Below are 144179 nucleotides of genomic sequence, written 5' to 3' on the forward strand. Positions count from 1 at the left end.
CATTACGTTCTATAGGATGCCTAGGGGACTATGCAAAGGTCCTGTAGGATTCCTATCACAAGTCCTATCGAACAACACGTCCTATAGGAATCCTATAGGTATCCTATAGGTATCCTAAAGGTATCCTATAGGTATCCTATAGGTATCCTATAGGATTCCTACTGATAAGTCCTACACAATTTCTATAGGACTGTCCTATAGGACTCAATAGGACTTTTTTGCTAGGGTAAGCCAACATTGTGTTAATGGATGCCATTTGTTTCAACACAAGTCCTGTTTCGAGGAGAAGGAGTGGCACGGTGCATGGGTTACTGCTGATCGCCATCCCTTCAAGAAGATCAAATAGTAAATTGACCGAATAAGGGAAAAAAGCTTGAGGGAATGTGTCACCCTGAGGCCTGAACCATCAATGAGACTAGTTGCCAGTAGCAGTCATGGCTGCAGGCCGTGGTGCCGAGATGGAAGTGGCCCGTTCACTCACATTTTTAGTAAACTTCTGAGCAAAAAAGTGATTTTTACATGGCATGCTAGAAACACGAACCGTTTAACCCGCGCCCGGCTGGGGGTCCTGGATTTCCACGCCCTGCTAGGGGGGGTGTTTGAACACCCCCCCTTTCTAACTCGGCTCCTGGGCCACGTAGCGATACGCGGAAGGCGGTGTTCGAAAGAGCGTCAAAAATTATGAGGAAATCACTTCGGTCAATTTTTTGGTCAGGTCAAAGGTCAGGTCACCGAAGGTCATTGAAGGCAAAATTTCGCCGATTTCCAGGTCGAATGTCGACAATTTCCAAGAAGCCAACGCATAACTCGGGAACCGATAGAGCTACAGCGCCGCGGAAAAACGCATTCGATAACCCTATTAACGCCCTTTCTGAGTAATCCTCTTAGATTTGACCTAACGTTAACGGTTTTGCCTGCAGGGGGCAAAAACTGCAAAAATAGCCGATTTTTTTCGGAAACAGTTTTTCTGCAATAACTCTTGCTTCAAGCCTTGTATGAGCTTACTTTTACCGGCATCGTGTTCCTCTCGTCAAGACGCATCGAATGAACTATAATTTGACCTTGAAAGGTCAACTTGAAAATTTGACCTCAGGTCAAGGTCATGACCTGACCGGAAAGGGTCATGTTGCATATCAGTCGATCCGTATCGTCGAGCTGAACACATCTAAGGCGTTTTCATCGCTCTAGCATGCCTCTATCAAAAGTTATTTGCGAAAAACTGTTAGATACCATTCGTGACCTATGACCTCAGGGCATAAACAGGGGTCACGGACACCATTTTCATGTTCAGTGTGTCTAAACCACTTGTAATTCAGTGTTTGGGAGTGTTTATAATGTCTTTCGTCCAAAAGAGGCGCATTTCAATTTTCTCCCATTGACTTATAATGGGGAGGTCGCAAAATTGACCTGACCTTAGGTCATCGATGTCAAAATTCTGAGATAAACATTTTGTACATGCTATTGCTGTTAGCAATCGCTGAAAGTTTTAAAGGGATCGGTCACTCGGTGTAGCTACGATAGACATTGAAACTTTTTATTAGGTGAGGTCACTTCAAGTGACCTGGTGACCTGACCTTGAATGACCTTGGTCTGAAATTTTCACAACATGTGTAGAATTGATGTATGATAAGGTGTACAAAAAACTTTTTGAGATATTCGCGAAAAACCACAAGGGGGTTGTTCAAACACACTCCCCCCCCCCCCCAGCAGGGCGCGGGTTAAAAAATAATTGACCGAATAACATAAAAATCTTACCATTTACTGAAAATATATGCCGCATTGACTGCTGCCTGCTGGAAGTTTCAATGTTGTATCTTTATTACTTTCTGAGAAGTATTGATTTAAAGTTGGGAACGTTTTTTTCTGGGCCACTCGGTACATAATGCGGACGGAAAAACTTTCGGGGTGGCATCAATTCCCCTGGCCCGTCGAGGGCTAGCCTAAGACCTTATAACAGATATCAGCCGATGCATCTCGTAACAACGCACACGCTCGATTTTTCCCTAAGTCTTTAGCTCATTAGTAGCGAAACGGCTAGTGAGGGGGTCATATCCACCCCCTTTTCATTCAACGTGTTCGCGAACAGCTCATGAACACGGCTTTCGTGGGTTTAAGCGGTAGGTTTTGCCGTTTTGCATCTCCAGCTATATTTCAGAAACTAATCGATATGCGATGAAGCCATTTAAGAGGATCACGGCGGGCATTTGTACGATAAATCGATGAATCGTTAACCCCTTTAAAAGATTAAGACGAAGAAGATATGGCCGGAAATTTACTAAATTTCATAGAAGCAAACCCTAAAAACCCGCGAGATCTGTACCTTGTTGATTCCATATGGCACATTAATCGCGAAATATATGGTTTTCATGTTTGTGATGATTGATTCCAGGAAAACACTACAACCATACAGCAATCACGCAAGAAATAAACAACCTAAGCCCCAAAGAATCAGTGCGAATATGGCACAAAGATAAGAAAAGCCCTGGTACCGTAAACGGGGGTGACTTTGCCTTGCTGGGTGACTTTGCCATGCTTCTAAAAAAATGCTTTAGGGTGGTCTCTAGTGATATATTTTACGAAGAATGTAATAATTTTTTTTTTATGCACAAATGAAAGATAATTGATGGGCCTTCCAAATTTCATGTTTGTGATGATTGATTCCAGGAAAACACTACAACCATACAGCAATCACGCAAGAAATAAACAACCTAAGCCCCAAAGAATCAGTGCGAATATGGCACAAAGATAAGAAAAGCCCTGGTACCGTAAACGGGGGTGACTTTGCCTTGCTGGGTGACTTTGCCATGCTTCTAAAAAAATGCTTTAGGGTGATCTCTAGTGATATATTTTACGAAGAATGTAATAATTTTTTTTTTATGCACAAATGAAAGATAATTGATGGGCCTTCCAAAATAACCAACACTGAGAGATACCTAAGTTACCACTAAATACCTAACTGGGCTCCATTTTATTGGAGTCATTGAAATGGTCAAATTTGAAGAAATCCGAACTATTATCTAACCATGTGCTAGACCAACTGCGACGCTGAAACTTGGTATTTTTGATCATGACAAGGCTGTTAACCCGGCAGGCGGTGGGCCTACCAGCCACCTTCCACGCGGTGGGGGGGGGGCACTTTTTTGCCCCCCCCCCGTATCTCCGAAACTACTGGACGGATCCGAAAAATTCAAACGGCGTTCGATAGCCCTGTCAAATTTGTCGAGGGAAACCAAATTTCATTGACCTCGGGGTCACCGATGACGTCACAGGTCAGGTCAAAGATAAAATGTTTCACCGTTCACGGGGCTTCTAGGGAAAGCGCTATAACACCGAGTAAAACGCATTTTGTCGAAAATCAGCGATAAGGCGTCAGTTGTCTAGTACATATGTTGCTATTAGAGGTCACTGGTCATACCAGGTCAGGTCACAGGTCAGGTCACCAAAGGTCACCAAGGGTCACCACATGAGCCCAACTTTACTAAGGTTATGTGATGCATGTTTTGTGGCCAGTTTTTCATTTCCAACTCAATGGTGTTGGTTATAAGAGCATCAGGTACGGTTTAGGTCACTTTCTGGTGGAGGTCAGGTCAAGGTCAGGTCAAAAAAGGTCAAATTTCAAAGTTGATATTTTTGCACAAAATGGGTATCGATTCGATGCAGCTCGTCACGGGGAGTCTAATGGTGGTCTTTGTTTTGCGCTACGAGGTCTAGAATTGCTAAAAAATGAGTTTGAAAATTTGACGTCATCAATTTTGAACAGTTTTTTTCGCTATAACTTGGCCAAAAAACGAGGTATCGATCTCAAATTTGGTATGTAGATAGAAGGCGGTAGGGACTATCACATATATTCCGGTTTTTTCGAAATTCAAAAAACTTTTTGGATTTTTTGGCTATTATATTCAAAAAATCTATTTTTTGATTTTTGGGGGTCAAAATCCAAAAAATTCGAAAAACCGAAATAGCAGTTTTGTAGCCCTTTTGATTCCACACCTTTTATGTCTAAAACATTTTTCTGTATCTCTAAAGCTGTAGGCCTGACAGCTCTTCCCGCGAAACCTTTTTTTGGGTCGAAAATGGCAAAAATGACGTCACTCTGACGTCATTAGCGGCCAACCTATCATAGCCTTTGGAAAAATTTTTGGTCACCATGTGCGCTAGCTGCTCCCGGGAGGGTACTGAAAGTTTGGTGACGATCGGCGCAGCGGTTCTCGAGATATATCGAAAAAAGTAAAGGGGGGGCAAAAAATTGCCCCCCCCCACCGCCTGGAAGGTTAAATTAGCATACCTATCCAACAAAACTGGTATTTGTCACTTCATTTAGCTAAAATTTTTGGTGGCGATTCTTCCAAGTGAATCGCAGGCCACATGGGGTGACTTTGCCACCATGTTATTAATGCAAAAATGAGATACTTATCCGATGCAATTCAAAATAAGTTTTTAATGTAGCATCATTTTGATCTCCAAACTAGTTTTTAGAAAGTTCCAATTTATATGTTGAAAGTTAGCACAGGAATGCACAGTGGGAGTATAGAAAGGCAAAAATTATCAAAATGAAAAAAATGGATGAAGCTGGACCCAACTTTTCAGCACAGCCATGATCATCTACAACTCCTGAGTTTGCCAGTAAGACTGGCTGAAGAAATCTGTATCATTTTATAGATAAAAACGATGATAACAATTGTGTCGGTCAGTTCCCACAAGAACGTCCTCTTTCAGTTCCTCTTAAAGCCGCTAAAAGCGGCAAGATCCTAGAGTACCGATACAATAGTATATTTGCTTATTTATCGATTCAGAACCATTTTCAGTATCTATTTACTATCAAATATCAATTATTCTCAACAAATATAATGCATTATAAAAAGTAAAAAAAATTTGTACATCGTTTAAGAGCAAAAAAAAAACTCGAATTGCTTAAAACCTCGAATTGCTTTATTTTTTCCCTATAAAACAATAAAGGATGGTTGCCCTTCCCCATACAATGGAACAAAAATGCTTGAAAAGTATTTGTTAGCGTTAAAAACCATTATTTGGCATAGTGGCAAAGTCACCCCTTTTTCAGTCTAACTTTGCCACGACTCATTTCCCTTACAAATTTATATTTTTAGGCGTGATATAACTACGATAATGGCGAAACCCAAATAGCTAATCGTCATCTGTGATTTAAACATAGAGTCATCCCAATAAGTTAACAAGTTTAAAAAATAACAAGCGTCTAAAGTTGAAAACATGGCAGTCACCCCCGTTTACGGTATCGAATTTGTAACCGATACCAATCTTATCAAAAGTCGTTCTTTTTCTTATTCTTATCGGCCCTCACTAGCAATGCGGCATATGTACACGCTGCACAACACCGTAAATGCTGCAATGTTGCTTAGTTATGATCTTTCTTGGTGTCTCTAGCTCCCTAGCAACCACCTAGCAACATGAATCAAAGCTGTAAACAATCAACGTTTGTCTCAGATGCGCAGTTTTTTAGGACACCGCAATCAGTTATCGTACTGAGATTTATAATCCATTGCGCAGACCAGAATGACTTTAACTTAAGATGACTTTTTGTGAAACTAACATTGATTGCCTACCTATTTTTCGAAGAAAAAAAATATACGCTGAAAGAATCGGCCGCTTCGACAGCGATGGTACAGTGCGGCGGCATCTCACTCACCGTGTCTATCCTGGTCTCGTCCCAGTCTTCTAACAAACCAAGCACAAACAACAGTTCCGATGCAGTGATAGAACAATGATCATTGTAACGAACTGTATATATGTGTGTAAATCCGTCAATCCGAGTAATGTATGCGCCTCTATTGAAATTGACAGCACAATTATTAACCGTAACCGTCAAATTCCTAATTCCTGAAGCAGCGTAAACAACTTCATCTGCATTTTCTATTCTTCAAACAGCGCGTGACCTTGTCCACCTGGTCATTTTCTATTTTTGGGTTGCAGGCGCATCGCGATTCAGGTGCAGTGCTTGCAATAAGAGTAATAATAATGCCGTTTATTTCACAGCAATCAGTAACGAGTGCAAAGCATGGGCGGAGCTCCCTATACAGTTTTGAATAAACCTAGCCATTTAGTTATTTTCGGTTTATATGTGTTCTTCGGGCACGGAGCCTGTTTGGTAGGGCGGGGCCCCACGCTGAAAGTTATTTTGTCATATTTCAAAACTGGTTTCAGAAGCAAATTGCTCGGATTGAAGACACTTGAAGTTAAACTGACGTGTTGGGTGTTTTTATTTGCGAAATTGATTATTACATTGTGTGTCAGCATCTTCATTCCCGAACCACTTAAGCTTGTCATGCCGGTTACCGAGTGCGGTAAATGCGGCTGGCGTCTTAGCTAAACATTCCTTTTTCCTCGCTAGATGGCAGATGTGTCAGATGCCTGAATGCATGCTGTGCCGCATTGCCGCCTCAATATGTGGCGTCCGAAAAATGAGGGACCACCCTAGTAAGTACCAGCCGACCACTGCTCAAACTGAATTATGACCGTTTGTGTCAATATCAACCACTTTCTCGATATCAATTCCCGAACCACTTAAGCTTATCATGCCGGTTACCGAGTGCGGTCAATGCGGCTGGCGTCTTAGCTAAACATTCCTTTTTCCTCGCTAGATGACAGAAGTGTCAGACGCCTGAATGCATGCTGTGCCGCATTGCCGCCTCTGACGAAAGTAACCGCTTGAATGCATACTGTTCCGCAATACCACACACACCCAGCGGTTTTAGTGACGAACTCAGGACAGAAAATCAAGAACATATTAGAAAGAAAAGAGAAAAACGAAGGCTCCGAGAAGAGCATTGTTTACGAAGTGCCTTGTTCGGCGTGTTATAAGACTTACAGGGTGGGGCAGCATAATCGGGAATAAATATCAAACGGGATTATTTGGTCATGAATTTAAAAATATAGCTCCAAGCACTATTTTAACAACATCCCATCAATCGGTCACCTTTTACCTATCCCTCATCCTATTTGACCGCCCTTCGCGTCGATGACCTTCTCAAGGCGGGTCCAAAAGCACGCGCATGCACGTGCAACCTCCTGCTTGTCCATGATCGCCCATCAGCTTCGTACCTTGCACTGAAGACCGTTTTTACTGATGATAAGTTGTTCATTAAACTTCTACCAAAAAACGCTCCATATAAAGAATTTGGTCGGATTTAAATCGGCGGAGTTGAAGGACCAGAAGTTTTTGGTTCATCTCAGGTGGAGGTGCCCTACACAATAAAATGTCGTCCTCACTGCAGTACCAGCACGGACAGAGTCCTCGTAAGACGTGATCTGGACCGTCAGTGATCCTCTCTTCCGACGACTCCACGTGAGTCTGCCAGAGTGTGGATGTATTTACCAGAGGTGCTCGTTTTATCCGGGCTCGATGAAGTAGGGTGCACCACGTGCACCTCCCTTGAAGACCACCCATAGGTCCATCACCTCAACAGGATGTTTACTTTGCATGACCGCTGCAATATTCTCGATACAATCCCCTATATGGCATGCCATTCTTTTTTATCGTATTCCAGTCGGTGATAAGATTTTTGGTCGCTGAAGTTTTGAACATTGTTTCTTTTTAATATGCTCAAGAGCTTCTTCCTTATATTCAAGTGAGTCATCTTGTATGTCCTCTGCTAAGAGTTATTTTACGACGATTACGTTAACTTTTTGTCCTAAGTATCCCCACACAATCCTTATCGTCCGTGATAACACGTTGATCTGTCCAGCAACCTTTACGTGGAATGGCATTGTTTTAAACAAAATGTTCTTGTTTTACTCGTTTAACATTAGTGTCTATGGGCGCGCGCAAAGCACTTGGAGCACCGTCGAACTATTTTGCTGCTCTTTTCCAGGAAGTTGCATGCTCATGGATGTAGTCATGTCAGATGATGCACAACTTTTGGGCGTTTCATTGCCATGATATAATTTATCAAAATAATGCCATGCCTACTCATGACCAGAGCCCAAAAAGCATTCCCGATTATGCTGCCCCACCCTGTACGTAGGCGAGACAGGAAGGGAATTAAAAACGCGATTACAGGAACATAAGAGCGATGTCAAATTTCACCGGACTTCCAATGCGATCGTATTACACATAGATGAATGCCAGCACCTGCCGAAGTGGGACGATACCAAAATATTGGAACGAAATATGAAGAAACGAAAACGAAAATGTCTCGAAGCGGCTCGTATTATGTCAAGAAATACGTTCAACACAAGAAATGGTCTAGCATAGCAGCAAAATTAGCAGTGAAAGTGTCATAGGGTGAATGTCACATGTTAAGAAGAAAGAAATGCAGCGACTTGCGTCGGTTTTTGTTATTTGTGAGTTTTCAAATATTCTACATCTCATTGACAGTGATCAAGATACTTTATGTATCGAAAGCTTTGTCTTGTACAATAAACTTGAGTTATTATCGTCATTTTACATCTGTCATGGATTCGTTACAATTACAAGCGCACAAGCGCACAAACGTCACTTTGATTTTCGCATGGCACCCTACTAACCAGCCTCTTGCGATGCGCCGAATTTGAGTGCAATCGGCCCAGCCGTTCCTGAAAACTAAAAACGTCACCCCACACGTGTGCACGTGCAAGCTGTCCCTTAATTGACTTGTGCACGGCACCCTATTCGCCGGTCTCTAGCGGTGTACCTAATTTGAGCTCAATCTGCCCATCCAATTTAATGATCTGGAAGCGACCCCTGCCCGTGCGCACGTGCAGCTGCACCCCAACCGTGGCACATGGAAATACATACTAAATGACTGGTGCACGGCGCCCTACTGATCGGTATTAAGCAGTATGCCAAATTTGAACACAATCGGTCCAGCCGTTCTTGACATCTGGAAGCGTCAGCATGCACGTGCGCACGTGCATAACGGGTCCCATCTGACTTGTGCACGGCACCCTACTCGCCGAGCCCTAACGGTGTGCCAACTTTGAATCACAATCGGCCCAGCCGTTCTCGAGATCTGGAAGCGTCACCCTGCCCGTGCGCACGTGCAGCGGCACCCCAACCGTGACACATGGAAATGCATTGCGGGACGGGTGCCTACATCCATGCCAAGTACCAGCGCAATCGGCAAACTAATTACAGAGTTATTAGACTTGTTACCGAACTGACACCTCTTCGTTTTGCACGTGGCACGTGCACTAGGGGTCACCCATACGCATCGAGAATAGCACACTACGCGTAAGAAGGGAAGAAGCTATCCCACACAAAAGACCGCGAGTGAATCGGTCCAGTGGTTGCAGAGATATAAGGTTTGTAAAGGCACCCCACAGGCGGCCTACTGGTAATATTTAGCAATAATCAGTGTCGCGTCCGCACATGGGAGGTGTCCCCTTCACCTGTTCGTATATTCTAATGTGGTTGGGTTCAAGTCACAGTCGAAGCCTGCTTTTTTACAACTTTTCTTGAAAACGGCACACCGTGCAGTGACGTTCCATACATCAATGGAAAGAGCATCAAAAGTTGTATATTATATTAACTTTTCACCTATGTATATTACTAACAATAAAAGTTATAGAGGAATAAAGACGCACCCATTGACTTTCCATGTTAAAAATTTTCATTTTCAAACGAACTTTATTAGAAAAAACGATTTCTGCCAGCTTAACGAAGCATACCAACATGTACTATGCTCCTTTCTCTACAAGATATAAGAGTTTGGGCGAAATCTATCTCTAAAATTTTGTACAAAGATCGAATGAAAATGTCTCTGCAAAGTCTCGACATCGCCGTCCATTGACTTAACATGGGACACAGCAAAATTCCAACTTTGACCTCGTGCAAAGACACGTTCCGAGATTCTGAGGGGTATACAGCGCACACTGGCGTGTACCGGAACGTCTTTGCCATAAAATGCTGGGAAGAAAACCACCTCCTTCTTGGCTCGTTTTCCCGCCATTCGCGATCGCGCAAAAAGTGTCCAAAACCCCGTTGACTTAACATGGGCGAAAATTGAAACGCACGTGCCACGTGCCACGAGGTTTTAAGCGAGTAGCGACCGATGCCAGCAGGTAGATCGCCTCCGGGAGCCCATACACTGAACTTTTTACGAAGATTGTACATTTCGTTTAGGCTGCGACCAAGTTGCCCCAATTCGCGGCCAGACTTGCAAAACATACCCCGGACAACGACCGCTCCGGTTGTTTTTCAATAGAAAAACACAATTCTAACGAATAGTGTTTGTCTTTTCAAACAACCTGCGGTTATGGGTCTCCCCTCCGCGGACCATCTGGTGCACGTGCCACGTGACTTTGAAAATTCCCGTGTTAAGCCAATGGGCAAAATGAAAAATGCGTTCCACGGCAGATTGCTCGAAAACGATCCAAACGACCCCCCATTTTCTTCCATGCAGATCAACCACCATTCGGTGCACTACCCATGGGTAAGTCGCAAAGTGGCCGGAAAAGTCCAGAACCACGTGCCACGTGCCGTTGAAAATGACCCTGCACACTGGAAATAGGGGCTTTTGGTCATTTCGGCGCACCCATGATGCATACTATGGCGTGGGTGACCAAACAATGGGTGTCATCCGGTCGGCAACTGTTTAAGGTGTCGTCCAGTAGGCCAAAGTGGTAGTTTCAAACTTTTGGGATCCACCATTCTGGGGATTCGTTTTGACAATATCCTTACGTTTCTTGGCGCAATGTTCATTCCACCCACCCTGTCGTCAATGCGTTAGGCATAGGCGGCGGAACGATTTGAGACAAGGGGGGGCACCATGGCTCAAGGAGCCAAACCTAGGGTACCCCCAAATCCTGTTTTCTCATCGGATTTAGGCCACTTATTTGTCGTCACAGCCCTGACACGATGATTTTTTGATTTTTTTATTTTTTTTTTACTAAACGAAAATGGCAGTTCACCCCCGTATGCAGGGGTGTAATTTTATATCTCTTTGTGGGGGCATATGCACCCACAATCCTGAATTATGCCCCCACAATGATGAAAATGCACCCACAAGTCTCTTACAAGGCTGCAAGCGTCCTTTCGAGAGCACGGTGCCCTTCGCATGCTCTAACGGCGTCCTCCTGACCGTCTCGCGTTCATGGATAATATAGCGTTTTAATCACTCGGCGCCCTTCTGGGAGAATGGCGCACTTTTGACAGCACCGCGCCATTCTCATGGTCTAACGGCGCCCTCTGACCATCTCGCGTCCTTAGGTCTCTGTTCACCGTGCATCCCTCGAGTGTTCGGCGCCCTTCTGGCCTCTCAGCGCCCCTGAACCACATATATCGTTTTCAATCACTCGGCACCCTTTTACGAGAAAGGCGCCCTTTTCATGATCTCAAGGCGCCCTCGTAACCATCTGGCGCCCCCACGTCCCCACCAACGTAGCATTACTGACTGTGCGGCGCCCTTCTGGCCTCTTAGCGCCCCTGGACCACATAGCGTTTTCAATCACTCGGCGCCCTCCTAAGAGAATGGCGCCCTTTTCATCGTCTCACGGCGCCCTCGTAAGTCGTAACCGTCTGGTGCCTCCACATTTCGTGCCCCTCCTACTGGATGGCGCCTCTCTACATCTTTTTTACGTCCTTCCGGTCAGTTTCCACTTTTAAGCGTGTATTTGCTTAGTCAGACACGTCACTTGAAGCGCCATTCGGCTAGCAATGTTATCAAATTCGGTGTTAATTTAGGCTCCCACATAAAGAATATCTATCCCGCCCCAAAACGGCCTGGCGCCGGGCGCCCCTACAGCTAGGCACCCACAATCATTTTAGGAAAATTACACCCCTGCCCGTATGTGTGGTTAACTTTAAGCTGATCCTCAAGTACCTATGTGTTTGTCTCTTCCTTATTGTCGTTTGATAAATTCCATTTATCTTACATGTATAATTCCCAAGAAGCCATCGCAGTACTAATCAGTGGCGAATCCCAGGGTGGAGGTCACATGGGTCATGACTTATGTAGGGCCTGGGGTCACCACATGCCTGCCAGGAGCACCACAGGCCTGACAGCCGACAGGGGCACCACAGGCCCGCCAGGGATGCCACAGGCCTAGCAGGGGCACCACGGGCCTGTCAGTGGCACCACAGGCCTGTCAGGAGCACCATCGGCCTAGCAAAAGCACTACAGGTCTTCCAGGGGCACCACAGACCTGCCAGGGGCACTATCGGCTTCGCAGGGGAACCACCGGCCTCGCAAGGGCACCATGGGCCTGCCAAGGGCACCACAAGCCTGTCGTTGGCAATTTAGGATTGTCAGAGGCACCACAAACCTGTCAAGGGCACCTGCGTTCTAACAGGGGCACCACAAACCTGCCAAGGCCCAGGGACACCACAGGCCTGTCAGGGGCACCACGGGCCTGTCAGGGCCCACCGTAGGCTTGTCAGGGGGCAGGGTAGGTAGGTTCCACAGTCTTTCCAGGGGCACCAGCGGCCTAGCAGGGGCACCAGTCATCACATGACTAACCAAAAATAAAGAAAATAAAAAACTGAAAATAGGGCACCACCAATTAAGTGGCCGAAATCCGTTGAGGTTTTAATTTTGGGCATAGGTAGGGGCACCACTTCGATTCATGACCCTCCCCTTGGAGTTTTCCCGAATCCGCCCCTGGTACTAATACATCAAATTTAAGGGGGGGCACCTTGCTATTGGTGCCCCCCTTGCAGAATTCAAGGGGGGCACGGTGCCCCGGTGCCCCCCCGTTCCGCCGCCTATGGCGTTAGGTGACCCAAATGACGATTGACCTGAAGGAAGTTGGGGGCGAGGAACACGCACGTGCCATCCGTTTTTTAATCGGGCGCTTCCATCTAGGAGATTTTTGCAGATATCTTTTTGATTTGTGAAAATGACCAGCCTAGCGGTAGGCATGCCAGTCGTTGATAAATTATTATCTTGCTGCGGCCGGGCGCTTATTTGCGGTGTTTGCGTTTGGCGGCTGGCGGGTGACTTTTAGTCGTTTTCGGTTAGCAGTTAGCGTCGGTGCGGTGCGGACGGTTTTATTTTTTTTTCGGCGTTTCGGCGTTTTTTTCTGTGTGGTTTGCGGCGGTCGGGCGATTTTTTTTGCCGTTTGCGTTGGCTTTTCGGGCGTGCGTTTTACACGTTTTGCGGTGTTTACGTTTTGCGGCGGGCGGGCGTTTTGTGTTTTTTGCGGTGTTTGTCTTTGGCGGCGGGCGGGCGGTTTTCTTTTTTGCGTCGTTTGCGGTGTTAAATTTGTTTGCGGTTGGCGGCCGCTTTTTCGTTTTTTTGCGGTGTTTTTTTTTGGCGGCGGGCGGGCGATTTTTAGGCGTTTTCGGTTGGCGGTTAGCGGGCGTGCGATGCGGGCGGTTTTATTGTTTTGCGGCGTTTTTTTTCGTTTTTTTTATTTGAGGTTTGCGACGGGCGGGCGTTTGTTTATTTTTTGCGACCTTTGCGTTGGCGTTTCGGGCGTGCGTTTTGCGCGTTTTGCGGTGTTTGCGTTTTGCGGCGGGCGGGCGTTTTTCACAATTCAAAGTTCAAACCTTCGGGCCACAGCGCTCCTCGAAAAGCGCTGCCCTCTAGTATTCAATTATCATTGTCCATGTTTTGTGATGGATGAAACTTTGGAGTTTAGATCTCTCCCTTCCCTTCCCTCCCGCCCTTCTCTCCTTCCAGCTTCTCTCTCTCTCTCTCTCTCCTCTCTCTCTCTCTCTCTCTCTCTCTCTCTCTCTCTCTCTCTCTCTCTCTCTCTCGCTCCCTCTCTCTCTCTCTTTCTCTCTCTTGTCTCTCTCTTCCTCCCTTCCTCCCTCCCTCCCTCCCTCCCTCCCTCCCCCTCCCCTCCCCTCCCCTTCCTTCCTCCCTTATCCCCCTCCCCCTCACTAACCTCCCGATCCAGCCGTCTCCTTAGCACCAGATCAGCCTCCGTATCAGTAGCGGGTCGTATCTCCAGTAGTCGTGACCCCACCTGACCCCTGATGGCGAACTGCAGACGGTCGCCGTCCGGGTCGTAGCCCCGCAGACGGTATATGACACTGCCTGTGGCGGAGAGGGAGGGGAAATGACGTCACTGGGTCATTGACAAGATGATGAGGTCAACGACTATCGTCTAAAAAGAGGTCGCTGTTAAATTGCTGATGTTGGGTATCAAACGATCTTTCAGAGCCAATTGATCGGATTCGTTATCTCGTATTCTTCAAAATGACAAAAAGAGAGGGTCTGTAGCAGTTTATATGCAGATTTACCATGTAGGTATAAGTCATGTTCAGAACAACACTTTTAAAATTAGTTATGACTGTGCTGAAGCTGCAGATATGCAAATAAATGACGTCTGTTTACATCTACAGCACTCATGTTTCCAGCTAGCAGTTACTTACCAACTGGAGTCTGATCGCCTTCCCGAAGCCTCAGCACGATCTCACTTTGCCCGTCAAGCAGAAATCGTGGCGGGACGTTTCCACAGGCGGGCGACACTAGCGCCACCAACACAACTGCAAAGGTCGTCCATAGATGGCGCGACAGTCGTAACCGTCTTTTTGCTGCCGTCTGTGGTGAGAGAAATGCTTGTCTTTGAGATTTTGATGTGAGGAGGATATTCTGAGGAGTTGTAGGCAGAAAACTATGATGATTCGGACACGATGTAGAATCCTGTGACCTGCCACCATCGTTGGGTAGGACTGTTTCGCTCAATCGTTCTGCTACAGACTGCTCTTGTTCATCAGGAAATCCCATCAAATGTGACGACACCCCTGGCACAGGCGACATCACATGGTGTTCCGAAGGCTCCAACAGAGACTTCGCTCGACGATGGGCTGATTTTGATTTATTCCTTGTTTCAAGTCGAAGCCGTCTTCTTTCTCGTTGAGCCATTGCCATGTCTGAACAGCCCTGCATCACTAATATCGAATGTCCACTCTGCGCCGTGATATATGTCATGTCATTGACATTCAACTCACACAAAACGCAAACTCCTCACTCGATTACGTCTATTGTGACGCCCAAAATCGCCACGACGCACCGCAGTGTACCGTCCGTTACGCACCGCCGCTTCTGTTACGTTTGCGGCACTGCTGAAGCACCCTGGACGCTCCGTCACAGTTGAGACGGTTGTGACGCGCTGCGTGACGCAGGCGTCACGACCCCGGGCCGGTCGCGTCACGGGCCGTGTCGTCTTAGTCACGAGCTCACGGTTGAGCCAACGTCCGGCATCAGACGATACTAGCGCCGCGTAGTGGACGCCGGAAGAACCGCTTCAACTATTTGCCACCCCTGGTTTTAGTAGCGTTTGATACAGTCCTCACTAATGAATGTGCTTCCTGATTGATGATTCGGTGGTGATGATGAGCTGATTCGTTGGAAATTTTGTGCTTATTTGAGACGAGGTCTTCGCCAGATCACCCCACGGTTTCACCTGAGAAGAATAAGAGAACAATGTCATACATACGTCAACCTTTTTATATGATGCACTGCGCTGCAACTCCATCCATAAGATAGCTTTTGTTGTCGCTAGCACGCTGTGATTTCTCGAGTCCCAGCAAAAATATAGACTTCACGTTTATACAAAGCACAAATTTATTAGTGAACAGTTCTTATGCTACCCTTTGGGTATTTTATCGAAAAGAAGGACGACACCCAGATTCCCGTTTAGTCCTTATAGCAATGAAAACAACCATAGCGTCCCATCCGTGATCGTATGATATTCATTTCACCAAACAGCCCGAGCTAATAAAAGGTCCAAAACTTTCCCAGTTTAGAGTTTATGAAGAAACATGATTAGTTCAAAAGTTGATTAACTCCGAAGCCGAGCTTTCGAAGTTAGTCCGCACGATATCTGATCACGAATGCTGTTTACGATTAGTAAAAAAGAACACGATTTTAGGGAAGATGTGTCAGGAATCAGAACAACAGCCAACAACAGGATGGCAAAACATCCAGTTGCATTTTTGTAAAATTTCAAGACTTATTGGAAACAAACGAGACCAAAACTTTGTTTCAAAAAATTTCTCCAGACTTCCCAATCTAATCCCACTACTCAACTTATTCTCATTTTCCTTCCCTGGCACTCATTCCTAGCCGCAGGCCTGTCGATCAGTCTCCCCCCTGCTTCCAACCCTCCCCTCCCCCTAATCGTCCCTCCCCCATGCGCGCGTGACTATACGCCATCAGTCTACCCCGATTTGGAGCCGGCCGGGCCGCCGTTTTTACGCCCCCCCCCCCTCCCGGCGAACAGCTTGCCCTCGGCTCACGTGCTCCCGTCGATAAATCGATGTGTGGAGGTGGGGGAGGGGGAGGGGAGGGGGCTGGAGTGAGCATGCACTATGGTGTCCGTAACATACACACTTCACTGGCAGCTGAAAGGGATGGAAGGACGTGTTAATCCAAAGAAAGAGCGAGAGAATGTCAATCGAATGACAAAGAAGGTAATGCAGGTAAAACAGAATAGGGCTAATATGGAATAGCCCTATCAATAAATTAAAGAGCATACGGAGCTAAGCACTTCTCATGACTGCATGTTGCAGAGTAAATAGTCGTCACAATATAAGCCTTAGAGCCATTTGGTTTCATAACGCCTTCTACTTCTTTATCATATTGCAGCTTAGGAGTGATAAAATAGTCAGCTTCATCACACTATGCCTAATTTGTGACTTTGCTTTAGTTTAAACAGGACCATTATTTATCTTCATCATGCACAAGCGTTTTGCCACGTAAAGGAACTTTCAACGCGTCAATATCATGGTATCATATTACACCCAAGGCGCAAAGTGGCCAAGTATTCAGGCGCTGTCAAAAGCACTAAATTACTGCCCTAAAACACGCATCATGTCATGATAAGGACCTCCATATTGTTATGGCATTGACCTCCTAGCACGAAGGGCAGTCACCAAATGCGCTGGTGCGGCATGGTTTGGCCTTGCTGAATATCCATGTGCAAGGGAGAGACAAAACGTGGGTAAACTGATGGAAGAAGATCAACAGCAATTGTTAGGTAGACCGGGGAAAGATGTTATAACGGTGGTTGTCATTCGGGTTAATGAAAATGATTTCAACGTTCTCTACTCGCTAGCATAATTTTTAGGTGATTTTAGTTTTAAGAAGCCATTTTAACATCCAGGCGATCGGTCAAACGTATCTAAAATATCAATGTAAGGTTCTGTATTACGAGCGAGTTAAACATTCAATATGAACTGAAAAAGACGAAATAAAAATTGCCAGGCAGCATATACTAGCACAGTCGAATGGAAGGCGACGAACAAGTAACTGAATCATTCACAATCGGTCGTGATACACGTCTTACATTTACCAAACCGAGTGAACACACCATGCCGACAGGAAGTGAACGCAAAAACAAACACGCAAGACCGGAAAACATTACGACATATGACACGCTCGAATGAACTCAAACACGAGCAAATCACAGTTGAGCGAATCAGGCGAAAGTGCTCTGAGATACGAGCCACGAGGACGGAGGAGGTTATCGCTAACTACTGTCAGCACGCAAATTAGAACACGCACCGGTGGTCCACGCTGGTCCGAGTGAGAAATTCCGCACGACTCATGCCGGTATGGAAAAAGCCTGTACGGTCCCGTTAAAAACTAAATATTGCAAACATAAAGATAAATGTTAAAAAGAAGTTTAAAAGGTCTAGGTAATAACAGTTTGACTGATATATTGCCTTCGAATAACTTTTCAATTGTGCGGCTACTTATGTCGCACATTGATAACTGCACCAACAACATCTGAGTCAAAACATTTTAGCAATATAAAAGTGTCCCTTTGCTTGTGGAGCATTATTCGGTCATTGGAAATACCATACACTCTCACGCTAAACAATGCATCCTAATGACGATTGACAGAAAGAATATAAATTTATTCCACCCACGCATCGCAGGTCCATGTCTTGCCCCAATTTTGCCTCAGCTATTCAAATTCCTCCAGAAGAAACTTCGAGCCACAAGTCTACATTCAATTCACAACGTAGAACACACCCCACCTTGGTATTCACAGCGAAAACATCGACACCCCACCCAAATTCCCCACATCTATTGTTACTGTCATTTACGACCCAAAATATGTCATATGGACCGTTAGAATATCCCACCCGCTAGCGTCCGTTCCATTTCTGAGAACAGAACATTCTGACGAGTCACCTACCGGTACTAAAAGACGGACATTTGCATTGCTATGATGGTACGGTAAGGACAAAGACTGTCGGGGCGTTGCCCGCCGGCTCCGCGGCCTGCAGCGGTCGCTGGCACTGCCTGAGGGCATTGAAGCGAGCGACGTCTGAGGCGCCACATAAGGGCGTTGTTTTGGAGTGTTGAAGTGGGACTGGAGGTTCCCGTGGTTGAAATAGTCTGACCCGTGTGCGTTTGTTTAGGTCATAGTTCAAAGATTCAAGAAGGTTAAGTGTATGTAGAGCTGAATTAGAATAAGAAAGTAAATAAATGAAAAATGGCTCTGAAAAATGGTTGATACAAGAAATAAAAAAGACATGTAGGTATGTATTATAGAATGTTTTCAGGGGAGCTGTAAGAAAGTGGAGAGGGAAAGCATTACTTAATAAAAGGAAAATTAAAATTAAAATAAAAACTTAAATAGCTATATTTTGTTTAAGTTGTACTATAAAAAGATCTCTCGCCACTTTAAGCTTCCTGTGCGCAACTGACTGCATTGTTCGGAAGGTCAGCAGTCTAGTCGTGAGTGTCAGCTAAGGGCAAGTTTGCGTCATCAATGTGACGTCATATCAGTGTAACGAAACAAAGACAAAAGATGGAATCCACTCAACGCACTCCTACGATAAGATCACATCGTCGACTCTAATAGGAAGATCAAATTACGCCTCTCGTGCTTCTTTGTTTGCGACAGTCATACGAATTTTTATCCAGACACGCTATTTTTGAAAGCTTTAATTATGGTCAGATGCTTTTATCTATGATGCTGGCTGCATACGAAGAATTGGGGTTCATGGACTAAGAAACGGTGATTACTGCTCGCTAAGCATTTTAAAAGCTTGCACATCCTTCAGGAAGAGCCAGTCTTTGACAAAAAAAAACAGCAACAACAACAACAAAGGAACCTTACAATATGTGATAATCTACGACGACTGCAAGGCCCTTTATAGAAGGTATGCTCATTAGGCCGAAACAGCGATTTCCGTGACGTCACTGGTACGAAGGGTCGGACGGCTGTAATGCAATCCTATGGAAAATGACCCAACTTTAGGGCTCTCCCACATAGCTGCCAACCTCGACACTAAGGTAAAAGTTATATCACATAAAAGCTCAAATCAAGACGAACAAGAAACCTATCTGACGTTTTTACGTATTACTAACGGCTTAGACTCTAGTCAAGTATATTCAGAGCTCTGCATTACCTCATTTTTTCTGCCGTCAATGCCACTACCTTGGCCACTACAAATGTCTAGTCGGCGCACGTGCGCTTGTCGAGCGGCATATTTACGTCTGGACAACGAGTTGCGGGGAAAAGTGCTGATTTTGTTGCAGTTTTAGGAGCCGGTGATTAGGCTGGATTTTTGGGTTACTTTTTCGTTCCGATTCATGTATTTCATAGTGTTTGGCTTTTGAATATTTTAGTTCTTTCAGATAAATATTACTTGCCTTACAACTTTTGTAAAAACGTTTCATTTTTTTATAAGCCGACGTTCAGAGTCCTAAAAATACATCAGCACTACAATCATTGTAAACAAACAAATGGAGCACCACTTGGCTCTGTTCCAAGACCATTTTTTAGTTTTTTATCTGGTGGTTTTCTTACTCTTGTACGTCGTTTTGTTGGATGTTTTGAATATTGACTTATATCATATTTAAGAAGCTGTTGTTGTTGAAGAGTTAGGGCGCGCAATATTTAAGAAGCATGTTGACTGAAAACAATCCGAAGTATTCAGGAGGCTGACAGAGGTCCTGACTCTGAGCAATATCAATATCAATATCAAGTTGAACAAGTTATGAAATTTTGGTTGATAAACGCAAGGTGATCGGGCTCATATATCAGCAAGAAAAAGTAAAATTAAAAGAGCTTATTGGCCAAAAACAAGCTATAATATTGCAGACCTTGGCGCAATACCTACTGAAGAGCATGCTGCTGAGCAGGATCATGCCAGAAAATGTTGACTGGTGAGCGCATATTGATGTATTGGTATGGATATTGAATGATAACTTACAGCAGCAAGATAAATTAGTGCTAACTTTCAAGTTAAAAATCTAGAATGAATGGACTTGGGCAGCTTAGATGCTTCATGCTATGCAGATTGTAATGTGCATCAGGTACTCAGTGTCTGGCAAATGAAACATGTGATCATTCTATTGCTACTGGAGGAGAAAGCTTGGATCACTAAATCCACTTTATGTTGATTTTGATGTTAATCATCACTGTATTTCTTGAAAAAAGGATTATAGTAGAATTGTCAATGTGACAATCCATGCAACGATGTGATCATATAATGTGTTCATAGTCATTCGTGATAGTGAGTATTGGTCCAATATACAATGGCAAAGCTCTCAGTCTCAGCGTTTCTTCCTGTGGATGGCCAGCAGTGACTCAGAGCTTTGAAGTATTAGTTTTCTTCACAGGGCTGGGATAAAAAGTACTGAGGGTAATCTTCCACCAAAGAACTCTACTTTGACATGGTATGAGATGTATGCACAAGTAGGTAGGTGCTTAGTTCCTATAGTCAGTAGTTGTGTATGTTTAGTCGGGTTAGCTTAGATTAGATTGTTAGTTTTTTAATTTGCCAAGTGTCCATAAAAATGTGACCTGAGCAATGAGCATACTCCTGACTAGCCTGACAGCTGACCTAGCCTCAATCATCACACATATTTGCAGCCTACCCAAGACCTGCATAGCAGTAGCACCCAGTTATCGGTAGGTACTCACCCTGACTCAATCTTACCTGCTAACCTTCAACTTGCCAAAAGTTAGCTCACATTGCCAAGCTGCATCCAGGGAAACAGTCAACTGAGGAACTGGCTCATTGGGTGGCTGGTGTGAGTCTGTGCATTTGAAGTGTTTCTTCTCTGAAGCTGCTCTGCACTGCTGTATGTCATGTTAGATGCTCAGAAATGTGGGAAATGATTACTTAGCTACTTTAGTGCTTTGTTAATGCTCGAGACATGAACAAGTACAGATCCTGCAGGGTACAGCTATGAGTTAGGTGCTAGGTGAGTATGTTATGTGAATGTGCTGTTCCCTGGTTGACCATAGTAAGTATACAAACAAGCACAGGGTCACAGTTATATTCAATCTCCACATAAACATACAACAAAAATGGCCATATGGCCTAACTCCGAACACACCACAGATAACTTAAGCCTTTGCAGGCACAAAAATGTTTTGATTAACAGGACAGGTATACAATATATCCTCTGTCCTTGGGGGATCTTGCTGCCAAGTTGAGGTACGATGACTTAACTTCAGGATTGATCAACCTTTTCTTAGCCACTGCTTATATACGAGAAAGACCAAATGCTTGTTTCTTTGATTTACAGGACATGTATATGTTACAGGCAATGTGTGGAATCAGGCATTCTATAGAATGCCTAGGCATTCTATAGAATGCCTGACCGACCAGGCATTCTATAGAATCCCTAGGTATTCTATAGAATGCCTGACCCACCAGGGATTCTATAGAATCCCTAGGCATTCTAAAGAATGCCTGATTTTCAGGCATTCTATAGAATGCCTAGGAAATACACGAATCTTTCCAACATATAAGTGTATGTTGTATAAGATTATGAGCACAGACCGACATGTAACATTATTATTTTCTGCCAGGCTACCTTGCGTTCAGCTATTTATGTTCATTCAGTCAAATGTTCATTCAGTCAAATTTTCCGGTCAGGTATTCAATCTGACCTTATTAGGTCAAATTGTATCAGGATTTCATTCTGAGAGTACAGAGTATTTATCTTAACGCTAGAAAGACGATGGTGGTAATGTCAATATCGGAAACGCCTTTGGTAAAAAAATTACACAGAAAAAAAGTGACAAATCGTCCATTTTTGGAGGTGTTTGCCTTCTAAGGAATTGATTTAAGGTCAAACTGGAGAAAACGGCTACGAGCCAAAAATGGACAAAAATTGGGCTGACCTAAAAAATGGCTTAGCTATTTGTTTTAGACATGGCACCCTTTCGAACATTGCCAAAGAAGAACTGAAGTAAAATTTCATAATTTTGAGTCTTTGACGACCTTTCGAATACCGCATGGCCCAGAAGTCAAGCTGGAAGGGGAGATCGAACAACACCTAATCCGGCTCTTGTTACGGCCGGGCCACCGCCCAGACGTGGAATAATGAACCATTTATTCAGGTTATTCCCTGACATTACGGTGTAGGTTGAGCTGTCCATGTATGTATATTGAGAGTCGTTACACGAAGTGCTTATAACGACATAAAATGTGACCTTTGGTGTATTTTTCACCTTCATTTCTAACATCAGAACAAAGCCATCGTCATTCGCAATCACTTTCGATTCAAGCCTACGGTCCACCCTCCCAGCCAACACTCCTCTAATGCAGCTTCGTATCTGTAGCAGCATAATCCTCCGAGGGTAACCGTTTAAGCGACTGGTTGGCCTGTGACTCTCCCGCGTGCCTTGCGCCGTGGCTCTCCCGTGCCAACGGAATTGGATCAGCTGCTGCTTGCGGCGCACCATTTGGTGGTCGGCATAGCCCAATACCTCCCTCGCTTCCTCTCAGCTCATTGCCCTGAAATGGTGTGAGGTGACGACCGGCCTAGGCCAACAATGAAAATTAGGTAAACATATAGCATTACTGCCACTGACCCCTAATTTTCGAAGTGTGTTTCGGACAATCAAAATACTTAGGCATTCTATAGAATGCCTGGGAGCTTAAGCCAGGCATTCTATAGAATGCCTAAGCAGTCAGGGATTCTATAGAATACCTAGGGATTCTATAGAATGCCTGGTCGGTCAGGCATTCTATAGAATGCCTAGGCATTCTATAAAATGCCTGATTCCACACATTGCCTGTAACATATACAATATATCCTCTGTCCTTGGGGGATCTTGCTGCCAAGTTGAGGTACGATGACAGATGACTGAACTTCAGGATTGATCAACCTTTTCTTAGCCACTGCTTATATACGAGAAAGACCAAATGCTTGTTTGTAAACTGCGTTGAAAATTTAATGATCCACCATCAATTCTGACGTGAAGGCACAAATGAAATAGTTCCCTCTCCTTTTGGAATACACAAAGCAAAATATTTAATAAATTTCAGTGGACTGTGGATGGATCGACGCTTATTCGCTTCATATTTTGTAACAAACGCGCTAAAACTGCAATATAACAGCACTATATGCTTCTTGACAAAATGCGATACAAGTAAAAATTTAGCCCTGATGGCATTCATTCTTGGTGGAAACGTAATTACAAAATATTTTGTAGTAACTATTAAATTCCGGCTGAAAACAGTCCACGGTTTAAAAAAGAATCATTCCAATGACGGTCCATTCTTGCGGTCCTGAAATCGCCACTATTTCCGGCAGTGGCGCAGCCAGGATTTCGTTTCGGGGGGGTCATCGCTTCCAAAGCGGGCCCCCTAGTGTGCGGGCCCCCACCCATTTTTCAGAATCTGTCCATATTTCATACGCATTCTGCTGGGCGGGCCCCCTTTACCTGCACGATAACCCTGAGCGAGTTTGAATCAGAAAATTTGCATAGAACAGTAGCTCGGTAATCACCCGGTCTTCACTTTTTACGCAAATTGACCACGACAGAAATATGTTACTATGACGTATGACTTCGTATCTTTCGAGTCCGATATGAGCCCCAATTCCGCAATATGCATAGCATATTATATGCAATCGGAACTGTTGCCTGCTTCTGTCGCACAAGATTTAAAAGTAGTCCCATGTGCCTGTCCTAAGTCATCTATTGGCTGCTGTAGTAGATTGTGCTTTTATTCTTCTTCATTACGTGAATTCGCTCGTAAGAAGTTTTAACCCTCGCCGGCACAGGGGGGAGGGGTTGATGCAACCCCCTAAGGTTTTTTTCGCGAAGAACTCGCGTAAAAAAGCGGCTGATCGCGACGTAACTTCCATAGTGCGCTGAAATTCGCGCAGCTTATAGAACAAGGATGGGTAACGTGCCTGTGAAGAGTCACAGCTCGATCGGGCCGGTGGTGAGCACATGGCGCGTGCTCAAAAAGTGCAAATTCGCGTCATAGACTTTACATGCATAAATCGGCTTGCAAAAATGGGCGACAATGGCTCAACTTGCCCGACACGGGTCCGGTCCCCGTGCAGTATCTCGGTAACCGTGGGTCCGATCGGCACGAGGAACACAGTATCGTGCATGAGAATCGAACGGGCTATCGAATGGTGTGCGGTGCAGGGATGGCACGCGCCACGTGCACCCGTGAGGGCACTTATGCTTGAAAAATTGACGTTTTGGACGGATTTTGGACTTAATGCTATTTTTGGGTGACTGTCAGACGGAGCGGGTTCAAACAACGCTTGTTGGCAAGAGAAATGTACCTACCGCCTCTCATGGGAAAATTGTGAAAAGCTAATTGATCAAAAACAAGGTGGAACAAATTGCTGGAGAAAATAGCATTTGCTTATGACTTACTTAATTACAGGGGTTTTGCTACATAACCTGGTATGTTTGACAATTGAAATGGGCATAGATTGGAAGAGCATTCAATTGTGACCAAGGTCCAATCATCGCTTTTGCATGACGAGCAACAATATTCTTAAGAATATAAATGTCTCAAACCTCTTCATAGTAATTCATCGATGGCTTTCACTCTTCAATAACCTACGCCAACCTATGTCATGAAATACACTTGGCATGTTCTATAGTAGAACGCATGGTTATTATCAGACACGAGCACCTCGATGCGATGGATATTTTTTCCCAAAACCAAAATGCTTAGCCGTCAAAAGGCAATCGACCGTAATGGATACATAACCCACAGACACAAGACCAACCAAACGCCCACCGATCGAAAATACCCCTTATTCGCGTTGCGAAGCAAGCGGGTCACCCTAGCGGGCCCCACTCACCCGGGGGCTCGGGCCCTATCCACATGGGGGACCAAGCCCTATCCATACGGGGGCCCGGGCCACGTTCACCTGGGCTCCGGGCCTCGTCCACCCGGGGCTCCGGGGCCCGCCCACCAGGGGGCCCGGGCCCCATCCAGCCGGGGGCCCGGGCCCCGTCCACCCGGGGCCTGGGGTCCGTACTCCCGGGGGCCCGGACCCATCCATCGGGGGGCCCTGGCCCCATCTACCCGGGGGCCGTGCCCCATCCACCTAAGGGGCCCGGGCCCGTTCTCCCGGGGCCCGGGCCCCATCCACCCGGGGGCCTGTGCCCTATCCACCCAGGGGCCCGTGCCCTATCCACCCAGGGGGCCCGGGCCCCATCCAACCGGGGGACCCGGGCCCGTTCTCCCGGAGCCTCGGGCCCCATCCACCCGAGGGGCCTGGACCCGTTCTTGCGGGACCCGGGGGTCCGGGCCCCGTCCACCCGGGGCCCGTTCTCCCGGTGGCTCGGATCCATCCACCGGGGCCCCATCCGCCGGGGGGCCCGGGCCCTATCCACCCGGGGGCCCGGACCCATCTACAGGGGGCCCGGGTCCCATCCACCCAGGGGGCCGGGCCCGTTCTCCTGGGGGCCCGGGCCCTGTCCACCTGGGGCTCCAGGCCGACCCCTCACCCGAGGTGTCGCAGTGGGCATTTCTCGAAGCGGGCTCGTCCGATTAGATTAGGACCTCTCTCTCTCTCTCTCTCTCTCTCCTCTCTCTCTCTCTCCTCTCTCTCTCTCTCTCTCTCTCTCTCTCTCTCTCTCTCTCTCTCACTCTCTCTCTCGAGCGGGGCCCCTGACAGAAATTTCGGGGGGGTCAGCTGACCCTCTGACCCCCCCTGGCTGCGCCACTGATTTCCGGCCTCTCCAACGCAACTCGTTGTCCAGACGTAAATATGCTGTCGAGCGGGGACCACCAGTCGGGCGATTCAGAGCTGCCGCCCAATCAGAACGCCGCAATGCCGTGACGTCATTGGTCGCACACGACACGTTACGGAGATAGGGATGAGACAGCCCTGCGACGACTGATGTTTGTTGGTATGTAAGAAAAGCTGGATATCACGTCCCATGTAGTATCGACTTGTGGTCTAGTACTTGCATTTTCTACAATAATATAATTTGTATGACAAAGCAGACTGCACAGACGACGATTAATTTGAAGAGAAAAACAGCAACAAGTCGCTACCCACGTTTGAATATGACGTCACACTTCCATCCGGAATTCCTGCTATAAACATCACTCCTTCACTCTTGGCAGCACCGCTACAAAACGCATCACGTGTTTTGATAGGGTAGTGTGGGTAGTGTGTGCGCTTCATTGCCCAGCAACAACGAATACAGAGCAGCTATTGTGGTAGCACAGGAAGTACGGTACTGGGCACCAGTGGAAGGTAGAGGGAGGGAGGGGAGAGAGAGGGATGGAGGGAGGGCAAGGAACGGGCAGGTGTGGAGAGTGACGGCTGGAGGAGGGGGAGAGAGAGAGAGAGAGAGAGAGAGAGAGAGAGAGAGAGAGAGAGAGAGAGAGAGAGAGAGAGAGAGAGAGAGAGAGAGAGAGAGAGAGAGAGAGAGAGAGAGAGAGACAGAGAGAGAGAGAGAGAGAGAGAGAGAGAGAGAGAGAGAGAGAGAGAGAGAGAGAGAGAGAGAGAGAGAGAGAGAGAGAGAGAGAGAGAGAGAGAGAGAGAGAGAGAGAGAGAGAGAGAGAGAAGAGAAACTTGAAATGCATCAAAGTTAATGGCAAATTTGCATATCAGAGACACAGCGAAAGAAAGGGTGAGCGGAAGCGTTTAAAACGAGTAAAAATTGAGCACGATCAAATCCATGTTTCACTTTTTTTGCCACAGGGACAAACGTGTTTTGTTAGGTGGATCCGATAAAATTTGGGCCACCGACATAAGTGATTTCATTCCAGTGTCTTTTTAGATGAGATTGTAGGTACTTACACAGTGAATGGTATGCCTACTTGCTATCTAAATCCGGAAGTTTTTGTTAAGCCCAAAGCACATCAAACTCATGGTGTCTGAATTTGCGGTCATCCCACTGTATGCTCTGCTCTGTCGTGGTTACCTATTACATCATACCAACGCACATATGACGTCATAATTACACAGCAGGCAGCTCCGTCAAGCCGTGCCGTCAGGCACTCTGACAAGGTTTGCCAGGCGGCAGTCGAATTCGTGAGCAGCCAATGTGAAACGAGCAAATAAATTTGTCACGTTCGACCTATTGTGCAATGTAGGTCGCGCAGCGTTTACAGAAATGATGTAATGCTGACAATCCCGGCTCTTGTATCGCTGCACATGACCTGTTCTATGATCGGGACACATAGGTGTATATCAATGTTCTCCTTATAAAACATATTGTGTGTCTGTCTCTTCTCTATTTTTCAACGTAATTTTGTTGTTCATCGGCTACTCTTTCACTGTTTGTTTTCTTCATCTTTTTTGTACCTTTAGCCATTTCGTCCTCTTGTATATCGCCTATCGGTTGTCCGCACATCGTCTGTTGGCTGTCTGAGTACACCCAATCTAGTCTGACCTCTCACCTCTCAGACCCCAGCCAGCGGAAATCCCCTGCCCTAACCTCCCCGGTGTCAGTCTAGCTGCCATCGGTGGCCGTTTGGAGCAGTTGGCCTGAGGGCATATATCTAGAGATCGCAACACAATTTGTGACATTTTTTATAATAGGTATTATTTCGAATTCCTGTAGCGGGTGAATTATAAGGCTCTGTATGCAATTACTTTTTCAAGTCCATTTACCTAATTTTGGGTAATTCAATAAATGCGCGCGCTGCAACGAGCCCCGAGGGCACCTCCCGACCGCTCCCAAACGGCCCCCCTGCCCTCACAGAAGGTTGTAACCACCCCACCTCCTCTCTGTTCGAGTCCACAACTCCAACCTCTCCGCTCGGGTGGCAGCCGCCGCGCCGAGCCGGTCAGGGTAGAGCGGTGGAGCCGGTGTGCTCCGCTGCTCTCACCACCTGCCCTCTGTCACGTCTTCCTGGAGGATTGTTCACATGTTCATATGTTTCTGTCTGCTGTTTGTTCACACGTTCACATGTCCCTGTCTGCTCTAGGGTTCAACAGATTACAGAACTGGTCTCGCCTGGGAAGCTCTTTTCTTGTATAGGCTCTGAATAAAAGACAGCTGCGGTCAAGCAGCTTAAGCCTGCAAGCTATTAAACATTGTGTGCACCAATTGTTTATTTAGAATATCGCCATTCTAATTTCTAAGCATCATTCTTGGACATTCTTGTTGCTCAATATTTCCCTGCCTTCTTTATCATTCCCACCAGTCTGCATAGAACTCCGCCATTTCCATTTTGGCAGCATTCTTATTCCTTGTTATTTTGTAATTTATTACCTGTTATTTTCCATTCCTCCCCATATCCTTTTATTGCCATCCCACACGTCATCCTCCGCCTTTCCAGATACCATTCCATTCCACACCATCCAACACTCCATTCTCCACCATTCCAGACACCATTCCATTCCACATTACCCATTATCCAACACACCACTCTCTACAATCACACCACTCTCGGCACTCTCCTTCCAGCCCCACCGTCTTATTCTCACCGTGACCCGTTCCGAGACCCGGTGACCTCAATAGCCGCCAGGCAGAACCGCCCTGGAGTCGCCGCCGCCGCGGTCGCGGTGGTGTGGTGGTGTGGGCTCATGCTGAAAATGGACGGATGGGATGGAGACTGGACATGGAGGGTGTTCTGGTGGTTACAAGGGAATGCTTGGGGTTGTGATATAATTAAAACGGGGATGTATAAATTAACAATGAAAGCTAGTAATGTATAAAAGGATCAAGAAATGCGTAAAGAATATATGCATATGTGGATAAAAATCTGAGCTTTTAGGATTTATTTACGTCTCATCTTCCCACCATTCCAAGCTTATTGCTGCTAAACCGTATTCTTCGCTCAAGATCCGCAATCTGTGCTGGTTTCGGGTATTTTTTCTAGGCATGCGAGTCGCGACTCGCTATTCCATATGTTTTATATGAATTTGACACTACCTACGCTTTGTGCTGAGTTGAAATCCGCCACTGCGCAGGTGCTTCTGGATGAATCCGCCTCTGTCCACCTATTTTGCTGAGTATAAATCCGCCACTGCGCAGAAGCTCTGAGCCATGGCGTAGAACAAAAACCTGTGAAATGCCAGCGGACACGGTGACTGAGCCTTACTCGGCTGTTTTCTCCGTGTTTTGACCGTCAGCAGCAAACTAAGCTGATAGACTCTAGCAAATTCTGCTGAGATTCTTTTCTGTCAAGGGACTATTAAACTCTGCTGGGACCAAACTGTCAAGAAAATATGGCCTGATATTTGTTACAAAGTTATTCTCTGTTCACATTAAACTCTCCGCTATCACCCTTACGATAAAAACATTTAAAAACGCATGCCGGAATGCAGACGCCACCACGTCAAACACCGGATGCTACACCTCCCTCAACCTGTCAGTCGTCACGCCCCACCCCACCCCACCCCCTCCCCCGCCCCAAGCGGCGTCCCCCAACTCAGCGTCCCTTGACCGGAAGGACGCTGTTACTGGGGAGGGCTTCCGTGCGTGACCTCTCGACCCCGCCTTTGAGAGACTGTCGCATTGTCTACCAACCAGCCAGGCTGATGGAAGGGGTTGCTGATGTGGTTCACGACTTTTTCCCATCAACGAAGAAATAAAACATGGATTTGGCATGTTGGAATGGATTGCTGTTTCGTACTTCGCAGCGCCGTCTCATGTTTTATCGTACTCATTAAGATGTACTGTTTGCAAATGTGTATTTTGATGGATTTGTACAGAAAATATCATTCATTTCAGGCCAGCAATGTGCAATTGCACCGCCATTCTCGTCGGCATTCGCTAGCCGTGTAAGCCCTGTACTGGTATTCTGTTCCGCATGACTGCGCTGTATTGCGGTACAGCATACCCCCGGCGTTTACTCAGCTGACTGCGCCGGCTGCCAACGTTATCGGAGGCTCTTTGATGCGGTGGCCACTCGGATGCCCAATGCTGGATGGGTGGTTTGGAGGAAATCGAGTGTCTTTCCGATCAAAGTTGGTAGGTAGTAGGTATTCAGTGACTTTTTATGAACCTTTGAAAATTTCAATAGCACTAGCTTTAACCCTCGCCGGCCGAGGGGGGGGGCGGGTGCCGCCCCCCCATAGGGTTTTTTCGCGATAGCTCCGAATACGCTGGCGATAGAGAGCTGAAACTTGGCATACCTAACCTTTGATCCAAGCCGCATCTTTTGACACCAACCGCATTTTTGGGTCAGGTCAGGTCACTGACCTATGACGTCATAAGTGAACCTCTGCACGGTCTTCAGATGTCGCAACTTCGCAACGCCCTCACTGCCAGAGGAGATGTCACAGGGAAATGAAACTTGCAGGATCTAGTATCCATTATGAGTCTCACAACTTGTATATCTCGGATTTTTCCTAAAGGTCATATGAGGTCAGGTGATTTTCGAGACCTCACCATTATAAGTCAATGGGGAAAAATTCAAACTGCTATTCTGGCGCCGGGAACGATCTCCAACTATCTCAAGCACACAGAATCGTGATTTGATGCACTCCTTGCAAGGTTAAATGCGTCACTTTTGCAATGTTGACCTTCCGTGACGTCATTTATGACGTCATCAAGGTCATATTAGTTTTTCGTCAATAACTCCCGATCAAATTGAGCTAGCGAGTCGGGAAAGCCACCAATGGACTCAGGAAGACCTGCCGAATCGAATGATATGCGACATGACCTCTTTCGACCAACTTCGTAACCTGGGGGTGCTGACCTGACCTTGACCTGAGGTCAACACCCCAAGTTGACCTGACCCGGACAAAAAGTATATCATTCGACGCGCCTGATCAAGGCGAACACGATGCTGCCAAAATCGCGGCTCTGCGGCCGTTTTTTGCGAAGTTATTCACCAAAAACTGAACCGTACCCTGGGGCACTTGACCTGACCTCAGAGGTCACCGGTTGACCTAGGACCTTAAAATCGGGTACCAATCTCTGCGTCTCGTAACGGCGCACACGCTCGTTTTTTCCGCGACGCGCTAGCTCCACCAGGGGCGAAACGGCGAGGGGGGTCGTACCCGCCCCCCCCCCCCTCGGCCGGCGCGTATGTAGAAAACCTATAGGTCCGGCGAGGGTTAAATTAATATATTTTCACAATATTTTCGACGATGTAGCGCCACATGAAAATTGATGGCAAAAATTCCGGTTAATTCAAAGAAAGAGCATGAGGGTAAAAAGAAACGAAACGCAGGGCTGCATTAGGGAGAGAACTCATTGCGTTGCTAGCGTACTCAATTTTACATTTGGTGTCAATGAATCGATAACATTTTTAACAAACATTTCATACACCTACCAGTGTTCAGTGGGTTGGGATCTATTTCACAGCTGAGCTACTCCCCCTCCGCCCGGCCACATGCCTTCAAACGGCCACTTACACGCTGCTTGACCGGATGGCCGGCCGACAGCTCGGCGTTCACTGTTCGTCGTTACGTGACCGGAAATGGATAATGGGAGTACTTATCGATGGAAGGATAGATGGACTGAGACAGGAGTCGGGACTGGTTCAGAGTGAAAGTGTGGGGCTGTGGAATGAGGGATAAGGAAGGCGGCACTCCCTCCCCCCTCACATCCAAGACTGTTATGAGCGTTTTTGAAACTTATTTTGAGCGTTGCAAATAACCGTATTGTTGTAGACGCGGTGGTGCGGTTCAAACTGTGTATTCGAGACTGCGCAGAGCCAGCGTGACCGCCATCTGCCTCCAGGCGGTCACGTGGTATAACGGAGCGGGGCCTCGCCATATAACGTAAATACGTAGCTACGCCCCACGTAGTACACGTATCTTAACCCTCGCCCGCACATGGGGGCGAGGTTGGTGGTGGTTGCCACCCCCCCTCCCCCCCAGGTAGTCTTTCTGCTCTGCACTCAACATTTTTAGAGCTAGAAGGCTGATTTTTCGTATAGCTGCTCCTCTATCCTTTCTTGATGTCCACTGAAAATTTGAAGTTTCTGTGATTTTTGGTTTCGGAGATATGACCTTGTTTTTCAGGTCATGTCATGACCCAAATGGCCAATTCTTAACATCTTGCGTTTGCCATGGGCCTTGTGAGCTTTTGACACCCTGATTTCGGCCTTTTTTTGCCAGTCTTACCTCCCACCTATCATGGAACATGTTGTTCGACGATGTACAGGGGTCAAGGTCAGGGTCAAGGTCAACCTAGGTCATCTAAGGTAATTGCGTTTTAGGCAAGCTGAATTTACTTTTTGTGAAGTTTTTTGGCTGCATTTTCGGTAAAAGTTTCTCAGATCATGATTTCATGTAATATGGACCCAAAAACAATCGGTGCACACATCAGTATACACACAGACACACACAGACATACATACACATATAATTGACCTTGACCTAACTTGACCTGAAATGACCTCAGCAGCAAAATTCTGGTCGGGTAGTGTGACAAAGAGGTTCTAGCTGGCTTGGCACCAGAAAACAGCATCGTCATCGGTATTTGATAAGCAGCGCACTTGATATCCAATGGTGACCCAAAACAGCAGGGGGGGGTGGCAACCACCCCCCCCCCCCATGTGCGTTCTAGGATGGGAAAATGGCATGTGCGGGCGAGGGTTAAAGAAAACGGCAAATTTGACCGTTTTTACTCATCAGAAAACAGAGCGACTCTAGCGTCTACAGCGGGGCAGAGGAAAATACGGCAATGATGCCTTTATAGAGGTCATTGGAAGCTGTCATTGTGGACACAGCGGACAGATTGTAGCGATGAGAGTGTCAAAGTAAGCCGATTGAAGGTAAAGTCCATGATGGGCCACTTTGAAGACAAATGATAACAAATAGCGGCGATTATAGCTTTATTGTCAGCTGATGATGACACCGAATTGTCAGTGAAATGACAAAATGAATAACGTTATTACAGGGCAATGAGTAGGCATAGGCGACTGCCCTATTGGACATGGATACGAGTGAAGTAAGCTCAAAATGGCCCGAGAAAATATCCATAAGCACTTATTGCTATTTCTCTTTGGACTTGCTATACACACAAATAGGCTCTGATTGGCTAAAGGTCTTGACTCTATCAGCCCTATATGACCCGACAGTGATATCATTCGGTTTCATAGAACTCTAACAAACAGCTTATAGAACATCTGATGACTTTGTGTCCAAATCCTTTCTACAGCCCCATCGGACTTGAAGCACATTGTCAGTAGGTTCAATGGCTTAATGTAATATTTGCATACAGTTGGGAATTGCTACACATTTCGATGTCCCGTTGCGTACCTACCTCCTACCCCTCCCCTCCCGGCTGACCCACCCCACCCAAAATAGCCCCAGTCTCTGAACAGGATGTGGTAGAAACTGGGTCGAACCAATCGCCCCGTGATTTGGACGGGGCCGTGATGCAGTTTGGGCGTGATGTGGTCATATTACGTGGGGGGGGGGATTGACCGCAGGGTAGGGGGAGGTGTGTTGTGTTGGTGGCAAGCAGCAGCATCACTATTTACTACATATCTATTTGAGAGTACAAATGTAAAGGTCAAACCATAGCGTAGTAAATAACATATTTACTTCATGATTACACATTTATTGCATTATTTAATTATTAATTAATTATGGCATTTTACCTATATTTATTAAATTCTTTACTTATTACACAAGCCCATAGGATTTGTGGGGATAGGAATTCCTTTTTTGCGTATGATTCAGGCATGAAGTCTGACTCGTAAGACTACCGGTGACAGTGAAAGCCCGATTCAGACCGCTTTGATACCTACTCGCCATTTGTGGGGTCGTCTGTGGGTTGCGGTAATATTAACCACGGAACTTTACTACGTAACTTCACCATTACCTGCTAATGGGCTTAATCGGAGCAGATACGAAAGTACTTTCCATTGCGCTCCTTCCGACCAAACCATACCCTAACATCAAGTGTCAAAAGATTTAAAGACCCGGCAGCTCTGCCTCTAGATTGCATGTATGTAATCAGTCGAACACCCTAGTGCTTTCTTTGCGGAAGAGGAATGGAAATGACTGACGAAATATAAAAATGAATTATTCTTTTTGGACTCACTGAATGCCGTAAAATATTGACATCATCATTCAATTAGGGCTTGTCATGCCCCTCTATCTCTTTCTTTTGACGGTGTCTTGGGCCTTTGACCTTCTATTGTGGGAAGTCGTAACCTCTGAGTCGCCGTAACATGCCAGTAGTGACGGTTCCGTATCCCTTTGTTCGTCCACAGTGCACACCATGAAGCGCCCGTGCGGGTCAACTACCCCTGCGGCCTGCACTCCAGCTGGTCAGCCACCCCTGCACTGGCGTCGGCCAGCCGGACAGGCGGACACCTGCCCATCACGTGACCCCGTCCGTTCACTGTAACTTTAGTCACGTGACTTCCTACCAGCGTCCGCTGTCAAGCGGGGGTGGTGAGTCACGTGACACTAGCCATCCGTCGCGGATGGTGTCACGTGACCGTGGATGGGTTGACCACCGCTGGGAGCCGGTGTGCCGTAACACCCCCCCCCCCTCCCCGGACTGGAGGGGAGGGGTCAATGTCACAGGAAGCCAGGGATTATCACCTCGTCTAGACGGACGCAGAGTTTCGGAGTCAGATTACTGCATGGTAATAAGCCGTAAGGCCGGAGGCGTTCATGAAATTCTTTAATCGCGTTTGGTGCTTTGTGGATCTTTTGTTGCGAAACTTCGTAACTGGTGAATATAGTTTAAGGGCCCGTTCTCGTGACGTGCTTACATAAAAGATTCCTGTCAGTCATAGGGGGAATCTCTTGATTTGTATGTTTTTATTCGTGAGCAAAGTAGGTACTATTTTAGTATGTACCTATGACATTCCGCAAATCGCATCACGCACGTGGGCCAAGCGTGAAGCTTGCCGCCTCCTTATCATTTTTAAAACATATCCAAAGACAAATTTTCATAATTACCTATCAAAGCCGCACTCTTAAAATTCTCAAATAGCAAATGCTCATCTCTAATGCAAATAACACAGGCGTAATGACCCTTTGACCTTTGAACTATTCGAGTGAGTAACAATGAAAGGCACGGATATTGTAGAACGTACATTCACCACACCTCCTTGTCTCGAAATAGTTGAAGGTCAGAAGGTCACGGAAATGCCACCGGTTTAGGCACACATAGGTATGTGATAAAAAAGGGCAGGGGCGGGAGAGGAAGCTACGTGGATTTAATGTGAATAGATAGAAACAGAGAAACAATGACAAGGATAGTGAATGTGTAAGTGAGAAAGAGAGGGAGAAAGAGAGGAGATAAATAGAGAGAGAGAGAGAGAGAGAGAGAGAGAGAGAGAGAGAGAGAGAGAGAGAGAGAGAGAGAGAGAGAGAGAGAGAGAGAGAGAGAGAGAGAGAGAGAGAGAGAGAGAGAGAGAGAGAGAGAGAGAGAGAGAGAGAGAGAGAGAGAGAGAGAGAGAGAGAGAGAGAGAGAGAGAGAGAGAGAGAGAGAATCAGACAAGCAGACAAGGAGACAGACATAGAAAGAGGGAGGGAGAGAGTGGAATGAAGGTATAAAACGAATTTAAAAAAGAACGTTAACGGATTAGGGATTAGCTTTTGCAGTGATTGCCGGCGCTAGCCCTACAGTTCATACCAAAGATAATCGCAAAGGCAAATGCATTATAGCGCCATTAGCGCCTGTGTGGCTGTTCCATGACACCAGCAATCATGCTAAAAGCATTTACACCAATATAACTACATCAGCCACATTGTACTGAAAATCGCGCTTAGTCACTTGCAATCATTTCCAACACCCTGTTGTGAATAACAATTGCAGCTTAGTTGCAGCTGCCTCTATACCACCTGGCCCAAAAGCAATCAAGCGCCAAGTAATGCATGACATTGCTTATTACTCTGTAGAAAACCCTTGTCTGTTTCCCCTCGGTCTGGTTTTGGCTACATGCTGCACAATTCTGACCGCATCTGTCTGTTTGTGGCAGTTTCCATGGCAACCATACCGGTCTCTGGCATTCACTGATCGGCGCACGTGGGCAATGACTCACCGGCCCTCTCCCTCTGTCTTTATTCTCCCCCTCTACCTGTGTGTCCCCCTCAATGAGTCATAGCTAGGTATATGTAGCCGTCTCCGATCGAGTCTTTTCACTAGCAATTGCCATGATAGCTTGCCATGATAGCATGTCCTGGCCGTCTCGCAATAAGTTTATGCCTAAAAGTTACCAACAAATTGTAATGCAAAATGTATTCTGTTTATATTTCTAGCATAAGCAATCTGGGCACACAGCATGCTATTCAAAATGCATAAATATCATATTCTGATGAAGGCGTAAGTCGAAATATGTTAATCTGCATTTTTCTTTTGAATAGTTATAATTACTAATTTGAGCAAAAGGTTATTAGTAACATACCTAATAATTTCATTAATATGTTTAAAAATGGAAAAATAAGTTCTTATCAAAATTTGGTTGAAGCGAATAATGAATAAAACGAAACAGTTTTTGTAAAGCAGTTTCCCGCGACACGAATATGCATTTTCGACATCAACAACGTAATAGACATTTTGTCGACGGCCAGCTGGTACACATTTGGTACACATTTGGTCAGATTTGGTGCATATTTGGTCAAATTAGGTTCAGTGTGTTTCTTCGTAGCTATTAGCTAGGATTGCTCCTTTTGCTTGTATGCCTTCTTTGTAATACTATCATACATTATAACCGACCAAAACAATGAAATGATTTCATAATCTAAAGATATTTGCTGCAAAAGAGATAAGGTACCTACAATCTACATATTTGGTCAAATTAGGTGCGTTCGCCAGTCAGCCGTTGTGAAAACGGCTAATGTGCATTTCTCATTCGTAGTTTTGTTTTTATGTGTGCATGCCGTGTTAGACATAATAAAAACAAGTATTTAATCGTTTGGATGGTTGGCATGAGTGAAGACATTATAGTCAAAATTGATGTGAAAATGATCAATAACATGCCAAAAATTGTATTGGTTCTTTAGTTTACCAAAGAGAAACAAAAGAGACAAGCTTTCGACAACACTGTCATCATCAGGTCTGAGTTTTTTTTATGGACTGAAATGGGTAGAGCACATTAACGACAAGAGGACAGAACCTAGACGCCCTGATAGCCAGACCGCTGATCCACTGAATGCCTCTGTGACGGATGGGACAGATAGTCAGGAAGTGGGGGGACCTCCTCTCTCTAAGCCTCGATTCCCAGACTCGCGGTCCAGGTATCCTCTTCCCCATCTGCTGTGCAACGCAGCCTGGACAAAATCAAGCACCTCTTCCTGGAAAACGGATATCCTGAGCACATCATTGACCGAACTTTTAAAAACAACAAAAAACGAAAGGCACAACATGATAGGAAAAACGCTCAATCAGGGCAGATGACTTATATGAGGCTCCCTTACGTCAATGAAACAGTGTGTCATCGAGTCAATGGCATTATCAGGGCATCTAAGCTTAACCTTAGGGTGGCTTGGCAGAGTGGACCCACGGTGAAAAGCAAACTGGTCAGATCTGCCCTTCAGCCTCCGCTTTGCCGCGGCAAAACCCGGTGCCACACGTGTCCGAACGGTCTTCAGGGGAAATGCCACATAAAAAATGTCGTATATAAAATCACTTGTAAAACATGTCAGGACAAACCTTATATTTACATCGGAGAAACGTCGCGACCGGTTCGTGAGAGATTTAACGAGCACCTTTCTGACGCCAGACTAAGAAGACTAGGTACCGGACTTGGTGAGCATGCCTTAGATAGACACCCGACACTTAGTCACAAGAAAATGAACAACAACTTTCATATAGATATTTTGAGCAGAAACCGTGACGTGGCTGACAATAAAATTGATGAATCTATGAAAATCCGTGATATCAACCCAAACTTAAATGCCTTCACACAGTCCTGGCCAATCGTTTAGGTTGTTGTGACTTTTGGTAGGTTACGAACCAGAAAGTAGTATTCATTTTTTGTTACTTGCATGGTGTGTATCTGTTTGTATGAGCGCTTGGTTATATAGAACTTGTGACATGTGACGTTGTAAGCATATTGAAATAAGCATTTTGTGATCTGAATATCGACATCTACCTACATACAAACGGAGGAATGTTTTCCATCATTGTAGCGTGCGAATATGTTTTTGTATGTTGTGAAGTGTGTAAAGGAATTTAAAAAAAAACTCAGACCTGATGATGACAGTGTTGTCGAAAGCTTGTCTCTTTTGTTTCTCTTTGGTAAACTAAAGAACCAATACAATTTTTGGCATGTTATTGATCATTTTCACATCAATTTTGACTATAAAAACAAGTACGTTTATTTCGAAAAGCATACACACATGAGCGTTGGCCGCATTGGGTTTGTGACCATGGTGGTAATAAAAACGCAGGAAGTGTTATGCCAACTAATTCAATAGCTGCTTTTACGCCTGTATAAATATACATAATTTTCACCTTGCATGTATTTGTTTCGTTTCCCTCACCAAATATAAATGTTTCACATGAGCCAGTAGTTGTATCGCATCGATCACGTGGCAGTGGGCATCGCAGCAACAACTACTCATCGATCGGTCACGTGATACCTGGTGTGGACAATAAACGCTAACGCTCAAGCTGTGTCTGCGTCTGTGCGATAGAGGCCAACTTTTGGACAAATGACAACAAAACAGCGTGCGTGATATTACCAACTTTTCTGATCACACTTACATCCGGTGTAAAATGTAATCTTTATTTCTGGAACCTACATATCAACACACCATGAACTAGATGGCTAGAAAAACATGATCAGTCTGTTATACTTTGTGTTGCAAAAGTTGATGTATATGTGCCTTCCTTCATAGTTTTAGTTTACTGGAGTTCTGTGTAGAACCGGCCGCTGCATCCTTTCTTTGTGTTTATCGCTAACAGAGAAGTCATTGAAAAGACGTACAATGTCAACGGCCCGGCATTGTTTGGGTTCATTCACAGGGAAGTGCTGCCTGCTCGTGGAAAAATAGAATGATGCAAGATTGCGGATATAAAGAGGTTGTTGAACGTCATTGTCATAAGCAGGCTGTGCTTTCCGCACTTCTGCAGAGTTATACTGGCAACAAAAGGCCTCCTTGAGTGTTCATTAACCCGCGCCCCGCTGGGCTATTCAGCCATACGCGCCCTGCTGGGGGGGGGGGGGGCAGATTCTGCCCCCCCTGTCTAACTTCCGAACCGATGGTCGTAGAAAGACGGGGAAAACGGCAATCGAAAGCTCTCAACGAGGCGGATCTAAAGAGCCCAATTTTTTTTTGCTTAAGTAGGTCAGAGGTCAGGTCAAGGTCAGGTCAAGGGTACAAAATGCAAGTTTCTACAGTATCGGCCTTGCACCGTAGTTGCCGAAGAATGGACTGCGACTGATTGCCCAAAACGTGTTCTTAGACTACCAAGACAATATTCGTTACATACAATGTCATTCAAAGGTCAAGGTCAAGGTCAGATCAGGTCAGGTCAGGTCACCCAAACCAAAATATAGAAAAGGGCATATGCGACACATGTTTTATGGGTCATTTTACTCATAGAATTCAATAGGCACACTCAATAGGTGATATGGACCACCTCTGGATGAATTTCAGGTCGAGGTCAGGTCAAGGTCAGGTCAAGTGAGGTCAAATTTTGAAGTTGGTTTTTAAGGCCTAAAAAGGTGTCTATCTGATGCAGTTTTTCACGGCGAATCGAATGGTGCTATTTTTATTTCCGTACGAGGTCTAGAACTTCCAAAAAATCATTTTTCAAAATTTTTGTTTGTCATGACGTCATAAAATTTTGAATAACTCCCACATTTTTGAACCGATTCTTCTAAAAATTGGTATGTAGGTGCACATAGACCACATCTCTGACATATATTCCGGTTTTTTCGATAGACTCATAATTTTTGATTTTATGATTATTTTCCCAAAAAAGTTAGTTTTTTTAAAAAAATTGGGCCAAAATCCAAAATTTTCAAAAAACCGAGACAGCCATTTGATAGACAAAGTAGAATCACGTATAACCTTTTTTGTTACGTCTTGATTCGTTCAAAAATGAAGATGTTAGCGGCGTTTGAAATTTTGCCGTTTTTGAGGCGAAAATGGCGAACATGACGTCACTAAAACGTCAATTTCTCAAAAATTTTCCGACGGATTTCGCTCATATTTTCAGGGAACGTGTCAAATTGATGTATGATAAGGTACTGAAAGTTTGACGTCGCTGGCGTAACGCGTTTGGAAGTTATTGGCGAAAAACGGGAGGGGGGGGCAGATTCTGCCCCCCCCCCCCAGCGGGGCGCGGGTTAATTACGTCATACCTCATATCCTTTCATACCTACCCTTAAACTTCGCGAAAATCATATACCAAAGTAGACACGCTCGTGATAAAACAAGATACGTAGTTAAGACTTGTCATTTGATTGGCGTCATTATTATCAGTTGATGATCAATTACTGTGTTTAGGTGCTGTTTATTGTAGTCTCCGAGCCACCCAACGAAGTACGAACAGACCTACATCTTTGTTACGGAAAGACCGTAACAGCGAATAAGATAGACCAGATGAAGCAACAGAAAAAAAACAGAAGAAGAGCAGAGAGACAAGCTAATAGACATCAGAGTAGGTATGTATGTACCGTCGTACAGACAAAAGAAAACAGAGGAAAGAGAGCAGAGAACATATACGCACGATGTCGAGCTACAACTTACAATAACACACGCACGCCGCCACACACATTGCCAGCTTTGCTCCGCTCGAAAACCACCCCCGTCCAGCTCCCCTCCACACCACTTCCGCCCCTCCCCCTCCCATCCCCTCCCCCTCCCTTCCCTCCCCTGTCCAGGGGGTGGCTCCAATTAACCTGTCACGAACGGCGGCGCCGGGCCGGCGGAGGGCTATGGCTTTGGTGTCGGTCTATGACGGTGTCAAAGTCGAGCGGTGGGGTATGGTGTCGTGAGGAGAAGGCGTCTACGGTTTGGTTACCGGATGTTGGAGGCAGGTGCGAAGGGAAGGAGGGGAGGGGGGGAGGGAAGAGGGAGCTCATGAGCTGGTCTGGAGAGAAGGGTTAGCTGCCATGTGCTGGCACTTGGCAGCTGCTCAGAAGGCACGTGGTAGCAATTTTTAATGGAAATTCCCTTTGTCTGTACGGCCTTATCTTTGTTTCTTTCTTTCAATAAAATAAAATAAAATAAAGTAAAATAAAATAAAATAAAATAAAATAAAATAAAATAAAATAAAATAAAATAAAAAGAAATTAAATCAAATATACTAAAGTAAAATAAACCAAACTAAAATGAAATAAAATAATAACAAAACGATACATATTTGCTTAGGTGGGTGGAAAACACAATACCTACCTAAAACAGCACTACAAAAAGTTAAGAATCTTGTCAGCTGACACCATATTGATCATTCAACATGTCGGGCCATCGTCCCTCACTCCCACCTCTGGGTTAACTCACAACTCAGTAACAGTTTTTAGCCAATAAATAACTGTTTATACCGCGTGAGATGGAGCCATACATACCTACTTATAAAATACATGAATAAGTATTTGTACTACAAATTGAATATCCGTGAGCATCCAGAGGCGGATCCAAGGCGGATCCAGCTCAGAGTTTTTTTTTTTTTTTGGGGGGGGGGCAAATCATAACAATTTATCGATTCTTTCCATGCATCGTCCATAGGCGTAATGTAAAATCATGCCGTTTGGGGGGGGGGCAAATGCCCATTTTGCCCCCCCCCCCCTGGATCCGCCACTGTGAGCATCTTATTCTAAAGTGCGGGATATAGGCAAACATTTAACTAGCCTTTCGTTGACTTTGGCTTTGTTTGTTTCCTTGTTTGTTTGATTGCTTCTTTGTTTAACTTTTTTGCTTGCTCGGTTTGACACATTCGGTCATTACGTATGTCATCATAGGTATGACATGAAGGATAGGGCAAACATTGCATTTAACGTTGAGCGCTGCTGAAACTGAGCCCGCATCCCAGTGGGACAGGCCAGCTAACAAACGGTCACTCCGGAGGTTATGCTCCCATGAACTGGCTTCCCTGTTGCCCGGATTTGTAGACTCACTCCAGAATAAGGAAGCATGCTAATTGCTCAAGGATCAGACTGAGATGGTCCTGAGGACGGAGCGGACGGTCTATGACTCTATGCCAGATAGTTTTAGTTAGCATGCGCTTCGTCGAAATGCCAAGAATTAAATTTCTAAACAATAACAGAAACGCATGCCTAGGTAGTAGGTAATGATCTTCAGCAGTTTTTGAACAGCCCGAAGACTTTTCTTTTTCAATAGAAAACACTTTTCTAGCAACAGTGTTTAAGCTATTGAACGCAAGGCATCGGTTCTTGTCTAGCGTCAACAGATTAGTCCGTTCACGAACTTACCTCTAGTCCGTTGAATGTTGACTACTCTTCTGCCAGATTTGTTTCGTCCTCAGAGGTCCGTGTTGTTCCTCTCAACCCTCACTCTCTCTCTCACACTGACCCCTCCACTCTTTCCATGTCTCCCCACACACCACTCCCCCGGTACTTCTTCTTCCACCACGGGGCCCCAGCGGCACCCTCCCCGTACCGCCACCGGCACAAAACTGAACTCGACACGACCTGCGGGCAGTGGGCAGCGGAGCCCGACCAACCGTGCCCCCAGGCGGTTGGCCGACGACGCGACGATACGGTATGGTGGGTACGGGAGGGGGGAGGAGGGAGGGGTGGACGCTACCGACGGATGGTGGACGGAGGACGGTGAAGAGAGTGGAAAGGGGGAGAATAAGGGAATATGGGAATGAGAAGGACGAGGAGGGAGGATAGATGAAATAAAAATCCGTGCAAATGCGCCTTGTCTCCTAAATGAATTGGGAAACTAGTGCTATTAGACCGGCTCAAAAGGAATGAATAGGCAGGCTGCATTTAATTACGTAGCATAATAAATTGCCAGGGTATGAACAAATAGACACACTCGTTCGTTTGACATTTTCCTTTTTTGTTGTCGTTTTACCAAAACATTTGCATTACTTTTGTCAGTATATTATATGTCATTGACCGGCCGAATTTTGACCAGAGCGAATCCCCACGTATGTTTGCATGACGTGTGAATGAGCGATTGTTTTTTTCTACCCTAGATGAATGCATGCGCTTCTGAGTGAAAGCTGCTTTCGGTATCGTAGTAGAGAACAGTCATCTGTCTGGTTTCAGCAGTGGCTACTTTCGCATTCTGTTCTTGTTTCCGCCTAAACCCGCTACCCCTTTCTCCCGTTTGGTTTTTCAAGTTTTATTTCCTTTCTTAGCAGTGAGTGCCGCGACTTATCTGTATTTTATCTGGTGTTAACGTAAGGTTCTGCTAGTCGCTGGGTTTGAGGGCGGGGGCACTCCTGGTCACCTGATAATGGGTGGCGGAGAAGTTAAAAAAAAACATTGCCGCGAAAATGAAGCATTTTACACGAAACGTCTGAAGCGTCTGAAGACACTCAGCACCCCTCAGCGTGCGTATTAACGGTTGACCTTGCATTTGCTACGCCCTCCCTGAAGGCAACCGACACTTCAATCGCAATATTGGGAAAATATTAATTTATACTAACATTTCTGGCTAAATATCTGAGCTCTGAAAAATAGAATGGCAGGAACTCGCACAATGCACTCAGACCCATTCTTCCATCTTTTTTTTTTTTACTTCAGATGTGGCGTTGAACGAATTTTATCGGATGAATTTTATCGGACCAATCCCTTTTGAACTACCCAACAGATCGAAATTTAAAGCGTGCTTAGCTTACAATGCGATATAAAAATCGATGAAAACTGCACACATGACACATATTCACAGGACTTTATTCTACGCTCAGCAAGCACCGGCTAATGGGAACGGCGTCGTATATCCCCTTTGCAAGACAATCAGCGATTACGTATCAGTATAATACATAATTTGAGCGCAGAGTTCTGACAGGTTACCTACTACGCAAAACATTCACCACAGCAAACTCACTATCACACATAGGCACTTGCGAAAAAGGCTTTCCGAAGCATAACTCATCTCCCACACTTTCTTATTTTCTCAGTTTGTCACTAGATGCCAGCACCAGAGGCTGGTCCCCGCTTCTCTCGCTCCCCGCTAGGTGTCAGCACAGGACACACATTAGTTCTTTCACCGCTCACCAGATGTCAGCACGCTCCCAAGCTGATCCCAAGCTCAATAGGTAAAGCATGGAAGAGTTTGCATCCACACCCGTTCTAATCATCCCTCGCAAGATATAAGCATTCGACCGAAAGGGCCTAACCCAACAAAAAAAAAAAAATATAAGCACAATTCACAAGTGCTAACTATTTCAAAACACTGCACTCCCGCGTAGGGTACAGAAGAGCTTCTTCCGCCCCCCGCTAGATGTCTCTACCATCCAGTGATGCTAGTTTATTGCAACGCCCGCTAGGTGACAGCACAATCCACCATTGCCAGTTCCAATCCCCTGCCATTCATGCCAGCACCATCCGAGCTTAACACATACCTCAATATCTCCCGTTCCACGTCATAATTCTCTCTCAGCACATCTAAAAGCTGCCAGTTTCTCTCCTTTCAGAGAATTTCTCTCAGTTCTAGAGAGAAGCCGCCAAGCGCCAGCTTCTCTCCTCCCTCACTAGATGTCAGCACACTGGCGGAGTTTGGCATACAGGTCGTCGAGCTGCGGTTTGAAGTAGCGTCTCATTTCGGGTCGGCGTGGCTTCTGTCCGGCCGTAAGTAGACTGTTCTGAGCGCTAAACCGGTCCGGGTGGAGGTAGATGTCCTTCACCTGAAACACAGCGGATAGAGAAGGGAAGTGAATCGGTAGAATTTTTACCGAAAATAAATAAAAGGGAGTTCGGTATACGAACTTTTTTTCACCGTTCCGTGCTTCTATCCTTACTCCTCAGGATACTGAAATCCTTCTCCTCCACGCCCCAACCCCCTCCGGGCTGGACAGGCAACTTTATCTCATGCGGGCTTCTCCCTTGGAGCGGCACCGCTGCTCCCGAGGGAGCGCACCCCGTAGCCGGGTGCAGTGAGTGCCTTGGGGCTGGGTGGCCTGTCCATGGGACGGGCTCAGCCCCGGCGACTCTCTAGGGTGCCTGCCCAGACCAATGTCTCCCCCTAATTCCTATCATCCTTCCGGCTCTGCAATGGTCTTGTCAGACCGAAAGGGCCTAACCCAACAAAACAAAACAAACAAACAACAGTTGTGTGTTCATGCTTCTGGCGAACAGCTCGGGTTTTTTCAATTCCGGCAGATTCAAGTAAAATAAACCCACTGCGAATCTAGCATATAACTTCACCGTCTTATATTACCTATAAAACGGAGAAAACAATCCTCTAAACTAATCTCGATCTCAAATCTACATCTCTATTCTGTTGGCACGTCAAATGTGGTCACTGGGCAATATGGGCGTGTCACTTCAAAGACCTTATCAACTATCAACTACATTAATATGCCATTTTATATGGATCTTACGGATATGTATCGCACATATACAATTACATAGGCATATCCGTATCGTATATGCATAATATCTGTTAACAGATCGTAAATAACGAATATATCGTTATCATACGATCTTTTTCTCCATCCGTCCTTTCTCCCATCGTCCTCACCTGTTCAAATCCCTTCAGCCTGGCCTCAGTCGCCAGCCGATCCATGTCCGCCAGAATCATATCCTTCACTGCCTGTGTCTGACAGAGGACAGAGAGTGTTCCCCTGAGACCCGCCGTGGCGGCCCAGGCCTTCAGTTCAGCAACTTCTGGCACTACGACGGCCACCACGCAGGATTTGAGACTATCACCGTGTACCAGCAGTTGTGAGATGTAGCGGGAACGGAGGTAGACGGCCTCGACTCGCTCCGGGGAGACGTACTCGCCCTTGGGGGAGGGAGGGGGAGGGGTCAGATACTGAGGGGGGGAGGTCGGAGGTAGACGGCCTCCACTCGCTCTGGGGACACGTACTCGCCCTGTGGGAGAGGGGGGGGTCAGATACTGAGGGGGGGGGGGGCGGAGGTAGACGGCCTCGACACGCTCTGGGGAGACGTACTCGCCCTGGGGAGAGAGAGGGGGAGGGGAGAGGTCAGATACTCGCCCGTACTTGCCCTGCGGGAAATGTGGGGGGATGGGAGGGGTTAGATACTCGTCCTGGGGAGAGAGGGGAGATTCAGATATGCCTCTCCTGTCAAGAAGAGGGAAGGGGCCAAGATTTACACACTTCCCAGCGAGGGAAAAGTTTGAGACATGACCTTGCAAGGATTCGAGATTTCCGACGTCCTGAGCATGTATCTTTGAAAGGGAAGCAATCCTAAGGAGACAGGTGCTGGGTCTCTGGACTGGATCTGTGCAGAGGAGTGAGCAAGAGATATTATAAGGAATTTTAACTGGATCAGCGATCAGGAAAATTCTTGACCGCATTTTACGCAGAGTGGAACAAAGAATGGAAGGGAAGTCTCTATTGAAAAAGCTCTTGGCTGACATCACAATCTGACTTCTGAGGTTTCCGCTCGAAATGATTGCTATGAAATTGCTATGAAAATGAAATGAAATGTTCAGCCGCACGAAAATAGCAAACAGCTGCTTACCAACAACTAACCACTAACTTCTCAGGTTGGCTTGACGTGTGTTTAGGCACTGTTTGTCCTAACCTGAGCCAGTTTGAACTTGTGTTTGTGTTAGTGTGATATGTTCGCCCTCACCTGAGCGAGTTTAAACATGTGTTTGTGTGCTATGTTTGTCCTCACCTGCGCCAGTTTGAACATGCGTTTGTGTGATATGTTTGCTCTCACCTGAGCCAGTTTGAACATGTGTTTTTGTGCCATGTTCATCCCCACCTGAGCCAGTTTGAACATGTGTGTTTGTGTTTGTGTACTATGTTCATCCTCACCTGCGCTAGTTTGAACATGTGTTTGTGTGATATGTTCGTCCTCACCTGAGCCAGTTTGAACATGTGTTTGTGTTTGTGTCTGCTCTCACCTGCGCCAGTTTGAACATGTGTTTGTGTGTTGTATTTTCTCTCACCTGCGCCAGTTTGAACATGTGTTTGCGTCGATCGATGATCCTCAGCGTTCCGTGTTTGGTCCACTGTCCGATATCCCCGGTGTGCAGCCAGCCCTGTTTGTCCAGAACCTCGTCCGTCCGCGCCGGGTCACCGAAGTAGCCCTGGGGGCAACGGAGGGGTCACAAGGGGTCAATGAAGGTCAGTGGAGGTCACCAAAGTAGCCCGAAGGGAACAGAGGTCAGCGGAGGTCAGCGGTCAGTGGAGGTAAATGGAGGTCAGTTGAGGTCAACAAAGGTCATCAGAGGTCAATAAAGACCAGTAGAGACTTACGTCATTTAATCAGGTAGAATATGCCACTGAGGCTGGATAGAGCCAATATAGTCTTTGGAACTAATGGCAAATAATCGCCCATTCTTCGGTAATCGGTACACGTATCTATGTCTAGCTCTATTCCTTATTCCTCCTTGCTCTGATCCCCTCTCACCCTCTCTCTTCCCTCTTCCTGTTTTTGTTTCATCACTTACTATCGAGCCCCTAAGGATTTTTTTCATCTATTTTATCTTTCTAGTTACCCCTTCAATTCATTTCCACTCATTCCCTCCCTCCCTCTTCCCCTCCTCTCTATCCCACCTCTCTCCCTCCACTCACCTTGAACACATTGCTGCCGCGTATGCACACCTCTCCTTCTCCACACACCGTATAATAACCCATATCAGGCACATCCACCAGCTTCACATCACAGCAGGCCAGCGGCGGTCCGACCTGACCCGGCCTCATGTCGCCGGGCACAGTCAGAGTGCAGGCGCCCGAACACTCGGTTTGGCCGTATCCTTCCAGTACCTGGAGAGAGAGGAGGGAGGTGTTAGAGAGAGGGAGGGAGGTGTTAGAGAGAGAGAGAGAGAGAGAGAGAGAGAGAGAGAGAGAGAGAGAGAAAGAGAAAGAGAGAGAGAGAGGGAGAGAGAGAGGTGACAGGGGGAGGGAGGGAGGTGTCACCGGGGGAGAGAGAGAGAGAGAGAGAGAGAGAGAGAGAGAGAGAGAGAGAGAGGAGAGAGAGAGAGAGAGAGGTGAGAGTAAATCTAACATTTTCAATACTCATTTCGCATCTCAGACTAACTTAGAGACAAGCTCACTATCGTTACCCCCTCACATTGCCCCAACAGACGGTAAATAACTTTTGAAAATACCAATTTCCAATTTTAGTGTTATCTGGACCATAATTTTGCGAGGAATCCGATGGTGTGGTCCCCAAAATCTGAAAAATTTCCATTTTGTAGATAGCACTTATTTTTTGAAAAATGAATATTCGTCAGGCTTAATAGTCAAATAAATTGGAAATATAATGAGTTAATTTTTGTAACAACACTAGAATGTGTCGAACATGAATTAGAGATATATTTTAGCTGAGATGATACTATATCTGCGCATACATGTACATGAACTAGTACATTAAGCCTCGTCGGCCGAGAAGGGGTGGGGCGGGTGCCGCCTAATAGGGCTTTTCGCGATAGCTTAAAACTCGCTTAGGGTAGACAGCTGAAACTTGGCATACCTAATCTTTTATTCAAGCTGGATCTTTTGACCTCAACTGCGTTTTCAGGTTAGGTCAGGTCACTGACCTATGACGTCATAAATGAGCCTCTGCGAGGTCCTCAGATGTTGCAACTTTGCAACGCCCTCAGTGCCAGAGGAACTTTCACAGGAAGATGAAACTTACAGGACGTATTATCCTTCAGAGGTCTCACAACTTGTATATCTCGCATTTAACCTAAATGTCACATGAGGTCAGGTCGGTCACGTGACCTCACCATTATAAGTCAATGGGGGAAATACGAAAACTGTTATTTTGGCGCCGGTAATGATCTAAAACTATCCCAAGCACATGAAATCGTGGTTTCATGAACGGACCTTACAAAGAGTACATGAAACCACGATTTCATGTGCTTGGGACAGTTTTAGATCATTTCCGGCGCCAAAATCACAGTTTTCATATTTCCCCCATTGACTTATTATGGTGAGGTCACGTGACCGAACTGACCTCATGTGACATTTGGGAAAAATCTAAGATATACAAGTTGTGAGACCTCTAAAGGATACTAGGTCCTGCAAATTTCATCTTCCTGTGAAAGTTCCTCTGGCACTGAGGGCGTTGCAAAGTTGCAACTTCTGAGGACCGTGCAGAGGCTCATTTATGACGTCATAGGTCAGTGACCTGACCTGACCTGAAAACGCAGTTGAGGTCAAAAGATCCAGCTTGAATAAAAGATTAGGTATGCCAAGTTTCAGCTGTCTACCCTAAGCGAGTTTTAAGCTATCGCGAAAAGCCCTATTAGGCGGCACCCGCCCCACCCCTTCTCGGCCGACGAGGATTAATGTACTAGTTCATGTACATGTATGCGCAGATATAGTATCATCTCAGCTAAAATATATCTCTAATTCATGTTCGACACATTCTAGTGTTGTTACAAAAATTAACTCATTATATTTCCAATTTATTTGACTATTAACCCTCGCCGGCCGAGGGGGGGGGGGCGGGTGCCGCCCCCCCCCATAGGTTTTTTTCGCGATAGCTCCGAACACGCTGGCGATAGAGAGCTGAAACTTGGCATACCTGACCTTTGATCCAAGCCGCATCTTTTGACACCAACCGCATTTTTGGGTCAGGTCAGGTCACTGACCTATGACGTCATAAGTGAACCTCTGCACGGTCTTCAGATGTCGCAACTTCGCAACGCCCTCACTGCCAGAGGAGATGTCACAGGGAAATGAAACTTGCAGGATCTAGTATGCATTATGAGTCTCACAACTTGTATATCTCGGATTTTTCCTAAAGGTCATATGAGGTCAGGTCATTTTCGTGACCTCACCATTACCTGTAAGTCAATGGGGAAAAATGAAAACTGCTATTCTGGCGCCGGGAACGATCTCCAACTATCTCAAGCACACAGAATCGTGATTTGATGCACTCCTTGCAAGGTTAGATGCGTCACTTTTGCAATGTTGACCTTCCGTGACGTCATTTATGACGTCATCAAGGTCATATTAGTTTTTCGTCAATAACTCCCGATCAAATTGAGGTAGCGAGTCGGGAAAGCCACCAATGGACTCAGGAAGACCTGCCGAATCGAATGATATGCGACATGACCTCTTTCGACCAACTTCGTGACCTGGGGGTGCTGACCTGACCTTGACCTGAGGTCAACACCCTAGGTTGACCTGACCCGAACAAAAAGTATGTCATTCGACGCGCCTGAGCAAGGCGAACACGATGCTGCCAAAATCGCGGCTCTGCGGCCATTTTTTGCGAAGTTATTCACCAAAAACTGAACCGTACCCTGGGGCACTTGACCTGACCTCAGAGGTCACCGGTTGACCTAGAACCTTAAAATCGGGTACCAATCTCTGCGTCTCGTAACGGCGCACACGCTCGTTTTTTCCGCGACGCGCTAGCTCCACCAGGGGCGAAACGGCGAGGGGGGGTCGTACCCGCCCCCCCCCCCCCCTCGGCCGGCGCGTATGTAGAAAACCAATAGGTCCGGCGAGGGTTAAGCCTGACGAATATTTATTTTTCAAAAAATAGGTGCTATCTCCAAAATGGAAATTTTTCAGATTTCGGGGACCACACCATCGGATTCCTCGCAAAATTTTGGTCCAGAAAACACTAAAATTGGAAATTGGTATTTTCAAAAGTTATTTACCGTCTGTTGGGGCAATGTGCCCTGCTGCGACACTTGACACAAACATCCTAAAACTTCATGAACTACGAGTGACAGAACGACAGGTGCTAAAAGAACTAAACTCACTCAACGTACACAAATTGACTGGCTCGGACAACATTCCCACTAAACTACTAAAACTGACAGCCCTCCTCATTTATGAGCCATTAACCTCACTATTCAACAAATCTCTCGCATCCGGCACATTTCCCAGTATTTGGAAGCAGGCAGTTGTCACACCTATCTACAAAAATTCAGGCTCTCCATCGGACTTTCGACAGTATCGTCCCATCAGCCTACTTCCATGTCTATCCAAAATTCTAGAAAAACTTGTCTTTTCATCAATCTACTCGCATCTCACTGAACATGACCTACTGACAGACAGACAGAGTGGTTACAGGACAGGACATAGTACACAACTGCAACTGACATACCTCACTCACAACATTTACAAATACCTAGACTCGGGACGTGACGTGACTGCTATTTACCTCGACATATCAAAATACTTTGACAAAACTTGGCATGACGGACTTCTCTACAAATGCAAAAACGAATTTCACGTCACTGGAACACTCTTATCTTGGATAAAATCATACTTGACAGAACGAACGCAACGCGTAAGAGTAGGAGACTGCCTATCCACTACAAAGACGATCAGAGCAGGCTGCCCACAGGGCTCAGTGTTGGGACCGTTACTTGCACTCATGTACCTTAACGGACTTGAAGACAAAGTGACCAATGACATCCTTTTCTATGCCGACGACACGTCCATCCACGCATCACACACAACGGAAGACATTAACACAGTACAAGACTCTCTACAGCGCGACCTCGACTCTATCGACGAATATGCCAAGCAATGGACAATACAATTTAACAGCAAAAAAAAAAAAAAAAAACGGTTCAACAAACTTTCAGTCGCAAAACATACCCAACGATTCCAACATTACACTTCGCAGGTCAGAACATTGCAACGAACACAGCTACACATAAACACCTAGGCATCACATTCTCCCAAGACTTAAGATTCCACACACATATCACTAACATCATTAAGAAAGCAAACATCGCAATAAGCCCATTATATCCTATTGCCAAACACATTCATAGAGACACGCTCAATTTAATATACACAACATACGTAAGACCACACCTAGACTATTGCGACATTGTTTTTGACGGAAATATAACTGTAGATGACGCATTACGACTAGAGAGAGTGCAGAATCGAGCGGCAAGACTTGTGACTGGGGTTCCCTTTAGGACTTCGACAGACAGACTTAGACAGGATCTGGGATGGGACACACTTAAGACCCGACGCAAACTACACAGACTACAGTTCTTCCACAAACTGACCACCACAACCCACCAACAGCCAGAGTATATCACACGAATACTACCACAGACACGAATCACTGACACTCACAGAAGTCTCAGAAATTATACAACACTAACACTTCCCCCTAGCAGAACCACTAGCTTTCAGCGATCCTTCATTCCCGCCACCACACGCACATGGAACACACTACCCAACTCTCTCAGAACACAAGTATCACCCAAAAAGTTTCAGGATGGTCTTACAAGCCTCTTCGGCACACCAAAACCACACGCTTATTTCTCTTTTGGCTCAAAACTCGGCAACGCATTCCATACACAAATCAGGACAGGAAGCCTCCCATTAAATGCCAATCTCTACCAGCTCCAGAAACTCTCCACCCCTCATTGCGTTTGTCACAATGAACCAGAAACAATACACCATTTTCTTTTATCATGCCCTCTTTATCAGGAAGTCAGAGCTAACCTTTTCACTCAGCTTTCACTGGTCTTAGGTAACCAAATTCTAAATTTACCTCGAAGAGACCTAATCCACAATTTAATACACGGAGACAGTATCACCACAAGCACTGACGGCGGCCGGGAGGCCGCGGCGCTCTTCCAGGACTTCGTGGTCAGGGCGATGGCACTGCGCCGGGCGGCGGGGGCGGCTGCTGACTCAGCGGAGGAGTAATCTCACACTCCTGTTTATGTTCGCCTTTCATTTAATTTATTGTTATGTTGGTGTATTATGTTAATCCCGGCGGTGTCATGTTTTGTTAAGTTCTATTGAATGTGGAGAGGTGCCTTGAGTTAAGCTTTAGGCTTTTGCACCAATCCTATTTGTATGTTTTGTATGTCTTTTCTTTGTCTGGTTTGTTAAAATAAATGAGTTGAGTTGAGTTGAGTTGAGAGGGGGAGGGAGGGAGGGAGGTGTCACCGGGCGCATTAAAAGTACAAGCGCCCGAACACTCGGTTTGACCGTATCCTTCGAGAACCTAGGGGGAGGAGGGAGATGTTAGAGAGAGGGAGGGAGGTGTTAGGTCTGACGTCATGGGATACCGTTAGTGTACAGGCGCCCGAGCACTCGGTCTGACCGTAACCCTCCAGCACCAGGGCTCAATCTTACAAAGGCCGTGGAATGGATATGGCAACACTGACTGAAGTTCAGCTGCAGAATACGGCTATAAAATGCAAAACTGGTATTTACGCATTTCAGTCCATCGTATGTTGACGGTCCAAAAAAAAAAAAAACATTCCGTTGACTCGGATAACCGTTTGTCGGCACGTCTGGTATCACTGTTACTGTAACCAAATGCCGTGAATAGAATAGTACGGCAGTAGTACGGTTGAGGATTTAGATGAAATTTGACGTGACGTGGATTAAAATAAAAATGCATGATGACTTTTACGCCGTGCGCAGTTAAATATTATTTGAACTTAACTTGCGCCATGGAAGAACTTGGAGAAAATAAAACCACTTAACAAACTTTCCATGTGGTAGAGCACTGCATTTAGACTCTTATGCGTGGTTCACACCGGATCCGTAATGACGCCGTAACCGTTACGGACGTAATGAGCTAGAGACTTCTCAAGATTCCCCAAGCATTGTGACTTTTGTAGACGAAGTTGAAATGTGGCAACCAGTCGCCGTAAACTGGCAGCGTCCACCGTACTCATTACGGAACGTAACAGAAGTTGGGAAAATTGAACTTTTCGGGTCGACCGGCCGCCGTAATGATTTTTATCGACGTGTGTCTCCAAAACGGTTTGACTGTTTGATGAGCGGTCTTCTTTGGGGAGGGGCTGCATCCTTTCTACCCTGAACTGTGCTATTGATATCACTCATGAGTGCCTGTTACAGCACGTGTCACGTGCGACGAGAGAGGTTCCAAAAGAGCTCGTCATACCATAACTCGGGAACGGCTGAATGGAAACGGTTCAATATTTGTTTGTTGTTTTGGCTGGGTGCACACTACACATCCCGTGACCTTAGGACGATTTCGAATTGCCTCAGCGCGTGCGCACGTGCGCACCCCTTTTTCACATCTCGGGATTGGCTGTGCCAATCGCGCCCATACTTGGTATGCTGAATGACATCATGTTTATATGCAAATTGCACAGGTTGACAAAAGCATTGATCTGCACGTGCGCACGTGCGTGCCCCTTTTTCATATCTGAGGATCGGCTGGGCCGATCGCGTTCATATTTGGTGTGCTGAATGACACCATGTACATATGAAGATTGAACAGATCGGCAAAGGCATTGGTCTGCACGTGCGCGCGTGCGTACCCCTTTTTGGCATCTTGGGATCGGCTGGGCCGATAGCGCTCATATTAACCCATTAGTGCCCAACTTATTTTTAGTCAAAATTTCAAACTTTTTTGCACAAAATACTAGCTTCTTTATCGAGTGTATTAGCTTAGGATGATTTTCTTGTTTTTTATCCCCCCCAATTTGTCGCCAGGGGGGTCAATAAATATATGGCTATGGGCACCTGGGTAGTCGAAATATTGCCACAAAGCGCAATTCAAAAGAAACTTTTGAGAACCAATGTATATTCTTAGATGTGTATGCTGATAGGCACTTGCCATTACCAACATGTGAACATATTATGAGATCAGGCGAATGATCGTGATGATTGATAGTGTCAGCGGTCAACAATCAATTACGATGATGAGTCAATGCACTACCTGACTCACAAACATCGAAGTGCATTGGACAGTGACACAGCTTACAGCAAACGCTGAAAACAAAACATCCCTCCGGGATCTAGACGGCGCTTGCAAACTTTCACCCATCTCACCGTATCCAACAGTGTTGGCCCAACTAGCCCAAATTTCCCCATGGTGTACAGCATGTTCTTACTCTCAGGTCGCATGGAACGGCACGAAGCACGCCACGCACAGCGGCACCTGGCACTTGCGACAGGCGGTCTTCGGGTGGCTCTTGCACTTTCCCTCCTTGTTTGCACACGTTCCCTGCTTGGCAAGAGGAACGACCAGGTGGTTGATACCATCGTAGCGGATGCTGGCTGGGACGCGATGCTGACTCGACGCGGAACTTGGACGTCCAGATGGTGGCTTCGTCGTCTCTGCCAGGTGATACCGGACGATGGCTCGGATGAAGTTGATCTGATTCTCGCCTGGATGATGCTGACGGTAGAGCAGCCAGGCGTTCTGCATCGCGGCCCCCAGAAGCCAGCAGAAGATGCACCACCAGAACTTCTTCTGTCGGATCGCGATGCGGTACGCGCCGATGTTCTGGTCCATGCGGTCGGTACCGCCCATGGCGCAGTTGTAGTCCTGAATCATCTGTGGCTGAGCTACCTTGATCCTCTTCTTCTCTCGTCGCGACCATCTTTGAACTTCAGCCACAGTTCGGGACGAGCTTACCGTAGATGCTACGGTCACCACGCTGTTATCCTTCCACCTGACGAGGTTGATGCCCTGCTTCGTTTCCACGGCGACAGAGGTGTCTCCCCTGGGAGCCTTCTTCATCGCTGCCACCGAGCTCAGCGGACATCCTCGGAGGCGGTTCTGGCGGATGGTTCCCGTGTGCCCGATTCCCTCCTCCTTCAGCGCCATCATCAGAGGAAGGCTGGTGAAGAGGTTGTCCGTAAAGATGTGCAGTGCGTCCATGCGCATCTCCTTCGGCATTCTGTCTATGAGGATCTTCACTGCTGATCCACATTTCCCGAAGGCGGCCTCATAGTCTGGACGCTGAGCAGTTCCGCTGGCACCTTGGTACACTTCGAAGGTCAGTAGATACCCATCTGGGCTGTTAAGGCACCACGCCTTGAACCCAAACCGTATGGGCTTCCCTCTCAGGAACTGTTTGCACCCGTGACGGCCATAGTAGGGAATCATGCTCTCATCCACGTCCAGTTCTGTGGAAGATGGCGGTCTCTGAAAAGCTCGCAAGAACTTGTCTTGCATGCTGTTGAAGAGAGGTCGCAGCTTGGCCATCTTGTCACTGGGGTCGAGACGCTGGTTGTCAGCGAAGTGGAGGACCGAAAGGATGTCGTCAAAGCGGTTCCTCGAGATGATCCGGGAGACGAATTCCACGTGCAGGTCAGGGTCTGTCGACCAGAAGGCCCGGCGGTTCGGCACGTTGTGGTATCCCGAGAAGTACAGGATCGCCATGACAGCCTTCAGCTCGGCGATGGAGGGCTCCTGGACATTCTTCCCTCTCCACTGGATATATCGGCGTGTCTCCTGAAGGAGTTGCGCATAGAACTCGTCATCCAAGAAGAAGCTCAGTACTTCAACGGGTGTCTTGTTCGAAAAGTTCACCTGTGGGTATGGGCAAGCTTCCTCTCGCTCCTTCAGAAATGAAGCGACCTCTCGTTTGCCCCACCTGTGGCTGGTTGGGGCGACCGATTCAGCAGCTTCGTCGTCAGAACCGTCCTCTTGGCCGACGAGTTCAGCATCTGCTTGCAGCAGGTTGCGGTTGAGGTTGTCGATGGTACCGCCTCCGTCCTCGTCTCCCGAGTCGGCGTCGCTGTCCTCACGCACGTTAGGAGGACACAGGAAGACAGTGGCTGGACTCTCGCCACTCTCATCAACTTCATCCAGGAGATCAATCAGCTTTCCAAACCTGGAAAATGATAGCAGACTGCAACGCACATTTTCGACCACCCAAATGCCCATGGCCATAAATATATTGACCCGTACAGAAGAGCGTCATGCTGCGGCAAATCTTCAACGAGGCTATTTTATTCGTTTCAGGGGTCTTAAGGGCAGTTCAAAGAAACATGTCTGTGAAATTTATTGAATTAGAACAGCTAAATAACTAAATACACTCACCGGCGTTTTTTCGGCATGTTGACGTAGTTTCGCGACTGTCAAGCAGAACAGAGAAAATGGCGCAGCAGCAGCAACCGCACATCAAGTCCTTTAAAAATGCTTATTTATATATGGGGCGTATATACTTTCATGAAAAACACCCACACTTTTGAGGAAAAAATTCATAAATTTGCGAAATATATATATGGCTATGGGCACTAATGGGCAACATTTCCTGTATGCTGAATGACACAAAGTTTATTTGCAGATTGCACAGGTCAGCAAAAGCATTGATCTGCACGTGCGCACGTGCGCACCCCTTTTTCATATCTGGGGATCGGCTGGGCCGAAAGTTCTTACATCAAGTATGCTGAATGATAACATGCTTACATGTAGAATTCACAAGTCGGCAAAGGTATTGATCGGCACGTGCGCACGTGCGCACCCCTTTTTCATATCTCGGGATCGGCTGGGCCGATAGCGCTCACATTTGGACTTTGATATGCTGAATGACACCACGCATATAAAGTATGCAGATTGCAAAGGTCAGCGAGAGTATTGGTCGGCACATGCGCACGTGCCCACCCCTTCTCACATGTTGCGATTGATTGGGCTGGTCTGGGTAGCGGGTAGCGGTCTGCTCGTGTGCAAGTGCGGACCTTTCTACTTGAAAAAAAATCGTATCAACTCGCCGACTGATTTTTAGGCATTATTTCATGTAGGTATGCCTTCAGTATGTCACAACCTACTTTGTATCTCTTGAGTGACGTACATAAAATTCATGTTCCGTAATTACATTTCACTTGTTTATTTAAAGATAACATTTCCTTCGTAGGCCTAGCCTAATCCTAATCATGTAGGCATGTTACAGGTCAAGTTCAAAGTCCATAACTTAAATTCCAATGCATAGATTCTCTTGCCACGTCTTCTATGCAGTTCTGAGTCAACTTCGCTGCCCATATTGCCCCTGCTAGACTTGATGCTTGGACGGACACTGCACCGCCTCTTCGCAAGCCAATTGAGCAAACTGTACGAACTACGATGCGTACGTTGATCTTGCCCATGGATAGCAGCGATTCACGAGTGTAGAAAATGAACTTCAGCGTTGACCAGCATAGGCATGTTTTCTTGTTTATGCCAAAAAAGGATAAAAGTTTCTCTGTATAGTATCATGCCCACAATTGTAGTTAATTAACAATGGTATGCCTCCATACAATTATAAGCCACTATGCAAAAGTGATAGGAATAAATTTAAAAAGAAGAGAGCAAAACCAATTAAAATTCTGACGCACCGATATTAAGAAACAGCTCTTAGCTTTAGCCCATTTTTCGATTGTTTATAAGCAAAATAGTTTTGGCGCACTTGATTCGAAGGACGGCGCTCAACATGGCAATTCCCGGTGCACACCGAATCCGTAACGAATACGGCGTTACGTCGCCAAAAAATCGAACTACGCATGCGCGTTGCATTGTGCCCTCCACTTTCAAGATATTATTTAATCGCCGACGTATTCATTACGGCACGTAACGGTCATTACGGATCCGGTGTGAACCACGCATTACTTCGCACAAAAATGATATTTTTAAGATATTGCATCCTCACCCACAACCTCTAGAAAACTTCCCCGCCCTAAGATTCGAACCCGCCTCACCCACTCACCGTACATCCCAGCGCACACCGGGCGAAGTTGAGTACGGCCGGCGCGGTGGGGGCTGACCCGACCACCACCAGCCTGACCCTACCACCGAGCGAGGCGCGGGTGGGCCGGAGCACCAGGCGGTCCCAGAGCGAGTCATTACGGACTACAGACCTGGGGAGAGGGGGATGGAGTCATTGTGGAGTATATATAGGTATAGACCTGGGGAAAGGGGGGGGGGGAGATGGGGTTATTGCGGAGTACAGGCGCGGGTGGGGCGGAGCACCAGGCGGTCCCAGATCGAGTCATTGCGGACTATAGAGCTGGGGGGGGAGTCATTGTGGAGTATATATAGACCTGAGAGGGAGGGGGGGGGTCATTGCGGAGTACAGACCTGGGGGGGGGGGGTCAGATAGAGTAATTGCGGACTATAGACCTCATGGGGGGAGGGGGAGATGGAGTCATTGCGGACTATAGACCTGGGGGGGGGGGGGAATCATTGCGGAGTACAGACCTGAGGGGGGGGGGCGGTACCACGTGAAGTCATTTCGGACAATAGGCCTGGGAAGGTGAGGGTGATGGAGTTATGACAAACTATAGACCTGGTAGGAGGGGGAGATGGGGTCATTGCGGGCTTAAGATCGGGGAGGGGGGGGGGAGTCATTGCGGAGTACAGACCAGGGAAGAGTAAGGGGTGCTAGATTGAATCATTGTGGACTATGACCTGGGGGCAGGAGAGGGGAGATGAGGTCAATACCAACTACGGGCCTGGAGAAGGGGATGGCAGGGAGAGTTTTGAAAAGGGCGTGTTTTTGTTTATTTTACTGCGTGTAAAAAAAATATTGAGGTCTGTCGTTCTTTCGATGGATATTATCGCTAGTTGTGTCAAACAAAAATTACAAGAAAATCAGAGTGAATTTACGATTACAGTAGAGACGGTGCTATCGGCCATGCGGGTCCCTTTTAAGTTCCTCTACGTGGTCCCTTCTCTCCCTCTCTCTCTCTCTCTCTCTCTCTCTCTCTCTCTCTCTCTCTCTCTCTCTCTCTCACTCTCTCTCTCTCTCTCCCCTCCCTCCTCCTCCCTCTCTCTCTCTTTCTCTCACCTATCGACCTCGGCCTGTTTGGCGGACAGCGCCCATTTGAGCAGCCTCCTCCTCAGTCCACTCCCGGCAGCCCAGGCCACGGCTCTGTCCTTCAGCCTATTCAGCTGCCGCGGTACCATGGGTACCACAGTGGGCCGCAGGGCACTGAGGTCGGAGGGCAGGTCGTGCAGGTCACCGCTCCAGTACCCGACACTGCCGCCCTGGGAGAAAAGCACCGCCTGTCGGAGAAAGAAAGAGGGGGGGGGGGGTAGAGTGAGATTGTAGACTTAACGAAGCCTAATACATTCGTTAGGTCAGGGTTACGTCTGCTGCCTTCTATGTTACGTGTCCCCCTCTAACGTGTCCCTTTCCTCGTGGGTTCACAATTTATATACTCAAATATGGACGAGAGTAGTGTATAGGAAACGCTTCTATCTCGCTTCTTTTCATTTCCCTACTCTCTTCACTTTTTTTGTTATTCCCCCTGGAGCCCTTTCAGTTCATATAGCTACCAGCTCATTATCTGCGACGACATTCTGTTATCATATGGCTTTCTCCCTCATCTCTCCTTCCTTCCTTCCTTCCTTCCTTCCTTCCTTCCTTCCTTCCTTCCTTCCTTCCTTCCTTCCTTCCTTCCTTCCTTCCTTCCTTCCTTCCTTCCTTCCTTCCTTCCTTCCTTCCTTCCTCCCTTCCTCCCTCCCTCCCCTCTTCCCTTCCCCCTCTCTCACCTCACAGATCCTCTCCAACATATGCGCCAGCGGCAGGTAGCTCATCAGCACATCCCCACTGTTCGGTGCACACGAATCCAACTGTAGCAGCAGGGCGTGGACCGATGACGTCACGTTGGCGTGGGTCAGCACGATGCCCCGGGGCGTGTCTCCGGTACCGGCCGTGAAACATATGGTGGCCGTGTCCTCCGGCCGGGGTGGCTGAAACGGAACGGGGGAGGAGGGATTATTGGGGGGGGGGATTTTTGGTGTTTTGTTGATATTTTTTTTTATCCAACCTTTAACTGAAATATAACTTTTCTGTTAACTTCATCGCAGCATTTTTCGTTTCCATTTCATTTCATTTCAGCATTTCATTTCTCGCATTAATTTTCCAGTTGCTATAATATCATTTTTCAGTTATTAGGCTGGGACACTATTTCATTTATTGCCAGGTCGGTTCATCCGATTTACTTTCGAAGACCGAATCTCACATCTCTGTCTCTCTGTTTCTCTCTCTCTCTCTCTCTCTCTCTCTCTCTCTCTCTCTCTCTCTCTCTCTCTCTCTCTCTCCCTCTCTCCGTCCCTTTCCTTCTCCCATTCCCCACTTTCTTTCTCCCTCCCTCTCTCTCACCTTCTCCGCTATCTGCGCCTTGCCTCCCTCCCGCTCCATCTCCGCAAATCCGACTACCGTCACCGCCAAATCAGCCGCTCTCTTCAGTAGATCAGGAGCCGGATGATGTGTACAGACAATCTTCTCCAGTCGTCGGGGACGCGTGTTCAACAGGCCGCTCAGACGGGCGTCACTGTCCACAACGACCACTGAAAGGCAAGTCTGGAATGGGAGGGAAAATGACGTCATTGGGTACACGATGCGTCGCTGTCGTGCCGTCGCCACGCGACCCACTGCACTGGGAGACCAGTATGGAATAGAGGGAAAATTACGTCATTGGGTGCGCAATACACGTTACACAATTATTTTCAACAGAGGCCTCTTGCACCAAAATGCCTAGCTAGGTAGAATCGGCAAAATACCTACCTAGTAAAACTACCTACGGCGGTAACTTCTCTTGCACCATCCTACCTACACTGAAAAAAATTTTTACTCACTTTTCTGAGTAATGACTGAGTTGCCATTTTGTCCAATGGTAAAACTCACTCTAAATCCGCGTACTCAGGTAAAACTCAGGGCGGAACGCAGATAAAACTCGGGCAAAACTCATTGCAAGTGAGTAGCATGTGAGTAACAAAGTGAGTTGCCATTTTGTCCGATGGTAAAACTCAGATAAAACTCAGTAAGTACTCATGCGTAACTCATGTCCTACTCAGACAACTCAGGCCAAACTCAGGTATTAGTAAGTCATTACTCATGAAAAACTAGGAAGTAACTCACATGTAACTCAGCTGGTACTAATGTATAACTCAGGTGGTAGTACGGCCATAACTCAGTTGGAACTCATCGGTTATTCAGTGAAAACTAGGGCTGTACTCAGGACGTACTCACGTCGATAACTCATACGATACTCGGGTGTTACTCAGGCGCCGCCTGAAACGGCTGATCTGATTCGTTTTATATTGGCTCAAGCCAATGTATAGGCTCGCCGCCCATGATAACAGCTGCCGCATCAGCATTATGCAATATGCATGCATGATGCTCATACAACAGCCACTACCAGGCAGCTAGTCTATATATTGGGATTGGCCAATATATAACGAATCATTGCCCAAAACCAGCATACATATCTGTATTATACCATGCCCGACCAACGTCTAGTCTTGCACTATTCGCCCCAGCCCTTACAAGAAATACATGTTTGTAGAAACGGTCGCATTGCGCTGTATTTCAATTATGACACACGCCAAACTGCGTCGGGGGGGGGGGGGGATCGACTCCACGTCAGCTCAGCTTCACTCTTTTGCCAGCTTCTCGACCTCAGTCTTCGCGGCTACAGGTGGCTGGCGCTCAGCATTGAATGGTGTGTGGAGCACATGGATACACACAAACCACAGCGTGTTTCGCACTTTGTGCGCCGTTTGTTGACTGAGCACAAAGTGCGCCGTCGCCCACAGCAAAAGACTCCCTTCCAAACCATGGATCCCCACAAGACTTCCGTTCGCTCCACGATGAGGCGGCACCGTTCGTTTTCTTCGGACTTGTTATGATAGGGGTGATCCAAATTTTCGTCACCCGTGTACGCCACCACTGACGCCTTCTCCGCCAAGATGCAGAGGAGGCTCAATGGGCCGTTCCCTGAAAACACAATAAAAAAGTCAGATTTTCTTTTGCCAGTAAGAGAAACGGAAGTTATAGGGCATGCAAGGTGATTGAAATATCAAAAGTTATCAAGTTACTTCAGCTCAAAATTAATGTTAAACCGCGCCGTGCTGGTGCTCTGAGTTTACCGTGATGTACTGGGGGGAGGGGGTCGTCTTCACGTCCCCTCTTCTAACTCGGCTGTTGGGGTTGGGCCACGTAGCGACACGCCGTAAGCGGCTTTCGAAAAAGCATTAAAGATATTTAAGGAAATACTTGGGTAATTTTAAGGTCAAGTCAAGTGCCAGGTCACCAGAGGTCAGGAAAGGCCAAATTTTGCTTATTTCAATATTTTCGAAAAACTGGTGCTTAACTCGGAACCAAAAGAGCTGCCCGCGGAAAAATACAGTCAAAAGCCCTTTCGACTTTTTTTTGCTGGCGTTTGATCTCAGATTTGACCTCAGGTCAACAATTAAGCCTCCAGAGAGCAAAAACTCTAAAAAAGCCGTTTTTACCAAAATGTTTTCTGTAATACTTTCCACTCAAGAGTCACGACATTTATTTTGCCGTTAGCATAGTGTTCCTCTCGTCGGGACGAATGAACTATAATTAGACCTTGAAAGGCCATATTTAAAACTTGACCTTAGGTTGACCTGACCAGGTCATGTTGCATATCAGTCGATCCAAACCGTCAAGCTGAACACATATGAGGTGTTTTATTGCACTAGCAAATATATTTTATACATGCCGTAAGGTTGATACTTGAGACATGGTGATGGGACAGTATCAAAAACGCTATACAATGAAATCCGTTCGATATTTTTTTGACATTTTACCTCAAACTGGTGTGAAATCGAGCGGTGAATTCCCTGAGCAAAAATGACAAAAATATCGAACGGTTTCCATGGCACGTTGCGAACGGTGCGATCGTCAGCGACCATTGAAATTTTTCCGATGTTAAGTCATTTGACGTGACCTGACCTTGAACGACCTGGGTCTAAAATTTCTTCATATGCAGAAACAAATGTATGAGCAGGTGTGCCGAAAATGGTGGCGCTGCGCGCCGCCGTTCTTAGATATTCGCGAAAAACCTGAGGGGGCGGGGTGGGGGGCGTAAAACGCCACCCAGCACAGCGCGGGTCAAGGTCGGATGGTCACCTTAACAGTCGGGTTTTAGTCTCGCAAAACACTTCCATGGGCGTCCAATATTAAAATCAGCTTGAAACAATCACATAAAATGTGTTATACTTAACAGTAATGGAAATAAGTATGTCACGTCCAAACGCGTCTCGCCGCGGTATCTAATAATCTAATATGTAAGGAAGGTTGAAAATGCTCGCTGAAATCGAATAGTGTACGAAAATATGTGTGTAGGCATTAAAAAAAAAACAGTCGGAAAAAATAATAACAGTGGAAAAATAATAAGCACAAACGAGACAAAAGAATCTTAAACGGTTCAGCGAGCGGAATTAAGACCATGGGCTCCACCACCGGGGGGGGGGGGAAGGGTACGGGGGACGTGTCCCCCAATATTTTACATTTTTAACATTGTGCCTATGGATGCTGCATGGAAAGAATCGACTTCAAACAACCTTCGCCCCCCCCCCAAAAAAAAAACATCGGGTCGTGACGGAGTTCTTGTTTAAAGAAGTAAAAAGGGTCAAATGAACGTTCTTTTAGGATAAGGACAACATTATCCCACAAACATGTTTTTTTTTAACCCTCGCATGTGTAGGGGGTCGGATTGACCCCCTTTCCCCGTGGTTTTTCGCGAATAACTCGCGTAAAAAGCGGCTGATCGCGACGAAACTTTCAGTACCATCGCATTGATCAATTTTACACCTACCCTGAAACTTTCATGACCCTGACCCAAATGACCTTTGACCTGTGACCTCTTTTCCGAGACCATGTTTGGCCGGAATCGCGATTCGGCGTACGTCGGCTCGCATTAGCCGCGCGTTTGCAATATTGGTGCCAATCGGAATTTCTTTTCTTGGAATTCCAATTTTTGTCCAATTCCAATTTGGAATTTGGACGGAATTCTTAACATTTTTTGGAAATTAATCGGAACACAAGGCCTTTAAAATTTAAAATTTTAAAACGGAGCCCTTTAAAACGCTTTTAAACACTTTTAAAATTTACGCAAAAAAATGCAAAAATCGTTAAAAATTGGAATAGCCCCCGCTTTGGACAAAATTGGAAATTTACTTGGCAATTTCTTGGAATTGGATCGGAATTGGAATTGAAATTTCATGAAATTGGCACCACTAGTTTGCAAGCTTTTCGTGGTTTCAAACGTTCAAACATGTGATTTGATGTTGCTCCCATGCATTAGGGTGGGTGTCAAGGTCACCTGAAGGTCAGGTCAGGTCATTGACCTTTGGTGACCTCGGGTGACCTCGGTTCACTTTTTCGAGTTTTACATGTTTCTAGGCTAGTTTTTGGAGCTGAATTCGAATTTAACAACCATTTGAACATTTACGAAGTAGTTTTGGTGCCTTCGTAACATGTTACGAAGCTGTCAGAGGCGGTTGACACGTACTACGAATACCCGTCACGACGCCTACTGATTGACCTGACCTGATCTGACCCGACCTGGTCTAAATGCTTAAAGACATCATCTGTGATCAAAACTAACACGATATTCGTGATCAGTACCCCGAAAAACCCCTTAGCAGCCACACTTTACGACTTTCTAATAGGTCCCGATTTTCCCGACTTTGGGTCATTGACCTGACCTGGAAGGTCAACCAATGACCTAGGACCTTAAAATTGGGTATCATCGGCTTCCTCTCGTCACGGGCAACACGCTCGTTTTTTCCGCGAAGCTCTAGCTCGATCAGGGGCCAAACGGCAAGGGGGGGTCCAACCGACCCCCCCCCCCCCCTACACATTAGAAGCTGGAAAACGCCGCACACATGCAAGGGTTAAATTTAAATATAACATAACTCACCTCTTCTGTTTCGAACTATGCCGGGTAGGTATCCCTCAGTTTCTCGATCGATCTGCTCCGCCGTTCACGGTTGGCACCGACCTCCTGACGCCGGCGGGGAATGTCTGCTGGTCCATCAGTTCACCTCCCTGTTCTCCGCGGCGCATGCGATTGATAAAAGCTTCATCGACAATCACCGAGCTCTTCACAGATAACTTACCCGTCCCATCCTTCGCTGCACGCCTTCCCCGCTCCTGCACTCTCCCGCACAATTTCACAATAGCCTCAACAATTCAACGTAAACTACGCGAGTCACCGCGCCACAACGGACTGAAGCGCGCGCCGCGGTTTTCGAACGCAACGGCTATAATACTCATCACGCGAACTCACGCATCACGCAGGAAACTCACCCTGCCGCGCATGCGCGCATCTTCAAGCCGGGGGTACCTCACGCACAACTGCACGTGAATTCGCGAGAACTCATGCATTGCGCAGGAAACTAGATTTGCCCAAGCAAAACTCATTTCCGACTCAGTTCGAATTCACGAAACTAAGCACTCAGAACTCACGCATAACGAAGTCACCCTGGTGATGTGAGTTAGATCAGCCAATAAGTGAGCACCACTATCGTATTCACTGAGTTTCTTCATGAGTTATTACTGAGTAATGCCTGGCCTGAGTAAAATTTTTTTTCAGTGTACCTACCTAGGTAAATTTGACAGCTCGCGTTTTTAGGATTTGTTTTGATTGGCTGTTTGGCGACGAATTATTTGTGGGCGCAAACAAATAGTAACTACAGAAAACTTAAATGGATATTGTTTTTATTAATATACATTTTGGTATTATGAAGTCATTTTTCATTTACGTAAATACAGATAGGTAGAAGTTATTTTGATATTAAATTACTTGAACAAATAAGGTTCGTTGCCATGGCAACGAGTGAGTCTTCAACCTGGCTGTTCTGCCACGGAGGTTTATCGCCTTGGTACGGAGAAGCACCTCTGTGAACCGATGGAGCATTTGGTCAATTATATTATTATTCACTCGTAAAACATTGATTTATCATTGTCTAAACATTTTGTAATGCCTAATTTAGATAAAAGTATTCGTGGATTATCATGTATTGTGCCTATTGTTACTAATTGAATCATTTTACCTAAGGTTTTGCTAGTTATTTTGGAAGCCCGAGTTTACCGCAGGGGGAGCACTCGCCTTGGCCGTATATGGGCCAGAATGTCTAACGATTTCGGCCATGTTGTGTATACCAAAGTCTTGAAAAGTTGATCGCTGCAATCAAACTGCAAGCATGAAGCAGCAGCACTTTTGAGAAGTGTACCTCTCACTAAACTGCACCTCTGCTACCGTAATGCAATTTATATTTCTGGTATACACAACATGGCGGAAATCGATAGACAAAAACAAGTCACCAATGGTCCTTCCAGTATATATTACAGTTCAGTGGTTTACCGTCAAACCGTCAAAAATTCCTCCGCGAGCACTTCTTTCCGGCTTTCGGTGCAAGAGGAAAACAGCCGGTCGGACTTTAACAATTGGTAAGTTCTTATGCCGCTCGGTAGAATTTCTAGGTAAATTTTCACGGTAGCGTTTTTTGGTAGGTAGTTTGGTGCAAGAGAATCTAGGTAAAATCTGAATTTACCTAGGTAGGTAGTTTGGTGCAAGAGGCCTCAGGTCAGTCTGAAGCCGTCACTGGGGACAACGACCAGTATGGAGACTAGTTTGTGAAGAATAAAACACATTCATAGGTTTTTGAAACAATATACATATAGGGGAGAATCTGGCAGAAATGAAGTGATAAATGGCGCCAATAATACCCCAGGCGAACAAAACAGAACATTGCTATGTGGCCGTGAAAAGTACAGCGAGGCCAGTTTGGCAGCAGAAACGGAAAAATAACGTCGCACGGTGTTTGAAAACAATGTCGAGAGTTTAGCCTGTCGGCGAAGACAGGAAACTGACGGTACAAGCGTTACAATAATAATATCTTCGAAAAGGTCAGCCTGGTTGGAGGCACCGGCCAAGACGTACTACACATGAACTACACTAAGAAATGGCTGATAATGAATTTAATTTAATTCATTGGCAAGATACCAATACGTAGGACGATGCGCGACAGAATGATGATCGAAATAAAAAGCTGAGTCTATGCAATCCAGATCTATGCATTCTTGTGTGGCTATTTCACCAAAATATGTGTCCTTCAAACACACCACATTTTATACACTTTTCTTTAGAATCACTTCTCCATGTCACTTCTTCATTTTAGAATCAATTCAGGTTACGACATTCGTTTCCTGCAGTGCACATACCTATCTAACCTCAAGGTCGTAGTGATTCACAACAATAATCGTCCGTTTCTCTCTACGACCACTGAAACCTTCGCGACTAATCTTCAAAGACATCCGGCTGCTGTTTTAGTAACCTATGCCGCTCTTACGGTGGCAAATGTGGCAACTTCAGTGAAAAAGTGGCGGCTCTAATTGCTGGAGCGGACGCTCGGCTGACAAAACTGGCAGCTCTCCAGGCGTCTGGGCAGAGGCGCCGGATCCATTAGTGCCATAACTGTCAGCTCCAGTGACGTAATCAAGGTCTTCTGCTGGTCCTCGTCCCATCAACGCCTCAGGCGCAGCAGGCAACCGTGAATAGACCCACAACATTTGGGTTTGCAATACCAATTTCGCATGGCAAATTTTCTCATCGAGAAAAAATGTAGTGATCTTCAGTTCACATGAATGATTATTTAGCTCTTCGTACGAATCTAGCGTAATGATCCACATTCCATGATGCATGGCCAATAACGAAGTTACATATTTTTCCTAAATAGGTACTATTTGCTCGATAATTCACCCTCTTTAGACGCTTCACATGACATATGGCTAGCATGAAACTTTTTTCGTAAAAATTCATATTCCGTCCCTGCGACCGTACATCTTCAGAACGTCCGCCAGTGAATAGTTTTGCTCTGAGCCGCCTGAGACGTTACGACGACCAACGAAGCGCCACGAATACCTCCGCGCAGTGTCACGCGTCGCGAATGCCGACAGTCTGCGCCACGCGCCGCAAATGCCGCCGGGAGGTCAGTATCCAGCCGTGTGAGAGCCAAGAGGGGGACACATGTCAGCCGGGCCGATGGAGTTGGACGCGTGCCAAGGACACCGGCCAAATGGTCCATTCCAGTGGTCGTACGCTGATGGGAGTGGAATCTATAATAAAACGGATAAAATGAAAAGGACGCTCCGTGAGCGATTCACGATAATACCTATCCATAAAACGGTATGACGTGCACACTAAAAATGATATTTTTTTTTCAAGATCGTTTTTCTTCAGTTCAAAGTTCGAAGCCGAAGTGCTGGCTTTGAAATAAAGAATGAATCGTTTCCGACTTTTTGGATGTCCTTTATACGCTGCGGTTAAAAAACTCGTCGAAGGAAAGGCAATACATAAACTGGCAGTTTCTGGGGTATTTTGCCACCCGCCGTTTGCTGGGGGGGGGGGGGGGCGTTAAACGCCCCCAGCCGATAACTCGAGAGCCATTAGGCGCAGCGAAACGCACGAGGCGGCAAACGAAAAAACGCGACGAGACGCTTCAGATGAGTACTATTAAGTTGAATTTTGAGGTCACAGGTCGGGTTAAGGTCAGGTCAAACACCTGAAATCGGGCTTTCAGTAGCATGGACTTCAGGACTTCGCAATGGGCGCCTCTCGTCATAAACTCTCTCAAAACGGTGCACAATCCTTCATATACGGCCTACAAGAGTGTCAGCTCCATGTAGAGGTCAGTCAAGCATAGGTCAGGGTCAAGGTCAGGTCAACCGGGTAGGCACATATCCCCGAAAATCAAAACTGATATTCGCAGCCTGTGACACGTGTTTTGTGGGCAATTTTGGGCGTAGAACACGATGGTGACATTCATTTTATCATATAGTACATATGTGTACGTGTTTGGCTCAAAAAGTTCAATTTAAGAAATGCATGTATCATAGTCGTGAAGTAGTCACGAGAAATTGCCAAGATTCAGTTCAAGATTTTGGAAAATGCGGAACGATAATCAATAATCGAAGATAGCCATTTTGCTATGGCGCGGCGAAAAAGTGGGGGCGTTTAACGCCCCCCCCCCCCCAGCAACTCGCGGGATAATGGTGTTAAAATATATTTTAAAAGTGTTATGTATATCACTCATGCAAGTACTCTCAATGAAAGGTTGATGCCTCACTTTGTCGATAAAGTACATAGTAACAGGTGTCCTCCCCTTATCAATGACGTAGGCACATGTGTCCTCCCCCAGCGCGTCGTACAGCGGCACGGTGATGATGTTGAAGCAGTAGCAGCCCTGCTCCACCAAGGTCCACTCGGGACGGTTCTGCATCAGAATACCGACACTGGTCTTCTGGCCTGGGGTGAGACCTGCAGAGAGGAGTTATATGAGTCAGAGTCAGGTCTATCGCACGGCTGTCTGTTCAGTCAGGTCGGTTATCATTGTCAGTTAGGTAGGAACATGGATGTCGGGTTATGAGGCCGACGCTGGTCTTCTGGCCTGGAGTGAGACCTGGAAAGAGTTGTAGAGGTCAGAATCAGGTCAGGGGTTAGGGAGAGTTTAGGTCAGATAGCGGCATTCACGTCTTCAAGATTAAAAACTGGTATCTGACCTGGACTGAGACCTAGAAAAGGAAAGCTTCAGGGCTAGGTCAGTTTGTGTGAGAGGTTAGCTAAGGATGTTGATCAGTTGGGTGTAATGGATGTCAGGTAAGGTCGTTTTTAAAATCCATTCGGATGTGCTCTGCATCAGAATAGAGACGCTGGTCCTCTGACCTGGAGTGAGACCTGCAGGGAGGAAATGCAACGGTCAGATAGCCTTCCCAAGGTCTGGCAAGACGAGTCACAGGGGTTGGGTCAGGGCTCAGGGTGTCACAGCCCACAGGGATAATCGGTAGTGGTCTTCTAGCTAGGGCTCAGGAGTGTAGGTTCAGAGAGGTCCAAAAGCTACGGTTTTTGCAAGGGTCAGCAATGGCCAGGTCAGGTGTTCCAGAGGTCAGGTCAGTTGTAAAAGAGTTAAAGAAGAGTTAGATCAGGCGTCTCGGGGTTTTGTCGTGGTCAGGAAGTCAGATAGTCATAGGGCAGGAGTAGGAGCGAAGACGCGATGCTGCATTATTTATCAACAACAACATCAATATCGCAGTAATGTTGACTCAGACCTGGTGACCGGGTGTGACCCGGTCACAGAATATCTTTGTGGGAGGGACACATATAGCCTGGCATATGTGAGGTACCTGGTAAACATGCCAGACTTTATGTGGCACCAGATGAGAGATAGCCATTCAACAACAACATAACTACTGCAATCAGTCACGAGATCGCTGTCGCCGGGGAGGAGTCGTAACAACAACCAACACTAATCGATCATCGTTACCATCAGAACTTAATTATAAATAAACAACAACAACGCGGCGTGCGTCAACGTTAATTAAAGGGCGATTTCTCGAAGGCAAAAATAACTCATGGCTTGTGAAATTGCTCTTTGATTTTTGATGTATCTACTTTTATTTCCTTACTTTTCAATGAAATACCTAAATAAGGCATCTGAATTAAAATGAAGCTTGTAATGAAGCTTGAATTGAAAGGCGCAAAGCCCACCACAACTTATTCAGTGCACCAGGATACTAAAAAGTCCCTCCCCCTCCCCCCAACAAGGCTCCCCATCGTGCTGTATCCATTCTAGTTGATTATGAATGAAGAAATATACTCCAGTAGTTTAGGTGTCAGCTGAAAAAGTCGCAAGTCGCACAAATTATGGAAAGTCTCCCTTGTTTGCGTTGGAACCTTGCACGAGGAACGCATTTTATCATTACGTCAACAAGGTCTATACACATATGTCATCATGGATCACTTGAGACAGCCAATATCTTCATATTTTACTTCGTCAATCTGTACCCGCATCTTGTCTCAACTGTGCCACTGTCATTTTAAAAAAAGTCATCCACTTCATGTCTAAGATAACTGTGTAGTACTCATTTGAGTTCATCACTCATTTCATCACTCATTCATCACTTATTTAAGTCAGTTTGTTGAGCTTCACTTCTCCAAATCACGTCTCACAATTCTCCAAACCATGTTCAAGTTCTTCACATCTGACATCTCACCTGTAGCAATGAGCCCCGCAGCGAAGTTCCGTGCCCGGAGCAGTGATTCGTTGTAGTGTAGCCACTGGTACGGTCCGGTCCCTTCTCTCCAGCCAATGCAGGGGCCGTTATCTGAGAATAAAAGAGGGAGGGTCAGAGAAAGAGGTAGAATGAAGAGAGGAGACAAGAGGAGACAAGGAAGTTGAAGGATGTGAGAGACAAAGGGAGGGTTGGATAGCGGGAGGGATGAAGGAAGAGTAAGAGAGACAGAGAAGGGTTGACGGAGGGAAGGAGGTAGGCAGCACCAAGGAGGGAAGGAAAGAGAGGTAGAGGGAGAGAGAAAGAGAGAGAGCGAGAGGTAGCGAGAGAGCGAGTGGAAGACAGAGCGCGAGAGAAAGAGAGAGAGAGAGAGTGAGAGAAAGGGAGAGAAGGATGGAGAGAGAGAGACCGCGATCTCAAAATATAAGATAAGAAAGAGGGGAGAGAGAGTAAGAGAGGTGCAGAAGTGAGTAGTGACTGCTAAAGTGTACATCGAAAGTAATAAAAAAAAACATGATGAAGCATACTGAGCACTAACAATAAGTACTTACTGCAACCACAATTACGTTTCTTGGCTAGGTTAATGGAAAATCATACCTATTATTCATAGTTTCACCCCACCACTCACTGGATAGTCTGGCCCTCAGACTTCTCTATAGAGACTTCTCTAGATATCTCTGATATATCTGTTTCTCACCCCTCACCTTCTCATCCCGGCTCACAGTCTCGTTACAACATGGTCTCATTGTTACACCCCCTGACCTCCCCCCTTGCCACTTACTGGACAGTTTAGCCCCTCTTCTGAAGGCATTGTACAGAGTCCTACACGTGTCGTCCTGAGGTCGGAAAGGCTGCGTCCGATCACAGTTCGCCTGGGAGAAGGCGGATCTTCGCACTGGCTCCGGACCCTGTAACAGAGGAAAGAACAGGTCACCAACAGATCGCTGCTAGGATTTAACTGCCCCCCAAAGCGGTAACTAAGGTTTTGTCATTTGTCAATTACAAATCGACGTTTTTCATCGAGTTCGAGGGCTTTTGAATAGCGTATGCATTCCACACTGCGTTCCATTCAATCAGTAGCGGTGGAACACCTTCAACTAAGGGGGGGGGGGCACTGCCGACATTTGGTCCCAGATTCTTTCTATGCAACGCCCATAGGACTAATGTTGAAATGCCAAAATCAAAAGGGGGCGCGGTGACCCGGTGCCCTCCCCGTTCCGCCGCCTATGCATTCATATCTTTGTGAATTCGTCTATCGGTCTGAATCGCTAGCGCGGCGCCAGCGAAGGGCTGTCGGAGGCTAGCGACGGCGGTCGCGTATTTGGAAATTCCGACCTCGACGAGCATCTGTACGGCGGTCGCTGGCGGCCGGTGCAGTCAGCTGACTAAACGCCGGGAGTATGCTGTACCGCAATACAGCGCAGTCATGCGGAACAGAATACCAGTACAGGGCTGTCTTGTAAGCACAGCGATTACCGTGCTAGATAAGCAAAATAAAAAGGATGTCACAAAGAAAGTTTGGCTCGAACTCAAACGCTTAAGTTGACTTACGAGTTGTCAGATAAAAATAAAGGATGGTTTAACCGGGTGAAAGAGGCACTCACGTCAAGACAGCCTCTTCAGTCAAGCCATTCTTTTGAATGAACGAATTGTTTGAGTCAATGCGGGTCTGTGTTTAGGTTATGACTGGGATTTATTGCCATTTTAGAACGGATTCCCTGTGCTTACTGATGAAGCAGAGATTATGCGATAAAAATGGTCATTTTGCTGCGGTTGGAAAATGTGGTGTTTTGTGTTGTTTTTAAGCTGTTCAGTGTTGATGTTTTTAAGGGGACCAGTAATAAAGGGGTCTCCGGTGTAATGTTGTCACTTTTTAGTAGTTGACTTGGTGATACAAATCATAACTGTGGTAGATTCATGACAAATGTACAGTATTGTTTATCGGATGTGCCAGACTATCGCTGGATGAGGACGAGTAAGCGTTGGCACTGCGTGCGACGCGTGTTTTGAAGCCTGTAGCACAATATGTCTTTTGATCATTCACGCTCTGCTGACTGCTCTGATGTCAATTCAACCGGTGTAAAATAAATTACGGATAAGTGTCTCAGTGATGCTTATGGCTATTCTTATCCACATGTCGCCAGGCTGAGGCATGTCAAGGGCAACGGAGCTGTCAGAGATATTGATGGCAGCGACACAATTCTTGTGTAATGCCACAGGCACCGTTACGTGGTGCTACCATCACTTGTCTCATGTCACTGACACCGTCATCCTGAGCCGGATAGCACTACCCAGCACTAATCCCTGAAAACATCTACGCCGTTTCCTTAGGTCATTCGCACCATTCGCGAACGGAATAGACACCCTTGTTGTGCCACTGACGCCGTTCCCTATCGTCACCACTCACCAGTACCAATCGTTGGTGTCACTGACACCAACACTGTCACCATGTTCCACCACTGATGCATTCAGGCGCCAAGAGTGGCACCTTCCCTGTCACTTGACTATGCGTCAGTTGACATGTGACATGTTAGTCCGGTATGTGACCTTTCCCTGTAAGTATGTGCCATGTACCATCGACAACCCCCCCCCCTCGCTTCGCTCCCGCCTCGGACCCCATTCAAGGTCAGCAGCCTTCAAATCGGTGCCCCGAATAAAAACAGATCTCCAGCTGGCCGACTGCACCAGTCGCCAACATAAGGCCACGCCAAAATAAACAACACAATGATTGCCCCCAGGCGACGAGTGCAGAGATGATCCCAAGGCGGAGGGTGAGTAAAGGCGATTTTATTGTGCAGTTTAATGGGAAAATGGACTTTGTTGATGGAGCAGGTAAGGGTTTTAGGTGACGATTTATTGATGTTTTAGTGCCATCCTGAGCTCTGGAATTCAGCCTTCATAATACATATTTTATAATAATGAGCGAATGACGTTCAGAATAAACTGCAACTTCAAAGAGAAGTTTATCGGTGTCAACTAAATGGCGAAAACAAATTTATGGAAAACGATGTATTTAGAAGACATCGTCGCATTTCAAAGAGATTCAGCCTCAAAACCAAACAAACAAACATGGTATCGTATGGCTAACATGGTCAAACAAAACAAACATGGTCAATGGTCATTTGAATGGCTAGGCTCCTGGCTCTGCTATATGTACATTATAGCAGGTACTATAGCAGTATACCTACGCTATATCTCATAATATGGTAGCGTAAATAAAGGAAAATATACACATTTTCTACCTGTTTTTATGCGGTACAAAAAGAGCCGTGACATATAAAAACATAGTGTTACGCTTTATCATAAAAAACTTGCTGTGATTTTGCTCTGCCCAGTAAAAATACCATTTTTTTACTTTTATAAATCTTATATTTTATCTCACACTACCACCTAATTCTTTTCGTCCCTAGACCACTTGTCATTTATATTCTAAATACCGACGGCATCATGCACGCTGCGTAGCTGCGTACCCGAGGGTTCCAACTTCTACCAGCTGACCGGCCCGGCTGGACCCCACTTAGCGAACACTCTGCCCGGGGGCGTTAAAATTAGCCAGCACCAACACTGTTTGACAGGTCGACTGCCCCCCTCCCCCTCCCCCGCCCCAGACGACTGGAGGAGGTGGACTGTGCCAACAACGGGGGGGGGGGTTGACACGACCCTGACTGTCTCAACGGGACGGGGCGGGGGGGGGGTCAGTCGGTCATAGGGTTACAGGAGACGAAGGGGGGGGGGGCGGACAAGGATAATGCGGAACCGTCGGGGCTGAGCGAGAGGGGTGAGGGGAGGAGAGAGAGAGAGAGAGAGAGAGAGAGAGAGAGAGAGAGAGAGAGAGAGAGAGAGAGAGAGAGAGAGAGAGAGAGAGAGAGAGAGAGAGAGAGAGATGGGATGAACTGTCTCATCCCTCAGTGCCGACGACCGTGAACCCACGCTTATGTAATCACTTGGCAAAGGAGACCGACTGGCGACTAAGAGGACACTTGGGGTACTGACAGCGGGCTAAGAGGATGACCACTGACCAGACGACAGTAAGAGCTGAATATTACATCAATAAATGAACATGCCGATCGAGTCGATGGATACCGATTAGACGCCGATCGACCTTGAGACTGAAAATACATGAATTGGGACTGGAAAGTGGAAATAAAACCCATTAAAGTGAAGACAGAGCATGGGCAGATAAAACCCCAATGGGGTTGGAATTGAGTCAATGGAGGCTGACTGATAATTCATTCCAACGGGGTCTGAAAATACACCAGGCAAGAGATGAAGTGTGTCAAAAAAGTAGGGTTAGTCTTACTGTTTCCGGCAATTTACGGGTCACTACTTTATTTCTTTAACCTTCCAGGCGGTGGGGGGCATTTTTTTGCCCCCCCCTTTAGTTTTTTCGATATATCTCGAGAACGGCTGCGCCGATCGTCATCAAACTTTCAGTACCCTCCCGGGAGTAGCTAGCGCACATGGTGACCAAAAATTTTTCCAAAGGCTATGATAGGTTGGCCGCCAATGACGTCAGAGTGACGTCATTTCTGCCATTTTCGACCAAAAAAAAAAGATTTCGCGGGAAGAGCTGTCAGACCTTCAGCTTTAGAGATACAGAAAAATGTTTCAGACATAAAAGGTGTCGAATTAAGAGGGCTACAAAACCGCTATTTCGTTTTTTTCGAATTTTTTTTTGGATTTTGACCCCCAAAAATTAAAAATAGGTTTTTTGAATATAATAGCCGAAAAATCCAAAAAGTTTTTTGAATTTCGAAAAAAAAACGGAATACATGTGATAGTCCCTACCACCTTCTATGTACATACCGAATTTGGGATCGATACCTCTTTTTTTGGCCAAGTTATAGCGAAAAAACTGTTCAAAATTGATGACTTCAAAATTTCAAACTCAATTTTTAGCAGTTCTAGACCTCGTAGCGCAAAACAAAGACCACCATTAGACTCCCCGTGACGAGCTGCATCGAATCAATACCCATTTTATGCAAAAATATCAACTTTGAAATTAGACCTTTTTTGACCTAACCTTGACCTGACCTCCACCAGAAAGTGACCTAAACCGTACCTGATGGTCTTATAACCAACACCATTGAGTTGGAAATGAAAAACTGGCCATAAAACATGCATCGAATAACCTTAGTAAAGTTGGGCTCATGTGGTGACGCTTGGTGACTTTTGGTGACCTGACCTGGTATGACCAGTGACTTCTAATAGCAACATATGTACTAGACAACTGACGCCTTATCGCTGATTTTTGACAAAATGCGTTTTACTCGGTGTTATAGCGCTTTCCCTAGAAGCCCCGTGAACGGTGAAACATTTTATCTTTGACCTGACCTGTGACGTCATCGGTGACCCCGAGGTCAATGAAATTTGGTTACCTTCGACAAACGTGACAGGGCTATCGAACGCCGTTTGAATTTTCCGGATCCGTCCAGTAGTTTCGGAGATACGGGGGGGGGGGCAAAAAAATGCCCCCCCCCACAGCGCGGATGGTAGCCGGGAGGCCCACCGCCTGCCGGGTTAAACAACTGATAATGAGAGGATGAAGTAGGTATTTATTTAAAAAAACGACATAATTTCTTGAAGAGACGCAAGCAAGATATCTTGGACACGCAGAGCGGAGAAAAAGAAAAAATGCTGCTTTCTCCAAGCTCCTTTGGAAGCTCCTGTTCAGTAAGTTGAGAGTCACTTGGCCACGTGGTGAGCTATTTGGCGCCATTTCGGGCGCGCCAGACTTAGAGCTGGCACTAGCCGCGTGAGAAATACCACGTGACCCTTTGATGAAGGCCGCCGCCGAGACATGTGACATTCCTCACACGGTGTGTCATTGCATCACGTGACCACCCACACGATATGATGATTCGTCAGTCATGAGACAGTTGTTAGTAGTCACGTGGGGTGCAATCGGGGGGGGGGGGGGGGAAGCAGGTGAAGAGGGAAGTAAAGGGAAGGACCGCGGAGTATGGTCGAAAAGGGGAATATAGGACAGGTGTAAGTGGCCAGCGGTTGGTGGTCGCTGGTCAGAAATCAGTGGACAATGCCTCTATGCTTATATAGTCACTGGTCATTGTTTGAGGTATGTAGTAGGTGGTCAGTGGTCATGGGTCAGTGGCTGTTAAGCGGTTAGTAGTCTAAATCACGCGACAGCACTGGCCATTTTTTGATGTCGGAAAGCCGAATGACGATATTTGAGGAGGGATGATCTGTCCTTGTTTTCAGAAGGTGTTGACTGTCTTCCATGTAACCGCAAATATGCCATGCCAACATAAGCCAGCTAGTATTTAGATAGTTGAGCTAAAATAGCACAGTTGTGTAAAGAAAAACACCATCTTTCCAAACCGGCTGCATTCGCCATAAGTCTTCAGATAGGTGATGAGCTGTCAGATGGGTTTGATGTGGTCACTTCTTGATGTAGAGATGAAATTTGGGAGATCGGATTGGAGAACCAGCAGTCAGTCTAAGGCACCCAGACTCTGGGGTAGATATATTTTGCAATAGACGACTCAGCAAGAAATATCAACCCTCGCCCCGTTGGGGGGAGGGGGCATTTTGCCCCCCCCCCCTTGTGGTTTTTCCTGAATAGCAAGAAAACGGCGGCGCGTATTTTCAGTACCTTCCCGGGCATCAATTTGACACCTTCACACCAAACTTCAAGTCTTAGGTCACCTTAGGTTAGGAGTTATTGAGGTCAAACTGAGGTCATGTTCGAGCAAAAATGAGCAAAAAACATGCAATCTTGAAACGCTCACCAAATCTACAGTTATCAAGCAATTTCAAAGTTCTTTATGTGGTCTAGTAGACAAAAAAGCGGCGCTACAAAACTGCTGTCTCGGATTTTCAAAATTTTGGGTTTTTGACCCTAAAAAATTCAAAAAAATAATTTTTTTAGAAAAACTTTTTAAAAATCCAATTTTTCCCGAATTTCGAAAAAACAGAATATATGTGATAGTCCCTGCGCTCTTCTATATACATACCAAATTTCAAATCGATATCTCGTTTTTTGGCCAAGTTATAGCGAAAAACTGTTCAAAAATGATGACGTCAAATTTTTGAACTCAATTTTTAGCGATTCTAGACCACGTACGGCAAAACAAAGACCACCATTGAACTCCCCGTGACGAGCTGCATCGATTCGATACCCATTTTATGCAAAAATATTAACTTTGAAATTTGACCTAATTTGACCTGACCTTGACCTGACCTTGACCAAAACGTGACCTAAGCTGGCCCCAAAGGCTGCCTGACCCACATAATCGCATTTGCCATGTAAAATGGACCATAAAACATGTATCACACGACACTTTCATATTGTGACCCCCCAGTGACCTGACCTCTGTGACCTGACCTGGTATCAGTGACCTCACATAGCAAAATATGTGTTTGAAGAACATTTCCCCATCGATGATTTTCAATGAAATGCATTTTACTCGATTTTACAACGCATTTCTTGAAATGCCTGTAAACGGTGAAAATTGGACCTTTGACCTGATCCATGTGACGTCATCGGTTTGACCTAGGTCAATAAATTTGGGTCACAAGGTAGTTCCCTGATAGGGCTATCCAACACCGTTTGCCGCTTGTCGCTAGGTTGCGTGGTTCTTGAGATCTTAGGGGTCCAAAATGCCCCCCCCCCCCCAACACGGCGCGTTGCTCGGCAGAGCCCAACGGAGCGCGGGTTAATACATATATGCCCAAGTTGGCAAGAACCTAGCTTTTAGTGACGGTAATAGCATATCACGATGATCTTACGTTTGTTAGGTGTGCTTTTCTATCATACAACTGTGGGTACTCATTTGTATGAAGTTGAAGAGTAACTAGTCCAGATTTCGTACTGTGAGGCTTAACGAAACATATGTTATGAAGATGCAATGATATTGCAATTGCAAGCAAGACGAAACTGAGCAAGGTAGGATTTAACCTATTCAAATATTTAACAGCATTGAGCGATGCATGGTAAATGATGATGATGATTTGATGTGAGGGACGATACCTATTTATTTCCTAAAGGATACAAGTTTTTAGTCAACATTAATGAGGAGAAATAGAAAGAAGAAATAGAGTTAAAAAAACAGGTTAACAAGTATTTTAACTTTGCTTTTGTTAAAATCGCATCAGAATTCAGAGACGAACCGCCGCAATTTGATTGCGTCATCCATTCATTAAAGTGATGACGTAACACTTCCGTACCGGTGACCACATGATATCAATCCTACCCACGTGTTTCTGACGTCACCACGTGAATCAGAAGTCACGCATTTCTGACGTCATACCCTGTACGATCGCCGCGTGATTTTAATTTTGGTAACAGCGCCGGACTAACCTTACAGCATATCTATAGAGGTGCCGTCAGCGAACAATGAAAGGCATATCCTCTTCGACTGGGATTTTGAATTTTGAGATAAAAACGAAAAGGCTTAGAGGCCCACCAGAATTATGGAACTCAACTCCGTTTAAATTCTGTGAAGGTTATTATATGATGATTTCATGCATGCGATATCTAATTCGCTCGACGTTTGAGTTTATCAACACTTGGTGAATTTAAATTTGTGTGGCGAAATCAGCTCATTTAATATTCAATGTGGTTCTCATTAGCGGTGCGGCCTCATAATTTCTCTTTTCTTTCATCGCTGGAAATACATTGCAAAGGGATACGCGACAGATTCTTACAACGTTTTCATTGCAATACCTCGACCTACGAGTATGGTTTACTTGCGTGTGACAGCTTTCTGTATCTTTCAGGCAACATTATAAGGTCCAGCCTATGTTGGTTCATCTCACAACTTCGCAGCCCAGTTAAAACATGGTGGGAGTCTCGGCGGCCTCAGGGGCTCACCTCACATCCAGCAGTGGTCATTTACAACTTTCTAATCGGCCCGTAGTTATTAAAAAACCCCAATTGCTTGCCAATGCACGTCAGCTGACTTTTGAGGCACATGCAATTTTCGCGAAATTCAGCAGGCGCATGGGGCATCATCCTAGCTCTACGGAACGCCATGTGCTTGATAACCACATGATGAAGTAAAACGAGAAAAAGTAAATCGTTAACTAACATCTGCACTTCGTAGTGTGGCATGCTCGTGAGTGTGGAGGAGAGTTTGGGAGAGACGAGGCATCGTGACATTGAATTGAGTAGAAAAAAATATAAAATCGATAAAGCGAAAATAAGCAATTCTTATTTCCCACAAATTGTTCCTTTAAGTACCTATTTACCATTTTATTTTTGTGGCATGTTCTTTATGATTTTTAAGGTCACGAATTATCGAATGCGAATGTCGCTCTTTCGTCGTTCTATATGAATTTCACACAGAAGACGGACAGACTTCGTTCCTTTATCTTCATTTATGTGTAGATATTCAACGCCTAGCCTAACTTAGAAACAAGTAAAAACAAAAAGAGGTTAATATGTATCTAAAATATTATTATTGACCATTCGAGATAAAATAAGACGCCCGCTTGACTTACCCGAACCGAAACACTTTGGTTATCCAGATCCACCGGCGGCACCACGGGTCGTTTTCCCATTGCTGTGCACCCTGTGATCACCCTTATTGACAGCGACGGCCTCACAACCTCACCACACCTTGACCACTGAACCTCTGCTGCCCGCGGCCAAAACCGCCTCGGGCACCGTGTGACGTCACGGGTCACGTGATCAGCTGGCACCGTCGCCCCCGCCGCTGTCACTTTGAGGTTCGTCGGAGTGAGCTGATGAAGGGAGGCGGGGAGGGGGGGGGGGAGGATGGCTCAAGGATGATCCTAGACGACCGATGATATTTTTGGATAGGCACCACAATTGCAAGAGCATGGTAGGTAGTGTTTTCATTGCATTTGCCGCTATCATTTGTGCTTTTGGCATTCGTGGTCCTACCTTCTCCGGATCAATGCCCGATCCCCCCCCGAGGTTTTTTTGCGTATAGCGGCATGACTATTTCCTTATTTATTTTACCCATGGTGTGCAAGTTCTAACCCCCTATCGTTTGTCAGGTCACTAGGTCACTTCGAATGACCCAACTTCAAATCACTTTTTTGTAACTTTGTCACCGTGTCAGAGCTATAGTAGATGACGGAGTCCTTTGAAAGTTGCAGGATGTAATGAGGTCATTGGTAGCTAAAATTGGAATATCTCGGAATTTTGATATCGATGACCTACGGTCAGGTCAATTTCTTGACCTCCCCATTATAAGTCAATGGGGGAAATCAACTCCCTGTTTTCCCTCTAAAACGCGTCAGAATGGCCCCAAATACCATAAATGACTTCATACACGATCAACCTTGACTACCTTGAGGCCTTTTTTGCTATTAGGCAGCTGTAAGGTCATGTGACGTCATCAAAGGTCACCAAAGTTTGTTTTGCCAATAACTCCTTACATAAACGAGATGCAGCCACGCAGATGGTCTTATTGTGTTCAGCTTGTCAAGGCGCATCGAATGATATACATGATGACCTTGAGGTCACGTGACCTAAGGTCAACCTTTGACCTTGACGTTTCGAGGTCAACACATGCATACAGGGTGTCTCAAAAGTTCGTTTACACATTTCCCATGCCAATAAAGCATATAAGAACCGGCCAAAAGTATAAGGTTTTGGTGTCTGTGTGTACACTAGACAAATATGCATGCTTTGACAAATGATTAAGAAGGTTGGAAACCAACCCCTTTGCTGTATCTCCAAAAATATTTGCCCATACCGTTTTTTGTTGTTCCGTCAGCTGCCGGAGGCTGATAAAAGGTTACCAGCTTTCAAGCTCTTGCAGGGGAATCCCCTGCAGTTTCTGCGTCGGATTTAGTTTTGACTAGCTCCCCGGCAACATCTACCTATTCTGATTTTCCCTGAAAGCCGACAGCTTGCATCGACACCATTCATGAGTATTTTGTAGGCATTCTCTGGCGCTAACGCCTTCATGAATGACTGGCGCCGACATCCCAAGCGCCATTTTCCTTTTCAAAACGACCCCAGTCCTGAACAAACGGGAAGTGCCAGGAGTAAATTTTTCGCATCATAGGGTGAAGTCGTATAAGAGTACGCACTTAGTGGATTTCTTGCTCTCATTTGTTTAATATATGAAAGAAATAAATCGCAAATAGGGAATATTAAAGTTCATTGAATGGCCATCAACCCATGGGGCAACGATCCTTCAGCGTAAATGGAAGTGGTCTAAAACTGACATTTTCTGAACCGCTGCAGTTGCGTACTCTTACCATATGGGGTGTGTAAGAGTACGCACGCCAGGCGGGTGGAGTACGCAAGCATATGAACACACACCTATGCAGCTTGTACTGTCCAAATGCTTAACCCGCGCCCCACTGGGGTCTGTGTATAACACGCCCTACTGGGGGGGGGGGGGGGGGCTATTCATAGCCCCCCCTCCTAACTCCGAAACTACTGGGCCGATCGTCAAAATTCAAACGGCGTCTGATAGCCCCGGAAAAACTGTCGAGCGAAACCTAATTTCATTGACCTCGAGGTCACCGATGACGTCACAGGTCAGGTCAAAGTAAAAATTATTAGCATTTTGGCTTGTTCACATTTTGGGCTCTGGCCGCCGTCTTACAAGTCAGATCATGCTCATTTTTGGTTTCCACACTCGTGAACAGATGCTTTAGATACCTTGAGGGTACCAAACTTGTACTTTGATTTTCAGGTCAGGGTCAGGTCATCACAGGTCACGGAAATATTATATCATGCGTCGGTCACGTGACACATGTTTTATGATCCGTTTAGGCCATAGATTTCGAATTTGATGTCGTCTGTGTCATTTGAGGTCATTTTGAGTCGAATTTAGCTTAGGTCAGGTCACTTTCAGGTCAAAAAAGGTCAAATTTTGAAGTTAAAATTTTTCAACAAAAAAGGTGTCTATTGGATGCAGTTTGAGCTCAGGAACACGATGGTGCCATTTATATTGGTGTACGATGTCAAATACGTACTGAAAAATTGATTTGAAAAATTAATAATTGTGAATTTTTTGCAATAATGCGTATAACTTGGCCATTATCGAAGATATTTAGCTAAAACTTGCTATAGTTAGTCATAATCATGCGTTCTGTCACATATATTCCGGTTTTTTCGAAAAGTCAAAAACTTTTTGAAAAAAATACAAAAATATAAATTTTGAATATTATTATATAAAATTTTCAAAATTTTCGAAATTTTGAAAATCCGAGATAGCAGTTTGATAGCACGGTCAATTCTGAGTCCTTTCATGCAAAGAAATTGGATCTAGCTTAAAAACTGAGCTCTTGGGAGCGATTGCCGTGGTTCAATGTTTTGCGTCGAAATCGGACGAACATGACGTCACTCTGACGTCATTTCCGGCCGACCTATGGTAGCTACGAAGTTCAAATTTTGACACAAGATGTCAAATTGATGCAGCTAAAGGTACCGAAAGTTTGGCGTCGATCCGTCAAGCGGTTTGAAAGTTATTGCGGAAAAACGGGAGGGGGGCTATAAATAGCCCCCCCAGTGGGGCGCGGGTTAACTTCAAACTCAGAAGGCATTTAAGTTAATTCGAGTATCCAAAAAGAAAAACATAAAATAAATCTTTCAAGTCTATAAATCAGGAAATAATCATGTCGTGTGTTTCTTTAAAAAAAAATGCACAATCAAAAGGGAGAATAACTCGTATTTGGAAGAATTTCGGGTACGCATCTGCAATTCACAGTGCTCCATTGATGATATACCTACAAAACAAACGTCATTGAGCGATAGATTAATAACTTTATATTTCTGTATATTCGATTTAATGTATAATTCTGCGTACTCTTACCCTCCTGAACAGTGCGTGCTCTTACCGTACATGCCATTCGCGCAAAAAAACAACCCCGAAACGTTGTGCAAAACTTCGCAAACAGAATATTGCACTGCACAGTATTTCCCCAGAAAACCTCACAAGTTTCCCACAACAATCACGGAAATGTACCTTATCTCAACTGCCAAGTATCAAAATTATTGTACTATACCATAATAATATCATAACGCTAAAAAATAATATTCATCGCCTTAAACTCAACAGCGTCGCCGCTCAACGCCCACGTTCCGTTGGTGACAAGCACGCACTGGCGGCTTCATGTCACTTCATGAACTCGACGAACCCGCGTTGCTAAGCAACCGAAACAGCTGATGCGTACTCTTATCGCCCGCGTACTCTTACCCGCCCTTACCCTATGGTAGCAGAATGTGTCGGACGTCTGTTTCTCAGACACATTGTGCAAATTTTACAAATTCCAAGCGCTCGTCATTCCCCATGCCAAGACCTTCGCTCGGTTGCAGAGTGTTTTCCTCGGGAGATGTTCTGCTTTGTAAACGGCCCAAACCTGTCCATCGTGTGGTTTTATCGGGATTTTGTGTTTAAAAGCAAATTATTCGCTGCAGATCTGCCTCTTGAAACTTCGTTAGATAAAATTTTACAATTACTGACACTTTTGGAGGGTCAGGTGTCCTTGGCATTGACGATTTTTGTGTTATTGTCCCCAAAAATTAGCGTTATATATATTATAAACAATTTTAAATTATAATTTGTCTTTATTTTACGATGACCTGCACTTTTTGAAAATGGGTAACCTCTGTCTGTGAGCTTCTTGCCAGTTTTCAATAGTTATGACCGCATTTTCAGCTGCTTTCCGGAACACGAGTCTGCTGTCGTGCGAGGGTCGTTCAAAACGCCGTTAGTCTCGCATGGTTTCGTCCTTCAAAAATTTTAGCCACCGTTTTTATGAGATGATCATCATGTTGCACTCATCCTCGCCGACACTTAGCCATGTGTCATTTCCGACTTAACCATTCCCATTACTCCTGAAACAGAGAATTTCACAACATACCCGACTTTGCAACCTACATTTTCGTGCCTGACCCATGGTCAGAGGTGAACCCTTTTTGTGAGCTCATGAAGGGTCGAATGCACTTGAAAACAATGAGACTGCTTGATGAAGGTTGTCACCAATGCCCATGCAAAATTTCGACTGTTAATTTCTTGTTGATTCAGAATTATTGACAAAAAAGCATGGCTGGTATACCTGTCAACGAACTTTTGAGACACCCTGTATATCATTCGGATTGACGAGAGGATCCCGATGGTCTGATTAGTTTGTTCCTATAGCCTGGCTACTTCGAAAGTTATTCGAGAAAAACTCTTCAATTCTAGCGCCGTCATTTTGACTTTTTTGACCCCTGTGACGTCATCTTTGACCTGACCTGAAAATGACCTTTGTAAAAAATGTAGATTTGTCCGTGCGTACCCCATGCCGTTTACCGCTTGTCGCTATCTTGCTTCGTTCTCGAGATCTCAAAGGGGAGGTCAACCGCCCCTCCCCCCGTCGTCGGTTCTAAGTTGGCGCTGACCCCCGTCGGTGCGCGGGATAATGTATATACAGTCCTACTGTCACCCTGAGTTAAGTCCTGGCTCTTGCTAAACGATTTTAACCCGCGCCCCACTGGGGGGGGGCTATTTATAGCCCCCCTCCCGTTTTTCTGCAATAACTTCCAAACCGCTTGACGGATCGACGCCAAACTTACAGTACTTTTGGCTGCATCAATTTGACACCTTGTGTCAAAATTTGAACTTCGTAGCTACCATAGGTCGGCCGGAAATGACGTCAGAGTGACGTCATGTTCGGCCGATTTCGACGCAAAACATTGAACCACGGCAATCGCTCCCAAGAGCTCAGTTTTTAAGCTAGATCCAATTTCTTTGCATGAAAGGACTCAGAATTGACCGCGCTATCAAACTGCTATCTCGAATTTTCAAAATTTTGAAAATTTCGAAAATTTGATATAATAATATTCAAAATATGTATTTTTATATTTTTTTTAAAAAGTTTTTGACTTTTCGAAAAAAACCGGAATATATGTGACAGAACGCTTGATTATGACTAACTCTAGCAAGTTTTAGCTAAATATCTTCAAAAATGGCCAAGTTATACGCATTATTGCAAAAAATTCACAATTATTAATTTTTCAAATCAATTTTTCAGTACGTATTTGACATCGTACACCAATATAAATGGAACCATCGTGTTCCTGAGCTCAAACTGCATCCAATAGACACCTTTTTTTGTTGAAAAATTTTAACTTCAAAATTTGACCTTTTTTGACCTGAAAGTGACCTGACCTAAGCTAAATTCGACTCAAAATGACCTCGAATGACACAGACGACATCAAATTCGAACTCTATGGCCTAAATGGACCATAAAACATGTGTCACGTGACCGAAGCATGATAAAATATTTTCGTGACCTGTGATGACCTGACCTTGACCTGAAAATCAAAGTAAAAGCTTGGTACCCTCAGGGTATCTAGAGCATCTGTTTAAGAGTGTGTGTACCAAAAATGAGCCTGATCTGACTTGTAAAACGGCGGCCAGAGCCCAAAATGTGAACAAGCCAAAATGCTAATAATTTTTACTTTGACCTGACCTGTGACGTCATCGGTGACCTCGAGGTCAATGAAATTAGGTTTCGCTCGACAGTTTTTCCGGGGCTATCAGACGCCGTTTGAATTTTGACGATTGGCCCAGTGGTTTCGGAGTTAGGAGGGGGGCTATGAATAGCCCCCCCCCCCCCCCCAGTAGGGCGTGTTATACACAGACCCCAGTGGGGCGCGGGTTAAGTGTCTGAAAATGAAGCGATCAACACGCTGCTTCACCGAAAGCTTTACCATGAAACGTCATTCCTTTTCCCCAATTAGACATGTCATACCTATATTGCAACAGAAGATTTTCTTTATGCTTTAGAAGCAAGCTCTGCTTTTAGCAAGCTTTCAACGACCATAAAAAAACAATTATTTTAATAAAAATAAGCCCAACATTTTGAAACTCGCCAGAGCTAGAGGCAGAGTGGGAGGCTGTTAGACAATTAGCTGGTGTTTTGTGAGTACTTTCGCAGAGCGCCAATCTAGACATCTAGACACTGATGCTATGTTGGAGCGAAATTTCATTAAAATTAAGGCGGATTAAATAACAAATAAAATGATATTTCGTAACTGCTGGCTGCACAAAATTAGACAAGAAAATAAAACTTATTTTTAACTAAATGATAACCGGTAAGATATAGCTCGTAAAACCTCTTATCATTAGTTATTGTCTTTTGTTTACCAACCAGCGATTTTGAGGATAACACACGATTTTGAGAACAAACGACGCCAGTATTATGTATCCTTCCCTCAACCTATGCCCACATCCTTTTCTCATCGAAAACATTTAATAAAATGTTTGTCATGGTACATCAACGCACTTGTGTTGTGATTTACGACAACCTTTGTCCTCAGCGCACACCACCCCAGGTCAAACCAGACGATCGTGCGTCATGAGATGGTGCTTGTTGAGTTCGCCTCCCACTTAACTGTGATAACGATTAAAGAACACAGCCAGATTCAAGTGCGTTTGGTGCCAGCTTTGTTTGTGTACGAAGCACCATACCCACGGATAACTCAACCACAGGTGTTGTGTTGGGTAATCAAAACTCTTACTAGTCACGCCGTGCAGAGGCATTTATGTAAGGCCACAAACTGGGCGATTGGTTGACGACACTGAAAATCCGAGACGCGCTTATAGCATCGTTTACTAACATCAGCTACCCGTCCTTGCGATTTCTTGAGTCGTAGAAATCTTTTGAACATATCTAACAGTGCACCTGAATCTGATTTTGTGCAGTGCACTATGATGAGTTCTCCTGTTTTTCACATATGATATGTTCTCCTGTTTTTATATTTCACAGTTTAACTCATCAACTGTTACAGGCACAGCCTCTTTCAAGTTATCACGTGCTGTTGCCAGATCGCGCCTGTGAGGCCGTGACGTCACACATGGTTGCCAGACCGCGGTCATATGACTCGGGCTGGCCGCAGTCTATCTGAAGAGCCTGATAACATGAAGTTATAAAGGAGGACGCGGATGATGAAAAGTCACGCTGTTGGTGGCCGTCCCTCGGACCTCAGGTCACCCTCAAAACTTCCAGGTGAGAACAGGCTAAAGCCTTGCATTCATTAGCTTCTACTCTTTAATCACAGATTCATATGCAAGTTGAATTTCAAATGTAGCCAACTACCGATAGCATTGACCTCACTCAGCTTTTGCAAAATTGTCAGAGAACTCGGACTTGTTTTCAGTAATCAATCGAAAACAAATCTAATGAATAGTGTTAAATTGACCACAAACCTTTGTTATAAGAGGTTACTCTCATATCTCTCATAATAGTACTCTCATATCTCTCAATCTCTCATGCTCTCATATCTCTCTCAACCTTATTCTCATATTAGCCAAAAGATATAAAAATTCAAAAAGACAAAATGCAGATTATAGGGAGGTTTCGGCTTTGCGCCTTTATCAACCGTTATGTACCTGAAAAAAAACTAATTTCTATCCCACTAATTTCTATCTCTTTCTCTCAAGGTGCTGCGCTCGACGGAAATAACCCGTTTTTCAGGATGCTGCTCACCTCAGTGTAACATTTCGTCCCAATTTCTCAAATTGCTGCGCGCGCAAAAGACGCTGCTCCTGCCGGTGTATGATTTTCCGTGCCATTTTCCATGCAGGATGCTGCGCTACGCTCTGTAATTTTCCGTCCCGTTTCCTCAGGATGCTGCGCTCGGCAGTGTGAGTTGTAATTTTCTGTCTCGTTTTCTCAGAATACTGCGTTTTGTTACATTCCGTCCCGTTTTCCCAGGATGCTGCAAGGGCGCGGGAACTACTTTCCGACTGGGGGGGCACACCATAATAGAGATTAACCTAGGGTACCCCCAAATCTAGTTTTCTCACCGGTTTTAGGCCACTTATTTTTCACCCCTCGGCTTTTTCAACAAAAAAAGAAAACATTTGCAAAAAAAGTGTGGTATTCCGTCTCAAAGCTGTGGGGGCACCGCCCCCACGGCCCCAGAGTTGGGGGGGCAAGCTGCCCCCACTGCCCCCCCCCCGGCTCCCGCGCCTATGGGATGCTGCGCGCGGTGGTACTCTCGCTGCTGCTGCTGCGCTCGGCGGTGTAACAATCCCTCCTGTTTCCCAGGATGCTGCGCTCGGCGGTGTAACAATCCCTCCTGTTTCCCCAGGATGCTGCGCTCGGCGGTGTAACAATCCCTCCTGTTTCCACAGGATGCTGCGCACGGTGGTGTAACAATCCCTCCTGTTTCCACAGGATGCTGCGCACGGTGGTAGCTCTCGCTGCTGCTGGCTGCTCCTGCTGGGTGCGACTTTGTAACATTCCGTCCCGTTTTCCCAGGATGCTGCGCACGGCGGTTCTCTCGCTGCTGCTGGCGGCGGCAGTGCGGGCCGACACCCCGGCCAACTGTAGCTACTCCGACATCCAGGGCGAGTGGCTGTTCTACTCGTCGGAGCCGACCGGCGACAGCAGCATCCAGTGCGATGACGCCAGTGAGTGGAGGGAAACGATGCAGAGTTCGGACGCGTTCATGATTGGTGTTAACGAACTCGGCATTATGAATTTGTACATACAAGTACATGCATACATGATAAATGTTCAAGTACGGCCAGTTGTTTGGCGTAAAAAGAGTGGTGAAAATAAATACGAAATTTTTGTGGGATTTTGCAAATCACGTGTGAACTTACTTTGTCTAAAGTCAGCATATGTCGAGAATCTGCTAGCGAAAAGGGTGCATGCAAAGTTTTTTTTCAAGGACTAAAGGAGTGTCTTTGAATGCTTCCTAAATCTACATATATATCATTATATTATACACAATCGTTCTTGTAGGACAGAACGATGCCTGAGCATGCTTCGATGCGTCAGCGGCACGTTATAACATTATTCCATCTTGTTTCTCCCCGGCAGCGCCGATGGACACGGTGATCGCGCTGTCCCTGCAGGCCCCCAACACAGTGGTGGACACGTTCGGCAACGTGGGTACCTGGACTCTGATCTACAACCAGGGCTTCGAGGCCACCGTCAACGGACGCACCTACTTCGCCTTCTCCTACTACACTCAGGTCAGAAATACACTACATAATGGTCAGAAATACACTACATAATGGTCAGAAATATGCTACCTAATGGTCAGAAATATACTACACACAGGTCAGAAATATACTGCCCACATATCAGAAATACACAATATAATGGTCCGAAATACACTGCTCACTGGTTAGAAATGTACGACATAATGGTCCGAAATACACTACTTACTGGGCAGATATACACTATACCTACAAGTCAGAAATGCACCGCATACCGGTAGCAAAAATCTCCAAACACAAGGAAGGTAGTGTAGATTGTAGAAATACACCTACATATACACAGCAAGGACGTTTCGCGGGGATACACTTGAAGTCCGAAACTAGTCAAACAAGATAGCGTCCATTATCTGACACCTTATCAACGACCTGACATGTGATCTTAATCCAACAGACCGCTGAAAAAGTCCGTGTTTCAATACTTGATATCGATAACCTAGGTTGGTCTGACCCAGGTCGACAAGTGTGTGTCTAAGATGAACGTTATCTATATAAAAAACAAAGGTATTCAGTAATCGTGCGATGCGCCGATCGTGTGATCTCTTATCGGCAAAAGCTAGCAGACTCTGTGTGTCAAGAAGGCGGTGAATGCGTCATTGGGAAGTGTGAACTAAGAATTGGCTCGGAACTGTAGGTTGACAGGCAGCATGAGGCTGTTCACTGTTCAAACTATGTTTCACCAGAAATTTAATGAAAAAGCAAATGACGCATCATGTCCATTATGCTTCGGTATATATTCCTTACCTATATTTCACAATTGTATGCATTAATGGCTTCAACTTCTACCTTTTTACTAGTAAAACTATTTCACATTTAGCCATGCAAAATGCAGGCGTGGCAATTTTGTATTTCCCGTGTTATACCTAATAATGAACAATCAAGCGTTCACTTGTGTCACGACTCTTTGTTAAATCATAACTCATAAGACGGCGATGTCGTCACAAGTCGGTGTGACCATATATAATGACGTATAATGACGTTCTGATATAATGACGTAATTTACAGTACGGTGAGGTGACCAGTCCGTGTGACCGCCCATTACTGACTTAATGACGTCATTTACAGGACGGTGAGGAGGTGACCAGCCTCTGTGACCGCCCATTACTGACTTTATGGACGTCATTTACAGGACGGTGAGGAGGTGACCAGTCTGTGTGACCCTCCAGTACTGATCTTATGACGTAATTTACAGGACGGTGAGGAGGTGACCAGTCTGTGTGACCAGCCAGTACTGATCTTATGACGTCATTTACAGGACGGTGAGGAGGTGACCAGTCTATATGACCGCCCATTACTGACTTTATGACGTCATTTACAGGACGGCGATGACGTCACAAGTCTGTGTGACCGCCCAGTAATGCTCTTATGACGTCATTTACAGGACGGTGAGGAGGTGACCAGTCTGTGTGACCGCACGTTCCCGGGATGGTCTCATGACGTCACAGTTCGTAACTGGGCCTGTATCCGAGGCCAGAAGCAGGGACCGAGCATGCCCAAAACGCACCGCGTTCGACTGGCTGATGCCGCCAAGGTAGGAGCTGCAAGCTAAAAGTTGCAACATAGGGAAAAGCTGAGCGAGGTGTAACATGGTGCAATTAGGGGGGAGTTCAATGTAAGGCGTTTTGCCCTCTTGAAAGTTGAGTTAAAATGGGGGAACACGGAGGTCCTTTACATACATCATCCCCAAGTTGGTGTATGTAGCTCGAAGAATGCAAGTATGTAGTTACCGATTTGTTCGTAATGTGAACGAGTAATTAATGAAAATCGTTTTGACAGGCCGGCAAAGAAAATAAATTTGCCTTTGACATTAAAAATTAACATCAAAATTATAGTCGATATATTGAGGTAAACAGCGAAACAACAATCCTATGATGAACACTCTAGCCCGTGAAAAAACGTTTATTCCTCACAAAAATGTTCTTTTTGGCAGGCTGCCAAGAAGTATGTCAACAACCACGCACTGATTGCCGCCATCAACGCGCGCAAGGACAGCAAGTTCACGGCCAAGGCGTACCCGCAACACGAGAAGTACACCGTGGCGGAGATGTACCGACGCAGCGGCGGAGCCAGGTGCGTGACATGGGGGGGGGGGGCGGAGATGTACCGGCGCAGTGGCGGAGCCAGGTCAGTGACATAGGGGGAACAGCTGCGGCGCAAGGTACGTAAGTAAAATAAGGGAACAACGGCGTAAAAAGGGACACAGGGGCGGAGCCAGGTGCGTGACATGGGGGCAGAGCAGGGGCGGAGCCAGGTCAGTCAAAAAGGGGGCAGTGATGCTAGGTCTGTAAAAGATATAGATGTAAACGTGGCACCGTCTTAGTTTTTGTGTTCAATTTATTCTCGGTCACCGGTATAAATAACTCGTCCATTCCAAACTTCATAGACCGTGACGACGCCATTTTGTCTCCTCTCCCCCAATGACGTCATTTGACGCGCTCCCTTCCTCCCGTACAGGTCGCACCTGCCGCAGCGGCCCAAGGCGGCTCCGATGACCGAGGAGCACCAGGAGATCATCAAGTCTCTGCCGGCGAGTTTCGACTGGGGTGACGTCAATGGAGTCAGCTTCGTCCCTCCCGTCCGGTGGGTGTTGCGATTAATGTTAGTCCATTTTTTGCATCATTTTTAATGTGTTCATCAAATGGGGCAAGTAATAGTTATGCCGGGCGAAGACGTTTGATGGGCGAATTCTTTGGTTATCATGTGACGCCGTTTGTCTCAGGTAACCAGGCCAACTGTCGCTCCCCACTCCCTTTTACACCCCTATGGTGTGTTATTCACTCCTTACACCCCTCTGACGTGTTCCCCAGTGACCAGGCCAACTGCGGCTCGTGCTACGCCTTTGCCTCGATGGCTGCACTCGAGTCACAGGTGCGCATTCTCACCAACAACACTCAGCAGCCCGTCTTCTCACCCCAGGTGAGCTGTCTTACCTCGCCCTCGGTGAGTTATATCTTCTCACCTCAGGTGGGATATCTTGCTACGATATGGCTCATTCCAGAGTTATACACTGTGTAGGTACACCCCATGTAAAGCCGTCTTCAGTCTTAGATCACTCATGATTCATGAGTGATGTAGTAGAAGTGTGCAATAGGCTATATGCTTTGTAAATTGTAACCGTATTCTCCATTGTTTTTTTCTGGGAACGCTCAGAGTCAGACTTTTAATTGCAATTTTCGAAGATTTAAAGAAAAAAAGAGGGAAAGTTCTCACTATGATTCCCTCAAGTCACTATTTCATCCCGTATCGTCAATTAACTTTTTTTGCCCGCTTACCATGCTCTTTCATTGCTCTGCCCTGAACATAATGTCTCCAATGACGTCATTTTCTTTATTTCACAGGACATTGTCAGCTGCAGTGAGTACAGCCAGGGCTGCGACGGAGGATTCCCATACCTGATCGCCGGAAAGTACGCCAAGGTACGTCATCCTACGTCACTGGTCTGATTTAATAACGAGAAAAACCAATGCGATTTTACCTAAGGTTACAAGGCATGGCTCATACCGAGGCATTTGCATGATTAGGTTTTGGGCATGTCGATGAATAATATATAGATATGAAACGATAGGGAAGAATGCGTAACGTCTCAGTATACATATATGTACAAAAAGTTCTCGATGTGTCATGCTTAGACGCACTATGTACCTTAACTGTGTTTCTGACGTCATAAGATCTCTGTTGCCGCAAATTATCCCCGTGTTGTTCTGCCAGGACTTTGGCGTGGTTGTTTTTGTGTTTTTGACGTCACAAGATCTCTGTTTCTGTAAACTATCCCGTGTTATCGTTCTGCCAGGACTTTGGCGTGGTGGCGGAGTCTTGCAACGAGTATCAGGCTGTGGACACGGCCACCTGTGGCACGGACTCGAGCTGCGGCCGCACCTACACCGCCACCTACCAGTATGTCGGAGGTAAGAGACTCATACAACTACCAGAATAACGGGGGTACGTGGCATCTACACCGCCACCTACCAGCATGTAGGAGGTAAGAGACTCACACAGCTACCAGCATAACAGGGGCACGTGATACCTACACCTGCAACAACGCCTCTCATAAAAATTTCTAAGATTGTAAACCAATAAGCTGCGATTTCAATCAGAAATTAATAAATTAATGTCACCGCTTTTAGATATGCAGTGCCATGTTGTAAGTGGGTACCTGACCTGACCTGACCTCTACTGACCTTCTCGCTGCAGGTTACTACGGCGCCTGTAATGAGGCCGTCATGATGGAGTCGCTGGTCAACAACGGGCCCCTGGTCATTGGATTCGAGGTCAGTGGAACAGCGCCGTCAGAGACGAGACTCCGGGGGCAGGGATATGGATGTCCTCCTATCAACCCACATCTTTGCATATCAGAAAATGGAATGAGCCTCAATATATAAAGCCCATCGACACAATTATTTTGTACTTATTTTCAGAAAAACTGTTGCTCTTTTTCAAGAACTAGCTATATTTTTCACTCAGGCATCGCGTTGCCCGGCACTATTTTCTCTCTCATTTCTAGTGGCTCCTCTTTTTTGTCAGACATAATTCCGCAAACCACGGGAGTTGTCTCTAAGATAAGGTCTTTTCTATTTCTATTTTAATTACTTTTTTATTCAACATTCTCTTTATTTACTTCACGAGACTTATCGGCAGCACTGCTACATTTCCGACTTTCCCTTTTCCTCCACAGGTGTACGACGACCTGCGTCCGTACCAAGACGGCGTGTACCACCACGACTTCACCCTGGACCACCTGAAGAGCAGCGAGTTTGATCCCTTCGAGCTGACCAACCACGCCGTGCTCATCACCGGGTACGGCGTGGAGGACGGCGTCAAGTACTGGAACGTCAAAAACTCGTGGGGAAACGACTGGGGCAACGGCGGGTACTTCAAGTAAGAGTATACCGCAAAGTGGGGCTATTTGAGACAGTGGGGCTATTTGAGACAGTATTTAAAACCGCTATTAAATGAAGATCGTTTGATTTTGTGTGATATTTTTGCACAGGGAGGTATGGAATCGAGCAGTAAATCGCCTGAGCAAAAATTAAGCATAAATTTCAAATGGTTTTTATTTTATAACAATTTTAAATACTGTCTCACTGTCTCAAATAGCCCCACCTTACGGTACCCTTATTATTTATAGTATAGCCTTAACATACCCTTATGGTATACCCTAAATATACCCATAGGTGAGGCGACAACAAACACGAGCAATCCTGTTCCATGACAGCCCGTGCTCATACAAATTGCTCTACTGATGGGCGAATTTGTAAGAAAATACGCGTTCGCGCAATTACTTTCCACCCTGTAAGTGGCCCAGGAGCCGGGTTAGTAGTGTTGGGTGTTCAAACACCCACCAGCAGGGCGTGGAAATCCGGGATCTTCAGCGGGGCGCGGGGTAATTTAAGCGCGATCAGCAACCATAAGTAAGCATACCTACTACCAACTAAAAAATTAGACCGACAAGGGCGAATTTTATTTCAAGTATCGCCAGTCTCAAATATCAAATATAGCCCTCAGGTCAATGGCGTTACATGGGTGTGAACAAGGCATCAACAATACACACAACACCCACCCACCCACCCACCCAAGGGAGTTGAAATCCAGGAGTCCCAGCGGGAGCTAGATGTCGGTGGCAGCGTGTCACAGAAAATAATCTATAGGTATAAGCGCCCTCAAGGAGCCTAAAAAGTAACCCATTTCCGCCCCGTTGTGTTACAGAATCCGTCGCGGAACTGACGAGTGTGGCATTGAGAGCATCGCAGTTGAAACTAAGGTGGTGCTCTGAGACTGGCGCTGAAACGCTGGTGAAGGACTCGGCAGTGGAAACAAGTACGTTTAGCGTAATGTTGTGCTATAAGACAGGCAGCTTTAAACCAATGGCAAAGAATACGACACTGTAAATAAGTACTTTCAGCGTAATGTTGTGCTATAAGACAGGCAGCTTTAAACCACGGGGGAAGTAGGTATAAGACACTAAATAAGTGCGAATAGTGTAAAGTCGAACTGTAATGTAGACACAAGCATTGTCAAAGGATTCCACAACATAAATAAACACGACTGGCATACTTTTTTGCGCAAAAAAGCCGTGTTTATATGGAGCTTTAGACAGAAAAGCTGTTGCTCTAAGCATGGAAATGATAGCAACAAAAGGGACCGAAGTCGAAATATATACCGATGAATATATAACAACGTCAATGTAGAATATCCAAGACAGTTAGGATAAATGATAACAATAACACGTCAAATGTATATTTAAACACACAAAGCTTTCGGTATGAAAATACCTTGATCACTGTGTTAACAGAAATGAGGACAGAAATTGCTCATTTCTGTCCTCATTTCAATTTCATTTCAATTTCAATTTCATTTCAATTTCTGTCCTCATTTCTGTTAACACAGTGATCAAGGTATTTTCATACCGAAAGCTTTGTGTGTTTAACCCTATTCCTGGCGGGGGGGGGCCTCAGGAGCCCCCCCCCTGAGGTTTTTTGGTTATATCTCCCAAACGCGTTGAGCTAGGAAGCTCAAATTTTCTGACTTTTCCTAAAAGGCTTCTACGCAACATGTCTGAAAATTTTGAGTTGATCTGACCTCAGGTCAGGTCACCAGAGGCGGTTTGGTGACCCTACCTCAGAAAAGTTTGCAATCACGCCAGAGCTAGAGTTTTTGACCGATCAATTTCTTCTCTTCAGGGTTTAGTTAGGGTACCAGTATGTGCAATTTGTATATCTCGGAATTTTGATATCGGTGACCTAAGGTCAGGTCAATTTCGCGACCTCCCCATTATAAGTCAATGGGGGAAAAATCAACTCCCTGTTTTTACCACTAAAACGGGTCGGAATGGCCCCATATACCATACATGACTTCATATACGATCAACCTTCACTACCTTGAGGTCTGTTTTGCTGTTGGGCAGCTGTGAGGTCATGTGACGTCATCAAAGGTCACCAAAGGTTTTTAGCTAATAACTCCGTACAGGAACAAGATACAGACACGTGGATGGTCTCATTGTGTTCAGCTCGTCAAGACGCATCGAATGATATACATGATGACCTCGAGGTCACGTGACCTGAGGTCAACCTTTGACCTTGACCTTTCGAGGTCAACATATATATCATTCGATGCGGATTGACGAGAGGATCACGATGATGCCCTTAGTTTGTTCCTATCTTGACTAATTCGAAAGTTATTCGAGAAAAACTCTCTCCATATCTAGTGCCGCCATTTTGACTTTTTCGACCCCTGTGACGTCATCTTTGACCTGACCTGAAAATGACCTTAGTAAAAATTGTAGATCTTGGCCGTGCGTATCCGATGCCGTTTACCGCTTGTCGCTATCTTGCTTCGTTCTTGAGATCTCAGGGGGGGGCCGAATCGGCCCCCCCCCCGCCAGTTTCTTGTCCCGGCGGAGCCCGCCAGGAATAGGGTTAAATATACATTTGACGTGTTATTGTTATCATTTATCCTAACAACGTCAATGTTATTGTGCAATTGTGCATTTCAGTTTATGCTCAGTACCTTTAGGTAGAACCCGCCTTATCTTTATTTTACTTTAACAAAATTGCTCAGATATAAAAGTCAGGACCAATAGGAACCACTCAGGGACCAGTCGTGTCATTTTCAGGAACATTACACTGCCGCCAAACACTAAAAAGAGGAAGGTCAACCTTGCTTGACTTTTTCATTCACCTTTCTCATATTACTCAGCTTTTGGCCGCAGCCTGGCAGCTGGCACCTTTTCAACCTGGGCCTCGTTTCATAAAGCGCTGCCGTAACCTTTTCAACCATGTCAATGTCGTCATTCTCTTCATTCCCTTTCCTCGACATTTAACCCTGCCCTGACCCGATGAACCCATGATCAAGCCACATTATTAGCTGACTGATTATTGAATTAACCGTGAAAACATTAACCCGCGTCTCGCTGAGGCTCCTGGATTTCTACGCCCCTGCTGGGAGGGAGGGGGGAGGGGGTATTTGAACACTTGGCTACCTCGACTCCTGGGCAATGTAGCAATACTGGGTGGGAAGCGCTCGAACGTACATAAAAATAATGACAAAATTAATTTGTTCTTCTTTTTGTCAGGTCAAATGTTCAGTCCCCAAAGGTCGTCAAAGGCCAAATTTCGCCGATTCGAAGGTCGAATGTCGACAACTAAAAGGGGGGGGGGGGGGAAGCGGCGCGGTGCGTAACTCTGAAAACAATAGGTACAGCTACGGCTCCCCAGAACAACGCATTTGATAGCCCTATCAATGCTCTTTTTGAATAAACTCTCAGGTTTGACCCAACGTCAACGGGTTTGCCGGCTGAGAGCAGAAACTGCCAAAATAGACGATTTTTGAGGAAACAATTATCTTTCTGCAGCAACTTTTGATTCAAAACTTGCACGAGTTTACTTTTACCGGCATCGTGTTCCTCCCTATCATGCCATGATTTGACCTTGAAAGGCCAACTTGAAAATTTGACCTCAGGTTAAGTGACATAACGACGCATTGGTTAGGTTTGCACCAGGAATCGCCATCGTTAAACGCCACTGTGAGGTCACTAAACGTAAACTGGTGACCCGACCTTGAGTGACCTTGGTCTGAAATTTTAACATGTGCATAATGATGCACGATAAGGTGTGCCAAAAACGGCGCCGCTATTTTTGTAGATATTCGCGAAAGACCGCAAGGGGTGTTCAAACATCCCTTCCCCCTGCAGGGCGCAGACTAACGCCGTAATTCTTAATATCTCGCTGTGTTTTTGTTTCAGGATCCAGCGCGGTAACGATGAATGTGCCATTGAAAGTCTGGCGGTTGAGGTCAAGGTCGTCCTCTGAAGGGGTCAAGGTCGTTCTCTGAAGAGGTCAAAGCCATGTTCTGCCGAGCAAGATAATCGCGACCTTTCACCCCAATGAATGTTGTGTGTGTACATGTATGTTTTTGAGGTCATAAACTGTCGTTAAACAAATATAGGACCTCCTGGAGACTGCCTTTTGAACTTTGAAGCGTCACTCTCCAACTTATTACGTCAAGGGGAATGGAATGAAGCGAGGAAGGTGGTGTAACCGGATGTATAGAGTGCTGTGAGCAGTAACGTGGTATGTAATTAGTAGCCCTGCGGATATTCCAATTAGTAGGTGCTGAGGATCCACGCTGCACAACTAGGGATACACGATGCACGACTATAGAAACATCCAAGAGCAGCTCAGCCACCGTAGACGTGTTCAGTTCAACAATATTTTTTTTTATTTAAACATACAACGACATCCACTCAAATGAGGTCTTCTCAGTCGAGGCACTTTATATAAATCCTAGCCTAGACAAGATACCTATGGCATAAAAAGAACACTGAGTCACAAGGTTTCGGCGTGTGATTTTGAGCACGTAGAAACACCAGCCTACGCTCTGGTTGCCTGTATTGACTCTCTGGTGAGGACGGCGACGCCTCCACCAGACTTCTTACGTCCGACAACCTGGGCCGGTGATAGCAGCACGCTGCTATTCTGCTGACGTCACACTTGTGGTAGTGTTGGAGCAATGGGCTTGTTGACGTCTCCATGGAATCCCAATTTGACATGTGTAATAGCAGCGGGCCGCTATCACCGGCAAAACACCACCCGGTTTCGTCGGGAGATGTTATACCTAGCAGAGGAGGCCGACTAGACGATCGGGTGTGCCAGTTTTCAGGTTCGTTTCGGTAAAGCACAGAATGTCGGCGTTTCTCGGAGTGAGCTCTTGGAGATCATCTGGTAGTTTTGGGATTAGGAGAAGAGCCTGAATGTTGAGTAGTTCTACAGTTATGTAGGTAATCTTAGATTGATGATTTGTCTCCGTCTGTTGCTGTAGCAGCTGACGGGTTTGGTGCGCGGTCAGACGGGGCGGCCCCAGGAGACAGCGAGCTGCAGGCCGGTCCAGGCGCGGTCGGGGTGGGGATGGGTGGCGCCCTAAACGGAGAGGTCCAGGGGCCCATCACCGGGATCGGTTAGCTGGTCACCGCTCCCTCGTGCCTTGGCGCTGCGAAACCGTCACCCGCCTTGTTGCTGTTATTGTTTGTTCCCTCCAGGTCGACCTCAGTCGACTGTAGCCTGACGGCTCTGCAGGGTCCTGGACGCGGCCGCCAGGGCCGCGACAACTCCGTCGCTCCGCACCTCTTCCCTGTTGGGTCTGATTGTCCCGGTGAGTCGCAGCCTGGCGCCCATCAGGGCCGAGCACTCGACCAGGACGTGGTACGGAGTATCCGCCGTCTCTCTGCACAGGCACCCTGGCATTCCACGTCTTCGCACTGCGGGCAGTGTCGCGACGGGTTCCGGCCGATTCGGTGGAGGTACTGGGCGGAGCCCGACCAGTGCCCCGCTCGCAGCTGGTGCACATCCACCGCCGCTGCTCGATCCAGGTGTCTGACTGGTCTCGGCAGCTTCGCTCCCATGATGCTGCAGTACCATCCGCGCGGCCAGTCGCTGACCCACTGGGCCCGCGCCGTCCTTGCCACCGCGCGGTACACCGTCATGGCGTCGATGGGGACTTCCTCTTGGTCCAGTGCTGAATCTTGCTTCGCCAGTTCGTCCGCTCTCTCGTTCCCGGGCAGGCCGCAGTGGGAAGGTACCCACTGCAGGTAGGTACTCCTGCCGCGGGCCGACAGCTGTTGAAGCGCCGCCCAGATTTCTCCTCCTATGAGCGTTGTTTGTGTAGAGGGGCCAGCCCGGAGCGCCGCCAGTGCTGACTGGGAGTCCGTGCATATCACGATCGGCTCAGGAGGGATGATTTGTCGGTCCAGCAGGAACTTCAGCGCTTCTCTGAGCCCTGAGGGCTACCATTTCAGCACGGTAGCTGGAGCAGATGTTCCCCGCCGGCACCGTGAGTAGGTGCTGCTGGCCGTCCGGGTCCTCGATGAAGACGCCAGCGCCGCCGTTTGTGATGCCTCCCTCTACCGAGCCGTCGGACCAAACCCAAGTCGCGCACTGTGGCAGGCTACCTAGGTGACAGGTCGCCGCGTCTCTCTTCTGTGTGGATGTCGCATTCAGTGGTAGTGGTCCCACATCCAGGCTGATGGTGACCCCGCTCTTCACTTCCCACGGGGGATGCTCGTCTCCGATACTGGGTCGATAGGGGGCCGACACCGGCCGCCTCCCACATCTCTCGTCCCAGGGTTCTCCAGCCCGTCACGGATCGTAGACGGGCCGGGGCGTCCGACGCGGCCACTCGATGGAGCGGCTACTCCGGGGGAGGGAGCGGTCGCCTTGGCCAGGAATCGCGCTGCCAGTGTCTTTCTCCTCACCGATACCGGGCGAAGGCCCGCTTCCGCCATGAGCGCGTCCGATGGGGTGCTGCGAGTGCACCCCGTGACGACTCTCGCCGCCGCTCTCATTTCCCTCTCCAGAAGTTCCACGTGGGAGGGCGGCGTGGCAGGGAGCCAGGCTGCCGCGGCGTGCTCCAGGACTCCTCGGACATAGCCACTGGCTACTGTCCGGAGCAGGTCCTCCTCGAGGCCCCAGGGGCGTCCGGTCAGCTGACGCAGCTGCGCGGTGCGTGGGCGGACCTTTCTCCTCAGCTTTTGGCAGTGGGAGCCGAAGTGGAGCAGACGGTCTAACTGCACGCCGAGTAGGTTGATGGAGTCCGTGGCCGACACTCTTCCCCGCCATCTTGATCTGGCAGTCGACAGCGTCGCGGTGCCACTGCGACAACACCAGCATCTGGGTCTTCTCAGCTGCAACGACCATCTTCGACTTCTTTGCCCAGGAGAGAAGGGCGTCTGCTGCCCTCTGGGCCCTGTCCTTGGCTATCTGGATGGAGTTCCCGGCGCACAGTGCTGCGGTGTCGTCCGCGTAGATGTACGGTGAGATACCGGGGATGTCGCGGAGATCTTGCACGAGTGTCGCCGCCCATAACAAAAACAGGGACGGCGAGAGCACACTACCCTGCGGCAGGCCCGCTCTGAACACTCTCCCCGCTGAGCACCCCGTTCACCTCTACCTTGACTCGACGATCTCTGAGCCACTGCCACACCCAGTTCACCATGCAGGCCGGGAGGCCCTGTTCCAGCAACCGCAGTCTGAGGAGGCGGTGGTCGACTTTGTCGTACGCCCTCGCAAAATCGAACGCGAGGAGGACGTACTTCTGCGCTGTGGCGCCGTCTTGATGGTTCTGGTGTCTCGGTCGGGGGAGCTGCCACCCATCTTGTACCTCCTGCACGAGGCGGCCGATGCTGTCCTCCACAGAGCGGTGAGCTGTGAAGCCCACCTGCTCCGGCGGCACCATGCCCCTGCTCTCGCTGAGGTAGGTGAGCCGGGCCAGGATCAGTCGCTCCGCCATCTTCCCGACGTGGCTCGTCGGGCAATGGGACGGTAGCTGCTGAGGAGCCTCTTGTCTTTCCCGGCCTTGGGGATGGGCATCACTGTCGCCGCACGCCATTCTCTTGGGACTTCTGCTGTCGCCCACGAGGTGTTGATGAGACGTAGCAGGGCGTCACGCGCGACAGGACCAAGGTGCCGCAGCATCTCGTTTGAAATCCCGTCCGGGCCAGGGGCTTTCTTCAGCTTGGTTTCTCGGATGTGTTGAGCGAGTTCTTCAGGGATGAAGGGCCCACAGCAGCGCCCGGCCTCTCTGTCTCCTTGACATTCCGCACAGCGCTTGAGGGCGGGTTCTTGCAACTTCTTCTTGACCTCTCAATCGATCTTCGTTGCTCGGATCTGCCGAGACACATAGGCACACGTCCTGGCAAAAGCACCCGCCTTGGCACGGTCGGTGACAAGCAGTCGGCCGCCGTCCTCCATTGCCTGGCCATCCCGCTGTTCTTCATCCGTTGCATTGTCCCACTTCTTTAGGAGTTTTGAAACTCTCCCCAGACTGGCTGGTCGGTTCAGCGTCTCAGAGACAAATTGACGGAAGCGATCACGGGACACTCTCCTCTCCACCTCCGCCGCCCTCTGTTTCGCCTCCGTCCACCTGGTCCTGGACCGCTCGTTCCCGGGCTTCCTGGAGGAGCCCGCCTTCAGACGCCTGGCGTCACGGTGGGAGGTGGGGGGCCGTCAGGCCCGCCGCGCCCGGTCTGCAGCCAGAACGCGGTCACCAAACGGGCTCCAACCGTGCCCTCTCCGAGAGGGAACTGGCAGCGGCCTCCCGCCGCGCCACCCCCGCCTGGCCGACCGCCGGAGACGGGCCCCGGCCACCTTCCCACCGTCCGGCATTGTTGAACTGTAGCCGGACGGTGAGCCCTCGTGAGTGGCCCCGAAAGGGGGAGCTCGGATGTCCAGTTCAGTTGCCATCACTGGCGGTCGCAGCCGCTAGCAAAAGGGGGGGGGGGGCCAAAGTCACACTCGCGGGACATAACATTTATCCGTCACCGGGAGGGGGGGGGGGGGTGATTTTTGATGTGATGTGATTTTTGGTGATCGGCTATTTTTTTACGTCCACGAGGTGCCGCGCAGTTGGCATTACTTATGCTTCATCCATCTGAATCTTGCGTGAAATCTTTAAGCTCAATTTAAGGCAAAATCACCAGTTCCATTTCCCGTCCCACGGTGCTTCCACCGGTCGGCCCACTGCCCATGACGACGGATCGGTGTAGCATAGTTATACATACCGGGTGGCCCAAAAAAAACGTTCCGAACTTTGGAGGCCTATATCTCAAATTCGAGTGCAAATAACGAGCCAAAATTTTCATCAAGGTAGCGTCACTTCTTTGCGCATTGGTATGCCAAATTATAACACTGTAACATCATTTTCAAGCCAGCAATCTAATGTTGAATTAAGTAACACGTTTTTGCTTTTTTTGCCGATGTTGAACGGCAGTAATGATTGGCTTAGACGTACCATGTTAGAAAAAAGAATGAAAAAATAGAACACGTGAATGAAACCAGAACGTGTGTTGTTATTTTAAATATTTTTGTCCCACTTATGTGCCAAATATTCAAATACTGAGCCAAAATAGTGTTAATGGATGCCATTTGTTTTAACAAGTCCTGTTTCGAGCAGGAGTGGCACGGTGCATGGGTTACTGCTGATCGCCCTCCCTTCAAGAAGATCAACTAGTTATCGACCGAATAAGGACAAAAAGCTAGAGGGAATGTGTCACCCTGAGGCCTGAACCATCAACGAGACTAGTTGCCAGTAGCAGTCATGGCTGCAGGCCGTGGTGCCGAGATGGAAGTGGCCCGTTCACTCATATTTTTTAGTAAAAATCTGAGCAAAAAAGTAATTTTTACATGGCATGCTAGAAACACGAACCATTTAAAAAGTAATAGACCGAATAACATAAAAATCACACCGTTTACTGAAAATGTATGCCGCATTGACTATTGGAAGTTTCAATGTTGTATCTTTATCACGTTCTGAGAAATATTGATTTAAAGTTGGGAACGTTTTTTCTGGGCCACCCGGTATACTGGAAGGTCAGGCACGCGGATTCATGACCTTACCACTATAAAACAATTCGGAAAAGTACAGATACCTCTTGCTTTGAACAAGCATGTGAAACCCAGAGAGCATTTTCAGACTATGACATTTACCTACCCATATAGGTAACATAACTAGTTGTGTGGCGGCGGGAGAGAGCAGGTAAACCGACCTCTGGAGACCCCCACAGGTTCCGAGCTTTCAAAATTGGCATCTGAGGGCCGCGCGCGACTCCTGCGGGACTTCGCAACGGCTCTATTGGGGCTCACTCAACCTGCCTAGTCTTACTGCTAAAAAGACTGGCCCTGAGCCCTAAGGACTTCATCAGTCTCTGCCAGCCCCAGGACCCACACCGGCTCATGGGGTCCCGACGTCGAAGTAAGAGGGAATCTGCGCGGGACCATCAGGACGTAAAGTAATTTCGATCAGGACCAACGTAAGGCAGTGCCGGAGACTGCGTGAGCCCTCTGATCTTCAGAAACCCACCCATGTATCTTTTCACGTAGAGGCCAGTTTAGGGCCCTCAGAGACCAGTACAGAGCCTGCAAACTACAAAGGCCAGTAGTTTGAGACAATCAGTGACCGAGTTGGGCTCTCAGAGGCTAATGTGGGTCATTACAGGCCAACATGGGCCCTCAGAGGTCAGCGTGGGGCCCTAAAAGACCGGCATGAGCCGTCGTTGGACCCCCACCCCAGAGGCCAGCAGAGGGCCCTCAAAGGCCAAGATGGGCCCTCCTCAGAGGCCAATGCAGGCCTTTAGAGGCCGGCGTCGGGTCTTCAGCAGCCAGTGCGGGGCCCTCATTGGCACCTAAAGGTTCGTCTTGGGACACCACAGACAGAAATAAGGCCACCAGAGACCGGTGTGAGACCCTCAGACGCCAGTTGGGACCCCTGAGGCCGGTCAGGGGCCCTCATAGGCCAGATGTGGGGTCTCAGAGGTTGATGTAGGCTCTTAGCGGCCAACGTGGGCGCTTGACCACCACTGAAGTTCCCTCAGAGGTCAGTGTAGGACGCTCAAAGACCGGTGTGGGAGCTATATTAATAGCTGGGCGTGTTTTTTTTGAGCCTCGTGACGATCGAATAATTGCCAGGGCCCCATACACCTATATGGGGGCCCATTGATTGTTTGAGGGGGGGGGGCAATGATATGATGGCCCCCTTTATTGACCTTTGGGGGGCATGGCCCTGATGCCCCCCCCCCCGCGACCGCCACTGTGTACACATTACACACATATGCCTCTGAGATAACATACTAGCTCATGCAAACTCTATGCAGGCCCCGGAGTTCCCACGCTAATCCTTAAGAAACCAAGCCGGCATACGGCGTCACCACCGGGCTTCTGAGGTACACAGCACCAACCCATGAGGTCTTACTTTAGTGTCGTAGAGCCAATCTCCTTTAGCAGGGCCCACCCACCACTGCCGAAGAGGGTCTCATGCCAGCCATTGCTGGGCCTACGAGAGCCTCAAGTAAACCCACGCTGATATTCCATATAAGATCCGGCCATACTCGTGAACCGGTGCCAGCGACGCTGACCGCCAAATTGACAGAATGCGAAACTGAGCCCACTCATGGGTGAAATTTACGTCCTTTGATGGCGCAAGAAAGAAAATGAAACATACGAAAAGCTTTTCTAGGACTTTTGTTCGATCTGAAAGGTGGGGCCAAAAGATAGTATGGCCCCACCTTTCAGCACCAAAGGGGGGGCCATGGCCCCCGTGGCCCCCCCCCCCCTGGGACCGCCAGTGGTTGCCATGGTGACGAAGGGAGAGGTGTTTAACTCATCCGCGTCGTCTTGGAAATATTCATGGGCGAGAGTATTGAAAATCGAGCAGAAGTTTCGCATTGCTGACGTCATTCTAAAAACATAAACACCAGTATATCGCTGGATATTTTAACCCTCGCCCGCACATGCCATTTTCCCATCCTAGAACGCACAAAGGGGGGGGGGGAGGGAGGTGGTTGCCACCCCCCGCGCCATTTCGTTCCTGTTAGAGATAGAGCTTAGCGGTAAAAACCAAAAAATTCTTTGGGAAGAGACGAATCCAATGATACCCAGTTTTATCTTCTCAGGTCAGTCATTGACCTTCCAGGTCAGGTCAAACTAAAAAATGTTGCTGTTTTGGGTCACCGTTGGATATCAAGTGCGCTGCTTATCATATACCGATGACGATGCTGTTTTCTGGTGCCAAGCCAGCTAGAACCTCTTTGTCACACTACCCGACCAGATTTTTGCTGCTGAGGTCATTTCAGGTCAAGCTAAGTCAAGGTCAATTATATGTGTTTGTATGTCTGTGTGTGTCTGTGTGTATACTGATGTGTGCACCGATTGTTTTTGTGTCCATATTACATGAAATCATGATCTGAGAAGCTTTTACCAAAAATGCAGTCAAAAAACTTCACAATAGGTAAATTCAGCTTGCCTAAAACGCAATTATCTTATATGACCTAGGTTGACTTTGACCCTGACCTTGACACCTGTACATCGTCGAACAACATGTTCCATGATAGGTGGGAGGTAAGACTGGCAAAAAAGGCCGAAATCAAGGTGTCAAAAGCTCACAAGGCCCATAGCAAACGCAAGATGTTGAGAATTGACCATTTGGGTCATGACATGACCTGAAAAACAAGGTCATATCTCCGAAACCAAAAATCACAGAAACTTGAAATTTTCAGTGGACATCAAGAAAGGATAGAGGAGCAGCTATACGAAAAATCAGCTTTCTAGCTCTGAAAATGTTGAGTGCAGAGCAGAAAGACTACCTGGGGGGGGGGGCAACCCCCCCCATGTGCGGGCGAGTGTTAACCCGCGCCCTGGTGGGGTCTGTTTATAACGCGACCTGGTGGGGGGGGGGCTATTTTTTGCCCCCCCCTCGTATCTCCGAAACTACTGGACGGATCCGCAAAATTCAAACGGCGTTCGATAGCCCTGTCAAATTTGTCGAGAGAAACCAAATTTTATTGACCTTGGGGTCACCGATGACGTCACAGGTCAGGTCAAAGATAAAATGTTTCACCGTTCACGGGGCTTCTAGGGAAAGCGCTATAACACCGAGTAAAACGCATTTTGTCGAAAATCAGCGATAAGACGTCAGTTGTCTAGTACATATGTTGCTATTAGAGGTCACTGGTCATACCAGGTCAGGTCACAGGTCAGGTCACCAAAGGTCACCAAGGGTCACCACATGAACCCAACTTTACTAAGGTTGTGCGATGAATGTTTTATGGCCAGTTTTTCATTTCCAACCCAATGGTGTTGGTTATAAGACCATCAGGTACGGTTTAGGTCACTTTCTGGTGGAGGTCAGGTCAAGGTCAGGTCAAAAAAGGTCAAATTTCAAAGTTGATATTTTTGCATAAGATGGGTATCGATTCGATGCAGCTCGTCACGGGGAGTCTAATGGTGGTCTTTGTTTTGCACTACGAGGTCTAGAATTGCTAAAAATTGAGTTTGAAAATTTGACGTCATCAATTTTGAACAGTTTTTTCGCTATAACTTCGCCAAAAAAAGAAGCATCGATCTAAAATTTGGTATGTGGATGGAAGGCGGTAAGGACTATCACATATATTCCGGTTTTTGCGAAATTCAAAAAACTTTTTGGATTTTTTGACTATTATATCCCAAAAATCTAGTTTTTGATTTTAAGGAGTCAAAATAAAAAAAATCAAAAATCCGAGATAGCAGTTTTGTAGCCCTGTCAATTCTACAGCTTTTATGTCTTAAACATTTTTCTGTATTTGCAAAGCTATAGGTCTGACAGCTCTTCCCGCGAAACCCTTTTTTGGGTCGAAAACGGCAGAACATGACGTCACTCTGACGTCATTTCCGGCCAACCTATCATAGCTTTTGGAAAAATTTTTGGTCACAATGTGTAAAATTGATGTCCGGGAGGGTACTGAAAGTTTGGTGACGATCGGCTCAGCGGTTCTGGAGATATATCGAAAAGTCTGGAGGGGGGGCAAAAAATAGCCCCCCCCCACCAGGTCGCGGGTTAATACGCTGGACAAGCATGCTCAGTGATTATGATGCTCCGTGATTTAGATGACATGCCGACCTGCTCTCTGCCAATGCGTTGTCGACCAAGGCTGCGCAGATAATAGGAAATGCTTCCAATACGGGTGTGATGCGTGGGCACAAAGAAGGTATTCCCCTCAACGTAACTATAGTCTGGCAAACCTAAGAAAGAATAGATTCAAAGGGCAAGCACCATTGGTACACGTTTTAATGTTGAATACAATATATTAAATAATATTTCTCTCACCACTTTTTACACAAATTTTCTTCTAACCATACACGTCCAGTGATCAAAACACGTGGCAAAATGATTCAGGAGCTTTTACTCTTCTCAGGTTTGCCCGACATGGTTATTCTTCACAAATGTTGGCGATTACTGCGTAATACCTAACATAGACACTTCTTACCTCCTATGTAACGGCAGCTAGCTTAAAAAACTACTACTTAATCAACCTGTATTGACATACAGAAACCGGGTGATGTTACACGATTAGCAACAAACCTGAGACCTCACAAACGGCAACCACAGGACAGATAAAACACAAAGATCAAACGCACAACAATGGCCGGTCATACCTTTGTCGATGCGTCTCAGCATTGCATTTCGACAGTCAAACCATTTACAGCATCGGTCATACCTGTGTGATCCTCAAAACTATGTACCAGTTAAAACTGACTTTTGTGAGTCAAACTGCCGAACCGTTAGACAGAAGTGGCATCAGTGCGGTTGTACTTCGCATGGGTACGCATGTGTTTGGTGAGGTGTGATCGTCGAGCGAAACATGCCGTGCACAAAGAGCAGCCGTACGGCCGCTCCCCAGTGTGGGTCCGCAAGTGGTTAGTGAGGCTGACCCGTTGAGTGAACCGTGCCGTGCAGATGGAGCAGCCATACGGCCGTTCCCCCGTGTGGATCCGCATGTGTTTTGTTAGGGCAAACTGTTGAGAGAACCGTGCCGTGCATATGGAGCAGCCGTACGGCCGCTCCCCAGTGTGGGTCCGCATGTGTTTAGTGAGGGTTGACCGTTCAGTGAACCGTGCCTTGCAGATGGAGCAGTCGTACGGCCGCTCCCCAGTGTGGATACGCATGTGTTGTGTTAGGGTAAACTGTTGAGAGAACCGTGCCGTGCATATGGAGCAGTCGTACGGCCGCTCCCCAGTGTGGGTTCGCATGTGTTTAGTGAGGGTTGATCGTTCAGTGAACCGTGCCTTGCAGATGGAGCAGTCGTACGGCCGCTCCCCAGTGTGGGTCCGCATGTGTTTAGTGAGGGTTGATCGTTCAGTGAACCGTGCCTTGCAGAAGGAGCAGTCGTACGGCCGCTCCCCCGTGTGGGTCCGCATGTGTGTGGTGAGGTGAGACCGTAAAGCGAACCGTGCCGTGCATAAGGAGCAGCTGTACGGCCGCTCCCCAGTGTGGGTTCGCATGTGTTTAGTGAGGCTGACCCGTTGAGTGAACCGTGCCGTGCAGATGGAGCAGCCATACGGCCGTTCCCCCGTGTGGATACGCATGTGTTTTGTTAGGGTAAACTGTTGAGAGAACCGTGCCGTGCATATGGAGCAGCCGTACGGCCTCTCCCCAGTGTGGGTCCGCATGTGTTGAGTGAGGTTGAACCGTTGAGTGAACCGGGCCGTGCAGTGTGAGCAGTCGTAAGGCCGCTCCCCCGTGTGGGTCCGCATGTGTGTAGTGAGGGCGGAGCGTGTAGTGAACCGTGCCGTACAGACAGAGCAGCCGAACGGCCTTTCCCCAGTGTGAGTCAGCATGTGTGCCGTGAGGTGTGACCGTAAAATGAACCGTGCCGTACAGATATCACAGCGGTGCGGCCGCTCCCCAGTGTGAGTCCTTTGATGGCGTTTCATGTCGCTGGACTTGTCGGTCGAGTACTGACACCATTCGCACTTGAATCTGCCGTTCCTGTCGACGTGACCATGACTTCTCTTCACGTGTCTGTCCAGACGTTGTTGTCCCAGACATCGGAAGCCGCAGTGGGGACACCGAAGTGTACCACCAATACCTGTAAAACACATTTAGAGATTGAGGGAGATCGACAATGTTTCTAGCCAGATATGTAAAACATCAGGCTAAAATGATTGCATTGAGAAATGACAGTGAAGGATATGCATCGGTTCCCTTAGTGTCGGTGAAGTAGGATTAAGGCGCTAGCTGTCCCATCCGCGGCTAGCCGGAGAAGTATGAGAGCCACTGAATACTGACCGATGAATGACATGCGGTCACGACGAAGGGAGAGGTCGAGGAGCAGTGGTGGAATAAGCAGTCACCAGCCGGTAACCTTGCGACGGCAATAAACACGTAATGAACATTGGACAAGATCGGTTGCTTGACAAAGATTAAAATGGAGTGGCCACAAACGCAGTACGTAGTGGTGCCGGAACCCCCAGGTTTTTGATGCGGCTCGAAAAGCCATGAACCAATACGGAAGGAGCATGAATCCTCGCATGATCCTTTGTTTTAATAGTTGAGATCACCGAAGATCTTAGTTCTATTAAAACAAACACGAACTTTGGAACATATTTGACTAACTCGAGGGCAGCGCTTTTCGAGGAGCGCTGGGGCCCGAAGGTTTGGACTTTGAATTAGGAAAAAAGCCCGCCCGCCGCAAAACGCAAACACCGCAAAACGCGCGAAACGCACGCCCGAAACGCCAACGAAAACGTCGCAAAGAATAAACAAACACCCGCCCGCCGCAAAACGCAAAAAAACGCAAAAACGCCGCAAAACAATAAAACCGCCCGCATCGCACGCCCGCTAACCGCCAACCGAAAACGCCTAAAAATCGCCCGCCCGCCACCAAAAGAAAACACCGCAAAAAACGAAAAAACGGCCGCCAACCGCAAACAAATTTAACACCGCAAACGACGCAAAAAAAAAGAAAACCGCCCGCATCGACCGCCCGCCCGCGCCGCCGCCAAAGACAAACACCGCAAAAAAAAAACACAAAACGCCCGCCCGCCGCAAAACGTTAACACCGCAAAACGTGCAAAACGCACGCCCGAAACGCCAACGCAAACGTCGAAAAAAATTCGCCCGACCGCCGCAAACTACACAAAAAACGGCGAAACGCCGAAAGAAATAAAACCGCCCGCATCGCACCGACGCTAACTGCTAACCGAAAACGACTAAAAGTCGCCCGCCAGCCGCCAAACACAAACACCGCAAACAAGCGCCCGGCCGCAGGAGGATAATAATTTATCAACGACTGGCATGCCGCTAGGATTCCAGAGATTCTGCCTTTTGGTCATTTTCAAAAATCAAAAAGATATCTGCAAAAATCTCCTAGATGAAAGCGCCCAATCAAAAACCGGATGGCACGTGCGTGTTCCTCGCCCCCAACTTTCTTCAGGTCAATCGTCATTTGGGTCACCTAACGCATTGACGACTGGCTGGGTGGAATGAACATTGCGCCCAGAAACGTAAGTATATTGTCCAAAAAGAATCCCCAGAATGGTGGATCCCAAAAGTTTGGAACTACCTACCACTTAAGGCCTGGCTACACTATGCGTTTTCTGCGTGCGTTTTTGCAAGTTTGCGTGTTTTGCGTAATATCGTTCTAGGAAAAAAAGTTATAAACAATATAATTTTTACTTTGGTTATATACAAAAGCTAATATAACTCTTATGTAACTAAAATTTAAGGTGAAAAACATCACAAAAACGTAATATCGTTCTTTTTTCTAGAACGATATCACGCAAAACACGCAAACACGCAAAAAACGCACGAAGAAAACGCATAGTGTAGCCAGGCCTTTAGACCCACTGGACGACACCTTAAACAGTTGCCGACCGGATGACACCCATTGTTTGGTCACCCACGCCATAGTATGCATCATGGGTGCACCGAAATGCAGGGCCTATTTTAACATGTTAATTGGGGGAGGGCAAATGCCCCCTCACTCAACAGAATTGCCCCCCCCCCAGTCGTCGAGATTTGCCCACTATAAAAATGGACATAAAGGAATAGGGTGACAAACATACTACTGTGACTTGTTTTACAATGGATGTCAAATGAGTCAATCTGCAAGTAATGACCAGTGGTGGATCCAAGGGTGGGTCATATGGGTCATGACCCCCCGCCCTCTTGGGGCCCGGGGACATCACAGGCCTGCCAGGGGCACCACCCGCCTGTCAGGGACACCACAGGCCTGTTGGGAGCACCATCGACCCAGCAAGAGCACCATAGGTCTGCCAGGGGCACCACAGACCTGCCAGGGGCCCCACCGACCTCGCAGGGGCACCTTGGGCCTGTCAGGGGCACCACTGGCCTGTCGGGGGCACCACAGGCCTGTCAGGAGCACCATCAGCCTAGCAAGAGCACCATAGGTCTGCCAGGGGCACCACAGACCTGCTAGGGGCTCCACCGGACTCGCAGGGACACCACCTTGGGTCTGTCTGAGGGGTATTTACCACCACAGGCCCACCAGGGGCACCACAGGCCTGCCAGAGGCATCACAGGCCTAGCAAGGGCACCACGGACCTGTCAGCGGCACCACGGGCCTGTCGGGGGCACCTCAGGCTTGTCAGGCCCAAGGGACACCACAGCCCTTTCAGGGGCACCACAGGCCTGTCAGGGGGACCAGAGGCCTAGCAGGGACACCACATGCCTGGCAGGGGCACCACCAGCCTCGCAGGGACACCTTGGGCCTGTTAGTGGCACCACGTGCCTGTCGGGGACACTCCAGGCTTGTCAGGAGCACCACAGTCCTGTCAGGGCCCAGGGGCACCAGCGGCCTAGCAGAGGCACCACCGGCCTAGCAGGGACACCACCGGCCTCGCAAGGGCATCATGGGCCTGTCAGGGGCACCACGGGCCTGTCGTTGGAACTTCAGGCTTGTCTGAAGCTGACTTCACCTGTCATTGGGTTTTTACCTGTTGGTGATCAATACATCACACAATCATACAATCAGGGGCACCACAGTTCTTTCAGATGCACCGGCTGCCTAGCACCATGGCACCATGTTTGGCCGGGATCGCGATTCGGCGTATGTCGCCTCGCATAAGCCGCGCGTTTGCAGTCTTTTCGTGGTTTCAAACGTTCAAACATGGGATATGATGTTGCTCCCATGCATTAGGGTGGGTGTCAAGGTCACCGGAAGGTCAGGTCATTTACCTTTGATGACCTCGGTTCACATTTTCGAGTTTTATATGTTTCTAGGCTAGTTTTTGGAGCTGAATTAGAATTTAGCAACCATTCGACCGTTTACAAAGTAGTTTTGGTGCCTTTGTAACATGTTACGAAGCTGCCAGACGCGGTTGCCACCTACTACGAATACCCGACAAAACCCTTACTGGTTGAACTGACCTGACATGACCCGACCTGGCCTAAATGCATGAAGACATCATCTATGATCTGATGATCATAACTAACATGATATTCGTGATCAGCACCCCGAAAACAAACATAGCAGCCACCCTTTACGACGCTCTAACAGGTCCCGATTTTTCCGACTTTTTGGTCATTGACCTGACCTGGAAGGTGAACCGATGACCTAGGACCTTAAAATTGGGTATCATCTGCTTCCTCTCGTGACGGGCAGCATGCTAGTTTTTTCCACGAAGCTCTAGCTCGATCAGGGGCGAAACGGCAAGGGTGAGGGTCCAACGGACCCCCCCCCCCCCCATATACGTTCGCAGCTGGAAAAACACCACTACGGGCGAGGGTTAATGGATTATTAAAGACAATTTTCCAGGTTGCCCCCCCCCCCCAGTCAAATTCCCTTAAAATAGGCTCTGCCGAAATGTCCAAAAGTCCAAGTTTTCCGGTGTGCAGGGTCATTTTAAACGGCACGTTGCACGTGGTTCTGGACTTTTCCGGCCACTTTGCGACATACCCATGGGCAGTGCAACGAATGGTGGTTGACCTGCATGTAAGAAAATGGGGGGTCGTTTGGATCGTTTTCGAGCAATCTGCCGTGGAACGCATTTTTTCATTTTGCCCATTGGCTTAACACGGGAATTTTCAAAGTCACGTGGCACGTGCACCAGATTGTCCGCGGAGGGGAGACCCATACCAGAACGTAGATCACCTGGCGTATAGGGGAAGGAGGGTGAATTGCGCCACCTTAAGGAAAAACGCTAATTGTAAGAAAACCGCTGGAGATATAAGCATGCATTGGTGACCATTTCAAAGAGGAACTCATTGGCTACGATTTAAGAGCCTCCCGATCAATTAAGAATGTTTCGTTTGCTTCTGACAGCTGCTTTTTCAGAAACATGTAAAAGGGCGCATTTGCCAACAACTGCTGTAAATTGCGCCAGGGGGATGGCGCAATTAGAACCCAATTGCGCCCTATACTTTAACATGGCTAAGCGAATGAGACGGAATGCATACACCCCGGCAGTCTAATGTCATTGCGGCTTACTTTAACCCTCGCCCTGGCAGGGCATTTTTCATAACACGGCCTGGCAGGGGGGGGTCGATGCGACCCCCCCTCGCGATTGGCTCCTATGGCACCTAGAAACACCAAATTTGGTAGGTAGGTGGGCCCCCTGGAGTTCTCGCCCCTGTGCAAATTTGGTTGCTCTAGGTCATTATTTAGGGGGGTTTTGGGGGGTATAAATGTAAAAATTTCGCTAAAAACAGGTCAAAAGTTTTTCGCTTATAACCTTTGATCTAATTATGATAGAGCAAAAAGAAAAGCACCAGTGAACTCAGCACGTCAAGGCGCGTCGAATGATATACTTTTTAGCTTGCTTAAGTGTACTTTAAGTTTTTCTTAAATTTTAAGTAAACTTAAATTAATAAATTAAGTTCAAGTTAACCAAATTGCATCATATCGCATATCATTCGATTCGGCTGATCACCAGGAACACAATGATACCATTTTTTAAGCTCTAGCGTCATTATGTGCCAAGTTATTGGCAAAAACGTCATTTGACCTCAGTTGACCCCATTTGACCTGACCCATGGATGAGCACACCAAACAAAGAAGCACCAAGTGACCTGCTGTTAAGTACCGTGGTTTCAAAGCACAAAAGTGATAGAACGAAGCGGATATCTCCAGTATTTTCCGAATTAAGTATTTTCCCATAGGCTTAACATTACGACGTAATGACCTCTAACTGACCTCAGGTCAGTGACCTCAAAAAAGCCGGACTATATGTTATACAACTCGGTGAACTTAGCACATCCTGAAAGTTTGAAGGAAGTCAGTCGAAAACTGTGAGTTGGACAGGTGCAAGAAGAAAATTGAAATTTGACCATGACCTTGTACCGGTTTTTCTGACCTGGTGACCTGACCCAAGGTCACCCGGACCTGAAATTTTCAGGTCATATGTAAAAAGGTTGCCCCATAGGCTGTGCTAAATTTGGCGGCGCTGCGCGCCGCCGTTTTTACGCTATCTTCGAAAAACCTTAGGGGGGGGGGGTCGCATCGACCCCCCCCTGCCAGGGCGAGGGTTAACATTCATAATGTTATTCACGCTGGTTAAATAATAAATGTAGGTGTAAATCGCGATGTTTTTTTGCCCAGGTAGATAACTTTACATGTGTTCGTACGCTTGTAAAAGTGCAACGAAAACGTTTACTGTAACCGACTAGATATATGTGAACGTATGCGCCTATACGGTTATATTTCCAATCGTTTCTCTCAAAATTAATAATTTTTATTGTTTCGACGGTTTTATGACATCAGTTTTTACTTTTTTATCATAGCTGGGGCATTCCACGATAGATCGTACCACTTTTTTCCAATTTGACACCCTCATCTCTCGGAATTTGACGAGAATTGGTCTCAGGGGTAATCAGGGGCTCTGAATCCACCTGTAACAATTTCAGGCTTATCAGATAAGTATTTTTTGAGTTATGGTGTATAACATTTTTTGGATCTTGCTTTGCAGCGCTAAGTTTGGCGGGCTGTAACTGTAAGACGGATTATTCAAATGCCAAATGTTATATAACATTGAACTTGCAATGAAACAGAGATTAATGTGTATTTTTGAAATTTTGAAAAATACGCTATTTTTGGTATATGACATATCGAGTTTTCTTTCATTTGTATTTTTTGGACTTTGGGACCAAATTTTTTTGAATTTTTATTTCTTTAAAAAAATATGTGGCTCATTGTTAAGAAGTATGCCAAAAATTAGGAAGGTGTTCTTTCTATAAATGTATTCATTTTACGTCACGATAACGGTTTCGAATAGTGATTTCGGGAGGGAGCTTATAAATGGCGTGGTAAAGCTGCCTAGTGACATCACGGGTTACTGAAATTTCAATTTAAGTCTGAGTCATCTGAAAAAAAGTGAAAAGAGGGTTCATCCAACCCTCTTTCCTATAAGCGCGAGGGTGAAAAAGGCTGTTTGGTTCTGACTTAGATTTGGACGCCAATGACCATAGCTGTCCGAGATGAAAGTTACAGGACGCATACATGGTGTCCTCCAGAGGTCTCACAACTTGTATATCTGGGAATTTTTCAAGGTTACATGAGGTCAGGTCGGTCACGTGACACTACTGTTATAAATCAATGGGAAAATATAAAAACTGTTATTTTGGCGCCGAGAATGATCTAAAACTATCCCACGTACATGGTATCGTGATTTCATGCACTCCTTGCAAAGTCCAATGCTTTACTTTTGCATTGTTAACCTTGCGTGACGTCATTTATGACGTCACTAGGGTCGTACGAGTTTTTCGTCAATAACTCCCGATCAAATGGAGCTAGAGAGTCGGGAAAGCCACCAATGGACTCGGGAAGACCTTCCGAATCGAATGATATGCCATATGATACCCTTTGCCCAGCTTCGTGACCTGAGGGGCTCTGACCTGACCTTGACCCTAGGTCAACTACTTAAGTTGACCTCACCCTAGCAAAAAGTATACCATTCGATGCACCTGAGCTAGGCGAACACAATGATGCCATAGTCGCGGCTCTGCGGCCATTTTTTGCGAAGTTATTTACTAAAAACCGAACCCGTAACTTCAGTCACGTGACCTGACCTCAGACGCTACCAGTTGACTCGAGACCTTAAAATCGGGTACCAATCGCTGCGACTTGTAACGGCACACACGCTCGTTTTTTCCGCGAGGCTCTAGCTCTATTAGAAGCGAAACGGCGTGCTGGGGTCGTATCAACCCCTCCGAAACCCATTTTGTTTGCGGGAAAATGAGGAACTTATAGAAAGAACACCTTTCTAATTTTTTGCATGTCGATTTGCAATGACATGAAGTTCATTTTGAAAAAATAAAAATGTGAAAAATTTTGGTCCCAAAAGTCATTAAAGGCAAATGAAAAAAGATTAAGGTTTTTGCTCAACAATGAAATTTTTTCTTTGGAATTTTTAAATAGTAATATTAATTTATAATTCATCGCAAGCTTAGTGTTGTTTACTTTTTGTTGGTTGCTTAACCCGTTCTTGAGTTATAGGCCATCAAACTCACCGTTACATACCGAAGTTAAAAAAATGTAATGCAATATAACTCAAAAAGTTTTGATCTGAGAAGTCTGATATTTTGCCAGGCGTCTTTGGGGCCTATGATTACCCCTGGGACCGATTTTCATTAAAATCTGAGCGATGAGGGTGACGGGCCTGGTACGATCTATCGCGGAATGCCCCACAAGCAAAAATTGTTACTTAAACTCGCAAAAGGGTAAGACAGCTCCCTGGATTACCAGATTTTCTACCAATAGAGTTAAAATTTTGATGTCACTTAAATATGGCACACCGTGCAACTTTTTGTAAAGAAGTAAAAGTTACGTTTTCTAGCCAAAATTCAAATATGGTTGGCTTTACGAAAAAGTGGGCGTGACCGAGTTTCCTTAGTTTCTTTGTAAAGTAGTTCTTATGATGGCGGATAGTGCCATATTCAAAAATAAACGCTCGGGACTGTCAAAACGCGTAGACATGGGGCGGCCAAAGTGACCCGGGCGGCCAAATGACGCCGTTCTCCCCTAAGAGCAGAGTGTTGACAGTACCGGCGGGCTACAGTGCACAATTCATTGAATTTTTCTTAACTGTCATCGTAGTTGTTGAATAGATGTATCCTGAGATAAATTGGTTGGCGGCGTTCTGGTACTCTGGCACACATCCGATCTTTACCCGATCGATCAAAGTCCCAGTGATTTACTCGACCTGACCCCAACTCATCTAGTCCTCTCTAGTATTTACATCTAGTCAGTGTCTAACACAAGTTTGCGTTATCTTATCATACATAGTTAACTTTTTATGTAGTCTCTGGTTTTCTAGTCCTTGAATCTAGCTGGCTCTCTATTTTGACACAGTTGCTCTGCTAGTATGACGTTCTCGGCGCAAAATGATCCCATTAGTCGGCGGCGGGCGCACCCTAAAGCTCCAATAAACAAACAAACAAGCACTCGGCATGTGCAATTTAACTTGTTACGGGTTATTTTAGGATGATATTTACGTTTTGCACTTACGGGAAAAAGATCAGGTATTGGTTGCAAGTAAAATATTTTGACTTTTGAGAAGAGTAGTTACTTTTGCTGAGGGATGTAGGTGAAGCCTGAAGGTAAGCTTTCAAAATTTTGCTATCTTCATAAGTGCCTGGTGGACAAGGAGTATCATCCTTACCACTAACTAGAAGAAAATTAGAAACTGTTACGAGTAGACGCCAACCAGTAACCAGCAGCTGGGGCATTCCACGATAGATCGTACCAGGCCCGTCACCCTCATCTCTCAGATTTTAATGAAAATCGGTCCTAGGGGTAATCATAGGCCCCAAAGACGCCTGGCAAAATATCAGACTTCTCAGATCAACACTTTTTGAGTTATATTGCATTACATTTTTTTAACTTCGGTTTGTAACGGTGAGTTTGATGGCCTATAACGCAGGAACGGGTTATGCAACCAACAAACGGGAAACAACACTAAGCTTGCGATGAACCAAAAATTGATATTACTTTTTAAAAATTCTAAAAAAAATTGCTTGCTGAACAAAAACCTTAATCTTTTTTCATTTGCCTCTAATGACTTTTGGGACCAAAATTTTTCACATTTTATTTTTTTCAAAATGAACTTCATGTCATTGCAAATCGACATGCAAAAAATTAGAAAGGTGTTCTTTCTATAAGTTCCTCATTTTCCCGCAAACAAAATGGGTTTCGGAGGGGTTGATACGACCCCAGCACGCCGTTTTGCTTCTAATAGAGGTAGAGCCTCGCGGAAAAAACGAACGTGTGTGCCGTTACAAGTCGCAGCGATTGGTACCCAATTTTAAGGTCTCAGGTTAACCGGTAGCATCTGAGGTCAGGTCAAGTGACTGAAGTTACGGGTTCGGTTTTTACGGAGCGAGCGAAGCGAGCGTAGTCTTTCCTTAGATTAACGGAAATTTCTGAGTATGAGCGGCCGGCCGGCCGGCCGGCCGGCCGGCCGGCCGGCCGTGGTCACGCTTCTACGACGCTTATATCTCAGCAACCACTTGACCGATTTACACGCGGTAATTTTTGTAGGGTAGCTTCATTCCTTCTACCAAGTATTGGACTATTCCCGATGCATGTGGGTGACCCCTTATGCACGTGCCACGTGCAAAACGAAGAGGTGTCACTTTTGTAATTGTTGCAATATCTCGGTAACTACTTGGCCGATTGCGCTGAAAGTTGGCATGTAGGTAGGCACCCACTAGGCAATGCATATCCATGTGCCAGAATTGGGGTGCTGCTGCACGTGCGCACGTGCAGGGGTCGATTCCAGATCTCGAGAACGGCTGGACCGATGGCGCTCAAATTTGGCACATGGTTAGGGACCGGTTAGTAGGGTGCCGTGCAAAAGTCAGTTGGGACCCATTTTGCACGTGCGCACGTGCAGGGTGCCGCTTCCAGATCTCGAGAACGGCTGGCCCGATTGTGCTCAAATTTGGCACATCGCTAGAGACCGGTTAGTAGGGTGCCGTGCACAAGTCAGCTGGAGGTACCCCTCGAAATTTCGCACGTGCAAGGCTCACCCTCTCGCTCGCTCCGTTAGTCGCCCCAAAAGGCGTTATACTGGTTAGTAAATAACTTCGCAAAAAATGGCCGCAGAGCCGCGATTTTGGCATCATTGTGTTCGCCTAGCTCAGGTGCGTCGAATGGTATACTTTTTGTTGGGGTGAGGTCAACTTAAGTAGTTGACCTAGGGTCAAGGTCAGGTCAGAGCCCCTCAGGTCACGAAGCTGGGCAAAGGGTATCATATGGCATATCATTCGATTCGGAAGGTCTTCCGGAGTCCATTGGTGGCTTTCCCGACTCTCTAGCTCAATTTGATCAGGAGTTATTGACGAAAAACTCGTACGACCCTAGTGACGTCATAAATTGCGTCACGCAAGGTTAACAATGCAAAAGTGAAGCATTGGACCTTGCAAGGAGTGCATAAAATCACGATACCATGTACGTGAGATAGTTTTACATCATTATCGGCGCCAAAATAACAGATTTTATATTTCCCCATTGACTTATAACAGTGATGTCACGTGACTCATGTGACCTTCAAAAATTCCCAGATATATAAGGTGTGAGACCTCTGGAGGACACCATGTATGCGTCCTGTAACTTTTATCTCGGACAGCTATGGTCATTGGCGTCCAAAACAATGTCAGAACCAAACAGCCTTTTTCACTCTCGCGCTTATAGGAAAGAGGGTTGGATGAACCCTCTTTTCATTTTTTTTCAGATGACTAAGACTTCAATTGAAATTTCAGTAACCCGTGATGTCACTAGGCAGCTTTACCACGCCATTTGTAAGCTGAAAGCTCCCCTCCCAAAATCACTATTCGAAACCGTTATCGTGACGTAAAATAAATACATTTATAGAAAGAACACCTTCCTAATTTTTTGCACACTTCTTAACAATGAGCTAAATATTTTTTTAAAGAAATAAAAATTCAAAAAAATTTGGTCCCAAAGTCCAAAAAATGCAAATGAAAGAAAACTCGATATGTCATATATCAAAAATAGCGTATTTTTCGAAATTTCAAAAATACATATTAATCTCTGTTTCATTGCAAGTTCAATGTTATCTAACATTTGGCATTTGAATAATCCGTCTTAGAGTTACAGCCCACCAAACTTAGCGCTGCAAAGCAAGATCCAAAAAATGTTATACGCCATAACTCAAAAAATACTTATCTGATAAGCCTGAAATCGTTACAGGTAGATTCAGAGCCCCAGATTACCCCTGAGACCAATTTTCGTCAAATTCCGAGAGATGAGGGTGTCAAATTAGAAAAAAGTGGTACGATCTATCGTGGAATGCCCCTTGTCTGCGAATCCCGTTTCCTAAAAATGTCATATTGTGGTAAATTGTGCGCCCATACGGGGCGAATTGGCCGCCCAGAGACTCCGTTGATTTTTTTGCCTAATCTGCGAGCGAGCGCTACGCTGGCTAAGTTCTGCCGCTGAGGATGGTAATGCGGCGCAGTCTAAATGCAAGGGGAGACCTAACTCAGGTGTCCGCTGAATGGCTTTCGGCATATGGTCCACCAAAGTTCGGCAGATGGTGAGCCCGGTACGTCACATCGACCTCTACCAGATGGCGCCGATTTTTCGTCGTGTCTATGTCGCCACCTTCACGCGGAAGAACATCCTCAAGGGATTCGAAGCGGCCGGGATATCGCCACTCAACCGGGATATCTTCGACGACGAAGACTTTGCGCCGACGGCGGTCTTCGTACCGGTCGTCGCCGCAGCGACGGCAGATCAGCACGCCGCGGCCCCGGCCGTGCTCCAGCCGCCAGCCTCGGCCGTGCTCCAGCCGCCAGCCTCGGCCGTGCTCCAGCCGCCAGCCCCCGCCGTGCTCCAGCCGCCTGCCGCGGCTGTGTTCCAGCCGCCAGCCCCGGGGCCGGCCGTGCTCCAGCCGCCTGCTGTCGCCGTGTCCCAGTCGCTTGTCGGAAGCCCAGTCCATCCGACCACTTCCGCAGCTGCGCATCAACGTTCGAGAAAAGCCGGTCGGAAGAAAGGGCGTTCTAAAATCATGACCATCGGCACGGAGCGGACGGCTTTGGAGGACGAGCAACAGGCACGTATGGCGAGGAGCAAAAAGCGGGGTCCACAAGCTGGACCGTCGAACCATCGAACGTCGGGAGCTGGACCGTCGAAGAAACAGGGGCACAAAGGTGAAGAACAGTGAAGCGCAGTGATGACTGGATGTGTCCATACCGTTGGGACCGTATTTTACACCGGATGTGTTTTAGTGCTGGATCTAAAACGGGGCCTACTGGAATCGTTTTTAAAGGGACCCTCCCACCTTAACATTAGATTTGAGTTGAGATAGCCAAAATGGGGTCCCTGGCTCACAATTACCGGTTTCGGCACTCACAACATCGAGAAATGCCTTAAATCGGAAATATTGAATTTCAAAATTGCAGCATTTTGATTCAGAGGGGCTAATGCTTAGGAATACCCCTCTGAATGTGTGACGTCAGCGCAAATATCTAACGATTTTTGAATGTTTGACTAAAACGTTTTGTAGCACGCGGTGGTATATGCTATTTGTGCGCAACATCTGCCGCAAACGCCGCACTTCTAAAATAAAGTCGCTAGAAACAGCGGAGATCCCAAAAAAGTAAACAAAAGTAAAAGTCAAATATCTTGAAAACCGGTGAATATTTTTCGGTGAAATTTGGTAGATATTCGTTTTCGCTCTTTCTGAACCGAGCGACATCACTTTCATGCCAATTCATAAACTTTTTTGAAGGTGGGAGGGTCCCTTTAATTACGGAGCGAGCGAAGCGAGCGGATTCTTTCCTGCGGAGAAATTTCTGAGTATGAGCGGCCGGCCGGTTTACACGCGGTAATTTTTGTAGGGTAGCTTCATTCCTTCTACCAAGTATTGGACTATTACCGATGCATGTGGGTGACCCCTTATGCACGTGCCACGTGCAAAACGAAGAGGTGTCAGTTTTGTAATTGTTGCAAATCTCGGTAACTACTTGGCCGATTGCGCTGAAAGTTGGCATGTAGGTAGGCACCCACTAGGCACTGCATATCCCTGTGCCAGAGTTGGGGTGCTGCTGCACGTGCGCACGTGCAGGGGTCGTTTCCAGATCTCGAGAACGGCTGGACCGATGACGCTCAAATTTGGTACATGGTTAGGGACAGGGGCGGATCCAGAAAATCTCCAAGGGAGGGGCCATTAGAAACCAGGAGGCCCCCATAATCCCACCTGTTGGAGGCCCCATCTTCCCACTTGTTGGCCCCCCCCAAAAAAACTGCGTCTATTGAGCTTATCTAGCTGTTCAGGCAACATCTCAACATGAATAGCCACTTTATTTTCAGGAGGCCCCCTTTTCAGCTTTTTAACTTTTTATTTCATTTTTGAGAAAAAAAATCGGCCAAGGGGGGGGACCATGGCCCCCCTTGTATCCGCGCCTGGTTAGGGACCAGTTAGCAGCAGGGTATATAGAACAACGGGTACACCAACGACGCGGAAAGCGCCCATTTTACCTCGACAAGTTACAGAGTATGTGATATATTTTTTGTATATGGAAAAAATAGAGTATTCGATTCTGACGGGTAAAGCCAAATCCATAAAACAGTTATTTTTAAATTATATGTACCAGAAATAACATACTGACCATAGTTTAAAACTTAGTCTAAAGTTAGTTGAAAAGCGTATAGTTGATACTAAGATGGAAGGAATCAATGGAAGGCGGAAATGGCGCACCTGTTTCATTCTTAAAATGTGTTCGCAAGCAGGAATTACGTGATGCTAGCGACATCTATCAATGTAATCTGGGACGCTGATTGGCTGACCGAGTCCGTGAGCAGGATCACTCATGTACGCCAGTACAGGGTTGAGGCAATGTGCGCATGCGCAGGAACTTCCGCTCTCACGGAGGGGCTTTTGGTACCTCGGGCAGCGCCCAATGCTTTTTGGACCTGTTATGGCCTCCGCATCGAAAAACGCTAGATAAAAAGGTTGTAGAGGAGGCTTGAGCCTACCTTTCCCCACAATAATATCGGCACTTTATCTTTTAGCTACCGTGTGAGGCTCGCTTGAAAAAAGGTCGATTTAACATGGAAACCCTATGGGGTAGTAGTTTTTGAGCGCCCATTTGGCCTAATGCTACCAACTGTTACTGGCTACCCCTGGTTAGCAGGGCTGCGGAGTCGATGGATTTTCGGCGACTCCGACTCCGACTCCGACTTTCAAAAACCAGCTCCGACTCCGACTCCGACTCCGACTCCGCAGACCTAGCAGGGCTGCGGAGTCGACAGATTTTCGGTGACTTCGACTCCGGCTCGGGTTTCTAAAATCGACTCCGACTCCGACTCCGGTCACAACTATCGACTCCGACCGACTCCGACTCCGACTCCGACTCCGCAGCCCTGCCAGTTAGTAGGGTGCCGTGCACAAGTCAGTTGGGACCCATTTTGCACGTGCGCACGTGCAGGGTGCCGCTTTCAGATCTCGAGAACGGCTGGGCCGATTATGCTCAAATTTGGCACATCGCTAGAGGCCGGTTAATAGGGTGCCTTGCACAAGTCAGTTGGAGGTACCCCCTCGAAATTTCGCACGTGCAAGGCCCACCCTCTCGCCCGCTCCGTTAGTCGCCCCAAAAGGCGTTATACTGGTTTATGTTCACGACAGAGTTTGAAATTAACAACCAACTCGTTCTTTTTGCAGTGCGATTGTCGTCTAAAGCAATCTACGTTTGGCGGCCATTACGGTTGGCTGTTGTTACCACTGGGCAGCGCTTAACTCATGATTCGTAAGCTCGAAAATTAAGTGTGGCTCCTCACTTGCACTGCCATTCAAATGAATCGAGTTTAAGCCTAGTCTGTTGAAAAATTAAGGATTTCAGGCGAATCCAAGACGAGTCACGATGCTGATCATTTGAGTCAGCATTGGGGCATCTGGATCGTCACACCAGTCATGAGTCGAGTCAATCCAGAATTCATGAGTTAACCCTCGCACGACCAGGCCATTTCTCATAACACGAACGACCAGGGGGGGGGGGGGGTGTTACGACCCCCCCCCTGGCGTTTCGAAACGGAAGGTCGTAGAGCTTAGCAGAAAAAACCAACGGATTGCTCTCAACGAGATCTCGCGATTGGTGGTATATTTTTTGGTCCTAGGTCAACATTTGACCTACTTATGACCGGTCAAAGGTCAAATTTTCCGAAAAAATCAAACTTTTTCAACTTTCCGCGGCGATTGCGGCAAAACGGTGGGAGATATCGACTTGAAACCTTCACTATCGTATTCCTTGATCAATTCTCTATCGTTTGGTATGTATTTCGTTTCCCTAGCTCTAAAAATGGCGCGTTGGGAGCGCCGGAAGTCGGCAAGGTCACAGTCGGCGGCAGAAATTCGAAAAATCAAAATTTAAATTTTTGAAATCTGATTGTATTTTTGGATTTGGGAGGTTCATTTGCTCCCTATAGAAGCTAATATTGCTGCATATTCCCATTGAGGTGACAAGAATTAGCAAAATAGTGGTTCGGGCGCTTTTCAAAAGTAGTACCGGACGCTGTTCCTCTTGTGACGTCATAGCTCCGTGACCTGACCTGACCCGGTCAATTTTCTTGCACCACACGATAGCCAATGCTTGCCCCAACATGCATGGGAAGTTTCATCATGATCCATCAAACAATGTGGGTATCACCGGCAGAAAACCTAGGGACTCGGCGCACACGTTTGGTAACTGTCGGCCGGAGGCTGTACCTCTTATGACGTCATAACTCCGTGACCTGACATGACCCGATCAATTTTTTTTCGGCAAAAGATGCGCAAAGGTTGCCCCAGAGGGTATTGAAAATTTCAGCCCGCTACGACAAGCCGTTTAGCGTGCACTTCGAAAAAACCTCAGGGGGGTGGGGGTTGATACAACCCCCCCCCCCCCTAGGCGTTCTAGGGTTAAGCACAATCTTGGGCGTCAATCTTTCAGGTTGTCTCAGCTCTGTAATGGTTACCTATCTCTCCGCCCGGCCAAATGGCCCATATACCGGGGTAATTTGGATGCCGTGCAGTCTTGCATAGGCGGCGGAAAGGGAAGGGCACCGGAGCACCGAGCCCCCCCCCCCTCTTTGATTTTGGCATTTGAACATTAGCCCTATGGGCGCTGCATGGAAAGAATGGGACCAAAAGTCGGCAGTGCCCACCCCCCCTTAATTGAAGGTGTTCCGCCGCTACTGGGCGCTGCATGGGAAGAATGGGACAAAAAGTCGGCAGTGCCCCCCCCCCCTTATTGAAGGTGTTCCGCCGTTACTGGCTCAGGGGACCGATTTTCTTCCAGGCCTCCTTTGAGGAGGTGTTGCCCGTCCGCACGGCTCTGGTGTGCTGATACAGCAGGAGTTGGTCGCTGCTGAGGTCGGCGATAATGTTGTCCGGCAGATCCAGCTCTGGGCCGCTCACCGGTCGGAACTTCACGGGAGAAAGACGGTGCACAGAGCCGCCGGCTGCCTTGCCCAACGGCCCCGTGAATGATCAGGGTCCACTGGTTTTGTCGTCCAAGTTCAAACAAACGAGTCTCAAACGACGTCCAGACCAGAGCCCTGCCGGCGCGGTAACGGGGACAAAAGCCCGTGTGGCGTGTACTGTATATCTAAACAGTACGTCCCCTGCTTTGGCCCTCCCACCGTAGGCGAATCGGTAACTTGGCGGAATCCGCCACCGAGGTAGGGAGGGTCGGAGAGGGTCGGAGAGGGGAAGGAGGGGGAGGGAGGGGCACCCGCTCGGCACCAGGCGATACCCGGCTGACCCCGCGCTCCCTCCCTGACCTCCGTCCTGCCCTCAGGCGAGGACCGATTTCCTCGGCCCGTAGCGGCTGAGCGGTAAAGCCGAGCTCGAGAGACTTACCTTCATTGGCCCAATCTTATAAAAGGGGTGCTTTCTATACATAGCATTAGGTAATATTTATAGTAATACCAGCAGTGGATGTGGTAAAATATAGTCCAAAACAATCGAAAGCACACCACTGATGGATAATAATACGCCACCCCATTCCAGTAAAGCCACCCACATCTATAGAGGGTGTAATTTCTTAGGGCGTATAATTCACATGGATGGTAAACAGACACACTACCGAAGTTTATGAAATCGGCCGCTGGGACCGTCAAGATACGATGGACTGAAATGCAAGAGAACCGTTTTGCATTTAATAGCCGTTCTCTGCACCTTACCTTTAGCCAGTGACGCCATATCCATTTCAGTCCACGGTATTTATAACATTAGTCTCAGCACCCAATATGCCTGATTTTTTTTTTACCTTGGCTGAACTACGACCCTTTGGGCGCTCCAATGCCTTGTATTGCAAGCAAGTACTTTTTAAATATCATGCAGAAATAAAAACAGATTTTGACGCAGCAGCCGTCTAAAGCTTTTTAACTGAAAACGCTCGTTTAAAGGTAGTGTGCCAGCTTTCTTGGACCGTATGGAGTTAATGGCCCAGATAAGGAGAACCGGATTTTTAGAACTTAGCCCTACCTTCAAAACTCATGGAAACGTCTTAAATTCTTCAAATTTTGAGTACCCCAGTGCGAAATTCGCCCCGACGGGTTGTCGGTCGTACCCCAACCACATTTCACACCACTATGAACAATAAATGCACACACTGAAATCGCTATTACCGATATGCTCATCCAATCAAGTTTCGATAAACCCGTTCATCATCATCTCCTGCGGTTTCGAACACGCCTGTTAGGTGGCTTCTGATGCTCGTCGAGGTCGGAATTTCCAAATACGCGTGGTGCGTCGGGCCGCGCGCTCTGACTTCGGCCAAGAAAAATGCGTCAGCTGATCATTGTCATTTCTGCCACTTGCGTGTGGTGAAATGGGGTCATAACTTATAAGACGGCTTTTTCATATCAATTATTTTACATAAAATCATATTTCAAACCATAAATAATGTTCGACAGCCAAATAAAAGAAACAATACAATACGGGCTTACAGTTTAAGGCTAGACATTGTGTTGTCTACGATTAGACAGCTGATAACTCATTCCCGTACGTCGTATGGTCGTAACACTATAATTATAATGACCTTTGCTTATTGTCACAAGTGCGCCGCATTCGCGATTGTTGCCCGACGCCTGTTTGCAGGTGAGCCCACTACAGTTGTTATACATATCTTAAAACCGAAAAACTTTTAGGCGAAAAAGGCACTATTCCAGGCCCATTTTTGATTTTTTTTGCGATATTAGGTAAAAACAGAAGCTTCTTATCCTAGGAAAAATAAAATGGGAAATCTTTCAAAGGTGGCACACTACCTTTAAAACAGGGATATGTCCTTAGTTTCAACAAAATATGATTTTCAAAGGACAACGAGCGAAATATCGTCAATTAACCAGGTGTAAGACATGACCTAGTGCCATGCAGTGTTAACTCCGACTACGGAGTCGAAATCGGTAAGATTTAAGCGACTTAACTCCGACTACAGGCAAACCTGCCGACTCCTATCGACTCCGACTCCGACTCCTCAGCCCTGCCCATAGCCCTCGGAGCCGCAAACGATGAACTGACCTGAAGATGAAGGTCCGGCCGGAGAGGAAGTCACAGACTCCCCAGATGTCTCCGAGTGGACGGTCAGTTCCCGGGCCGAGTCGTCTCCGTAGTACACCAGCAGCTCAGAGCCCCGCGGAACGGGCTTTGACGTCCTGCGTAGGTCAATAGATATGTCATAATTGATGAATGTATAACGTATATGCACTATGCAGTCAATATAGAATTAGTAATTAATAGCACATAATTATTTAACCCTCGCATGTGTGCGGCGTTTGCCAGCTCCTAACGTGTAGGGGGGGGGGGGGGTCGGTTGGACTCCTTCCCCCTTGCCGTTTGGCCCCTGATCGAGCTAGAGCTTCGCGGAAAAAAACGAGCGTGTTGCCCGTGACGAGAGGAAGCCAATGATGCCCAATTTTAAGGTCCTAGGTCATTGGTTGACCTTCCAAGTCAGGTCAATGACCCAAAAGTCGGGAAAATCGGGACCTGTTAGAAAGTCAAAGTGTGGCTGCTATGGGGTTTTTCGGGGTGATGATCACGAATATCGTGTTAGTTTTGATCACAGATGATATCCTTAAGCATTTAGACCAGGTCAGGTCAGGTCAGGTCAACCAGTAGGGGTCGTGATGGGTATTCGTAGTAAGTGTCAAACGCCTCTGACAGCTTCGTAACATGTTACGAAGGCACCAAAACTACTTCGTAAATGTTCAAATGGTTTCTAAATTCGAATTAAACTAAAATAACTAGCCTAGAAACATGAAAAACTCGAAAAAGTGAATCGAGGTCACCAAAGGCCAATGACCTGACCTGACCTTCAGGTGACCTTGACATCCACCCTAATGCACGGGAGCAACATCGAATCACATGTTGAACGTTTGAAACAACGAAAAGCTTGCACACGCGCGGCTAATGCGAGCCAACATACGCCGAATCGCGATTCCGGCCAAACATGGCCTCGAGAAATGATATGATATATGTATAATAGTATATGTACCGAAAATGCGTAATTCTATACTGCCTTTCTCAACGGAGTTTGAAACGAAAGTGCCGGGTATGTCGATGGCTGTGCAAGTGTGCACAGTATTGTGTTTTTGATAGAATTTTGTAAATTTTTATACCGTTATATTTGATTAGTTCATTCCCACAATTGATAATACATCGAGTTCAGACTTTGTGAAAGCGTTGGCAGGCTTGTAGTCCATAAATTGAAAGCAAGCATTAGATGCTGACCACGCTTCATCTTTTTGCGCCAGTTTCGTCTAAAATATGTCACGGCGCGACGGGGACAATTGTAACATTCTTGCAGGGGTTAAATGTAACAGGTTATAGGTCACAGGCCATTAGGTCAAGGCCATCAAATTTTCAAGGTACATACGTCTTCTGCCACTCGTAGATGAAACATTGCTAGAATTAAGAGAACTGTAAGTTTTGTGGCAATCGGCAGCTTTTTACTCGATTTATTTGCGAAAAGCCGAGGGAGAACAGGTCCATCCGACCCCCGTATAAGTGCAAGGTTTTAAGCCTTTTTTCCTGAGAAGAACCGTTCCTGTACCATGTCTGGGAAGATGGACAAGTGTTCAACACGTTTGTTAAACCAAAGTTTTGGAAAAAATTGTGTTGCTGTAACCTGTTAGTTAACATGGTAAAATTGTCCCCGGGTGGTGTTACTTTTGACCCCGTATCTGGGGTGAATTGTAACAGCTGAACTGACTTTTTGGGACCACAATTTTGACCCAAAAAGATGTATTTCGGAAATGTTTAAACTGCATTTATAAGAAAAAACATCATAGTTTATGAAAATAAAAGAAAGAACTTTATAACTGCAAACGTTTTTACACCACATGATAAAATGCAAAAAAAAGCTACAATTGAACCCGGTCTTCCCTTGAGTCGTGCGCTCACCTGTCCCGGTCCACCTCAGTGAACCCGATGAAGTCCTCAGACGGTGACGGTGATCGAGGTCGGTACTTTTCCTCCTTCACTAAAGAATGCAGAGCGCGGTCCGAGAAAGGATCGTCGTCGGACACCGAGGGAGACGACGGCCGCTCAACCTAGAGCAGATAAAAAAAAAAAATCGGAAATGTTAAACAAAACATGTTACCCACTTCAGTCTGAATTGGGACACACCTTAAATGTGCATAACAGACATGGGCACGGATCCCAGACGACCAAACACGAAAATCAAGATGGCCACTAGATTAGTGGACGTTAAGCATGGAATTATGGTGGAAAACATGGCTAATAGATGCCTCTCAACGAACCGACTATTTTGCATTCCCTCAGAGTTCACAGTTTTGAGAAAATCCCTCAAGATCCATCTCGGATCCATGGCCACGAATCATGGATCCGAGATGGATCTTGAGGGATTTTCTCAGAACTGTTAACCCTGAAGGAATGCAAAATAGTTGGTTCATTGAGAGGCTTCTATGAGCCATGTTTTCCACCATAATTTCTTGCTTGAAGACCGTCAATCTAATGGCCATCTCGATTTCCGTGATTGGTTGTCTGGGATCCGTGCACATGTCTGGTGCATAACAACTTGGTAGAAAAAAAAAACAATAATAGAAATGAGCACCAAGCATTTGTTCGCTTACCCTTGGTGAAGTAACTTCAATCTTTATCTCCTCCTTCACAACTGGCCGAAAGTCGCTCTCAGAGCCACTGTCTATGGGAGTAGAGTCCCTCAGCCTCTGGGACTTCCTCACACACTGTGACGGGCCCCATTCCTCGTCGCTGTCCGGAGAGCCCTTCCGAGACCACTTTGGTTCTCCTGGTGACGTTGACGCAGCCCGCATGAGCGGCAGTAGTTCAGACACTGGTGGAATAGGGGTCCAAAGACACTTGTCAGTTCACGTCGAATATAACTATACCGAATCACAATAAGCCAAGTAGATAGGTAGCAAGACAGTAATTAAGCAGTTCCTTATACATAGTATTAATGACACGTAATATCATCAATGTCAATGATACAGTATGTCAACAACAATGTACCAAAAAGCAGATTGTCACAAGGCAAATATAGTAGGGTACTCACACGCCCAGTGTTGATAGCCACTGGTTTTAACCCTGTTGGCAGAAAGCCTACCACTGGTCTACATGACCTGACCTGATCTGCCCCAAATGCATAGCCATCGTCTTCGTTTAATACTAGTATAGCATTTGTAATCTGGACCTCGTTACCCCAATAACAACTTTCATTCACACAGTTCTAGCAGGTCCAGATGTTCCCTACTTGGGAGTTGACGTGGGATGTTCGAAGCCCTTGACATTGGGTACCTATCATCGGCTTTCTCTCGTCTTGGCATTCTCGTTCTTTTTTTCAGCGAAGCTCTAGCTCGATCAGGAGCCGAAAGCATTCTTAGTGTTACTTCAGTATACCTAAACATGTTAGCAACTGGGAAAATACTAATAAACGTATTCAATAGACAGCTCTCAATAAGCAGCTCTTTCAAAGACCTTTCGCCAACTTCGCCTCAGATTTGATCTCAGGTCTGTGGCTTGGCTTGCAGAAGGCGAACAGCCAAATGAACGGATTTTGTTGAGACATTTGCTCTATAACAACTTATGATTTACCCCGCGTTCGATGTCTCTCGGACGACGAAGATTCTACGTCGTCCGGCCAATCACGTTCCATAACCGCAGCCGAGCCCCCGCTGAATTTGAACGGGATTGGCCGGACGACTTTGAATCTTCGTCGTCCGAGAGACATCGAACGCGGGGTTAGTGAATGTGTATGTGCATGCCTTGGGAGAGATTACAGGCAATGGTAAGTCAAATATTTTTAGGTTAAGTGGTTATGTGTTTTGCATTCTACTATCTGCAAAAATTGCAGATAAAGTCATGCTTTTTATTCTTTCCCACTCTTTTAGGGCCTAGCCTGGCCAACAATTTTTTTCACTCATCCCATTTTTGGTCTGCAATTTCTCCTCTGACACCTGAGCAAAAATGTAGTTTTGGGACGTTGATGAGCTTTTGCCCCCCCCCCCCCCCCTTAGCTTTTTCCGATATAGCTCCAGAACCGCTCCGCCGATCGTCACCAAACTTTCAGTACCCTCCCGGGAGTAGCTATTACACATTGTGACCAAACAGTTCTCCAATGATAGGTCGGCGGCTAATGACGTCGGATTTATGTCATTTCTACCATTTTCGACCCAAAAAAGGTTTCGCGGGAAGAGCCTAGGCTTTAGAGATAGGTACAGAAAAAAGATTAAACATATAAAAGAAGTAGAACAGGGCTACAAAACTGCTGTCTCGGATTTCTGAAATTTTTGAGTTTTGGCCCCTAAAAATCAAAAAATAATTTTTTGAATAAAGTAGGCAAAAATTCACAGTTTTTTTCTAATTAAAAAAGGAATATATGTAATAGTCCCTACCGCCTTCTATCCACATCCAAATTTGAGATCCATGCCTTGCTATTTCCCTCTTTTGCACTCTTTTAAAACTGGAAAAAATCACAAAACAAAATCATGAAAGAAAGAACCAGAGATGTCAATCGGATACCAACTTTTTGGTATACCGATACCAAACCGATACCAACTCGGTATTTGGTATTTCAATCCTAATGTGTTTGGTATTTTGTTGGTATCATGAGCCCTCGCTAATGTTTAAGAGGCTAAGAAATCGGTAAAAGGTCGGTATTTTCCTCATGATCCCAAGTTGGTTTGGTTTCGGTATTTCTCCATGGTTTTGGTTGGTATTTGGTTTGGTATCGGTATTCCGATTTTCCGTAATTGACATCACTAGAAAGAACACATCCTTCTAAGGTAGAAAAGTGAGATCACGCATAGATACTTATGATACTTTTTACACAAAATATTTATAAGTTACACCGAACCAGTCGTTGAGTCAGGTAAAGTTATGTGGTGTGGCAGGGGCCGCATAGAAGCCAGGTAACGTGAGTGAGCGTAGGGGGCCATGTCCAGTCGTGAGGGCAGTTAAACGTTTGGACAAAATTCTGCCATACAACTGGCATTGCGCGATCGGGTGGTAGGGTCAGGGTCAGCACAACAGCCATGCTTAGTGCAGGCTCTGACTCCTTAACCCGGCAGTTGCTGGGGTATTTCGCCACCCACCGTTTGCTGGGGGGGGGGGGGGGCGTTAAACGCCCCCAGCCGATAACTCGAGAACCAATAGGCGCAGCGAAACGCACGAGGCGGCAAACGAAAGAACGCGACGAGACGCTTCAGATGAGCATTTTAAAGTTGAATTTTGAGGTCACAGGTCAGGTCAAGGTCAGGTCATACACCGGAAATCAGGCTTTCAGTAGAATGGACTTCAGGACTTCGCAATGGGCGCCTCTAGTCATAAACTCTGTCAAAAGTCAAAACGGTGCACAATCCATCATATAAGGCCTACAAGAGTGTCAGCTCCATGTAGGGGTCAGTCAAGCATAGGTCAGGGTCAAGGTCAGGTCAACCGGATAGGCACATATCCCCGAAAATCAAAACTGATATTCGCAGCCCGTGGCACATGTTTTATGGGTAATTTGGGGCGTAGAACACGATGGTGACATTCATTTTATCATATGTGTACGTGTTTGGCTCAAAAAGTTCAATTTAAGAAATGCATGTATCATGGTCGTGAAGTAGTCACGAGAAATTGCCAAGATTCAGTTCAAGATTTTGGAAAATGCGGAACGATAATCAATAATCGAAGATAGCCATTTGATTGTTCATGGTATTGGCAGTCTAATGGCGTTTACTGCATGTCTGTATGTCTTTTCTGTGATTTTATATGATTTTTTGAACATATGCCGTTTTTGGTCGAAAACTCAGAAATCATGACGTCACTAAAACCTCGATATCTCAGTTGGGGAAACTACGAGGCGAATGTCAAAAAATGGATTGGTCAATAAATGGACTTTTGATGACCATATATGGGCATAAATGCAGCCCCCGCTACTAAGGGTGAAAAACGGTATAACAAGCCGGTACTTGCGGTATCGCGTCCACTTATTGGAGAGAAAAGGCTTCCATTTTTCACTAGGAATTAGTGTGATTAGATAAAATTCGGCGAATTGACTCGAAAATGGCGATGGGAAAACGGCTTTTCTGCAGGTTCTGGGCGTCACAATCAGCTGGCCATTCAATAAATGGATTGGTTTTATGAAAGAAAATTGTTAAAAGATTTATTTTAATTACAATAAACATAAATATTTAATTCTTAAATAATAACTTAACTACAATTAGAAAAACCATAAACAAAATAATAAAAATAATGACATTTTAAAACCACGGTACTGCTTACATTTTTTGGCGCGTCTGTTTCAATCCGCCATATTTGCCAATCACGGTTTGACCTTGCGTTGTAACTCTGCGATTTAGAGCCGCCAGATAATTATGCACCGGGTGAGTGTAGGTTTTGTGTGGTTAAAAAACATTCTTATGCCTTATTTTTTCATTTGAATGCTAAAATTCATTGAAAAGATGAAGTTGTCTGATTTTATGACCATATATGGTCATCGCCCCGCCCACTCCAGCCGCTGATTGGCTAATCCAATTTTTGTTTGGCTCCTCGTAGTTTCCCCAACTGATCTCAAAATTTTTCGGACCGATTTTTTTGAAACTTTGTCACAATAAACTTCAATCAATTCCCTACAGGTACCCAAAATTTGGCGCGCCGTTTTTATGCTATGGCCCAGCGAAAAAAGTGGGGGCGTTTAACGCCCCCCCCCCCCAGCAACTCGCGGGTTAAATCCGCCCATTTTACCATTCGGACTAAATTTATAAAAAGGGTTAGGTTGTAGGGTAGGTTTGTAGGTTGTAGGTTGGTAGGATGTAGGTTGGTAGGTTGCAGGGTAGGTTGGTAGGTTGTAGGTTGGTAGGTTGTAGGTTGGTAGGTTGGAGGTTGGCAGGTTGTAGGTTGTAGGTTGGCAGGTTGTAGGTTGGTAGGTTGTAGGCCAGACTGGAAAATATACACGTTATGCCGAATATGTCCGGCGTAGTGGCGGGATTGAGCCAAGTTTTGAAAGAGGGAGATTGACCAAAGAGGGATTTGACCAAGTTTTTTGATTTTATGACCATATATGGTCATTGGCCAGCCCACTCAAGTGATTGATTGGCTGATCATATTTTATTTTGGCGCCTCGTAGTTTCCCCAGCTGATACACAAATACTGGCGTTGCTGGATGAAAATGAATCCGGCTCGCAACAACAATGGCTCATCTTTAAATGTTCCCCAGGACGATAGAGCTTGGATGAAACAACTCACCATGCTGTTGCTGATCCATCTTTAAATCCAAATCAAGATCCCTCGTTTTCTGCGTTGGTTCGGCGTCCATTCTGTACTTGTACTGGTACTCGGTAACAACGGATTACGGAAGGCCTGCAAAGGCCCTGCACTCAAAATGAAACAGATACAGGAGATACCCTTCAAAGAAATTGCAATGAAATAACCACCATGACCACCAAAAAACAATAAAAACACCACTCACGCGCGACGACTGACTACACTCACACGTGGTAATGCAGCAAAGCCGCGTCATAATAGTCGAGATTCATATGTCATCATTTACAAGTACTTCGTGTTTTGCTATGAAAACTAGCAAGATACATACAAATCGTATTCTAAAAAATAAGCAATTTTTTTAATTCAAAAATTTAAAATGAGAGACATGTTTTATGAAAATAACAATTGATTAAAGTCATGACTCATCTTACGGTTTCAAGCAGAAGGCGGAAATAAACAAGTGTGTTCGCGTATATTGCGCGATGGGGGGTGCGGTTCCTATTGTTTAAAAATTGAATTTAAATATCTATTTCGCATAATAATTACGGCCTTTTATTTCAAAATGGAAAGCGATCGATTTGGTCTAATCCGACAGTATTTTACCCACGACGCGTGGGAAGCGCTCAGCGATATTGAGAAGCAGGCGTACTGCAACATGAAATCCAACTATGAGAAGCTGACTGAACTCGGTAAGAACTAAGATAGCTTTATTTATCAAAATCTTTTGATAAATATTTTTTTTGAAAAATAAGTGACCTCAGTCGATGCATGTTTATAGGGTAATCAGAAGTAAAATTCCTCGATTGCCAATAATGCCAAGGTGCTCAGCTCAATTCTCGCACGTACAGGTCTCGCGAGATTAACCCGCGCCCTGCTGGGGGGGGGGGGGTGTTCAAGGGGGGGTGTTTGAACACCCCCCCTTGTGGTTTTTCGCGAATATCTCAAAAACGGCGGCGCGGAGCGCCGCCGTTTTTGGTACACCTTATCATACATCAATTCTACACATGTTGTGAAAATTTCAGACCAAGGTCATTCAAGGTCAGGTCACCAGGTCACTTGAAGTGACCTCACCTCATAAAAAGTTTCAATGTCTGTCATAGCTACATCGAGTGACCGATCGCTTTGAAACTTTCAGCGATTGCTAAGAGCAATAGCATGTACAAAATGTATATCTCGGAATTTTGATATCGGTGACCTAAGGTCAGGTCAATTTTGCGACCTCCCCATTATAAGTCAATGGGAGAAAATTGAAATGCGCCTCTTTTGGACGAAAGACATTATAAACACTCCCAAACACCGAATTACAAGTGGTTTAGACACACTGAACATGAAAATGGTGTCCGTGACCCTTGTTTATGCCCTGAGGTCATCTTAGGTCACGAATGGTATCTAACAGTTTTTCGCAAATAACTATTGATAGAGGCATGCTAGAGCGATGAAAACGCCTTAGATGTGTTCAGATCGACGATACGGATCGACTGATATGCAGCATGACCCTTTCCGGTCAGGTCATGACCTTGACCTGAGGTCAAATTTTCAAGTTGACCTTTCAAGGTCAAGTTATAGTTCATTCGATGCGTCTTGACGAGAGGAACACGATGCCGGTAAAAATAAGCTCGTACAGGGATTGGGTCAAAAGTTATTGCAGAAAAACTGTTTCCGAAAAAATCGGCTATTTTTGCAGTTTTTGCCCCCTGCAGGCAAAACCGTTGACGTTAGGTCAAATCTGAGAGAATTATTCAGAAAGGGCGTTAATAGGGCTATCGAATGCGCTTTTCCGCGGCGCTGTAGCTCTATTGGTTTCCGAGTTATGCGTTGGCTTCTTGGAAATTTTCGACATTCGACCTGGAAATCGGCGAAATTTTGCCTTCAATGACCTCTGGTGACCTGACCTTTGACCTGACCAAAAAATTGACCGAAGTGATTTCGTCATTATTTTTGACGCTCTTTCTAACGCCGCCTTCCGCGTATCGCTACGTGGCCCAGGAGCCGAGTTACAAGGGGGGGTGTTCAAACACCCCCCCCCCCCAGCAGGGCGTGGAAATCCAGGACCCCCAGCCGGGCGCGGGTTAACACGCGCACTGCAGCGGGTCTGAGCCGAACACGAACTGCAGGGGGGGGGGGGGTTGAAAACAACCCCCCTGAGATCTCGAAAACGGCGCAACGTAGCGACAAGCGGTAAACGGCGTTGGATAGGTTGAGATGAGATCTACAAGAAATACTAAGATCATTTTTGGGTCAGGTCAAAAACGAGGTCACCAGAGGTCACCGAAGACAAAATGTTACGATTTTCACAACAGGAATTTCGCGGTAGTTTTTCTTGAATAACTTGTCTTGCACACAAGACAGAGGATCGATTCGAACGCCATCGTTCTTGGCTCGTCAAGGCGCATCGAATGATATATAATATAACCTCGAAAGGTCAAGTTGAAAATTTGACCTCAGGTCAAGGTCATGACCTGACCGAAATAGGTCATGTTGCATATCATTCGATCTGCATTGACGAGAAAAACACGATAAACGTCGAACGGAGTCTCTATCTCTATTCAATCTCAAGTTATTGAAGAAAAACCGCTGGTGACCTCAGGTGACCTAAGATGACCTGGAGATCACCTTCCAAAGGTCATAAGTGATATGTTTCGGTGAAATCACCAACAGGGACCTGTAATACTATGATCCTGAGCGTATTGAAGTCATAGGATGGCATTCAGAGTAAGTTGAAATTTCTCCCATTGACTTATAATGGGCCGGTCGCAAAAATGACCTGACCTTAGGTCATCGATATAAAAATTCCGAGATATACAAGTTGTAGCTCGTGATGACTTTACTATTTCCTGTGGGTTTCACGATCATATCTCAACAGCTGTAGGCTTGGTGGGATTGCAAACTTCGAAATTTACGTTTCGAGGTAGGGTCACTTGACCTGACCTGGTGACCTGACCATAGGTCACCTGGGGTCAAAATTTTTACTCAAGGTGTGCAAAAGCTGGGAGAACAGGTATGCAAAATTTGGCGGCGCTACGCGCCGCCGTTTTCTCGCGATTTGCGAAAAACCACGGGGGGGGGGGGGGGGTTGAAAACAACAACCCCCCTGCAGTGCCCGTGTTAAGCGGTAGGTTTTGCACTTTTACATTTCCGGTTATATCTCAGAAACTAATCGATCTACGATGAAGCCATTTTACACGATCATGGCCGGCTTGTTACCCAACAAGTCGATCGCATCTTCAACACCTAAAAGCTTAAGACGACGAAGATATAGCCTGAAGTACACTAAATTTTCTAGGTGCAAAACCTACCGCTAAAACCCGCGAGACCTGTACCTACTGGTGTTTTGCCCCTCCCCGGCGTTTGGCTCCTGATCAAGATAGGCAGTAGGCTTAACCCTATTCCTGGCGGGCTCCGCCGGGACAAGAAACTGGCGGGGGGGGGCCGATTCGGCCCCCCCCTGAGATCTCGAGAACGAAGCAAGATAGCGACAAACGGTAAACGGCATCGGATACGCACGGTCAAGATCTACAATTTTTACAAAGGTCATTTTCAGGTCAGGTCAAAGATGACGTCACAGGGGTCGAAAAAGTCAAAATGGCGGCGCTAGATATGGAGAGAGTTTTTCTCGAATAACTTTCGAATTAGTCAAGATAGGAACAAACTAAGGGCATCATCGTGATCCTCTCGTCAATCCGCATCGAATGATATATATGTTGACCTCGCAAGGTCAAGGTCAAAGGTTGACCTCAGGTCACGTGACCTCGAGGTCATCATGTATATCATTCGATGCGTCTTGACGAGCTGAACACAATGAGACCATCCACGCGTCTGTATCTTGTTCCTGTACGGAGTTATTGGCCAAAAACTTTGGTGACCTTTGATGACGGCACATGACCTCGCAGCTGCCCAACAGCAAAACAGACCTCAAGGTAGTGAAGGTTGATCGTATATGAAGTCATGTATGGTATATGGGGCCATTCCGACCCGTTTTAGTGGTAAAAACAGGGAGTTGATTTTTCTCCCATTGACTTATAATGGGGAGGTCGCGAAACTGACCTGACCTTAGGTCACCGATATCAAAATTCCGAGATATACAAATTGCACATACTGGTACCCTAACTAAAGCCTGAAGAGAAGAAATTGATCGGTCAAAAACTCTAGCTCTGGCGTGATTGCAAACTTTTCTGAGGTAGGGTCACCAAACCGCCTCTGGTGACCTGACCTGAGGTCAGATCAACTCAAAATTTTCAGACATGTTGCGTAGAAGCCTTTTAGGAAAAGTCAGAAAATTTGAGCTTCCTAGCTCAACGCGTTTGGGAGAAATAACCAAAAAACCTCAGGGGGGGGGGCTCCTGAGGCCCCCCCCCCCCGCCAGGAATAGGGTTAACCCGCGCCCCGTAGGGCTATCGGCGGATCCTACCACCCGTAGGGGGGGCGTTTCGGCCCCCCCCCTAAGATCTCGGAAATTTACCGGCCGATTTTCAAAATTCAAATGGCGTTCGATAGCCCCATCCAAAAACTACCTTGTGACCAAATTTCATTGACCTAGGTCAAACCGATGACGTCACAGGTCAGGTCAAAGGTCGGATTTTCACCGTTCACAGACATTTAAAGAAATGTGTTGTGAAATCGAGTAAATTGGTAAGTTATTGAAAACCATCGATGGTACATTGTTCGTCAAACATATACTTCGCTATCTGAGGTCACTGATACCAGGTCAGGTCACAGAGGTCAGATCAAATTAGTTCAAATTTCAAAGTTGATATTTTTGCATAAAATGGGTATCCATTCGATGCAGATCATCACTAGGAGTCTAATGGTGGTCTTTGTTTTGCTCTACGTGGTCTAGAATTGCCAAAAATTGAGTTTCAAAATTTGACATCATCATTTTTGAACAGTTTTTTCGCTATAACTTGGCCAAAAAACAAGATATTGATCTGAAATTTTGTATGTAGATAGAAGACGGTAGGTACTAACACATATATTCCGGGTTTTACGAAACTCCAAAAACTTTTTGGATTGTTTGGCAACTATATCCGAAAAATTGCTTTTTTGATTTTTGGGGGTCAAAACTCAAAAATTTCAAAAATCCGAGATAGCAGTTTTGTAGCCCTGGTAATTCTACACCTTTTTTGTCTGATCATTTGTCTGTGTCTTCAAAGCTGTAGGCCTGACAGCTCTTCTCGATGGCAGCACATGACGTCACTCTGACGTCATTTGTGGCCAACCTGTCATAGCCTCTGGAAAAATTTTTGGTCACAATGTGTAAAATTGATGCCCGGAGGGGTCCTGAAAGTTTGGTGGCGACAGGCGATACCTCAAGCCGTTTAGGAGACGGAAAAGGACAGGGGGGGGGCCTTTTCGCCCCCCCCCCTACGGGGCGCGGGTTAATTAACGGCTCTAGTTACGGTTCGGGGTTATGTCCATAGGCGTCGGGACGGGGGGAGCACCGGGGCACCGTGCCCCCTTTAATTTCGGCATTTTAACATTAGCCCTCTAAGTGTTGCATGGAAAGAATGAGACCAAAGGTCGGTAGTGCCCCCCCCCCCCTTAATTGAAGGCGTTCCGCCGCTACTGGTTATGTCTTTTCCCACGGTCTCACAGGCATCGCGGGCCAGCCACCGTCGTTCATGCGCGCACCGCCGCCGCCGCCGCCTCGGCCGGCCCGACCGAAACGGCCTCGAGTGAGGTCACCTGGCAGCGGCGACGATGACTGGAGCCCGTCGCGATGCGTCCGGCCGGCCCAGCGGCGGTCGCGTTCCACCGTGCGACGTGGCGCCGCCAAGAGCAGGTTCCAGCCCCCGGTGAAGAGGACGGCGACGGTGACATCGGCTGAGGTTGGTGGGGAGTTACTGTTGGGGCGGTGGTGGCCGTCTTCTCTGCAAAACACGGGACATGTATGACATTTCTTTCCAGAGAAGCATTTTACACGCTTGTGATAATTGTGGGGCAAGGTAATAATTATTAGGTAGTATTTAATTAGGTAGTAATTTACGCTCCTACTTGCTAGATATCGAGTCATTTCCCGTTCAATAATATACTCGAGACTCGAAATCACCCTTTGGCTCCCTTGGAGTTTCTTATCAACACCTGTCACTATATTTCAGACGGCGCCCGCTGCTTCCTCGGCCGTGTCCGGTGACGTCCCGTCGCAGGACCAGCGGCGGGTCACCACAGAGGAGGCGGCAGCAGAGAAGGCGGACCAGCCTCGGCACAGGCCGCCGTCGCCGCCGTACGATTTCATTGGCTTTACACTTGAGGATCAGTACAAGTAAGTGACGGCGCCGACACTACAGTTAAACCATTAATTACCTAATTGTGTGAGCGATTACTGCCGACGAACCTATGATCGTTAGCTACTTATTATCGTTGTTTTGTTGATGTTTGTTGGACGCGTCGCATCAGCTTCTGGCCACAAATATGCAAGCAGATGTGCAGTCGGCTGGATACGGTAAATATCTAACCAATTGACAAGATCATATTCAAGACAACATTGGCCGGTGCCCGGTTTTTTACACATGTGAAAAAAGAACTGGCTTGACCTCGCAGTTGCGATACAGTTCGATCATTTCGAATTAACTGGTTTAAGACCATCTATCAACGTTCCAATGCAACGATTACATGTTGTTACGAGCGAGCGAGCGAAGTTTCAATATAACGGAAAAATCTCAGTATGAGGCCCGGCCCGGCCTCAGGCCTGTAACGCTTTTGAGAGGCTTATATCTCAGCAACCGCTGGACCGATTGGCCTGCGGTCTTTTTCGCTGGGTAGCCCCATCCCTTCTACCCCGTAATTGACTAATTTTGATACATCTCAGTGACCTTTAAGGGTGTTCAAGCTGTTTTGCAAAAGTAGTGCTTTTGACAGGCTCATATCTCAGCAGCCGCTTGGGCGATTGTCTTGCGGCAATTTTTGTGTGGTAGCTGCATCCCCTCTACCAAAGGTCGGATACTCTTGCTCTATGTGAGTGACCCCCACTGCACATGCAAAACAAAAAAGAAGAGGTGCCAAATTTGTTCCCATTTCAATAACTCGGTAATTACTGGGGCGATTTCGCTGAAACTTGGCATACAGACCCACCAGGCAATGCATTCCCATGTGTTGCGGTTAGGGTGCTACTGCACGTGCGCACGTGCAGGGGGCGTTTCCAGATCTCGAGAACGGCTGGGCCAATTGCGCTCAAATTTGGTACACGGTTGGGGACCAGTTAGTAGGGTGCCGTGCAAAAGTCATTTTGGACCCCGTTTGCACGTGCGCACGTGCAGAATGCCGCTTCCTGAGGCCTCTTGCACCAAAATCCTATTGCACCAAAGCTTGGATTATTTTGCATCGTATACCCAGTCCAAGTCTCAAATGTAATAATTTGCGTGCAAAATTTAGCAAGCACATGTAGGATTATGTATTGGGCTATTGCAAACAAATTTACCACCGTTAGATTAGCTTATTCTGAAACCGGTTTTTCGATTTTACCTAGCTAGGTAGTTTGGTGCAAGAGGCCTCAGTTCTCAGGAACGGCTGGGCCCAGATTGCGTTCAAATTTGGCACACCGCTAGCGACCGGTTTGAAAGGTGCTTTGCACAAGCCCGTTGGAGGTACCCTCTCGCCCTTCCGCACGTACAGGGCTCACCATCTCGCTCGTTCGTTCTTCGCCCATAAGGCGTTTTACTGGTGTATGACTTTGAACG

The 144179-nt window shown here is 46.6% G+C and overlaps 4 protein-coding genes across 5 annotated transcripts in view; 2 read left to right on the forward strand and 2 right to left on the reverse strand.

Moving 5' to 3' along the window:
* Positions 1–44274: 44274 nt before the first annotated feature.
* On the reverse strand, positions 44275–81279 carry LOC122368037 (long-chain-fatty-acid--CoA ligase 1-like). The gene is made up of 12 exons (XM_043341630.1): positions 81036–81279; positions 72355–72481; positions 71556–71666; positions 69668–69822; positions 60849–61049; positions 60236–60436; positions 59529–59746; positions 58449–58599; positions 47620–47811; positions 46992–47132; positions 45588–45851; positions 44275–44751 (listed from the first exon to the last, which is right to left on the reverse strand). Exons 1-12 carry the CDS (start codon positions 81093–81095, stop codon positions 44599–44601), a joined length of 1974 nt encoding a protein of 657 aa, XP_043197565.1. The 5' UTR covers positions 81096–81279; the 3' UTR covers positions 44275–44598.
* A 7143-nt stretch (positions 81280–88422) lies between these two features.
* Positions 88423–99474, forward strand: LOC122368034 (dipeptidyl peptidase 1-like). 2 transcript variants are annotated; one of them, XM_043341626.1, is made up of 13 exons: positions 88428–88520; positions 89778–89929; positions 90345–90499; positions 91905–92054; positions 92454–92593; positions 92978–93103; positions 93331–93439; positions 93862–93939; positions 94314–94428; positions 94715–94791; positions 95196–95398; positions 96227–96337; positions 99261–99474. In XM_043341626.1, the coding sequence occupies exons 2-12, from the start codon at positions 89779–89781 to the stop codon at positions 96291–96293; spliced, it is 1371 nt and encodes a 456-aa protein (XP_043197561.1). In that variant the 5' UTR covers positions 88428–88520; position 89778; the 3' UTR covers positions 96294–96337; positions 99261–99474. The 2 variants fall into 2 exon arrangements, with proteins under 2 accessions (XP_043197562.1, XP_043197561.1); XM_043341627.1 differs by lacking the exon at positions 96227–96337 and having other exon boundaries at positions 88423–88520.
* Positions 99475–109338: 9864 nt separating this feature from the next.
* Positions 109339–136857, reverse strand: LOC122368036 (zinc finger protein 2-like). The gene is made up of 5 exons (XM_043341629.1): positions 136489–136857; positions 131874–132094; positions 131182–131330; positions 129301–129434; positions 109339–110906 (listed from the first exon to the last, which is right to left on the reverse strand). Exons 1-5 carry the CDS (start codon positions 136556–136558, stop codon positions 109600–109602), a joined length of 1881 nt encoding a protein of 626 aa, XP_043197564.1. The 5' UTR covers positions 136559–136857; the 3' UTR covers positions 109339–109599.
* A 101-nt stretch (positions 136858–136958) lies between these two features.
* Positions 136959–144179, forward strand: part of LOC122368035 (histone-lysine N-methyltransferase PRDM9-like) — a 19196-nt gene continuing 11975 nt past the window's right edge. The window contains exons 1-3 of the mRNA XM_043341628.1: positions 136959–137195; positions 142099–142331; positions 142602–142765. Of these exons, the coding sequence (XP_043197563.1) occupies positions 137069–137195; positions 142099–142331; positions 142602–142765 (524 nt within the window). The 5' untranslated portion in view covers positions 136959–137068. The remainder of the gene's footprint in view (positions 137196–142098; positions 142332–142601; positions 142766–144179) is intronic.

This window comes from Amphibalanus amphitrite, unplaced genomic scaffold (genome assembly GCF_019059575.1).
Source record: "Amphibalanus amphitrite isolate SeventyFive unplaced genomic scaffold, NRLGWU_Aamphi_draft 000916F_arrow, whole genome shotgun sequence".
Lineage (NCBI taxonomy): Eukaryota > Metazoa > Arthropoda > Thecostraca > Balanomorpha > Balanidae > Amphibalanus > Amphibalanus amphitrite.

Excerpts from the sequence above, each read along its gene's own strand:
- LOC122368036 (XM_043341629.1), bottom strand. The coding sequence starts at position 136,558 with ATGGACGCCGAACCAACGCAGAAAACGAGGGATCTTGATTTGGATTTA. Across the intron at positions 131,331-131,873 it reads TTGAAGTTACTTCACCAAGG|GTTGAGCGGCCGTCGTCTCC; the intron begins GTAAGCGAACAA and ends TATCTGCTCTAG. Across the intron at positions 110,907-129,300 it reads GGCCGGACCTTCATCTTCAG|GTATTGGTGGTACACTTCGG; the intron begins GTCAGTTCATCG and ends TGTGTTTTACAG.
- LOC122368037 (XM_043341630.1), bottom strand. The coding sequence starts at position 81,095 with ATGGGAAAACGACCCGTGGTGCCGCCGGTGGATCTGGATAACCAAAGT. Across the intron at positions 69,823-71,555 it reads TGCGGGGCTCATTGCTACAG|GTCTCACCCCAGGCCAGAAG; the intron begins GTGAGATGTCAG and ends TCCTCTCTGCAG. Across the intron at positions 61,050-69,667 it reads GTGCCTACGTCATTGATAAG|ACTTGCCTTTCAGTGGTCGT; the intron begins GGGAGGACACCT and ends CTCCCATTCCAG.
- LOC122368034 (XM_043341627.1), top strand. The coding sequence starts at position 89,779 with ATGCTGCGCACGGCGGTTCTCTCGCTGCTGCTGGCGGCGGCAGTGCGG. Across the intron at positions 92,594-92,977 it reads CGACGCAGCGGCGGAGCCAG|GTCGCACCTGCCGCAGCGGC; the intron begins GTGCGTGACATG and ends CCTCCCGTACAG. Across the intron at positions 93,940-94,313 it reads TCGCCGGAAAGTACGCCAAG|GACTTTGGCGTGGTGGCGGA; the intron begins GTACGTCATCCT and ends TCGTTCTGCCAG.